The sequence below is a fragment of the Choloepus didactylus genome, chromosome 3 (assembly GCF_015220235.1).
Source record: "Choloepus didactylus isolate mChoDid1 chromosome 3, mChoDid1.pri, whole genome shotgun sequence".
Classification (NCBI taxonomy): Eukaryota; Metazoa; Chordata; class Mammalia; order Pilosa; family Megalonychidae; genus Choloepus; species Choloepus didactylus.
The window spans coordinates 112492225-112636403 of NC_051309.1; the positions used below are offsets into that span (position 1 = coordinate 112492225).

Here is a 144179-nt window from a genome sequence, read left to right on the forward strand (position 1 = left end):
TAGAGTATGGTCACAGAGAATAGGGATGGCGGGTGGATAACAGAAAAATGAAAATTTCTGTAGCTATTATAGCAAAAGAAAGATTAGGAATAAAAAGTTAAGAGGACATTGTCCCTGCTATCCTTTAACAATTTAAATCCAGAAAGTATGCCTATATTTTCAAAGCAAAATCCTGATAGTCAACAAGACGGGAGAAGAACTGAATATACCCTGACTGCCCCACTAGGAAACCATAAATATCACACAAAGTTATGATTTCAGAACTACTAAATACATATTTATTGAACACTTAAGGTACTAAAAAACAGCTTTTCATTTTGTTAAATGAGGTTTTATTAATTTATGTATTGTGCTTTGAAATTGTCTAAGTAATATGTGGTTAGCTTAACATTAATAAAAATGTATACATGAAATGGATACATGGCAAGACTGGAAATTTCCTTCAATAACTTTATTCTTTACATAATATATAAATAAATAAAACAATTGAATTCCTAAAATATTACTGAATTCAAGAAGAAAAGACTGCTACTGCCATTCTAAGTAACTGAAATGCATTATCAGTTTTCTGTGCCTTAATCTTCCAATTCTAGTTTAAAGTGAAAATTGAATGTGAAATTAAGTTGGACTGTGACATCATTGCCAGGGATAGACACATAAAGTGGCAAACACGGTGATGTTCAAATGAGGAAAAATGGCCCTCCAGAAAAGCAACAGAGGGAGTCTATTGAGTTTTGCACTCGGGCACATCTTTTCCTGAAGAGGCGTGCCAAGGAACAGGCTGAGAATCCACATTCTTGGCTCCTGCAGTTTGTTCCTCTGAGAAAGAAAAAAAAAATGATTCTATTAAAAAAAAATGCACAAAACCCAAGCACAACTGGAAACAGAAAGAATGTTAAGACGAGAGATATGGGAGGGATGAAAAATGGCAATGTGGTCATTAACATCATTGTTTTTGATAAATAAAAGTTTATTTCACTTTATCAGAGCTTATGACGTTTATCCCCATTCTTTCTTTAATGAACTATTTTTAGTTCATTAAATTAAATAGGTAATTAAAGAAAAAAAATCGTAAGTCAAATTTAATAAAGTGGTTGTCAGAATGAAAAACTGTTCGTGTCAGAAAAATCATAGTATACATAAAACCAAGAAGAAATAAAATTTTATTTGGAGTCATCAATTTGAGATTCAAAGTGAATCAAACATGGACCAATTTAGTATGATTTTCTTTTGCCCTACTTTAAGGGGAAATAAGTTAGATGCTAAACAAATTGTATATGGAATTCAGTCATCTTTGGAAAACTTTAGTTCTTTAAAAACATGTTCAGCAGCATCTACTTAACAGCATAACTGGTTTTGGTAATTATCTTCATTTGTTGGTTTTTACTTTTAATCATAAAAGGTAATCTAAATTATCTTTTATAATTAAAAGTAAAAATCAACATTAAATTTTTTTTAGATTAACATTCTTACTAATTCAAGCTGGGACTCGGTTCTTTAATTCTGAATTGGTCTTCCAACCAATCTTTTTATTTATTTCACCTAAAAATAGCACCAATTCACCAACTGTGTGTGTATATATGTGTATATGTGGGGGGGGGGGGGCAGAGGGGTTTGAGTATACAGCAAAAGTTCCATGTAAGTGTCAAGGCAATGGAAGGTACTTAAATGTTTGTTAAATACTATTCAATGAAAAGAATAGTTCAAACATTTTTTCTAAATGGTTTTATGCTTTATTATATCCCTAAAAGCACTTTAAGACTGCCAAGTTGGTCTAATTTTGATGTGTAGTCAATAAGACCAGATGGATTTCCTTTCAGTCACCAAGTAGAGCTCTCATAAACCCCAGAACCTTTGCTCAAGGCTTTAAATGATTTGAAGCTGCCTTTTGTAGTGTACAATTTCGTTGCTTTAGAGTTCTACAACTGCATAATGGGTATTTCTAATGGGTGGACTTACTGTCACAAAGGGATCTGGCTGAATAGTTTTATTTAAACAGTCCCGAGCATGGGATTATGCACACCTGGCACATAATAAATGCCACATGGTGAGAAAGACTACAAGAAATGTGATGTTAACAGGGTTTTTCCTGTACCTCTGTGGACAGCACCCCTGCAGAGAAGGGTGTGTGTGATCCTTGATACCTCCCTACTTCTTCCCACCACATCCAACCAGGCACCTAGCGCTGCAGATTTTACTCCCAATCTGTCCAATCTGTCCACTTCTCTCCATCTCTACTGCACCTACCTGAGTCCAAGCTACTATCATGCCTTACTTAGGCAAATGCAATAAACTCTTGCTCCTACTATTTATTTGTTGGTTACCTTATGGCTGAGTCAATGCTTTCAAAATTTAAAATTCATCAAGTTCCCCTGCCCACTGCTTAAAATCTTTCAAACGTTTCCTCTAGATACTCTCAGAATAAAGCAAAACTTCCTTTATACAATCTACAAAGTCTCACACATTGGGCTCTCATCTTCCTCTTTGGCCTCACTGACTTTGCCCACAAAAACCTGTGTTCACTGTACTCTGGCCATACCACATTTGTTTGCGCCTTCCTTCCTATTGCTGTATTTGCCTGGAAGGCTTTACCTTCCCCTCTTTGTTGAGCTAACTCTTATTTAACCTTTAGATCTCAGTTTACTTCCTCAAGGAAGATTTCCCCAATATTCCTAAAACAAATACCTATTCTGACTGGATAGACTTTTATGTCCACTTTTTTCTGGACAGCTTGACTAATGACTGTATCTCCCAGTGGACTTTAAGTTCTTTGAAGCCAGGGACCATGTCTGGTTTTGCTTATCAACGTACCATCAGTGTCTAATATATGACACATAGTAGGAGCTCAAAAATATTTGTTGACTGGATAAATTTGTAAGTAAATAATGCAAGTCTATGACGTGGCTTGTGGTAAAATGAAAAGAATGCCATTGGAAATGCTGACTCATTGAATTGATAAGTAAATTTTTCAGAAAAAACAGTTTTCTGAAAATTTTTCAAATTTTTCAGAAATTTTTCTGAAAAATTTTCAGAAAAACAAATTTCAGAAAAATTTTCAGAAAAACAAATTTTTCAGAAAAAACAGTTTTTGTTTATAACTGTTTTTGTTTTTGTTTATAACAGTTTTTGTTTATAACTGTTTTTGTTTATAACTGTTTTTGTATATAACTGTTTTTGTTTATAACTGTTTTTGTTTATAAGGTAGTGCCCTGAGAGAGTTGCTTGTCTATCTTAGGGGAGAGCTTAGGGTTTAAGTGACAGAATAAAGAATTCACTTGGGAAAAAGTGATTGCACTCCAGTGCTGTGCTTTGGTGAAAATAACCTTCTCACACAGAGAGCAAATGAAGCCTGGAACCACAGTTTGCTCAACTAAGTCTTCCCTTGTTTAAGCTTGCCCTTTGGGGCCACATGTTAAATTTTAACCCTTATTCCTCTATTTCTAAGGAACCAGTATGTTTACCTACCTGGGCAAAGGCCCAAGCCTGAGTTATCAAAATAGCGAACTGGATTAGCTACTGGCAAAGACTTTGAACGGCTATCAAAAAACCAGGATTTTGGTGATTCCTTTGGCACAGGATCTTGTAAATTCCATTCCTTGCACTGAGAAGGTGTCGTTTGTCTTTTTCTAGAAGCTGTTCCAGTCACTTTAGGAGACTTTGGAGAATTCTCACAAGTAACTTCTTTGTGAGCCTCTCTTTTAAGGGTTCTTTCCTTCCATGTTTTGACCTCTTTGGAAAGATGCTGATTGTTGCTTAGATGTAGAAGGGGAAAAAACAGTAAGACTGCTCAATTCTGAAATATATTCACATTTACATTTTAATTTCAACTTAATGCTTCCTGTTTGGACTATTTCCACAGTTCAGAAAATGAAACAGTTCTATAATAATTAAATAGCAGCAGTAAATCCCCATGACCATGGAGTCTTGAAAAGAAAGCTCAGAGAATAACAATAAGCGTTCAGATGAATCAATGATAGCATCATCCAGAGTGGTTTATCTATTGATAACTTTGCTGTGATAATTCCATAAATTAATCTTTTGGACAAATGAATCTTTGATGTACCTTTGTTATTTTTAAAGAAATATTATGCTGTGCTTTTCTAGATTAGATAGTTACTTACAGTCTTTCTTATAGGAAATGCCACCAACATTCATTCAGTTTCTCTAGAGAGAAACCTGGGAAGCAATGCTGGAGTCTTATCTCTCATTCACGAGTCAGCCAAGTCTGTTGACGTCACCTCATAACTATCTCTTAAACTCATCTCCTTATTCCCATAATCATCTTTTGCCTAGACTATCAAAAATAACTTTCCTAAATTGAGTTCCCCAATAACACTCTAGCAGTCAAAGATGACATCTGATCTCATTCGGTACCTTCTTAAAATCCTCTGGTGGCTTCGCATTATATTTAGGATACCATCCAGACTTCCTAATGATGGCCAAGAAGGCCCTGTGAAATCTGGATCCAGTTACCTCTGCACCTCATCTTGAACCAAACTCTGTCTCATTCTCTATGCTCTGACCACATGAATGTCTTTCAGTCTCAGCAGTCTCAGCAACTGGTTACCCTTCCTGACTCAAAGCTTTCACTTGTGCCCTTCCTTCAGACTGGAAGGTTTACCCCTCTCTCTTTTCATCTAGCCTCACTCCTACGCATTTTTCAGATCCACCCTTATATTAGTCTTTTGACAATTCCCTTCCCCCACAAACACCTAAATAATGTTAGATCCCTCTGTTATACCTCTCATGTCTATTTGCTTGTTTTTTTTTTAAATAGCTCTCACTGCAAATATCTATTTATTTAATGGTTTGTATAATGTGTTTAATGCCCATTTTTTCCTTTTGTTTTACATCAATAGAGTGCTTGGCACAATGACTGCAGTCTTCCATGGTGGTAGACACCAAATAATTAAATTTGTTTGAATTGTCTATTCAGTAAAAGTAAATAGGCTATGATAATGGATTTAAGAGATTCAAAGGATTTACTCTCCATATACCTGTGACTTGGGTATATGGACTGTGGTATATTTAAGCTGTCCCCTCAAAATACTTTACTTCCTGGTTCTTGGCTAAGTTAAAGATAAATCAATTACTGGATAGCAGACTCTGAACAGAGCTAACATATTCGTATTCCTTTTAAAAAAGACATTTATTACATGAAGAGCTCTAAAAATTACTTTTCCCATAATGAGTGAAAGGTTTTCAGCCACAAAAAAAATACGTATGCACATAAACCAACCCTCCACATATACAACCATAAGCATATCATCTGTATCACGTAAACAGATCTTACCTTAACAGTTCATTATGTTGCTTTATTAGCTGTTCATTTTTCTGCTTTAACTTAGAAATTTCCTTTTCTAGCCTTATATGTTCACTTTTCAAAATGAGAGCTTTTGTGCTTTGTACAATGCCACTGCCACCCCCACAGGTTAAGGGTTTATTTGAAGGCTGAGATTCATGGCATTCTGATACTACTGTGGGGAGGCAAATACACAAACAGGTGATAATTTTAATTGTTTCCAAAGTTCAAAATAAATCTATTTTTTTCCACCCTCAATTTGAGTACCACAATCCAGGTCACTGAATCTTTCACCATGACTGCAGCAATAGCAACCCTCCCAACAGGGCCGATCTTCATTGATCTCTCCTTTACATCAGAGGGATCACCTGGAGGGCTTGCTACACTACAATGTGTAGGGTCCACTCCAGTTATTCAGTGCATTACAAGTATTCAACACACACCTGTTAACTAAATAAACCTCAGAATAATAGTAAAGCATATATTAAGAAAGCATTCTTTACTGTGTGTGTAAAAGTAATATAAGGAACTGTATTCCATAAATTGTAGATAAAGTTGCATAAAAATGTGAGGTGCTTGTAACATGGAATAATCCACTAGGGCAAGAAAGAAGCTCCTGACAATCATGGAAGGGATGCGGTGGGAAAAGGGGATATTCAAGGTCCATTTTTAAAAATTTGTTTGAACTCTGGTATAATATGCACCTGGAAGTCAATAACAAATATAGAGTGACTATACTAACCCTTCTCTAATAATAAGAATCCTTATATTTTATCTCTTGACATTTTCCAGATAGGAGCTGCAAATATCTGTCACAGATACTAGGGATGTTCAAGCTAGAATAGGTACTAGATAGGTAACCATCTCTAATTGTTTTTTTTTTTTTTAAAGAAGCAGACAATAATACATGCAAGTATCTTACATTTGCTTGGCGTTTAGAATTTTTAATGTGCTTTCACATGCATCTTTTTGTTCGATTATTCAAAGCATGTAAGCTAGAAGGTCAGGTATTGTCACCTCAATTTTACATAGTTATTAGTGAGGGTAGTCAGTCTAGAGCCCAGGCCCCGACTGCTAGTCCAGTGCTTGTTACAATACACAAAACTGCTTCCTTGTATATTCAGCATTTTCTCTTTTCAAATGAAATGTTAGAGACAGAAACATGGACAAAAGGTACAGCATGAGCAATGCATTAGCAGAAATCTGAACATGTGACCTGAAAACTGCATCTAAGAATAATTTCAGAGTTTTACAAGCAAGCATCAATTTGATATCTTCAGTATCAAGAACAATTAAGATTTATAATTACTTATTTGTACTGTGAACTGATTATAATTTAGTAGTTACATACAGTTAAAATCTGTTAAGAAATGTGTTTCTATTTTAAGAGGGAAGGGTACTTCTACCTTGATACTTAAGTCATTCTTCTATAGGACTGAAGATATGTATCTTCACTAATAAGTACAGATCAGCTAATGAAAACATACAAATTCACATTTTTTTCAAGAATCTATACTGGATAAACAGTTGCTATTATAGTAAACCAACGAGATGTTACAGAATAAATATGATCCCAATGAATTCTTTTTAAAACTAGTTCTTTCCAAATTAATGGTTAACTAAAGTTTACTGTTGACTGTCATACAAATAATAGCAGTCTTCATAATGTGTAAATGTATTTAGAAGTAAAATGGAAAGAATCTGAAAATATTTGCATTTTCTACTCACTTGATGTATCTTGGGCCTGCTGATTTCTTCTAAGATTTTCTCTTAATAGTCTTATAACTTCTTTTTGATATTCCACGGTGGCTTTTATAGAAGTAATTCTAATAAGAACAATAATAAAAATATGTAAAAGGCAGTAACTAAGTTTTTAAAAAAGACTAAACAGAGCTGCTGTCAAGAATTTTTTAATAAGATACATCACAATGGCATAATATCAATAAGTAGCTACATGAGCCTGGTACAATAACATCCTCACATCAGAAGTATTCTGTTTGCTTTCAGGCAAACAGTTCATTTTTCTTATCATTAAGAAACTAGTTCTTTTTTTTTTATAAAATGTCTGGAGCTGTAATAGCTATTAATTAGGTATTGAACAAAATTATATTTGGAGGCACCATAAAAAAATTGGGCCATTACAATGAAGTCCTAGCAACATCTTTAAGGTACAATTACCAGTGCATGAAAGAGAAAAGTAGCCTCTGTTCTACATTGTCAGGGAAGTAAGCTCTGACTGCAACTCAAGTCTAAAGTGATACAGTCAAAGGTCAAATTCTGATCATTGCATTAGGCATTTATGAGCAATGATAACTTATAAGACTTTCTGCCTTTCTTTAGAGACTATGAAAATATCTGCTAACTCTATTCCATAAGTAAAATTGCTTTTTTATGATTAAGAACTTAATGGGCATAAATTTCTCTAAAACCAATACTGCTATCAATGGAAGGATGGTTAGACAGCATTAAGATTCAAAGTGCTACTTTATCTTTACTCCCAAGAGTATTAGCTAAAAGTTGGATTTCTAGCTGGAACATGTATTTGAAGATTTATTAAGGTAAATATGATAGAAATTTAGGAAGAATACAGAAGCCAAAAGAGGTTATAAGAAATCATGTAACACAAATCTCTCCTTTCATTGATTATGGATATGAGGACTAGAGAAATTACATATCTTGCTCAAGATGATGCATTGATAAATGGCAACATTATATTTCTAACTCAGTTTCTGACTCTCCATTTAATGTTATTTTTATTATGTCGTATCACAAAGAACTTTAGACATGTGCTATTATATTATAAACAAATCAATAAAAAAGAGCACGTGCTTTAGGGCCCTAGAAAGAAATATGATTTTCTATACAAAAACACAACAGGAAGAACAAATGAAATTAAGAGAACCAACCAATGCAAGTCTTAGTCAAGTGGCTAAAGACACACACACACATATAAGCACATATACGACTCAAAGATTCTTAATGTTCATGTTTCAGCATAAAAAGGTCATTTTAAAGCTATTTATGTATGACTGAGCAAGAATTATCCAAACACATAGTGTTATTAATTGATCAGAGTTGTGCTTATTTTAAAAACTTTGTATATGCAATAAGAATTTAATGAATTTAAAATCTGTAGAACTTGTATTTTTTTTTTTAAAGCAATAACAATATTTCCATAAGATATATTTTAAAAACTTAACTCTTGGTAAATGCACAACTCCTCTAATAAAAAAAAAATTAACTAATGGAAAGAAATTTGTAAAGTTCAGAGAGGAAATTTAAGCTACTAATGTAATATTCAATTTAAGTAAAACACATACTCCTTTTCAAACTCCTTGGCATTTTTAATCTTCTCTAGGTCTATTTTTACCAGTTTTGTTTTGAGATCTTCAATTTCTTCCTTGTAGGGCTCAGCTCCTAAAGCAACCTTGTCCTAATTTTTTTTGGAGAAAAGAAAAATAACAAAAATAACTATTAGTGCAGTTTCAATCCCAATGGATGGTGTATAATTGCCTTTGATCTGGTAGGACCATTTTAAAATATCAAACTCCAAATATATGAAAAGCAGAGAAGGTATCCATTTTAACCTTAAAATGAATAATAACCAGATATTTAATGTTAAATATATTTAAAACTAGTATATAATTAGAGAACATATGGATTTTATGTATTAAAACAAAATTCTTTTTCCATTAAAAAAGTGACAGATTTAAACAAAATGACAAAGAAAGGTTGAAAATAATGAAATGAGTGGGCAAAGATAAATCAGGAAAATTAAACAAAAAGATGCTGGAGCAGCAATATAAAATATAAAGCATTACATAGCATTATCAGGGATATTTTATATCAAAAGATGATTCACTCTTGTAATATAAATAATGCAGTCATTTCTTTAACCAGTATGTAATTTTAGTTGTATAAAACACCATTTAAAATTCCTGTGAGAGAAATCAAAATTGGAAATACCGATTTAGAAATGAATGATAACGAGAATTCTACATTTCAAACATATGGATGGCATGCGACCAAAGCTGTACTCACAGAATTAGTGATAGCTTTTAACATTTTATTAACAAATTACAGACTGCAAAATAAAGTTCTTATTTAATGCAAACTGTTTATACTTCCAGATGTATTTTAGATGGATTTAAGAAATTTCCATTGCTCCACAAGAAACGAAAGTTCTGTGGGAGTCTAATTTGAATAACAATAAATTTAGAAATTAATTTAGGAAAAACTGATGGTGGTACAGAATTAGGTTTCCCACCTAGGAAATGGCATGTCTCTTAAATTTAAATCCCATGTTCTCATATTATATATGTATGTATGTATGTGTGTGTGTGTGTATTTTTTTTAACAGTTTTGTTGTTCTATTCATATATGTGGACCTCAGTTTCCATTAGGGTTAGTCATTCGAGCATTTTACTTGGGATTTTGTTGCACCGTAAATGTTTTTTTTCTTTTATGATACAGGGCATCCGTAGAGTTCTAGTACAGTTTAAATGTTTAACAAATTCTCTGTTATTTGATATAATAAACAATTTATAAAGATACAACAGAGGAAATTTACTCAAGATTTAACCAAAAATTTTAATGATTCTTTTGTTCAAATTTCTTCTATTATATACAGCCAAAAGAAAGCAGGGGTAGCAATACTAATTTCAGATAAAATAGACTTGAAATCCAAGGATGTTATAAGAGACAAAGCAGGTCACTATATGCTAATAAAAGGGACAATTCACCAAGAAGAAGTAACAATCATAAATGTTTATGTACCCAATTAAGGCACTCCAAGGTATATGAGACAAATATTGGCAAAACTAAAGGAAGCAATAGATGTTTCCACAATAATTGTGGGAGACTTCAATATGACACTCTCTCCTATAGACAGGTCATCTAGACTGACGACCAATAAGTAAATTGAGAACTTAAATGATGAGATAAATTAATTAGACCTAGTGGAAAAATATAGAACATTACATTCCAAATTACAATATGCATTCTTCTCTTGTGCTCATGGAAATTTCTCCAGGACCGATCATATGCTGGGCATAAAATAAGCCTCAAAAAATTTAAAAAGATTAAAATTATTAAAACATATTCTCTGACCATAATGGAATACAACTAGAAGTTAATAACTATCAAAGAACCAGAACACTCACAAGTATCTGGAAGTTAAACAACACACTCCTAAACAATCAGTGGGTCAAAGAAGAAATTGCAAGAGAAATTGCTAAATATCTAGAGATGAATGAAAATGAGATCACAACATATCAAAATTTACAGATGCAGCAAAGGCAGTACTGAGAGGGAAATTTATAGCTCTAAGTGCATATACTAAAAAGGAAGAAAGAGCTAAAATCAAAGAACTAATGGAACAACTGAAGAAGCTAGAAAATGATCAGTAAACTAATCCTAAAGCAAGTAGAAGAAAAGAAATAACAAGGATTAAGAAAGAAAATAAATGATATGGAAAACAAAACAAAACAAAACAAAAATAGAGAATAAATAAAACCAAAAGCTGGTTCTTCGATAAGATCAACAAGATTGACAAACCCTTAGCTAGACTGACAAAGTCAGAAAGAGAGAAGACCCAAGTAAACAAAATAATAAATGAGAGAGGGGATATTACTACGGATCCTAAAGAAATAAAAAATATAAAAGGATACTATGAACAGCTCTATGCCAACAAACTAGGTAATTCAGAGGAAATGGATAATTTCCTGGTAACACACAAACGACCCAGACAGAATAAAGAAGAAACAGAATAACCCAACAGACCAGTCACAAGTAGAGATACAATTAGTTATCAAAAGCTTCCTACAAATATAACCCCAGGCCCAGATGGCTTCACAGGGGAATTCTACCAAACTTTCCAAAAAGAAATGACACAACTCCTACTCAAACTCTTTCAAAAAATTAAAGAAAATGGAACATTACCTAACTCATTTTATGAAGGGAACATCGCTCTAACACCAAAACCAGATAAAGATGCTACAGGAAAGGAAAACTACAGGCCAATTTCCCTAATGAATATAGATGCAAAAATTCTCAACAAAATACTTGCAAATTGAATTCAAAGACACAATAAAAATATTATACACCCTGACCAAGTGGGGTTCATTCCAGGCATGCAAGGATGGTTCAACCTAAGAAAATCAATCAACGTACTACAACAGATTAACAAATAAGAAGGGAAGAATCAAATGATCATCTCAATAGATGCTGAAAAAGCATTTGACAAAATCTAGCATCCTTTTATGATTAAAAACACTTCAAAAGTTAGGAATTGAAGGAAATTTCCTTAATATGATAAAGGGCATGTGTGAAAAACCCACAGCCAGTATAGTACTCAATGGTGAGAGAATGAAATCTTTCCTTCTAAGATCAGGAAACTAGACAAGGATGCCCATTGTCACCACTGTTATTCAACATTATGCTAGAAGTGCTAGCCAGAGCAATTCAGCAAGAAAAAGAAATAAATGGCATCCGAATTGGAAAGGAAGAAGCAAAACTCTCATTATTTGCAGATATGATTTTACACTTGGAAAACCCTGAGAAATCAATGACACACCTACTTGAGCTAAGAAACAAATTCAGCAACATGGTGGGATATAAGATTAATGCACATAAGTCAGCAATGTTTCTATACAGTAGGAATGACACTTAAGAAAAAAATTCCATTCTTAATAGCAACTAAAAAAAATTAAGTACCTAGGAATAAACTTAACCAAGGTTGTAAAAGACCTGCACATAGAAAATTACATAACTTTACTAAAAGAAATAGAAGGGGACCTAAACAGATGGAAAAATATTCCATGTTTATGGATAGGAAGGCTAAATATCATTAAGATATCAATTCTACCTAAACTCATCTACAGATTCAATGCAATTCCAATCAAAATTCCAACAACCTACTTTGCAGACTTGGAAAAGCTAGTCATCAAATTTATTTGGAAGGGAAAGATGGCTCAAATTGCTAAAAATATTCTAAAAACAAAAAACGAAGTGAGAGGACTTACACTGCCTTTGAAGCTTACTATAAAGCCACAGTAGTCAAAACAGCATAGTATTGACACAAAGATAGAAACATTGATCAATGGAATTGAACTGAGAATTCAGAAATAGACTCCCAGATCTATGGTTGGCCTATTTCTGATAAGTCCCCCAAATCCACTGAACTGGGACATAGCAGCCTTTTCAACAAATGGGGCTGGGAGAACTGGATATCTATATGTAAAAGAATGAAAGGGGACCCCTACCTCAAACATTATACAAAAATAATTCAGCATGGGTCAAAGTTCTCAATGTAAGATGGTACCATAAAACTCCTAGAAGATAATGTAGTGAAACACCTTCAAGACCTAGTATTAGGAGGTCGCTTCTTAGACCTTACACCTAAAGTACTAGCAATGAAAGAAAAAAAACAGATAAATGGGAACTCCTCAGAATAAAAAGATTCTGTACCTCAAAGGGATTTGTCAAAAAGGTAAAGAGGAGGCGGGGCAAGATGGCAGCATAGAGAGGAGTGGAAGCTAAGTAGTCCCCCTGGAACAACTACAAAAAACCAGAAACAACTAGTAAATAATCCAGAATAACTGTGGGGGGACAAACGAGACCATCCACTCATCATACACCAACCAGAATTGGGAGGAATGCCTGAGAACACAGCATAAAATCTGTTAAGTAAAACCTGCAGATCCAAGTCGTGAGACCCCCTCCCCCATAGCCTGAGCTGCAAAGCCTTGTGGTGCCAGAGAGAAGCTCTCTCCCAGCAAGCGGATATAGCTCAGCTGAGCTCCAACTGGGGTTTTAAGTAGTGAGTGTGAACTGCTCACTACAGGTACGCATCCCCAAAAAACAGACAGAGGCTTTGGGTGACGACTGACCTTGGAGAGCCAGAGGGTCACCTTGGACTGGGTCTGAAGGGGACTATCTGTTTCTTTTTCTGCTCAGTGCAGAAAGCCCCAGTCATATTCAGTTTCCAGGGCTGTGACTTGGGGAAGGGTGGAGACAGCACAAGCAGAGAGTGAGACCATTGAAATGCTAATGACCTCCACCTGGGGGCTCCGTCTTCTTTAGGAGGAAAGGGGTGGGGCCCTTTCCATTCAGAACCAGACCACAGAGCCTGGGGGAACATGGCCATACCTCCTCACACCAGTCAAGAATTATAGGCTAACAGGCATCACCTGCTGGGCAGAAAAGCACAGTGACCTGAGGCATCAAAGGGTGGAACAATTTTCTAAGACACACCCACAGGGAAACCAGATACTGACTATTTCTTCCCTCTGGGACCTGAGCCTGTTCTGGTCTGGGAAAACCTGATTTGGATAACCAAGGAAACCATGCCTAGACAACAGAAAATTACAACCTACACTAAGAAAAACAAAGTTATGGCCCAGTCAAAGGAACAAACGTACACTTCAACTGAGATACAGGAATTTAAACTAATGCTAAATCAAATCAAAAAGTTTAGAGAAAATATTGCAAAAGAGATAGAGGCTGTAAAGGGAACACTGGGCATATATACGGCAGAAATCAAAAGGTCAAAAAAACAACTAGTAGAATCTATGGAAACGAAAGGCACAACACAAGAGATGAAAGGCACAATGGAAACATACAACAGCAGATCTCAAGAGGCAGAAGAAAACACTCAGGAACTGGAGAACAAAACACCTGAAAGCCTACACGCAAAGGAGCAGATGGAGAAAAGAATGAAAAAATATGAGCAACGTCTCTGGGAACTCAAGAATGAAACAAAGTACAATAATGTACGTATCATTGGTGTCCCAGAAGGAGAAGAGAAGGGGAAGGGGGCAGAAGCAATAATAGAGGAAATAATTAATGAAAATTTCCCATCTCTTATGAAAGACATAAAATTACAGATCCAAGAAGCGCAGAGTACTCCAAACAGAAGAGATATGAATAGGCCTACGCCAAGACACTTAATAATCAGATTATCAAATGTCAAAGACAAAGAGAGAATCCTGAAAGCAGCAAGAGAAAAGCGATCCATTACATACAAAGGAAGCTTAATAAGACTATGTGCAGATCTCTCAGCAGAAACCATGGAGGCAAGAAGAAGTGGTGTGATATATTTAAGACACTGAAAGAGAAAAACCGCCAACCAAGAATCCTATATCCAGCAAAGCTGTCCTTCAAATATGAGGGAGAGCTCAAAATATTTTCTGACAAACAAACAATGAGAGACTTTGTGAACAAGACACCCGCCCTACAGGAAATACTAAAGGGAGCACTACAGGGTGATAGAAGACAGGAGTGCGTGGTTTGGAACACAGTTTTGGGAGATGGTAGCACAACAATGTAAGTACACTGAACAAAGATAACTATAAATATGGATGAGAGAGGAAGGTGGGGAGGATGTGAGACACCACAAGAAAGGAGGAAAGATAAAGACTGGGACTGTGTAACTTGGTGAAATCTAGAGTATTCAACAATTGTGATAAAATGTACAAATATGTTCTTTTACGAGGGAGAACAAGCAAATGTCAACCTTGCAAGGTATTAAAAATGGGGAGGCATTGGGGGAGGGATGCAATCAGCATAAACTAGAGACTGTAACTAATAGAATCATTGTATCATGCTTCCTTTAATGTAGCAAAGGTGATATACCAAGGTAAATGCAGATAAGAGTGGGGGATAGGGGAGGCATGTTAGACACTTGACATTGGTGGTATTGTCTGATTCTTTATTCTACTTTGATTTAAGGTTATTTTTCCTTTTGCTGCTTCCTAGCTGTCATTTTTTTTTTTCCTCTTTCTTTTGCCTCTCTACCTTCTTTGACTCTCCTTCCTGCCTTATGGAAGAAATGTAGATGCCCTTATATAGATAGTGGTGAAGGTGGTGAACACATAAATGTATGACCATGCAGAGAACCATCGATTATTTACTTTGGGATGGAATGTATGGTGAGTGAACAATACCATATTAAAAAAAAAATGGGTTGATGACAAAACCTCGAGGGCAATATACTGAGTGAAATAAGCCAGACACATAAAGACAGTTATGGCAGGGTCTCATGATAGGAATTAATTATCATATGTAAACTCATAGACATGAAATATAAGGTACCAAGATATAGGACGAGGTTTAAGAATGGGGAGTGGTTGCTTAGTATGAGCAGAATGTTCAACTAGGATGAACTTAAATGTTTGGAAATGAACAGGGGTGTTGGTAGCAAGATGTGAGAATAACTAACAGTGCTGAATGGTGTGCGAATGAGGTAGAAAGGGGAAGCTCAGAGTCATATATGTTACCAGAAGGAAAGTTGGAGGTCAAAAGATGGGAATGTATAAAATTGAATCCTGTGGTGGGCAATGTCCATGATCAACTGTACAAATACTAGAAATCGCTTCCATGAACCAGAACAAATGTATGACAATACAATTAGAAGTTAATAATAGAGGGGCATATAGGGAAGAACTATATACCTATTACAAACCATATACTACAGTTAGTAGTATTTCAACATTTTTTCATAAACAGTAACAAATGTACTATATCAATATTAGGAGTCAACAATTGAGGGGGGTTGGTTAGGGATAGGGGAAGATTAGAGCTTCCTTTTCTTTTTTTCTTTTTTCATCTTTCACTTTATTTCTTGTCTGGAGTAATTAAAAGTTTCTAAAAATTGAACAAAAATTAAGTGTGATGGATGCACAGCTGTATGAGGGTACCCAGGGGCAAGTGATTGTACACTTTGGATCTTTGGATAATTGTATGGTATCTGAGCAATCTCAATAAAAATGAAAAAAAAAAAAAGGTAAAGAGTCAGTGAACTCAATGGGAGAAAACATTTGGAAATCATCTATTTGGTAAGAGACTGATAACACTGTATATATTTAAAAAAAAAATCTTACAACTCAGTGAAATTAGTACAAATAGCCCAATTATAAAATGGGCAAAAGATAAGAAAAGACATTTCTCTGAAGAGGAAATACAAATGGCTAAAAAACACATGAAAAAATGTTCATCTTTGCTGATTATTAGGGAGATGCAAATCAAGACCACAATGAGATATCACCTCACAACAGTAAGAATGGCTGTCATCAAGCAAAAAGGAAACTACAAATGCTGGAGAGGATATGGAGAAATTGGAACTCTTATTCATTGCTGGTGGGACTGTATAATGGTTCAGCTGCTCTGGAAGACAGTTTGGTAGCTCCTCGAAAAACTAGGTATTGAGTTACCCTATGATCCAGCAATTTCACTTCCCAGAGAAACTGAAAGCAGTGACATGAAAAGATATTTGCACACCGATGTTCACAGCGACATTTTTCACAATGCCAAGAAATGAGAACAATCTAAATGTCCTTCATCACATGAGTGGATCAACAAAATGTGGTACATACATATGATGGAGTACTATGCAGCAGTGAGAAGGAATGAGGTCATGAAACATGACATGGATGAACCTTGAGGACATAATGCTGAGTGAAATAAGTCAGTTACAAAAGAAGAGATATTGCATGTTACCACTAATGTAAACTCTGAAAAATGTAGAACAAGTGTTTTATATTGTAGAATTTAGGGGACCTAGAGATAGCAGCTAGTGAAGGGGGAATGATAATCTAATATGAAAAGATAAGATATTGAGGGTAATCTTAATGATATGGGAATGCTCAGGTGTGACTATGGTTCATTAATTTTCTTGTGGTAAGGTAGGAGTATATTGGAAGCAATGAAGTTATTTTAGGATATTTTTCTTATTCTTTTGCTTTGTTTCGTTTGGAAAAAAATTTTTTTTTAATTCTTTGATAAATAAAGTTAATAAAAATTTTTTTCTTCTATTTTCAGTTAATAAACCATACAATATAGTGGGTAGTTAAATCCAGATGAATTCAAATGGTGGTAAACAGGGTGAAAATTAATATTCTTGAAATTAAATGTTAATCAAGTTAAATTGAGTTAAATTTACTTTTTTGCAATATATAGAAATAAAATTTTAAAAATTCAAACAGTATAAAAATTTTATGGATATCCTGTATTTTGCTTGCTTTCTCCCTGTGGGGCTATACAAAGCCATACCTCATTATTTCATTTGGATGTTTACCTCTGGCATGCAGGAAAGAAATTTCTCTTTGTATAGATACCTCTATCAGTCTATACAGGATGCTGAAGAAATGTGTTCCTTACTCCCTTTCCTGAACTAGTTTTTACACTTATGTTCTTTTAGATCTCCTATGAAAGAAGTGGCTGCTCCATATTGTACCTTTAGTTACTCCATACTCTTCCCTATTATGCTCATGACCCAGGTGACCTCATCCAGTCTTATGACCCTATATGCTCATGAGTCCCCAAATTTATAGCTTCAGTCTGGACCTTTCCTAGACTCATATAATCCAACGACCTAACTGATATCTCAATTTGGGGGTTCAATAGGCATCTCAAATCCAACGTGTCAAAACTGAAGTCTGATTTGTTCTGCCTCTTTCAAACCTGCTCTTCTGGCAGTCTTCCTCATCTCCATTAATGACAACTCTATCCTTCTAGTTGCTCAGGCCTAAAATCCTGGAATCATCTCTGATTCCTTGTTTTCTTTCATAAAATACATATAATCTGTTAGCAAATTCTTTGGCTAACCTTTTAAAATATATACAGCACTCAAAAACTTCTTACTCCTTCCACTGTTACCACTCAAGTACAAAGCCATTTCATCTCCCACGTGAATTATTATGATAGATTCCTAAATGTTTTTTCTGCTTTTGCCCTTGTCCTGTGAGGTAGAGTCAGCTTTCTGTTTACCCAAATTCCTTCTCCCCTTCATCCACAGCAATATTTATAACTAGACATTATTTCTTAGCTTCTTGCTGCTGGCAGCTAGGTATGGCTTTGAGACTAAGATCTCACCAAAAAATGTAGATGAAGACATGTGTACCACTTCTGGGCTAGAGCCTTAAGAGTAGAGATTTTAAGACTATTTTTAGCTTCTCCAGCCTGCTCCATGGGCATGGACAGTTCAAGACTTGACTTCAAGCATGCAGACGAAAATGTAATCAAGGGGATGGCAGAGAAACAAGATGGAAGAACTGTGGGCCTCTGAACGATCATGTGGAATAGAGCTACTCACCAACCTGGAATTCAGACTTTTATGTGAGACAGAGAAATAAATTCTAGCTAGCTCGAGCCACTGAATTTTTGGTCCTGTTTGTTACTGAACAGCCTTTAAAAATTAAGTTAACATATAGTAGGTGCTCAACAAATATTTATTGAATGAATAAAATGGGATCATTAAACTGCTTATAAAAGTAAAACAATTACTTTCAAAAATCTAAAGTTTTACAGTTGATTTTCTTGGTTTCTAACTACGCCAACAATGGTCTAAAAAGACAATGAACATTGTTTTCTGTTTGCCTTTCTGTTTCATTTAATTGACTGGAATTTTTAGAGGAATGTTAAATAATAAAAAGAAAAGGAATCCTTGACTGATTTCTTATTTTATGTGGAATAAAGAGACACTAAAGAGACACTAGAGTAACACTAGCAAACTTACATGCTTATTTGGGCTAGACTCAAGCAGCAGAAATGTGAGAAAAGAGGTTGAGGTTAAAACAAAAGGCATGGTGGGGATATGATGAATGAGGGTGTGACCTGACTGATGGCTTCAAATTCAAAATCATTCAAACTACTATTCTTTCCAAACAAAACAGGTCAGTTTCCACTCACTGGTTCTTAAGTGGGACTCAGTAACAGGGACATTAAGTATAAAAAGAATTTTAAAATGTACTTTTCTAATAAAGTGTGTTATATATTTAACACTAAGAAGCATATTTTTTTGAAAAGTGAAAAATATACATATTTCCAAGCTAAAGAGAATAAAATTTATATATACTTAATTGTTTTTTCAAGGGAGATAAAAATGGGCATTATTTCCTGGAATACAGGAGATCCCCTAGAGTGTCTCTTAGTACTACCAGGCCTTGTGATTAAAGTCAATGGAAAACTGCAACAACCCAATCCAGGCAGGACTATCAATGGCCAAGAAACTTCAGGAATGAAGGTTTGGGTCACCCCACCAGGCAAAGAACCACGGCCAGCTGAAGTGCTTGCTGAGGGTAAAGGGAACATGGAATGGGTAGTAGAAGAAGTTAGTGATAAATATGAACTATGACCAAGTGACCAGTAACAGAAATGTGGACTACGATGGCATGAATATTTCCTCCTTGTTTTGTTATGATTATGTTTGTATTTGTCTGTAAAGCAAATATCTTTGCTTTCTTCTCTGTCTTATCCCCTTATCATATGGCATAACCTGTACTGTTCATTTTGCTGTATTTAAGCTAAAGGAAATCAATTTTAAGAGCTAATGTCACCCAAGGACTTGCACCCTATTCTGGAGAGATTTAGTGCATTTCCAGTTGTATGCTGCACAGCGGAGTATTGTTAGGCAAAATATATGTCTGTTATTGTTATTATCTACTTAGAGATAAAGTATGGTTTTAGGTGATGTGTATAACTGTCAAGTTGACAAGGGGTGGACTGTGGTGGTTAGGTTCATGTGTCAACTTGGCCAGGTGATAGTACCCAGCTGTCTGGTCAAGCAAACACTGGCCTAACAATTGCTGTGAGGACATTTGTGGCTGGTTAATAAACCAATAGGCTGGTTTATTAAATCATCAGTCAATTGCCTGCAGCTATGACTAATGACTCACCAAAGGGCATGCCTTCCACAATGAGAGAATGCAATTGGCTGGATTTAATCCAATTAATCAGTTGAAGACTTATAAGCAAGACAGATAGAAGACCTTCACTTCTTCTTCCGCTGCCCAGCGAAGCATTTCCAGAGGAGTTTATCGAAGTTGCCGGTTCGTTTCCTGAGGAGTTCATCAGACATCTTCCTTGGAGATGACAGTTTGCTGACTGCTCTACAGAATTTGGACTCGTGCATACCCACAGTTGCGTTAGTCACTTCTATAAATTTTATAGTCATAGACACCTCTCATTGATTCTGTTTCTCTAGAGAACCCTAACTAATACAACTTGGTACCAGGAATTGTGCTTTATTTCTAAGGTAAGTCACTTGCTTTGTTTAAGCTTGTATGTTGGATTTCCAACAGACACAGACAATAGGAAATTGTGGGAAAAGGGAAGAAAAGAGTATCAAACTGTCTGCCAAACTCAACAATAAAATAAAAGGCAAAATAAATTTTAGTTTTATGAGTTTTTTGGGTTACCTGGAGTACTTGGATCATTTCTTTTGTTTTTTCAAGGCATTTATTTGATTCATTAACCTTTGCTTGAAGTTTTGCTATTATGTCATTAGTCATCTCAAGCTCTTTTTGCATCTTTATAATCTTTGCTTCCTTATGCTTAGCACTTTCTTTAGCTTTATGTAGTGAAATTTCCAGCTCCTGAATTTTCTATTAGAAAAAGTACACACATAAAAGTCTGGCATCAAGACAGACTCACAATATAATTATGTTTGAGACAGAGGTCATCATATTTAAGTATTAAGTTGTTAATATTGCATTAACAAAGGACAGAAAAGAGAAGTCAAAGGTAATCTACAGCATGTTATTTTTTTCAATTTAGAGTTGATGATTTCTGGATTAAAAACTGTTAGAATTTACATTATAAGGTTTGGTTGTTATTTACTGTTTAGCATAGTGCTAAGCACATTAAACAGGCACTCATTTTTAATTAACACTACTTAAAGAAAGTTTATTTGTTGATTGCTCTATCTTTATACTGATTTAACATATTTTTCCCTTTATTTTTATTTACTAGTTTTTTGATTGAAAAATACATGTGTGTGGAAAAACATTCAAAGGCATATAATAAAGAATAAGTTTCCATATCTCAGGTCCTCAGATGACCCTGAGGCAATGACTAAAACTCCTGAGTGTATCCTTCCAGAGATGTTCTGTGTGTCTAAGCATATGTGCATATACAGCTCGTAAAAAGAGTCAACCACACTCATACACAGAAGAACATACTAAATACACATTCCTGCTTTTTTTTTTTTTTTTAACTTTTGACAATATATTTTCCAGATGGGTCCATAACAATGTCTGTAGATCTCATGTTTTTGTTCTCATGGATACATAGCAGCCCGCATTATGGGATGTAAATGATATATTTAACCAGGTTCCTACTAATTAACATTTATGTTGTTTCCAGTTTTCTTGCAAGTACAAATTAACTTTAAATTAAGATAAATTTAAATGCCTGAATTTGCTCATATAAGATTATTCATACAGGCTTTTATTTTTTCCTGTGAAATGTCTGTTTCTTTTGGGCCCAACTGGAATTTATTTTTGTTTAATTAGTGAGTAAGAATCCAATTTTACTTGTTTTTCCAGATGGCTACATCCAGTTGTTATAAATCATGTATTGAATAAATCATCTTATTCACAATGAGTTGAATGTTACCATTATTACATATTAAATTATCACATTTATTTGGGTATACTTTTGAACTCCCTTTTCTGTTCTACTGCTCTACTTGTCTATTTTTGCATCAGTACACACAATTAATTACAGTAGCATACATTTTATTATCTGGTAGGGTATTTCCTGGGGTCACTAAAGACAGAATTTCCTTGTGTTTAGCTCACTGCTTTGGTAGCTGGGCTTCATCTTTCCCTCTCTTTTATTTCTACTAGCTGACAGAGGTCTATAATGATCCAGCAAATCAATAAAATGCCTACTAGTGATCTTCTATCTTCCACTAATTAATTATTAAGCTATTGTTGATGTGTTATTACAAGAATTTATTTTGGTAAAAATTATACATTATACTTATAATTTACTCTTGGTAAATGATTTTGGGTGCTAACAAAATAAAATAGCATGTCTGCTCATCTTTACAGACTCCCAAATAATGGTAGTTAATAAAATAATTGAATTATTCAATTAATGTACTGATTCTTAGTTGTGGTAACAGGTTAATCTGCATAAGAACCCTGTTATATTTTTAGCATCTTATATTTTTTAATGACTCTAATATAAACGAATGTCAAAGACATTGATAATTAGAGAAAAGCTAAATTGCGTTTTCTCTCCAAGCTAATATTTTTTCTGCATACAGATCCAAAGTATTGTTTAATAGAAGCTAGGAGTAACTTCTGTTTCATAATCCAAATGAAAGATCTTATATAATGTCTAGCTTTACAGTTGAGCAACAACTCCAGTATCATAATTTTGCAGGTTATATAAGACGCATCTTTAACTCCGCGATGAAGCTGTAAATTGAAGAGCTCTTACAAGAAATTACATACCTCTGTGGTTAGTTGTGTAGCTCTAGACGTAACATGAGGATTCTTATCATCTTGTGTAGTAGGATTAACAAGGGCACCACAAGGCTTCTTATCATCTTGTGTAGTAGGATTAACAAGAGCACCACCTCCCAGAGAAGCCTTCAAAGTTTGGTAGTTTTTAGACATTTGTTCGTTTTTCTCTTTCACTGATTTCAGGTCCTGTTCCCATTCTTTGGATATGGTAGCAATTCTTTCCTCAAACTCTATTGATTCATTCATTATGGCCTATAAAATATTAAAAACACTGCTTATAGGTCTAAAATGAATTTTATATATGTATATATATAAAACACTATGAATAATATTAGCATTCCAGGAGAAGGTACATGCTGAAATTCATTATTTAGAAAATTCTAGAATACTTAAAAAGAATGTAAACATTCTTTGTGGTTTCAATCAGTTCTTGAAATTTCAGAAGATATTGGATGTTGATGGGAAGAAGACTAAGAACTGGAGAGGATTCATATTGATCTGCAAGATGAAAATCTCACTTTATTCGATCAGCACTAACTTATCTTCAGAAGATAAAAACTGTGTAGGTTAAACCATTATATATACATAATGGCTGAAAATAAAAAATTATCTGACATCTAATAGCAAAGCATACCTAGCAAACTTAACAATGATCTATTTTCTTCTTTCAATCCAAACCAAAATGTTTGGGGCAAATAACTCATTGACTTTTTTGTAATTAATCTGAAAATCTTGTATTTCTGTGCAGGGAATAACAATCAATCTCTCTTTTTATCTGAAGGGTTACTCTAAAAGTACTCATATCATACTTTCACTTTCTAATTCTTATGGAAAGTACTTTTTGCTCTCATCATGAATGCCTTGTTGGGTCACATCTTTAACTTCTCTGTGGTGTTATGATCAACCCATCAAGCTTGGGTCTTGTTGACACCTTGGATTCTTCTTGGCTCTGGACTACTGACCACGCACCGTACTAAATTGTCAGTTCCTATTCTCAGGGTGCTAGGAGATCCATGTTGATCTACCTCAGGAAAAATCCCTATTTCCTAATCACAACTGGGCCCTCAATGTTATTAAAAAACATTAGATTACATAGAAATGATGTTATTCAAACACTGGCTTTTTGCCTATCTCTATTGATAGAGGACTTTTTTTTTTTTTTTAAGAAACAGTCCATTTAATTTTGTACTAGCTCTGTCTATTCAACAAAATGGGATTAACAATCCATGGGAGAACTTTTTTTTTTTTTTTTTTTAAGCATTATCCTATATTTCACTGTGATACTGTGATTTAAGTATAGTCCCAGATGAAATTAAAGTGTCAGGAAAGAGCTACTTTAAGCATGAAATATAAAATGAATTTTGGAAGTTACAATATTAACCTCTCCAATTTCATCTATTACAGGTAACCTTCTGATTGCTACATGTTTTAACAAGTATATGGGGAAGGGATTACTTTAGAAAGTGGAAATGAATATTCTGATGGCTGGAATGTAAAACAAGTTAACGCATGCTCTTAGGCAATGTTGGTTCTTAGGCAATGTTAGACTCAGTCCATTAGGGCCAGTTACTTTGGGAACAATGATAAAAAATCACGTTTCTGAACCTCAATGTTCAATGATAGTGATATAACCAAGGAGAAAAGCACATGAGGCCCTACTAAAGTAGATGGCCAGGCTGCTGGCTTTACCCCACAGTTGTTGCCTATAGCCACAAAATCAGCTCATGTCTCATGTTGTCTGAGGCTACTTCTTAACAGAAGCCTTGAAAAGGGGAAGAGGTAAAGGAGACTGGCAAGGAATTCGAGATTTCATAGATGGATACTGAGTATCACTGAGGTTTGGTTACTTTCTTTATAAATTGATATATATTTAAGTATCTTATTGAAGCATGATACCTTATAGGAGGAACATGTTTTACAAAGTTATTTTTTTTCATAAAGCATGTGAGAATGAATTAAAGAAAACATACTTAAATTTCAAGTTGCTCTCAGTCCTTTTAACAATAAGGTAGAAAAATTGAAGCAACAACAACAAAAAGAATGAGGTAGCACAATAAAATTACTACTTACAATTATTTTGTTATTATAGAAATTATTCACTTGACAAATTCTATCATTTTCTTCTTGGATGCTATTTTTAAGCTTTTCTATATCAAAATGAGTATTCAACCACTCTTCCAAAAACTGGGTCATTTCTTTCCTGTAACTTAGTACTTGTTGAAATTCAGTCCTTATGCTGAGGAGGTCACTTTCTGAAAAGTCTTTGAGAATTTCCTGTGTGAAAAGTAAGAATCGAATCACCTGAATGTCAGGAAAGTTTGTGTTTAATTATCATACATACATCATTAAAGAGGAAGATACCTTACTGAACACTTACTCCTTCTTAATATTTTGAAGTTCAGTAAGAAAAATAATTCTGATTTGAAACTTTATTGTTATTTACATAATAAAATTTTGGCAATATAGGCTATGTTATTGAGGCACTACTACAAAATTCTACCTCTTAAAATTAAAACCTGTCAAAATTATAACTCGGTGACTAATAACAATATTAGAAGTGCTTCTGTATGTAGTATTTCTGTACCCAAAGCAGGCCATAGATGTGGACTGCGAAATGGACATCAGCCTCACACTGCTGGGGAGAGCAAGACACTTCATGTAGATAGAGTTGTTGCAATAAAAGTTTCTGAGTCCTAATTACCAATGTAGGAAGTTTTAGAAAGCATTTGAAAATTACTCTGGGGTTCCATAAATTCCCATCTGCTAATGTTAAATCTGGTTTTCTGTATCTGTGGAGAGCTGAAAGGTCAGTCCATTACTTGGCACTCTTTACATCTGGCCAGCAGTCATCTGCAACCTATTTTTAATTTCTGATAAATGAAAATAGCTCTAAGCAACATGAAAAGGTATTTTCCTACTTGACAAAAAGGCTTAAAATATAATTAAATCCACTTTAAGTCATACCTCAATATGTAGATCCAAACTCTGGTTCAATTTCAGATCCCTTGATTCTTTGGATAGTACATCACAATTTTGTTGAAGGTGCTGTATTTGAATTAGCAGTTCATTTTGCTTTTCCACTTCATCAATAAAATCCATTTCAAATTTATTGATCGATTCATGATGTTCTTCCTTTATCTTTGTGATATGGCTTAAAACATACTTGAAGAAGAAATTTAAACAAGTTGGGAAAATTTGTCACATTTAGAGGAACTTTCAAACCCTTGGGATGTGAGGTGAGATGGCATCCTTGTGTATCTATATTCTCTGACAAGAGATGAAGAAGGAAGGTGCCTCTTTATCTCCAACTTTCTTCTTGGTATCTGGGGAGAATAATTTCCAGACCTCTACTTCCATATTTCTGACTTCCTACTGAATATACCTCCTGCATGTCCTACAAGTATCTTAAATCAAGTGTGTTTAAAATATAACATGATCCTTTCTCTATAACTCATCTTTTTCTACTGTCCCTTTTTTGGTTGATATGGCAAATCAACTAGGTTTCCAGTTAGACACACCAGAGATTCATTTTTGACATCCTCTCCTGCCCACCTTGATTTGGTTAACCAATATGATGGGTGTGACGTGTCAAGACTGACTTGTCAAGCATATTTAGATGTCTGGCTTCAAGATGACAATAATTGGAATGCTATATGTTCCATGGACTTCATGAATCAGTTCTGCATATCTGATTGCCAATATTTGTGAGAGGATTCAAGGGCTGAAGGGCAATTTACCTAGGTAGGGCAGATACCTTCTCCCTACTTTTTTCGACCTCCACATTTCTTATAATCTGCCTTTTCCCTCACTACTCAGCTAAAACTGTGCTGACAAAGGTCACCAATGAGCTCTATTATCACCAAATTGAGGTGATAGTTTCAGTACATATTCTGGCCCTCTGCAGCATTTGTCACTCTTGACCACTTCATCTTTGACATATTCTTCTCCCCTGACTTGATAATTCCACTTTTACTTCTCTCTTGTCTCTGATCTTTTTCACCCTTGAACCCATGTGCTGCCCTGCCCCCTTTTCTGCTATTGCCTCGTGAACATTTTTCTTTTCAGTGTTCTCTTCTTGTCCCAAAGCTCTTATTTGCTTTGTCCCAAAGCTCTTATTTGTTTTCTGGGTGTCCTTACTCAAACATGTTTTATTATCTACCATCTATGTGGTGATGAATCCCAAATCTTTATTTCTGCCCGTCCTCCCCTCAAACTTCAGATTCACAATTAAATACCTACTGAAATATATATTTTTTTAATGATCTACCATAGGTATTTCAATATCAAAACATCCCAAACTAAACAACAAATCTCTCCTCCTGCCCCACCCACCTTGCTTCTCTTCCTTTTTCTTTATCTCAGTAAATGGTACCACTATTCACAAACCTGGCTAAGCCCAAATCCAGGGACTCAACCTAAAGTTCTCACCCTTACCACCACTATCAATCACATGGACCTATCATTTTAAGCTGCTAAATGTTTCTTCACTCCATTTCTTCCTCTCTACCCCTACGACTGCTTCCTTAGTAGGCTAGTCACCCATGTCTCATTTGGACCACTGGAAGATTTTCTTATCTGTTCTGTCTGCCACTAGGCTTATCCGCAAACTCACTTCTTCCTCATGCTGTAGTGAAGTACCTAATAATCTGATCATGTTATTCCCACCACTTAAAACTGTCCAATGTCTCTTCATAATCTACAAAATGGACTCCAGGCTTTATGGCTTTTACTCTGGCTTTCAGTACAGTTTTATCTTTTGTAACATTTTTATCTGGTATTTCATACAATGTGTACACACTTCTATCACGGCATTTATTACCTGTGTTTATATGTGCCTCACCCACTAGACTATGAGATATTTGTTACTCTATCTGCTTCTTGAGCACCTTGGAAGAGTGTGTAGGCCCATGGGAAGAGTTCAGATTTTGCTGAATGAACAGGTACTAGGTGCACTGAGATTTTGGACATGCCATTCACAGACCCATGTTATCCATAACTTGGCAGTAAAAACACTAATAGCAAATATGTTAACTCCTAAAGCAGGTCAATTCCCCAAAACACTGAAATCCATAACTGAAATTTAGAAGCACATTTACAAGGATATTACTTAGGAATACCTTGAGTTTCTTTGTGACTCTATGGAATTCCATGGAACATCTTTGGTTTGCAGTGAGAAGTTTTTGAATCTGTTTGGTTTGTGGATATGAAAGTGAGAGGTTTGCTTTTACTCTATTTGAAAGCTCTTTTTGGGTTTCAATTTCCTTCTCCAAGTCAAAAGACAGTCTATTCAGGCACTCATAGTGATTATCCATCTCTGAGTATCTCTTTAGAAGCTCCTAAAGAAAATCAGAATTCATTCAATCTAATAATTCATTCTACCTATTTAATAAACAATCCCAGCCCAAAACTTATGCTTTAACAATTTCTGTAGCAGAGAAATACATTAAGACCTTTTTGCATTTAAAAACAAAACAAAATTGTTATTGTTGTTTTTGGATTATAGAAATAATACATAATTGTTGCATGAAGTTTTAAAAGTTAAAAGATAAAAACAAGTAAAACCAAAAACAACTATTATTATTGTTTTAATGCATTTTCTTTTAGTCGTTTTGCTTAGGCATGCAGACATATATACAAATATAATTGAGATCATAGTGGATATTATTTTATAAACAGTTTACAAGATGACTGATTACTTTTTATGATATTTAAGTGCTTGCAATTATATTTTGAATGGTTGCTTAATATTCTGTTATATGGATAGAGAAATACTTCAACCATTTTCTAGTTTTTTGATATAGAAGTCCAATTTTTTCTATTAAAAATAATACTACAGTGAGGATTTTTATTCATAAATCTTTGACTGCATTTCCAATTATATTTTTAAGGAAAGATTCCTCAAAATGGAATTACTGAGTCAAAGGATATGAACACTTTGAAAATCTTGATACTGACTACCCAATTCATTTCTAGAAAAGCTGGGCTACATAATCTGCCCACAAAGGACTATCCTGCCTTACCGCAATCTTGCAGAATGAAATGTGTTTTAAAAAAAAGAAAAATCAAACAATTCCATAAAATTTGACTTTGGATGAATAATTACCAACTTGTTATTTTAATTTGCATCCTTCTATTAACTCTTAGTACTTCACAGCCTCCTTTACCAAACTCTTTACTCCATGGTCTCCCACTTTATTATACTGCTCTCATTTAACTAGTACTTCTGAGGTTCTTCCTTCACAGGCTCCTGTTCCTTTCCTCTGAATCTACCCCTCAAGCTCCTGTTCTTCAGGCCCTATCCCAAGCCCACTATTATTCCCATTCTACATTTTCTTCCATTCTGAATCCAGCTACTTTTAAACTTTCAAACATTATCTTATTTCTATGCTGACAACGTCCAAATCTACTACTCTACAGAACCCTGTAAACAGCTCTAACATTACAATGACCACATTGTTTTAGAAATATCAGGTCTTGTGTTGGTTTCATCTCCTGAATACTGGGCAACATGGATTGCATCTTATTTATCTGCTTCCACAAAGCCCAGCCTGGTGCCTACTAGAATGACCTCAATAAATGCTGGTTGCATGAATGAGACTGCATTTTTTTTTTTAACTGTAATTAAACATTTTAGTTTCTCCTTGCATGAACATACATTTTATCCTTTCCTTATTTCTCTATTACTATCATCATAGAACTTTTCTTATTGATTTACTTGTGCTATTCATATGTTATGGATATTAGCTCATTGTAATATTTCTGGCATATATTTTTTCAAGTTTGTTTTCTTTTAAATTTGGTTGATGATGTTTGAAACGCACAAGTTTTAAATTTATATGTAGTTGAATCTATTGATAATTTCTTTTGTAATTTCTGATTTTTAGATAATACTTCTTCATCCAAAGATCAGGTAAATACCTACATTTCTCTTTTTTACTTCAGTTAAAAAGTTATTGATAAGTCCATTTTGGATATATTTTGGTGTATAGTGCTGTTCTGGCCTGATTTTCTTCTAAGAACTATTTTTCCCAACACTATTTACTGATTAATCTAATTCAGTCATTCCGGTAGGTATGTGATGCCTTCCTTCTTGTGTTCTGCTAATTTATACACACTGTAGTCAACTTATCTATTGGTTCAACTGATGTATAGTTTATTCTCTTATAAGTATCACACTATTTTAATTACTATACCATTTACAAAACTCTTTAATATCCAGTCAAGCAAGAACATCTATGATCTGAATGAGTATTGACAAAGTCTGAAGAGAAATTTGAGTGAATTCACCCAGTATGTATTGTGGCTCAAGGCTGAATGCTGACTTATATTTATAGTAGGCAGAGTAAGTTAGCAGATAAAACCAGTTATTAAGAATCAAACTGGCTGTTGTCCAGTTTGGTATAGCTTCTTCACATATTTCTATTATTTGCCTAGAATCTGAGTTTTCTAACCCTTTATTAGAGTTAGAGTTCAGGTTTGAGCTCAGCCACTTACTAACTGGGGCAGTCACTGAATTGTTTTCTCAACTACAAAATGAATACTAAGTTACCAGAAAGTTTTCTAGGAGAACAAGAATTTATATATATATACACATGTGTGTGCATATATATATACATATATATATATCTATGTATATGTATGTGTATATATATATATATTCTGTAAAGTATATACAAATATTTATTATTGCTTGAAGAAAATAAAATCATATTTGTAAAATATGTTTCTATACCCAAGTTTTAAAGGTAGTCAGGCTTCGGTCAAATCCTGATTTTATCAATTTATTAACCATGTGACCTTGGGAAAATGGTAAACTTCTCTGAGCCTCAGTTTCCTTGTATCTAAATGGAGCAATAAAATCTATCTCATGAGGTAAAGCACCCAGCACAGTGACTGGCATATAGTAGGCACTCAGTAAACCTGGCCCATAAGTTCAGAGGAATAGAGGCCAGGCAGGAAATTGCCCTGGTCAGGGCAGAGGTGGAACAACATGTTAAGTTCAAGTTGCTACTATGATGTAACAAGTAGCATGTTTAGTACAAAGTGCTAAATGATAGCATAAGAGGCTGCTGACAATAATGAGTTCTCTATTTTTAGAAAATTTAAGAAAAAGGTAGATGTTCATTAATCCAGGATTTTGGAAGAGGGGATTCCTGCCTTAGATCTTAGGACAAATCATATTACAGAATGAAGCAGCACAGCATAGTCATTCATATGCACTTTTAAACAAATACACATAGTGCTGATTTTTATCAGTAATGTGCTAAGTGATACAGCCACAAACAATATAAAACAGTCCTTCTCCTTAGGAATCTTGCACTCTTATAGGGTTGACAGCAAATCTTGTTGGCTCTACCCTCTACATAGATTCTTTTCACTATCTCCACTGCTACCACTCTGGGCCAAGCCACCACCATCTCTGCCTGGATTATTGTAATCAGACTTTCAGTCTTCCTGCTTCCACTCTGTCTATATTGAACCCAATAACCAGAGACATCCCTTATAATTATAAGTCAGAGCATGTCTGTCTTGTGGCTCAAATCCTCCAATAGATCTCCATCAGAGTAAAAGCCAAGGCACTAATAAGGCCCATCGCCTGCCTCCACTCTGTTAATTCTCTGACCTCAGTTCTGATTAGCTTTCCCTCTTCCTTGAACCCAACACACAGGCTCCTAGGCTCCTGCCTCAGAAGCTTTGTACTCGCTGTTCCCTCTGTCTGTAATGCTCTTCCTCCAGATACCTGTATGGCTTGGTCCTTCATCTCTTTCAGGTTATTTTCTCAAATATCACTTTTCAGTGAGGTCTTAAAATTTCAACACCTCACTGTTTCTGTGTGTGAATGTATGTACATATGCACACATATACATACCCATACAACATTATAATGTTTAGAAAAATATTAAGTACTGTCTATTCCTTCCATGAAGGTTCATTTGATTCCATTTTATACTTCAGAAAGCAATTGGGAATAGGAAAAATATTCATTTATAGTTTTAATATAGTTTTAGCAAGGGGCACTTACTTTGATCCTAAAGCACTTTTCTCTCAGACTTTCCATAAGGTGCTGCTTTCCATCATATAGTAATCTTTTTTCACATGTTAGTACCTCTTTGTGGTTCTGTTGGTCCTGCTTTGGTATAAGGAAATAAATAGGGCTTCAGCTATATCTACATTCACTTAAAATGTCTAATCATATACTTTTGTGATTATATTTTTGGACGTCAAGTTTCAATAATGGAGTTAAAATATTATACATGTAACTCTCAATGTTAAAAATGGTCAGAAAATGAATAATAGTACCACTAACTAAGTGACTTCAACAACACATGGAGAAAGTGGGAGAATCACATATTTTTTGGAGATACAATTGGCTTTTGTAAACTTTACAGTTGCAAATTTGGTTATAGAGTCATTGTGCTTTCCAGTCTTCTAAATTTCTGCATTAGAATTATTGCTGCTAGCTAAATATTATTAGCATTACCACCTGTACTATCTCTATGATGTTTAAAGACCTGTTCATATATTCTTCCAAGGCATAAAATTTCATTCTGTTTACATTTTGTATCTTTTAAAAAAGTACAGAAAAATTCTACTTTTTTATCTTGTTCATTGCAGTACATAGAAGAATGCCTAATTGTTCAATAAATATTTGAATGAATTAAATATCTTTGAAAGTTTAGTTAGAGCCAAAATACAGATGATTCCCAAGTGTCTATTTTGTTTTTTGAGTTTATAAATGATATTTACTTTATTCTTTCTTAATTACTGTAATATGGGAATGAAAAAGATTTTTATTGATTTAGTTCATACAACCTTTTATGTCTGAATTTTCTGTTGCCCTTTGAAGGATTCAATTAGGCTTTTAAAGATACATGAGTCTGAATATCTGTAAATAGTGTTATTAGAAGAACTTCCTTTTTAATATTCTTCTTGCCTTTTTCTTTCTAACTTCACTAATGAAAGTCACATATGTAGGACTCTATAGTGTGGAGGTCAAAAAAGGGGTCTATTTAAGTTCAATCCTTGGTATAAAAAAACTTCTAAGGAAAATAAAATAGTCTGTTTTATTTGTAAATCTTTTCTTAAAAATAAAGAATTAAAATAGTATTTTCAGAAAAAAATTTTTGTCTTCTTTTAGAAGTGTATTCCCTTGTGTGAGAAATTACAATAATAATTTCCCCCCTCTATCCTTTACAGTCTATAGAAATTTCTAGAAAAAAAAATAAAAGACCCTTTACTGAAAAGCTTAATCTTATAATAAATAGTTACTAGATAAGGGAAAACTCTGAACTCACTCTAACTATAATTTCTCTCAAGGTTTCTCTGAACTGGCCTCTCTCCAGTTTGACAGAGTCTTTTATTCTCCTTAGCTCATCTCTTTCCTTAGCTACTATTCTTATTTCTTCAAGGCTTTCATGAAGTTTCTTAGTCAAGTACAAGTTTTCCATTTCCATACTTTGCATAGATAAATTTTGGGCCTCAAATTGCTTCTTCAATTGTTCCATTTCATTCTTTTTTTCCTGAATTCTATTGATATCTTCTTCCATTTTAAGAAGTTGAAGCTCTTTTTCCTGAAATTCTTGGATCTTGAGATAATCATAAAACAAGTTAGAATGCAAACAGAATTTCAAGGAAGGAAAACAGTGTTTTTAATATATGTATATGTATATCTATGTATCTAATCTATATGTATATCCTTTCTCATTCTACAAATAATTTTGGACACAGTTACTCCAATAAGAAAAACAAAACAAACAATAAAAACCACACATACCCTTTTCTGTAATTCTTCTTTTGATTTATCTAAATCCTTCTGAATATTTGAAATTTGAGTTGTCTTTTCTGAAACTTTCTCTCTGAATTTATCAATAGTTTCTTGGTGTTCTTTCAAGTACTTGCGAGCAATTTTTAGTTCCTGCTGCATTTCCAGATCCTTTAGTAGAAGAAATTGAGAAATATGATGATATAAGGGCACATTACCTTTTCTTAACAATTAGCCAGCATAAATAAAAATTTGAAAACAACACATACTCATAGTTAAAAACAATCACCACACCACCCCCAAGAATCAGAACAGTACAGAAGGATATAAAGTAAAGGTTCCTGTCCTGAGCTTTGCTGCTCTCTCCCATCCCACTTTGCCCTAGGTTTTGGTCCCCACGATTCTTGCTTTTTTCCCTTCATATTGCCTGGACTTGCTTCTAAATCAATATCACATAAAGAGTACCCCCATTCTTATACTCAGAATTCAATTATATAAACCCCACTTATCCATGCCTTTTTGGTGGACACTTGAATTGCTTCTAGATTTTGGTCACCACAAACAATGCTGCATGAACACTGTTACATTTTTCTCCAAATGTATAAACATAGTGGTAGGATAAACTTCTAGAAGGGGAATTGTTTGTAGCAAACATATATACTGATACATTTTAAAAAAGACATTGTCAAACTGTCTTTCTAAAATGTTACAACATGTTACATTCTCACCAACAGTATCATCTATGTTCATAGAAGGGAGCAAACTTGTATTAAAAACATCCTATGTATGCTTACTGCACAGGAAGAAAGAGCAAAACTTACTCTAGCTACGGCTTCTTGTAGTTCTTCCTTGAGTTGGTTTCTTTCTAGTTTGAGTGTCTCTTCCACTTTCCTTAGATTATCTCTTTCTTCCATTACAGATTTCATTTCTTCAAGGTTTTCATGAAGTTTGTGAGCCAAATTTAAGTTCTCTATTTCTGTTTTATCCAGAGTTAAACTTTGGGCCTTGAACTGCTTCTTCAGTTTCTCTATTTCAAACATTTTTTTCTGTGCCTCACTTACGTCTTCTTTTAACATAAAAATCTGATGTTCATTTGCCTTAAGTTCTTGGATCTTAAGATAATCATAAAATAACATGTTAAAATACAGACTTCTGTTTTTAGAGAAGGATAAAGAATAGTATCTAAACTGATTAAGACAAATCTTCCCATGTCACTCATTAATATCCTGCATATTCTATAAAATATTTATTTTGAGGTGTCATACATATGAAGTGCACTAATCTTAATTGTATAGTTTAATTATCCTGGCATGTGTACTTCTATGTGACTATAACACAGATGAAGATATAGAACATTCCAGCACCCAAGAAGTTCCCTGTGCGCCCCCTTCCTCATCTAACCCCCTGCCAACAGGTAAATGCTATTCTGACATTTAACCACTTAGATCTGTTTTGCCTGCTTTTGAACTTTATATAGATGGAATCCTATAGTATGTACTCTCATGCCTGGCTTTTCACCCATGTTGTTGTGTATACCAGTAAGTTGTTCTTTATTATTATTATTATCATTTTTATTATTCTGTACTATTAGATTGTAGTATATATTTATCCCTTCTCCTTCTGATGGGAATTTTTGCTGTTTTCAGTTTTTTTTTTTTGCTATTATGAATAAAGTTGCTATGAATTTTTTGTACATGTCATTTGTAGAAGGATATACTCTTTTTTTCTTAGGTGCATACCTGAGGAATGGAATTGCTTGACGATAAGGATGGCATATGTTTAGCTTTAGTGAAAACCATCAAGTTGTTTTCCAATGTGGCTAGAACCATTTTAGGCACAAATAAAACAGATATCCATTTGAATAAGCATGTTCTCCCACCCTGAACATACCTTTTCGTGTAGTTTAGCATTTGAATTTTCTAAATCCATTTGCATATTTGCTATTTCTTCTGCCTTCTCAGAAACAAGACTTCCGAGTTTATTAATACTTTCCTGGTGTTCTTTTAGATACACGTGCACAATTTTTAGTTCCTCTTGTTTTTTCATATCCTTTATTATTAGAGACATACATACAACATTTTAATCCCCTCTTTTTAATCTTAATGTTAACTAATACCTTTTTAATGAAAGTGATTTTTTTTAATATAAGTAATAAAAATTTTACTTCTTACTTTACATCTTTTTCATTTTTAGAAAGTTATAGGGTTTCCCTTTCTCTGTCCTCACCTCCCCACACCCTAATCCTACTTTCAAAGGTAAACACATTCTATACATACTATTCTACAGCTTGCTTTTCCCCTATGAGTTCCAAATTAGGACATTCAAATCTATTTCTATTTTTAAAATATTGCATAGTATTGAGATATTGCACATAATTATCCAGTCTCCTTCTGATGAGTATTTAGGTAGTTTCCCACTTTTTATTATAAACTGCTACAATGAACAACCTTGTGATGTACAAATATGCATATGTGTTTTATTCTTCTATATCTTAACTACTAAGTCAGTATATGTGTAGGCTGATAAAGTCTATAAGGAAATGTTGGACACAGAATTTAAAATTTTCAAGAATAATACCAAATTATCCCCCTAAAAGGTAATATCAGTTCATATCATACTAAGAGTACCACTCATTTTCACAGAAAATTCTTGTAAGAAAAACAACTCATTTAGTAGCTAGGAAGAGGAATAAGCATAACTTACTTTAGCTTCTGTTTCTCTAAGACTTTCCCTGAGCTGGTCTCGCTCCATTCTGAGGGCTTCCTCTACTCTTCTTAGGTTCTCGCTTTCCTTAGTAACACATTTCATTTCTTCTAGGTTTTCATGAAGTTTCTCAGTCAATTTTAACTTCTCTGTTACTATACTATCCCGAATGGAATTCTGGACCTCTAACTGCTTCTTCAATTGCTCTATTTGATATGTATTTTCCCTGAGATCATTTTTTACTTCAAGAAGTTGATGCTCTTTTTCCTGAAGTTCTTGGATCTTGAGATAACCATAAAACATGTCAGGATACATTCAGATATAGATAAAATCATAAATCATATTTTCTAAATTGAGTAGGCAAATTTTAATTTGTCTTAATTTTAGGCTAATTCATATCTTGTTTCATTATATAAAAGATTTGATTCAAACTCTAAGTTACTCAGATAACTTAAAAAAAAAAATTACCTGTGCTTTTAAGGCAGCATTTGAATTTTCTAAATCCATCTGCATATTTGATATTTCATCTGATTTCTCTGAAATAACTCCCCTGAGTTTATCAATGGTTTCTTGCTGCTCTTTCAGATGCATATGAGCAATGTTTAGTTCCTCTTGTTTTTTCAGGTCCTTATTAAAGAAATTTTAAGAAAATTGATAAATCATAGACCTATTATCCATATTCTTTAATATCTTAATGTAAAAATCATTAATAATACATTCAGAGTAATAAAATTTAAATAGTATAGAAAGGTAGGCAGTAAGAAGCAAAACTGCCCTCCATTCTTAGTCCTCCCACTCCTTGCCTTATCCTCTTTTAGAAGTAGACATATTCTAGAATTGTCTTTTTTCCTTAACAGGACCTTCAAATCAGCACTGTAGGGCTACCTAATTTTTCATTGGTGGTATTAGTATTTCATGGTCTGAATGTGTTGCACTTTTTAACCACTCCCCTACTAATGGACAGCTAGAATTTTCCTATTTTTTTGTTTGTTTTATTTTGCTATTGAACTTGCTGCAATAAATATCCTTCTACAATTATCCTTGCACATATATGCAAATATGTGCAAGATAAATAACTATAACTGAACTTTTCTGGCCAATGAATAAAGTTATTGAAAGATTTGGAAGATATCATCAAATATTCTCCCTCCAATCTCCCCCAATGTTGTACCAATTTACAATCTCATGAATCCTTTTACCCACTTTCAGAAGGTGTCTGTTCTTTTAGGACACATCATATTTACTAGATGAGCAAAAAACGGCAACTCACTTTAACAGTGATTTCTCTTAGGTTTTCCTTGAGCTGGTCTCTCTCTACTTTGAGAGTTTCCTCTACATTCCTAAGGTCATCTCTTTCTTTCGTTATAGATTTCATTTCTTCAAGGTTTTCATGGAGTCTCTGAGTCAACCTTATATTCTCCATTTCCGTATTTTCCAGAGTTGACGTTTGGTCCTCAAATTGCTTCTTCAAATGTTCCATTTCACACATTTTTTCCTGAGTTTCACTGATATCTCTCATCTTAAAAAGTTGATGGATCTAAGATAATCATAAAATAAGTTAGGATATAGGCAGTTAATAAGGAAAAGGAAGAATTCTTTAAATGAAGGTAATCATCTTTACATTTTAGTCTAATGTGAATATTATTTTCTTTCAGAAGAGGTATGAGGAACACAATAATCAGTTGCTATTTTCCACTTAGCCTACCTCTTCCTTTAATTCAGTATCTGAATTTTCTAAATCTCTCTGATTATTTGCAGCTTGTTCTGTACCCTCTGAAATCTTCTTTGTTGGTGTACTAATAGTATCCTGGTGCGCATTCAGATGAAGATAAGCAGTTTTTAGTTTCTCTTTTGTTTCAAGTCCCTTTATAATTAGAGGAAAATTAGTAAAACTTAATAGTGAACTTCATCATTATCATCTCAATGCTATTTTTGTTTGTTCAAAAAACATTAGAAGAGGGAAACTTACTTCAGCTACAATTTCTTTAATGTTTTCTTTGAGTTGATCTCTCTCCGTTTGAAGGGCCTTCTGCACTCTTTTCAATTCGTCCCTTTCCTTAATTATAATTTTTATTTCTTCTTGACTTTCCTGAAGTCTCTCAGTCAACTTGAGCTTCTCACTTTCTACACTTTGTAGGGTTGAGTCTTTGGCTTTGAGATGTTCCTTGAATTGCTCTAGTTCACTCAAGCTTTCCTGAGTCTCACTGATTTCTTTTATATTAAGAAGTTGTTCCCGTTGCTCATGAAGTTCTTGGATCTTAAAATAATGATAAAATAACAAGTTAACACCAAAAATTGTTTTTATTTTTTCTTTAGGGAAAAAGGCCTAGAACAATTTCTAAAACAATAATATGTAAATAGTGGTCATTATAATGGAGTTAATAACCTCCCCTAGGTTTCCTCCCACTGTTTTTCGCCCCCAATTTACCTTTTTTTGTAACTCATCATTGGTTGTTTCTAATTCTTTTTGAATACTTGATATTTCAGTTTCTCTCTGTGAAACATTCACTCTCAGCTTATTAATAGTTCCCTCCTGTTCCTTCAGGTGAAATTGAGCAAGTTTAAGTTTCTCTTTGGTTTCCAGGTGCTTTATTATTAGAGAAAACAGCAAGACATTTACATAAATTATATTAACATATATAATTTTTATATATAAACACAATTTTTATATTTATAAATTATATAAATTTATATAAACATTATAACCATTGCACCATAACTCCTTTTTTCCAGAGGCTTAGTTCTTACAAAAATATTTGTTTACAAAATATTTTTTAAAAATACATAAATGAGAAGGATCAAACCCACCCTAGCTACAATTTCTCCTAACTCTTCTCTGAGTTGGTCACTTTCAGACTGAAGACCTTCTTGAAGCCTCTTTAGGTCATCTCTCTCCCTGGTTATGGAGTTCATTTCATCATGACTTTCTTGAAGTCTCTCACACAACTTGAGATTTTCCTTTTCTATCCTTAATAGTGCTGAATCTTTGGCTTTGAACTGCTCCTTCAAGTCTTTGATCTCATTCATCATTTTCTTTATCTCATCGTCTTTTTCTTTCACATTGAAGGATTGTTCTTGTTTGTCTTGAGCTTCTTGGATCTTAACAGAATCAAAAAGCAGTACAGTTGATATCCAGAGATATTTTTATTTTACTTTAGTGGAAAAGAAATCAGGATGCTTTCTAAAATAATTAAGGCAGAATTTACACAGAGATCTTTCTACCTTCCCACTTTTCTGTTATTCAGGCATTTAACAATTATTTATTGAAGGCTTATTGTGTTTTCAGCATCATATTAGAGGTTGGAGAAAAATGGCAAATGAGACTTAAATGATCTTTGCCTTTTTGAGACTTACATTTTAGGGGAAAGACAGATTTGATGCCAAATCTTATCAAACTGAGGTTCCAGGATCTCCCAGCACATTAGTGATAAACCTAAGCTATTGTGAGAGGTTAGGCAGGGCTTTCTGGGGGATAGAAAGCTTCAGTTGAGATCTGAAGGATGAGTGAGCACTGGTTAGGCAAAGGGGTACGGAAGAACTCAGGTAGGGAGATCAGAATATCCGAAAGTCATGGGAAATAGAAAAGCAAAGACTAGTGTCAGAGCACAGTGAGCAGGTAGAATAAGCTGAAATAAGGTTAGTGACCAGAGCAAGGGCCAAATGATCCAGGGTTTCATAGGCCTGTGAAGGATTCTGGTCTTTATTAAAAAAAAAAAAAAAACAAAAACAAAAACATTATTAACGGGTTTTAAAGAAGGACACTGACATAATTGAATTTGTGTTATGATAAGATCACTCTGGCTCAGAATGGGGAGTACATTAATGAAGTATGAGAATGAATGCAGAGACCTGTCAGGAGGCTACACAGAAACCCAGGGAAAGAAATGATAGCAGTCTGGATTAGGGTGGCAGCAATGTGGAGAATAAGTAGGAAGATTTGCAATATGTATATACAGATGTACACATAAATGTACACATTAAAATCAACAAGGTTTGGTAACTAGATAATGGAGTGGACAGGGAAGAAGGGATACAGGTAAGGATGATTCCCAGACTTCTGGCTGAAGCAAAGAGGAAGACAGTAGTGCCTTATGGGATACTAGAGGTACAGTTTAAAATGGAAAAAAATAGTGAGTTCATTTTTGGCTTTACCGTTTCCTATAATTCAGCATTTTTTTTCTAAGTTATTTTGAATATTTGAACAAACAGCTGTCTTCTGTGAAACATTTTCTCTTAGTTTCGATAGTTTCTTAGTATTTGTGCCATTGAATATGAGGATTTTTTAGTTTTTCTGTTCCGAATCACTTCATGATTAAGAGATATTTTAAAGAAAATTGGTAGTAACATTATAACCACACCATAAATGCCCCCTTTTTCAAAGACTTAATTCTTAATAAAACATTTACTAAACGAGGGAAAAGGATGAAACTTACTGTAGCCAAAGTTTCTCTAACGTCCTCTTTCTGCTGGTCATGTTCAACTTGAAGTGCTTCTTTTGTTGTTTTAAGGGCATCTGTCTCCTTAGTTAGAGACTTTATTTCTTCCTGATTTTCTTGAAGTTTCTCAGTCAGTCTGAGCCTTTCCATTTCTATGCTTCCTGTTGTTGAATCCTTAGCTTTGGAGTGCCCTTTCAATAGCTCCAGTTCATCCATTGTTTCCTGAGTCTCACTGACTTCTTTCATATTAGCAAGTAGTTCCTGGTCCTCATAAAGTGCTGGGATCTTGTAACAATTATATAATACCAAGGTTAGTATCTGGAGATTATTTTAATTTTTTTTAAAGAGAAAAGATCAGGATACTTTCCAGAGAAACAGAAATGATCTTGAACTCTCAGGGCCCATCTTGGATCAAACTCCTATTTAGTCATTTTCCTGGATTCCCACTGAAGCTTTTCATGACTTTTCTGCCAGTCATATTCTGTCATTACTTTCTTTCTTTCCAGCTTATACCCAAAAGTGAGCCATTCTCTAACCAGCATCTCAAATCCACTAGTCCTAATACTTTACCAATAAACTGTTAAGTCAATCAGGAGTATGCGTCTTCATTTCTACACTAGTTCCTGAATGCTATAAGAGAAGAATCATAATAAGGCAGATTTTATCCCAATAAATTTATGGTTCCTATTCTCAGGTGGATACCAATACTGCTTCTCAAATTTTCTATGTGTGCAGCCTGATTCACTTTTCCCATGATCATTAGTGGTACCACTTAACTTTGCAAATGATACATGATATTTCTACATTTATCAAACTGGAATTTAAGGAGTTTTTTTTTACATGCTTCTACTGGGAGGAAAGGACAATGTCTTACATTTCCATAGTCAATATCTGGAACACAATAGACTTTTAATATAGGCTGGTCCATTTATAACAATTTTTCCTTTTCATCACAGCATTGAACACTATCTGAAGTATCTTGTTCATTCATTTGCTTAATTGTTAGCTACCTCCTTCCATCACAAAGTAAGCCCTATAGGCACAGGGACTTTGTCCGTCTTCTACCCTCTGTATTTGCATAATCTAGGACTGTTACTGGCACATTAGCGTACATCAAATACTCCTTCAGTTAATGAATGAACTATAACTTAGCCACTATTTACAGCTTGTCTTTCCTCCAAAAGAGAAACAAAGGAGGGAAGGAAGAAAAAACAATAAACTTTTTCTTGTAATTCAGCATTGGATTTTTCTTAATATTCATAATTTATATATCTATAAATATCTATAATTTATATTTATAATATGTATACATTAAGCCATCTTCTCTGAAATGTTTATTCTTAGTTCATCAGTATTTCTTGGTATTCATATACATGAGAGCAAATTTTAGTTCTTGTTTCTAGACCTTCTTAGCAAGTGAAATTTAAAGAACACTTACAACATCATCCTACACTGCTGCTCCTTTTCCAACTGGCTCAGTTAAAAAAACAAAAAACAACAACAAAAAATATGTAACAGATAAAGGAAAAATGTATAACTTACTCTAGCTTTAGTTTCACTTATGTATCTTTTAAGTTGGTCTCTCTCTATTTCAATTGACTCCTGTAGCTTCTTTAGATCATTTCTTTCTTTGGTTATGGATTTCATTTCCTCCTGATTTTCATGAAGTTTCTGAGCCAACTCAAGCCTCTCCATTTCTACGTGTTCCAATATTATTTCTTTGTCCTTTAGTTCGTTCTTTAAATTTTCCATTTCATTCATATTTTTCTGCATCTCACTCAATTCTTCTCTTACACTAAGAAGTTGCTGCTGGTTTTCTTGAAGCTGCTGGCTCTTAAGATAGATGCAGTTTTTATAATTACCATTTTGCTAGTATTCTCTCAAAAGTCTTATGTAAAATGTACTTTTCCAAACTAAAACAATCATGATCACAACCCTGCCTACTCACCCAATGTAAAGACAAGTAGCATTAAAAGTAAACTAACATTCCAAGCACAGTGTCAGTCAGTATGAAATAGGTGATCAAGGAAGTAAACTGAAAATGAGTAAAAATAAGAGAGAAGAGAGACTAATATGCAAATACAGTTGCCAAATAACTTTATTCCTCATCGTCTTAAAAACTTCTTGGATAATTTACTTTCACTTTCAACAAATTCTTTTAGGGGTATTCCAAACAAACACTGAGGCATTCAAAACCTGTTTCTTTAACTTCTTTAGACAACTGAGTTTTAGTAAATTCAATTAAGTGATTGTGAAATGGATAAGAATTAAAAGAAAATAAATATTAGGAAAAAATACCCCATGGAAGAATAACAATAAAAACTATAATATATTACCTCTAATGCACGTGATATTGCCATTAGATTATATAGAAAGATCTCACGGGTACATTTTAGGATTCTTGGGCAGTAAAATTCTTACAAGTCTTAGCTCTTATGCAAATATTATCATAGAGCTTTACTTCCATGAAATAAAAGATTTTAGGAAACTGCAAACATCTAAGAGATGGAAGGAACCTTGAAATTTAAGAAAAAGGCCTAGGTTGTGAATAGCTGTCACACAAACTGAACACTTAACTTCAAAGACAGGGAAAGTTACTCATACTTCTTTAACCTATTTGTACAATAAGGCAGTAAAATAAAAGATTAACACACTATTGGTGGGATAACAGGGGACATACTTCAAGAATCCTAGTGTACTTTATATGTAGTAATGCAGGATGAGAATAGATACCCATATTGATGACCTTTAATCATCAAGAAAAGGTTCCTTACTTACACTATGCCCTAATAAAGCATGTAAAGATATATGTTAGAAACATTTCTATCAAAAATAGTTAAAATAAGAAAGTTTATTTTCTTCAAAGCCATCAATTATTAATGGAACCTAATTACCTGATAATACTAGGTGAAACATTATTATATAAAACAGTCTCAAGCCAATAGTTTATTCCAAATATTTTAATTCATCAAATAAAAATGAAACATTAGTGATAGATTTTCTATTTTAGAGAATGACTAATACATCTCCACAAGGACAGGATCTTTGTTTTGTTGACTAATGTTATCTCAAGTGTAGATCTGTGACTGGCTTGTGGCAGTGCTCAATAAATATTTGACAAATGAATATATCATATGACTAAAGATGGGGATTAGTTGAGAAGATACAAAGCCCTCTCTCACCCGAAGACTCTAGAATAATGTAATTCTCACAAGGGATGTAAATCAAGATCTCATTAGGAGTTGAAACTGTCCAAAATATTAGCATTAAGATCTGTTCATTTGAGAGGTACAGGCTGTTTTTGGGATTCAGGTCTATGGGGGATCAAAATTTATTAAAAAAAATTAAATCAGGAAATAACAAAATAGGAAGATAACTTTAACAATTCACCTTTTCTTTCAGCTTTTCTTCAATTTCTGCCAGTCTCTCACAGGTCTTTAAAAGCTCTTCTTCTTTCTCTGTGGTATGGTTCTTTTCTTGTGCAATTATTTCTTGTTGTTTTTTAAGTTTATCTCCAAGAATTCTTAATTCTTCCTGATTTTCAATCGTCTAGAATAAAAAAGAAGCTGAGATTAAAATATATAATACTAGCTTATATTTAAGAAATCAGATAAAAAAAAAAAAAAATCAGCATTTACCTCAGCCTGTAAATGAAGAAATCAAGAGCAAACTATTTGAGGAAGACCCATTTAAAGAGTCCTTAATTTAATCATTAGATGCCAAAATCTACTTTTTATTCTCTGTTTATTCCTCAACTTACATACTGGACTTAGCATTCTATCCTGAAAGATCAGATTATTTGTGCCCATAAACCAAAGAAGACTTTTCTTAAGCTTTCATTGACTGATGGGCTTTTCAGAAGGGTATAGCTTTGGTTTTTACACAATGATCACCAGCAAACACAAAATGGCAGCCCACTCTTTAGTAGTATGACTTGGGCTAATAGCAATTATGTAGCTTACACAGTGACATTTTCAAGTACCAAGACCACAAAAATATAAGAAGGCAGGTATTAAGAAGACAGTATGACTTTTGTTTGTATGTTTATTTACATACAGTTGTTTGGAACAAACAGACGATTCCAAGGAACATATAAAATTAAAACATAACACAAAAGGTCAGGTTCTATTGTGGTCCACAGTGAATGAATCCAAATAGTAATTTCAGTCTATACACATTATATTTGTACCTAACCATAGAACCCAAACTAAAGCAGGTCTGAAAACTTTGGCAAACATCAACAGCAAACTTAAAAAAGAAGTTAAAAACAAACAAACAACAACAAAAAAAAAAACAAAAAAAAACAAAACCAACAGCATAAAAGAAGAAATCAAAATATCTGTAAAACCTGTATGCTATAATCTATAACACATCACTGAAAAAAAGATAATTTATATAAGATATATAATAGCCAATAAACACATGAAAAAAAATGCTCTTCATTAATCATCAGGAAAAGGCAAATTAAAATGAGATAAATACCCACCAGAATGGCTAAAATTCAAAACAATGATAATACCAAGTATTGGTGAGGATGTGGGGGCTACCAAAATTCTCTTAATTTGAGGGTGGGAATGGTACAATGTGCGAATCAGTCTAGCAAATTTCTCATCAAGTTAAACATATACCTCTCTATGACACAGCTACTCTGTTCAGGCATTTATAAAAGACATGCAGCACAAAAAGATCTGTACAGGAATGTTTACAGCAGCTTTATTCAAAATAGCCAAATACTGAAATAACCCACATTTCCATCAACAGAACAAGGAATAAACAAGTTGTGGTATATCCAAGGAAGGTAGAAAGAAGTCAGACATGAAAAAGTACACACTAAATGATTCTATTTATCTGATGTTCTAGAAGAGTCAAAGTCATCTAAAGTGAAAAAACATCAGGACAGTGATTGCTTGGGGCAGAGATTGAGATGGGAATTGACAGGGAAGGAACATGAGGAAAACTTGGGGGTGAGGGAAATGTTCTCTAGCTTGACTGGGTGGAGTGTACACAAGTAGAGATACCTGTCATCAAATTGTACACTTATATCTGACACATTTAATTTATCGCATGCAAATTATACCTAAATAAAGTTGATAAAAAATGGTAAAACATAGACAAAAATATACTGTCAAGTATTTTGTGCTAAAACCTACCATTTCAATATTTTCCTTTAGGTCAGTCTTCAATTGTTCTTTTTCTTCTGTCATAGTATCTAATTTTTGTTGGAGGTCATTTTTTTCCTGTATTAAAGAAAATATCTTCCTCTGTTGCTCAATTAGCTCATTATCCCCAACATCAGTCATCATTTTTTGGGTGTTTTTCATTTCCAAATCTTGTTTTTTATCTATGCTGAGCATCTAGAATATATATACACATTAAAGAAATCTTCAATAATTAATAACAATAATGATAATTTTCAGTAATGTTTATTTTTAGCAGGTACTATTTTTATAGACAAATACATTTGATCTTCACTATAACCTTACGAAGTAGGAGCTGTTATTAAGATACTCATAGTATCTCCGTTTGACAGATGAAGAAACAGAACTTCAGCCTAGTAAGGTTAAGTGACTTGCCCAAGGTCACTCAGAGAGAGAGGGGGACACCCAGGTTTTGAACCCAAGTGGTCTGGCTCCAGAGTGTGTGCTCTTGTATCTATTCACTGATAAGAAGTACTTGGACAACTATAGATAAACGCTACCATTCTATTTCTGTCCACCCCACTGTTATACCTTGCAAATCTTTATTTTCAGAGGCAGTCCTACTTATAAAAGGTAAGAGTTTTATTTTACCTAGAGGACAAAATAATTTTGATAGAACTACATCTCATAATATCAATTCACCTTTTCTTAATATTCACTTTTCACATACTGCTTAAAAGCATATTAGTAAATGTTTGTTTATACATATCTAAGTCTTATTCAATGGTAATCAAATATATGGACTCATTGGCAGAGAAAGTCAAAAAGTGATATTACAGTTGTTGGTATGAAATAAGGGTATCACCATATAATCTTATACCAGCCCAGTGAACATATTCAACTCCATATTGGACACACATGCTTTAAAAAGTTTTCATAATAATCTTTGATGCATTATGAAAAAATCTGGAAAATAAAGGGGAAAAATCATACAAGGTCACCAACTTCATCAGCCACTATTAGAATTCTGGCATATTTCCTGTCAGAGTTTTTCCCATTAATTTTCTTTTTTAAATGCAGCTATTACAATTAATTTACATATATAGGAATTTATTTTTAGCTTGTCTTTTCTTCTTAGATCATATGTGTTTTCCCTGGCTGTTAGGTAATCTTCAAATCGTAATTTTTAACAGCTGTCCAATTCTCTAAGGTGGATATGGATAAACAAAACTTTATTAATTTCCCTTATTGTTGGCAATATGCATGAATTTCTGACAATGGTAAACACAGATCTAAGTATATCAGAAATTAAGGTGGGAACAGAAGTCTTTTGGAAACAGTCTTTCAGATATTACAATTCAGAATCTCTCATTTTTACTCCAAAAAACAGTTGTTATATGCAAAGACAAAGTAGACTGAGACAATATCCTCTGTAATGATATCCAAGGTACAATTTCAAATCTGAACTAAGCTTAGAAAATATTTTAGCTACCATGATTATGAGTAAAAACTAATGTATCTAACAATAAAATTTTTACAAAATTTGTCCTTTATGTGAGGATAGGCTTACAAATAACAAAGTTCTAACATTTTGGAGAGAGCTCAGAGAACCTAAGCTATGTAATCCAGAGTATGCCCCCCCTGGAGAAGCAAGCAAGGACCCACAGAGCTGAGACAGAAGCCCAGTGACATTTTGGAGAAAGCCACTGAAACCAGAAGCTAAAACCTGGGAGAGAAAGTTCAGCAGAGCCAGCCATGTGCCTTCCCATGTGACAGAGGAGCCCCTGATACCATCAACCTTTTTTGAAAGAAGGTATCATCCTGTTGATGCCTTAATTGAGACATTTTCATGGCCTTATAACTGTAAATTTGTGAACTAATAAACCCCCATTTTAAAAGCCAATCCATTTCTGATTATTGCATTTCAGCAGCTTTAGCAAACCAGAATACCAGTTCAGCAACTATTATAAAGTCCCAGGACAAAAGGAACAATACTACCTAGAATGAGTTATTAAAGAGAGGTTTCATTATTTAATAGTAAAATTATGATCTGAGCCCTAAAAATAGACATAGATATAATATACTCATTGATTTTATAGTGAATCCAAAACAAGTTCACCATACAAAATCTGGCATAAAACAAATATTTTAGCTATAATTAAGAATAAACACTCAATCTTACCTTTGTAGAATTAAAAGGGACTTTCAAAGATTTTCAAATATATCAGGCCTCAGAAAATATCAGCTCTTCAAAGTTTTAACTAGTGTTTTTTTGCCCTTTCCTTTTAAAACTGATTACAAGCAGATATATTCAAAGTTATTTAAAAAACATTAGAGTCAAGCTTGTAAAATTACTGTGAGTAATATACTCTCACAAATATTGTGGACTACCAATTTAGTAGACAGAGTCCTCAATCTTGGGGCTTGCCCTTATGAAACTTGTTACTGAAAAGGAGAGGCTAAGCCTACTTACACTTGTGCCTAAGAGTCACCCCCAGAAAACCTCTTTCATTGCTCAGATGTGGCCTCTCTCTCTAAGCCAACTTGGCAGGTGGACTCACTGCCCTCCCCCCACGTGCGACATGACTCCCAGGGATGAGTCTGGACATGGCATTGTGGGACTGAGAAAGTCTTCTTGACCAAAAGGGGGAGGAAAATTGAAACAAAGTAAAATTTCAGAGGCTGAGAGATTTCAAATGGAATCAAGAGGTCATTCTGGAGGTTATTCTTATGCATTATAGATATCCCTTTTTAGTTTTTACTATATTAGAACAGCTAGAAGGGACCTGCCGATTAGTTAGAGAAAGTGTACTCCACGAAGCTGCAGAACTGACAAATTAGAGATAAGAGTTTGAATCAGTCTACATATCCTAAAAGAACCCTATCAAGTTAAGCAAATGCCAAGAGGCCAAAAATGGCAGAAAATTTTAAAGCATATGAAAAAACCAGACAATATGGATAACCCAAGCCCAAACACCCAAATCAAAAGATCAGAGGAGACACAGTACTTGAAGCAATTAATCAAAGAACTAAAGACAAACAACGAGAGCATGGCACAGGATATAAAGGACATGAAGAAGACCCAAGAAGAGCATAAAGAGGAAATTGCAAGAGTAAATAAAAAAACAGATGATCTTATGGAAATAAAAGAAACTCTTGACCAAATTAAAAAGATTCTGTATACTCATAGTTCAAGACTAGGAAGCTGAACAGCGAATTAGTGACCTAGAGGACGACAGAATGGAAAAATGAAAGAACAAAAGAAAGAATGGGGAAAAAAATTGAAAAAATTGAAATGGACCTCAGGGAAATGATGCATAATATAAAATGTCCAAATATAAGACTCATTGGTGTCCCAGAAGGGGAAGAGAAGCATAAAGGTCTAGAAAGAGTATTCAAAGAAATTGTTGGGGAAAACATCCCAAATCTTCTAAACACCATAAATACACAAATCATAAATGCCCAGCGAACTCCAAAATAAAATAAATCCAAATAAACCCACTCCAAGACGTATTCTGATCAGACTGTCAAATACTGAAGAGAAGGAGCAAGTTCTGAAAGCAGCAAGAGAAAAGCAATTCACCACATACAAAGGAGACAGCATACAACTAAGTAGCCACCATGGAGGCGAGATGGCAATGGCATGACATATTTAAAATTCTGAGAGAGAAAAATTTCCATCCAAGAATTCTTTATCGAGCAAAGCTCTCCTTCAAATTTGAGGGATAGCTTAAATTTTTCACAGACTAACAAATGCTGAGAGAATTTGCTAACAAGAGGCCTGCCCTACTTGAGATACTAAAAGGAGCCCTACTAACAGAGAAACAAAGAAAGGAGAGAGAGATGGAGAAAGGTTCAGTACTAAAGAGATTCAGTATGGGTACATTAAAGGACACTAAGAGAGAGAGGGAAAAAATATATCTGACAAACATAAGTTAAAGGATAAGATAGCTGATTCAAGAAATGCCTTCACAGTAATAACATTGAAGGTAAATGGATTAAACTTCCCAGTCAAAAGATATAGATTGGCAGAATGGATCAAAAAAAATGAAACATCAATATGTTGCATACAAGGGACTCATCTAAGACACAGGGACACGAAGAAATTGAAAGTGAAAGGATGGAAAAATATTTTTTCATGCAAGCTACAGCCAAAAGAAAGCAGGAGTAACAATATTCATCTCAGATAAAACAGACTTTAAATGTAAGGATGTTATGAGAGACAAAGAAGGCCACTACATACTAATAAAAGGGGCAATTCAATAGGAAGAAATAACAATCATAAATGTTTATGCACCCAATCAAGGTGCCACAAAATGCATGAGAGAAACACTGGCAAAACTAAAGGAAGCAATTGATGTTTCCACAATAATTGTGGGACATTTCAACACATCACTCTCTCCTATAGATAGATCAACCAGACAGAAGACCAATAAGGAAATTGAAAACCTAAATAATCTTATAAATGAATTGGATTTAACAGACATGTATAGAATATTACATCCCATATCACCAGGATACACATTCTTCTCTAGTCCTCACGGAACTTTCTCCAGAGTAGATCATATGCTGGGACATAAAACAAGCCTCAATAAATTTAAAAAAGTTGAAATTATTCAAAGCATATTCTCTGACCACAGTGGAATACAATTAGAAGTCAATAACCATCAGAGACTTAGAAAATTCACAAATACCTGGAGGTTAAACAACACACTCTTAAGCAATCAGTGGGTTAAAGAAGAAATAGCAAGAGAAATTGCTAAATATATAGAGACGAACGAAAATGAGAACACAACATACCAAAACCTATCGGATGCAGCAAAAGTGGTACTGAGGGGAAATTTACAGCACTAAATGCATACATTAAAAAGGAAGAAAGAGCTAAAATCAAAGAACTAATGGATCAACTGAAGAAGCTAGAAAATGAACAGCAAACCAATCCTAAATCAAGTACAAGAAAAGAAATAACAAGGATTAAAGCAGAAATAAATGACATAGAGAACAAAAAAACAATAGAGAGGATAAACAACACCAAATGTTGGTTCTTTGAGATTAACAAGATTGACAAGCCCCTAGCTAGACTGACAAAATCAAAAAGAGAGAAGACCCATATAAACAAAATAACGAATGAGAAAGGTGACATTACTGCCAATACTGAAGAAATTAAAAAAACTTATAAAAGGATACTATGAACAACTGTATGCCAACAAACTGGATAATGCAGAGGAAATGGACAATTTCCTGGAAACATATGAACAACCTAGACTGACCACAGAAGAAACAGAAGACCTCAACCAACCAATCATAAGCAAAGAGACCCACTCAGTCATCAAAATGCTTCCCACAAATAAATGCCCAGGGCCAGATGGCTTCACAGGGGAATTCTACCAAACTTTCCAGAAAGAACTGACACCAATCTTACTTAAACTCTTTCAAAACCTCGAAGAAAATGGAATACTACCTAACGCTTTTTATGACGCTAACATCAATCTAATACCAAAACCAGGCAAAGATTCTACAAAAAAGGAAAACTACAGGCCTAGCTCCCTAATGAATATAGATGCAAGAATTTTCTCAACAAAATACTTGCAAATCAAATCCAAAGACACATTAAAAAAATCATACACCATGACCAAGTGGGGTTCATTCCAGGCATGCAAGGATGGTTCAACATAAGAAAATCAATGTATTACAACACGTTAACAAATCAAAAGAGAAAAATCAAATGATCATCTCAATAGATGCTGAAAAAGCATTTGACAAAATCCAACATCCCTTTTTGATAAAAACACCTCAAAAGCTAGGAATTGAAGGAAACTTCCTCAGTATGATAAAGAGCATATATGAAAAACCCAAAGCCAGCATAGTACTCAATGGTGAGAGACTGAAAACCTTCCCTTTAAAATCAGGAACAAGAAAAGGATGCCCGCTGTCACCACTGTTATTCAACATTGTGCTGGAAGTGTTAGCCAGGGCAATCCGGCAAGACAAAGTAATAAAAGGCATCCAAATTGGAAAGAAAGAAGTAAAACTGTCATTGTTTGCAGATGATATGATCTTATATCTGGAAAACCCTGAGAAATTGATGATACAGCTACTAGAGCTAATAAACAAATTTAGCAAAGTAGCGGGATACAAGATTAATGTACATAAGTCAGTAATGTTTCTATATGCTAGAAATGAACAAACTGAAGAGACACTCAAGAAAAAGACACCATTTTCAACAGCAACTAAAAAAATCAAGTACCTAGGAATAAACTCAACCAAAGATGTAAAAGACCTATACAAAGAAAACTACATAACTCTACTAAAAGAAATAGAAGGGAACTTAAAAGATGGAAAATATTCCATGTTCATGGATAGGAAGGCTAAATGTCATTAAGATGTCAATTCTACCCAAACTCATCTACAGATTCAATGCAATCCCAATCAAAATTCCAGCAACCTACTTTGCAGACTTGGAAAAGCTAGTTATCAAATTTATTTGGAAAGGGAAGATGCCTCGAATTGCTAAAAACATTCTAAAAAAGAAAAATGAAGAGGGAGGACTTACACTCCCTGACTTTGAAGCTTATTATAAAGCCACAGTTGTCAAAACAGCATGATACTGGCACAAAGATAGACGTATTGATCAATGGAATTGAATTGAGAATTTGGAGACAGTCCCCTAGATCTACGGCCAACTGATCTTTGATAAGGCCCCCAAAGCCACTGAACTGGGACATAACAGTCTTTTCAACAAATGGGGCTGGGAGAGTTGGATATCCATATCCAAAAGAATGAAAGACGACACCTACCTTACACCCTACACAAAAATTAACTCAAAGTAGATCAAAGATTTCAATATAAAAGACAGTACCATAAAACTCCTAGAAGATAATGTAGGGAAACATCTACAAGACCTTGTATTAGGTGGCCACTCCCTAGACTTCACACCCAAAGCACAAGCAACAAAGGAAAAAATAGATAAATGGGAACTCCTCAAGCTTAGAAGTTTCTGTACCTCAAAGGAATTTGTCAAAAACATGAAGAGGCAGCCAACTCAATGGGAAAAAATTTTTGGAAATCATGTATCTGACAAAAGACTGATATCTTGCATATGTAAAGAAATCCTACAACTCAAGGCCGATAGTTCAGACAGCCCAATTATAAAATGGGCAAAAGATATGAAAAGCCAGTTCTCTGAAGAGGAAATACAAATGGCCAAGAAACACATGAAAAAATGTTCAGCTTCACTAGCTATTATAGAGATGCAAATTAAGACCACAATGAGATAGCATCTCACGCCGATTAGAATGGCTGCCATTAAACAAACAGGAAACTACAAATGCTGGAGGGGATGTGGAGAAATTGGAACTCTTATTCATTGTTGGTGGGACTGTATAATGGTTCAGCCACTCTGGAAGTCAGTCTGGCAGTTCCTTAGAAAACTAGATATAGAGTTACCATTCGACCCAGTGATTGCACTTCTCGGTATATACCCGGAAGATCGGAAAGCAGTGACAGGAACAGATATCTGCATGCCAATGTTCATAGCAACATTATCCACAGTTGCCAAGAGATGGAAACAACCCATATGTCCTTCAACAGATGAGTTGATAAATAAAATGTGGTATATACACATGATGGAATACTACACGGCAGTAAGAAGGAACGATCTCGTGAAACATGTGACAACATGGATGAACCTTGAAGACATAATGCTGAGCGAAATAAGCCAGGCACAAAAAGAGAAATACTATATGCTGCCACTAATGTGAACTTTGAAAAATGTAAAATAAATGGTTTATAATGTAGAATGTAGGGGAACTAGCAATAGAGAGCAACTAAGGAAGGGGGAACAATAATCCAAGAATAACAGATAAGCTATCATGGGTAAACTTAATGTTCTGGGAATGCCCAGGAATGACTATGGTCTGTTAATTTCTGATGGGTATAGTAGGACCAAGTTCACAGAAATGTTGCTACATTAGGTTACTTTCTTGGGGTAGAGTAAGAAAACGTTGGAAGTAAAGTAGTTATCTTAGGTTAGTTGTCTTTTTCTAACTCCCTTGTTATGGTGTCTTTGTAATGTTCTTTTATTTTATGTTTTATTTTTTATTTTTAATTTTTTAAAATTTTTTTTTATTTTTCATACAGTTGATTTAGGAAAAAAAAAAAGTTTAAAAAAAAAAAAAACAAGGAAAAAAATATGCAGAGCCCCCTTGAGGAGCTGGTGGAGAATGCAGGGGTATTGGCCTGCCCTACCTTGATGGTTGCTAACATGCCCACAGACCTAGGGGATTGGTGGTTTGATGGGTTGAGCCCTCTACCACAGAATTTGCCCTTGGGAAGACTATTGCTGCAAAGGAGAGGCTAGGCCTCCCTATAATTGTGCCTAAGAGCCTCCTCCCGAATGCCTCTTTGTTGCTCAGATGTGGCCCTCTCTCTCTAGCTAAGCCAACTTGAAAGGTGAAATCACTGCCCTCTCCCCTACGTGGGATCAGACACCCAGGGGAGTGAATCTCCCTGGCAACGTGGAATATGACTCCTGGGGAGGAATGCAGACCCAGCATCGTGGGATGGAGAACATCTTCTTGACCAAAAGGGGGGATGTGAAAGGAAATGAAATAAGCTTCAGTGGCAGAGAGATTCCAAATGGAGCTGAGAGGTCACTCTGGTGGGCACTCTTACGCACAATATAGACAACCCTTTTTAGGTTCTAATGAATTGGGGTAGCTGGTGGTGGATACTTGAAACTACCAAACTACAACCCAGAAGCCATGAATCTTGAAGATGATTGTATAAAAATGTAGCTTATGAAGGGTGACAATGTGAATCGGAAAGCCATATGGACCACACTCTCCTTTGTCTAGTTTACGGATGGATGAGTAGAAAAATGGGGGAAGGGAAAAAAAAGAAAAGGTACCCAGTGTTCTTTTTTACTTTAAATGTTCTTTTTCACTTTAATTTTTATTCTTATTATTTTTGTGTGTGTGGTAATGAAAACATCAAGAATTAATTTTGGTGATGAATGCACAACTATATAATGGTACTGTAAACAACTGAATGTACGCTTTGTTTTGTATGATTGCATGGTATGTGAATATATCTCAATAAAAGTGAAGTAAAAAAAAAAACAGCTAGAAGGAAATATCTGAAACTGTTGAACTGTAACCCAGTGGCCTTGATTCTTAAAGATGAGTATATAACTATATAGCTTATATGGTGTGACCGTGTGACTGTAGAAAACCTTGTGGTTCATACTCCATTCATCCAGTGTATGGACAGATAAGCAGAAAAATGGGGATGAAAAAGTAAATGAATAGTGGGGTGTGATGGGTTGTTTTGAGTGTTCTTTTTAACTTCTGCTTTTATTCTTATTTTTATTATTATTATTATTTTTAGAGTAATGAAAATGTTCAAAAATTGTGGTGATGAATGCATAACTATATGAAGATACTGTGAACAACTGATTGTACACTTTGGATGATTGTATGGTATGTGACTATATCTCAGTAAAATTGCAAGGAAAAATAAATTACTGTTATTATTACTGTCATGAATAAGAAATAAGAGGTGACCACTTAAATGTCTGAGGTTAGAAAAAGGAGAATGCTTACATACAAGTATATGAAAACTTCAAAACAAAAAGAAATAACCTTTACCTCATCTTGAAATTCATTTGTAGTTTCTCCTGTATTTTCCTCTATATGCAAATTCCTGGAAGTTCCCTCAGAAATTTTCATTTTTTGTGCGTTATTTGTTTCTTGGTGTCGTTTCAAAGACTCCAGAGCATTTCGTAATTGTTCCTGGGTGTCTATGTTCTTTTTCAGAAGGATATAAAAAAATTTCCATTAGAATAATGTGCAAGAAGTCAGATAATTTTATAGTTGCTGTTTGATCATAAATAATGATGGCTCCTGTAACTTTTTAAAGGGGACCCCAAGTTTTCAAAGTTTAGCCACTTAAAATCTTCTTACCATGTTGACAGTTTCCTGAATATCGCTTTTAAGTTGGTCCCTCTCAATTTGCAGGCTCTCTTGGAGTTGTTTTAGGTTCTCCTTTTCTTGGGTTATGGTTCTTAATTCTTCTAAGGTTTGCTGAAGTTTCTCATTAATCAATGTTTTCTCCTTTTCTATAGCTTGCAGTCTAGAATTCCTATTTTCTAATTCTTCTTTCAGCTGTTCCATTTCACTTAACCTTTCTTCCCCCTCAGCTGTTTTCTGTTGAAGTTCTTGGGTTTTGTGAGAAAGCTTTAAAATAAAAAAAAGTAAATGTGATATGGTAAAAGCAGAGCATTCTAAGGTACACATATGGAAGCTAAATCCTAGCAAACTAAAGATCATTTCCCTACAAAGAATCTTGGACCAAACTCTATCTTCAAATCATTCAAACTTAAACCAAGTTTTTGAGCTTCTTTAGAGAGAGTTCCTATTTCCTAGTTCATTCTCACATTCTCTTCAAGGACCATCTTATACTTTTGCTCAAATTCCATATGATGAAATTTAAAATCTTGCAATTCTTGATCAGTACTTTTATTATTCAGCTGGGTAGCTGCTAGGTCATCTTTAGTTTCTACTATTTTTTCAATCAACCCTTGAATTCTACTATCATTAAGAACTATTTCAGAAAAAAAAATTGTCTTTTTCTGATGTTAGACAGTGCTCTTCAGATTTATCATGTATCTATCAAAAAGAAGTAAGATTTAGGAATGTTAGCAATGCGTGTTCCATAAAGCAGTTTTCTGGAAAAACAAGTTTTATCTCAAAAAAAAAAAAAAAAAACATTGAAACTAAGCAAAGATTTGAATGAGCAAAGGCAATATCCTTGTCACATTTTTATAACTTAATATATTACTCTGTTTATTTTCAAAGTTCAGTTTTCTAATCTCTGTGAGTTCTAGTAAGGATTACATAGAGGATACCCAGTAGAAACACCTAATCAGGATGTGTCTATTTCCTTATCTATGTTTAACTTTACGGTGTGGCAAGGCATTTTATGGTTTTTCACAGAACTGGATTTATATTTATGTATTTTTTCTAAAGGCTTTGATTGCAGCACAGATTTAAAAAAAAAACATTATGCACAAACAACTTAAGTGATCCATATCCATCTCATAAACAGTTTAATCACTGTAGAAGGGTAGAAGGAGATGGGAAAAAGAGGAGAGATAAAGGAGATACAAAAGGAAAGAAGGGCTATACAGCATAGTTGCTACAAGCATGGGCTTAGGAGGAAGATCCTTTCTGGAACACTTATCAGTTCAATAACTATTTTTGGGGGCTAAACCTCAGCACCTACTTTAAAGGGGTGATAGGATGAGATGATTAAATAAAATAATGTTCCTAAAAGTTTTTTAGCCTAAGGTCTGCCATATAATGAAGTACTCAAATCCTTGCCATTTTAATTTCTTTTAGCAAGGTAGAGAGAAAGGAAAGGCTGATAGGCCATAGGTTTACAGAATTGTGTAGGAGTCTGCAAGATTTACACTGGCCTCTAAAACTTTATCAATATTATCCTCTTACCTCATTACTCTTTTTAATTCAACATAGTGATATGATGGGTACAAAAAATGAAAAAAAAAAGGCAAAGACTTAAAGAGTGGGCCACAGATTTCTGTTTAAATGCAACATTTGAGGACTATAGAAATGGCTGCTATATGGATTACATTATGTTACTAAATACACTGTTAAATATACTTGGAAACTATATTTTTTCATCCAGTAGCAGCAGAAGAAATAAGAAGGTGAACTATATTCATTTCTATGTTAAACTCAATGTCAAGACTTGATTAATGTTAAGCACTAATGTTTATAGTGCTACTTGCCTGCTACTTTAAATAAATCATGTTAAAATATTTAAGGCACTATTGCAAAGGTAATTATATCGAAAGAAGGGTTAATTGTTTAAAAATGTATTTACCTCTTTCTTTAGCATTTCTACGTCAGGGGATAAAGACTTCAATTCTGAGAGTAAATTAACTTCTTTATGCAAAGCTGTGTTTTCTTCAATTTTCTTGTTTAGTTCTTTCTGGAGTTCAGTAATCCTTCTTTCCAATTCCAAATTACACAGCAAGTCTAGAAAGTTTTTGGTAAATTAAATAAAACTGCTTATAGTTATTGGGATAACCTTAAGTTAGACAGACACAAAGTTAGATTATTTAAATCATATTATATCAGATTTATTAAAGAAAGAGTCAAGACTGGCAAACAGGTAATGAATTTTTTAATAGTTCTTGAATCACCTTTTCCTAGATCAGGTCCAGTTTATTGAAAAATAATTTTTAAAATCTTATGATTTGAAGCTCATGGAAATCTTTGTAAAAACCAATACCAAGTGATACTGAAACATAACATAAACTATTTTAAAAAATCAGAGCATAATAGATTTTTAATTATTGATATATAGTTGCCACCTTTAGGTACAATTCTAGAACAAGTCAGATTTGCACAAACATAAGCCTGAAATTATAAAATACCTTTTGAAACTTTGCCATCCACAAGGGAGGTGAGTTTTGTTATTTCACTAAAAGCAAATTGTAACTCTTTTTCTAGATCAATTTGCATTTTCTTTTTTGCCTCCAGTTGGCTTTGAAATAACTGAATATCATTTTCCATTATCTTGTATGTACTTGAAAGTTCTTTCTATTGAGAGAAACACAGAAAATTCACAAAAATATACTGGTAGTTATAAGTGTTTTATATATATCACAAAAATTGTTTACCATTTTTTCTTTCAATTCCAGATTTTCACTTCTAAGAAAGGCTGATTCTCTCTTGGCATCACGGGCTACAATTTCGGCATCAAACAGAGTCTGTTTCATTTGTTTTAGGTCTTCAGTGCTTTCCTGGAGAAGAAAGGATAACATACCCATGACAAAAGGGATTTGGTGAAATCTTGTTTTCTTCTAATTGGAAAAGACTTAAGAGAATAAGATATGTAATTTCACATTATTAAAAAGGGTGAAATATGCTAATCACCAAATACATTTTTAGCATAAATGAAATGATACTTTCTATAATAAAAATATTAACAGAATTTTCCCCCCAATTTTCAAAGCAATGTATGGACAACTATAAATTAAGAACTCGGTTATTATTTAATAAAGGGTAATACAATTGTTGTTCAACTAGACTTTTCAAATTCCCTATGTGTTTTTGAGTTACTCTCTCCAGATTATGACAGGCAAGTAGTTTATAATTAATATTAAGGATATTAAATCACAAATTGAAAAGAAAAGGGGAAATAATCCATTAGGAAAATAGAGAAAAGATGAAAGGCAACTCACAAAGAGAAAATGCAAATGCCAGATAAATACATGGAAAGAGCCATACTTCATTTTTAGAGAGAGGTACATTAACTCAGCCATATATCCTTGGCAAAAATTAGTATGTGAATAAATGAATGATTATATTAAGAAGAAGGAAATAAACAACAATTTTAAAAAGTAGACAATTCTGCTTGCCATTCCATTAATGAGCATGCCAGGAATGTATGAAAGTATTTCCTTCCCAACCTCAGAACTGTGTGATGTGAAAGAGTGTGACTCCTTTTGGAATAGTATCATTTGTCATAAATAAAAGGTAGTGACAACTACTCTGAAAAACTTAAATGGAAAGAAAAGAAGATAGAAACTAATATGCCAAGATCTATTTTACAGCAACTAAAGTTACCTAGAGTTAAAAGTTTCTGAAAGAATAGTCACCAAAATGTTAAAATAGCTATATTATGAAAATGCAATATATCATTTGTTTAGAACTGAACAGAAACCCAAAATTTAAAAATTAGTCATTATTTTATCTTCTGTAAAATGGCAATGATACAATAGTCCCTCTTTTATAGCATTATTGATAGGACTGAAAGAAATATTATACTGTAATAAGTGACTATAAGAGTGCCTGGCACATGATAGGCCCAATATAAGCTATTGGCTATGATAATGAAGATGATATACTGTAAATGTAAATGTTAACATGACTACAAAACAAAATACACCTGATTTTTACCATTGAGTATGACAAGTCCATTTTAATATTTTCTGACTTCTGAGACTCTATGAATTCCTGTAGCTTCTTAATCTGGTCTTCTTTTTGTCTAAGTAGCTGTACTTGGGAATTTAGCTCATTCTAAAAGATTCAAAAGAGACATAATTTAGGCCTCTGGTTTGAGTTCTAAGGGATCAAAAAAAAAAAAAAACTTACACAAAGAGCTTAAATTGGTAGACAGCAAAATTTAAAAAGTTGTTGACATTTAAAACACACAATTTCTTCTGTTTTCTGAAATCATGCTTAATTACAATTGATGTTTTATAATTCTAGTTATTGATCAACAGGAATACTAACACAAGTGCTCACCTCAAGATCTTGATTATACACTTCTGCATGCTTAACTAAATTCTTTAAGTTGGAAATTTCATGAATTAGTTGCATCTGTAGGAGCATGTGAACAGGCAATAGAGCAAACCAACAGTTAATAAAGCAAAAGAAAAACAGCATTCATTCACTGCTTGAGAATCACCCAATACAGTTAAGTGAGCAGAGATCAACTGTTCAAGCTACTGCCAATGAGCCTTTCATTATTTAAAAACATAAAATTAAAAAATCAAACAAATCAGAATAAACCTCAGCACGGCCCCAGTAACAATTATGCCATCTGTTAATAAAGCTGCAAAAAATGTCAATAGCAAATTAGTATACACCACTTAGAGGGGATAAGAAAAGGGTAATCACACTTAAAAAAAAACCACATCCTTTTATTAGATTGTTGTTTTAGGCTAAGTGTTGAAATGAATTTACCCTGTAAGATCCAGGTGGTTCTACACTGTCATACTTTTTAATGGGTTGTGATTTGGAATTTAGTTTGGTTTAGGGTAGTTTCATGTAGTGCTTTTCCTGTTTTATTACTATGTCACCAAAGCTAAAGAAGTATAGGATGATCAATTATTACCTAGTTGGTTTATTCTATAGGAAATATTAGAAAGATGATGTTATTGTTTATATTGTTCAACTGTCTAAATGTAAGGAATTCTTAAAGATAACAAAAGTTTCCTTTCTGTCCAAGTATCTGTAGCAATAAATGAGTACCAGAACCTTTGTGTTCAAAACAAGTAAAACACAATTTACTAAAGATAATATATTTTCCCTTAAAATTACTTAATCTTCACAATCAGATGAGAATGTAAACAGCAAAAGCAATTTCTAATAGAATGTAAGGGTCTTAGGAAAATAGTATCTTGTTTAAATAATATTTTCTGGATTCTTAGTTCAGTCCTGACTAGTTTTAGATTTCAGACAAGTGCTGTACCTTCCAATTTTAGGGCAGTTTTGTCCAATAGAAATATGAGACATATATGTAATTTAAAGTTTCCTAGTAGATACATTAAAAAAAGTAAAAAGAAACAGGTGAAATTAATATTAATAATAACTTTATTTAATCTAATATATCTAAATTATCATTTCCCCATATAATCATTATAAAAAAATTTAATGAGATATTTTACATTCTTTTCTGTATTACATCAATTCATATTAGTTACATTTCAAGTGCTCAATTGCCACACATGGCTATTGACTATCCTATCATACAGCATGATTTTAGACATTTCTATTGGTTATAATTTAAATTGGCTTCATCTTTTACTTTTTCTTCCTTGACTATTTCTAATTTTTGTGGAAGAAAATCACATTTACCAAACATGAAGAACCAAATAATCAATCAATTTTTGAAAACATTTTTAGAAAATAAACTTCTAGAAAGAGGGAAAATTTTCCTACTTCTCATTTGAATAGTATTTTATCTTAAGTATTGATTCTCGTAAACAGAAAAGGAGGTTAAGTAAATTTTGTAAAGATTGGAGTATAATGACAATAACATATTGTTTAAGATGCAAAAGTAATTAGCATAAAGAGAAAGTGCACTAGTACCAAAAAGGATTTAAAAATACTATCTGAGCAACAGTTAATCCATTGCTAGATAAGAAAATATTGCAGATTTCAACTGTAATTTTTGGCAAGTGAAGTGACACATTTAACATCATAGACAAAAATCTCTAAGTTGTAGAAATCATAAAATTAAATAAATCAAATTAAAATAGGAGTTGGATGAGATTTCTCTTGCTTGCTGAGTATGGTGGTACATGTCCTTTTTTATTCCTCCCTCTAAAATTACAGTTTAAGCATCATATATTTCTATTTTGCCACTTGAAAATTATCCCCAGCTTTGGTAATTTTTGATAAAACCCTTAGGCTACCAGGGCAACGACCACATGTCCTAATGTCATAATTTGACTTTTTTCCCTTTTGGTTAAACCTTTCCCTAAAATCTAAGTTTTGGAATATATTTTACTCCATATAGACCGACTTAACATTTTTAGTTTACAATGGAATGGATATAACAAAACTGTCTTTAAATAGGGTAAGTTTTTACTACATAATTCATTAGGTTCCCTTAAAGAACCCAAAATCTCAATTTGTGCCCAATTAACAATGAAGGTAATAGAATTATTTTCCCCCTCAACTGTTGGCTGAAAAAGAAATGTGAGATGTGAGATACAAGTCATTCATTCTGTGGTATTTTATAATCTTTCTACACACTGATTCAACTCATTCAGTGAGCTTCAATTTTTGCTAATAATGTAATATATTAATGATGTAAGGAAAAATGAGAGAAATTATTGCCACACTTGAAATCAATTTTATGTCATATTGTTATATATAATAAGGAACATACAAAAAATAAGATAAAACTTTGGAGTTAGATGGGATGATGGCAAGCGCTTTGCCTAACCTCAGGAGTGGAGAAATGCAGAAAGCAAGTTCTGAGAGGTTCAAGGCCTTGCTCGTAATTCATGACAGTTTCTCTGATCAGAGACAGATTCACAGACAGCTAGTAAGTGGCAAAACTGGGATTTAAATCCAGGCAGTTTTGCCCCAGATAATGCTTTTATCCAGGAAGCTAGACTGCCCCTCCCAACAAAATCCAGTTTTATTCATGACATTTTGCATTTTATTAATATGCAAATTTTAAAACAAGTGAAACGATATCCTATTGAGAACTTAGGGACTTTTTTCTTTCTAGATGGAAAACCTAGGAAATGTAGGATTAACTTTAATTATAGGTAAAATGGAAATAAAAGCTTTGGCACAGAATCCTTTTTTTTTTCTTTTTAAAAAGTAAAGGGGGAAAACTAACTGATACTGAGAAAAAGGATCACGTCCTTTGGGCTATTCATACAGAAATATGAAAAGCAGCTGCAAATTAACTTATATTTTAACTATGCCAAAATACTGGCTCTTATTTTGGGGAGAGGAGAGGGGTTGGAGGGAGGTTCATGGATCACTTTGCATTTCTGATAACAGCCTTGGATTCTTGTTCCAGAAAAATGAATATGCATTAAAAAATTCTGCAAAATAATTTCATCCTGTCTGAGGACTCTAGGTTAAGGACCTGGTCCTCGTACTAAGAAAACACTTAAGTCTTTCTGACAATTAGAGTTCCCAAAGTTTGATGATTTTTTTGGATTAGGTTTTGGATTGCTGTCTAATATGATATGGCTTAAAAAATTCAAGTAATCAGTTGCATTTAAAAAAATTCCATTAAAATTATTTAGCATTGGTTTTAGTTTTCACAACTCAATACGGAGAAAGAAAAACAAAATGTGCAAAATCAGCGTCTCCGCCTATTCTAATAAAGTTCTACCAATTAAGGAATATACTTTCTAAAAAAAACTCCACATTAATATGTAGTATCTATGCATAAAACATTCAGCTAGATATTAAAATTCATAGTGGTCGCAATAGGAAATGGCTATGCTCCTGACAGCATTTCTGCAACACTCAATAAATTAAAAATCGATAACATACAAATTATAAAGAAAGCACTTCCTCAAGACAAATCCATTAATAGGCAGATCCACTAAACCATTCAAAAGGAGTTTTTAATTCCTTCTTTTCCTGCATAAGCACATGTGAAACATATGATTTAACTATTTTAAAAAAATTTTTTTAATGAGTTAAATATTTCCTAAGTTTTCCAAATTTTGTATACATATGAAAAATAGTTGCATCCTCAATATCACAATCGTATATTGATATATTTATAAGAATATTTTCTTTGTAAAGTATGGTTTTATTTAGTTTCAAATTTCCATATCTCTTACCTCTTGATCTTTTTCAGCTTTTCTTTCTAGAGCTTCAAATTCATCCAAATCATTCTTTTCTTTTAATTTCAATTCCATTTCTTCTTTTTCTCTTCTTAGTTGTTCATAGTCTAATACCAGACTATCATAGTTAGCACGAAGCGAGGCCAATTCACTTTCTAAATTTTCCTGTCATAAACAAAACCAGATTTTCAGGTCGGAAGGAATTCAAATTATGTATTCTTTGTTTCCTTAACTAAAAATTGAATTAGTTAAACCACCTTGAATCATTTGGTCACTTAGGACCTCTGTTCTTCAATATCTTTGTAATGGTCTAGCTTGATCCAGAGTATAAAAAAAGGCCTACATTTTGGTAAACTAGCTAACCTTAGAATAGAAGACTATTTTGAAAGGGATTGAAACATGTTCTGCTTGTGCCTGACTGGGAAAGATCAGCTGGGGTTGGGATGGGGGTGGAGGGTGTGTGCTGGGAAGCCCATTTGGTCACAAATCCAAGCTCCCTTCTCTAGGTCAGTTCTGATCCGTAATAAGGCTGATAATTTAATTCTCTACCTGTCTGACTCCTGTTATGTTTCTCAGATGGCTCTGAATTCAGGAAGGTAAACAGAGGTGTTATTTATTGACCTCTAAAACTCTAGTGACTGCTATGTTTTCCCATACTCAAAAGAGACTTATTTCTATTTTCTATACTATTATGATAAAGAGATAAACTATGTGTTAAAAAAAAGGCTAATAACAGGGATTTAAAAACGACAACAATAAACTTCTAGAGTATGTCTTTGGGATGTAAGCACTTCACCTGCAATACTATAGGGATTAACTTAATGTCAATAATAATTACCAAGAAGCAATCTTTGAACATTAATAGCCTACACAGTAAACATGGAATCTAACTTACTTAAGTATTTATTAGAGTATTCTTAAACAATTTGGATAAGACCATTTATCTTTATTTTTCAGTGTTATTTACCAATATCACCCATCCCTAATATAGTATTCTTCTCCTCTCTGCCTGAGAATTTTGACACTTTAAAAATCAGCCCTTTCATACTTATGGGATTGCCCAAGTCAAAACAAACTTGAAAAATATTGTAGATATTGGGTTCTGGTAAAAAACTTAGAAGCAAAACCTTTTAACTGTTAACATACACCTGCCTCATGAAATTTTTAGCCTCCCTCTGGATGCCATATAGTTATCATCCAGGTGTGCAAAGAGTAGCAGATGTCTTAACTAGAACCAAAACTGTTACTAAAATTAAGTCAGGGCTAATAATGTGCTGCAGTAGTAGTAAACTCCAATAGCAAATGAATTTTAACGAGTAAAGGATAATGGTCTGTAAAATACATTGTTACCTGACTTAGTAGCTTTGTTGCTGGATTCCATTCTATCTCAGATAATGTATCAAGGGTGTTACTGAAAACATCATACTCTGAGCAGACAGCTATAATTAGAGGAAAAAGAAATCCATCCATAAACACGTTTATAAAGTTTTCTAAAAGTCAAACTAAAGATTAATAAACAATACTCTGATCATAAGTAATAATAAGCTCAAATTAGCTAATAAGTGCTCCTCAGAATATGAATGCCAAGAAGACATTAAAAACAGATGTGGTCACTTATATTATTGTGTGAATTAAGATAACTGGTTGCAATTAGTGATAAGATATAGATCCTTAATACAATATTGGTAAAATGGTCAAATTATGAATTTGATTTGATCACTGTAAATAGATTTTAAAATGCCCCTAGAAAACAGATTATAATGTTGGAGACATAATTTTAAAACAGGTTCCTTTGTTAATGCCACAATTTCAAGATTAGGAAAGTTTAAAAAAGATGTTATATGGATATTAACTTAATTGAATAATTGGTAGAACAAAAATAAACACTAAAAATTTCCATCTTGTCTGTGTTTCAACTATTGCATATTATTCTAAAGAGATTCGGAAGTAATAGGCAACTTTCTGAATAGTTACTTTCTTAAAATTACATATTTTTTATCATACTCTTCACTGTAATCATTTCTAAAGTGTACACGTTTTATTTAAATACTTTCATCACACTGAGTTATAAAGTCTCTCTTTAAAGGGATCCTTTTATAATTAAAAGTAGTTCCAACTGAAAAAGTACCCACACTCATCAATTTCTCCTAAAGTTACAGCACCCTTGTGTGTTTTTGTTGTTATATATGCTGTCATATTAAATTCATTAACATAGTTTGAGTCCTTCACTTTGTTACTTTTGCCAGGGCACCAAGTAACTCTTCGTTTTCTTTTAGCCTAAAGAGAAAGAAATAAAAATGATCTCATATAGATAGAAATACTAATTCTATTTTCTATGTACCAATTTAAGCTGTTATCTTTTAAATTTTACCTTTAATTCCTGTTGTGATGTGAGGGAAGAAGAGGTCACCAACATTCGTGTTAAGTTTTCAATTTTTTCAATCTGTACCTTTTGAAGCAAATCTTTTTCTTCCAATAGTTGAGCTAATTGGTCTTTTTCCATAGCTTGGGCCCGAGTCTCTAAAGAAACCTATAAATTGTAGTTTTGGTTTATGTTAATAAGAAGCCTAGCTAGATTCTAAAACCTTCAAAATTAGAATATTAAATTTGTATGTGAATTACAAATTTATATTCTATCGAAATAAAATATACCCTACCTCCAGAACACCAATATTGTAGTTAACATGATCCATAGTTTCTCAAATTTGTAATAAAGTAAAATATATATTTCTTCTCATATCACTATTTTACATGCCATGCATTAGAGTATAACAATGCTGTTAAACAACCTCTATTAATTGCCTAAAAATATATGGAAAACTAGCAGTGAAGCCATAAAAGCAGAGATTTAAATACCTACAACAAAGGTAGAGATGTCATCTTCTAATGGTACCATTTGATATTTTAGCTCATTTAAAAAAAAAATCATAAAAAATGTAAAATTTCTGCAAATATGAGCCACAATGGTTAAAACAGTCAAACAAACTAGAATGACAGATGATTATGCCATATTATTAGATTACTATCTTATGGTTAGAAGAGGAATTCAAGGTAGGGTAAAAACACATAAGATAGCTTTAAGTAACTATACATGGTGTCTAGTCTTAATCGAATTCCATAGGTACTTGTGATTATAAGACTTTTAAAAGTATCTGTATTTGGCTTATTTGAAAATCTCAAAATTTTCCAATGGACATGAAGAACAAAACTTGAAATAATTTCAAGAAAGTAAATCTAGTAAACTAAACTAAAATTTTTTATCAATTGATTTCTTTTAAACTTACAGTAGCAATTGAGATATTCGTGAATTAAGAGTCTTTGGGCATTTGGGCAGATCTCAGTTCTAAATCTGCCCTTATTCTGTACTGAAATACATGTTTCACACATACCTCCTCTAATTGTTTCTTAAGATCCATGATTTCTTTTCTATATCGTTTCAGCAAAGCTTCATCATTTGATACCTCGTTAACATAAGGAGTATTTTTCATATATTTAGCAGTGCTGGCAAACTGGGAAAAAACATGAGAGCATTGAGTTTTCAAAACTAAAAAATCTGAATGCAATTAATAATATTTAGGTTGCTTGAAATTAAGTTTCTTAAAAAAAACAATGCTATACTTGGCCCAGTTAGCTTAATACTTTTGAACACATTCTATGTCCCCAGAGCAATGCTTTGTAATTTATCCCGGCTGCTACTATTCAGGAAAGTCAAAGAAATATTTTGAAGACAGATGACAACAGAGAGCAATGGGACTGGCTTTTGGAATCCCATCTATCCCTCAAAGTCTGGTACAAATGTTTCCTCCACTCTGAAGATTTGTTTCCAGCCAAAAGCATTCTCTTCTTCCTTTGAACTCTATCCTACCTCTTAACAACATAAATATCAATCCAAGGCAACAATGTTGGAAGACAAAACTTATCTTCCCTATAAATTCTGTGAAGCCAGGGACTCTTATTTTCTATTTTTGTATCCCTGCCAGTACCTTGATCAAGTGCTCAACAGCTATTTAAAGCAACGTTTCTCAAAGTATAAATATCAGAAGTGACTTAAGTGAGTACATGCAGCTGGCCATTAAACAACATTAAGTCTTTGGTTGTTGCTATTCTATTGATGTCTCAATTATCCTTTTTTAAAATAAACAAACAAACAAACAAAAAAACCCCAGAAAATGCACGTTTTAGGCTTAGAACCTTTGGCAGGCCAACAGTTAACTAGCACAAATAGAAAAAAAATTATTTTGGTATGCACACATACTTTTTTGGTTACCTTTTATTTGTGACAAGTGATACTAGTTTTTCATTTATAATAGTGATATAGTTTCCTTTTAACATAAATTAAGTTAAAAAAAGACCATTATTTAGAGAAGAATATCAAGTAAATTTCAGTAAAATAGTACTTGGATGTGGTCAAAATTGTGAAGATGGGATATAAATTATTGAAGTATGAGAAAATTAAATTAAGGAATACTATTACACACAACACAGCAATTTTATTATTACAGGTATGTCAATTAAAACAAAACTATGTCTAATTTTAGAAGGTACTTTTTCTTTTTAAGGTTGATCTTCTCTCATTATAAGTTGAGATGAAAATCAAACTCACCTGGAGAGTAGAGAGTGTTTCATCAAAAGATACTGGAGTAACTGTGCAGATAATACGTGTTTTTGCATTTCCTCCCAAGGAATTTTGAAGAATTCGTGTTAATTTGCTGTCTCGATAATTTATGAAACCACTTAGTGAGATATAAGTTTCGGGAAAAAAAATATATTAGGGATTTTTACATAATATTAGGTGATTAATTTATTTTTAATGCAGACCATTTAAGTTAGCCATGTTTTAATAATTAGTTCTTAACAGGTTATATGAGGCAGAGTATAAAATTATTTAGAAAGTAAATTCAATAGGTCAGTCATATGTACTAGAAACTACACATTCACAGAATCACAAAAGCTCTTGAATATATGAAAGAAATCAGTATAGTGTCACTGAAATATTACGATTTTCAGTGAAACAGAAAACTTAAGGTAAGTGTACAATGGGATAAACTCACCCAACCTGTCCATCACTAAGTTTCTTGATCACTTGCCCCAGAATAAATAAGCTCCGATTTATATTACAGCCTTCCTTTAGCCGCATACCTGAATTTGTTAAAAAAACAAACAAACATTAAAATTAAAATCATTTTAAGTGTGTCTTGAAAAAGTAATCTAGTATATGGGCAAACTAGGCCCATGGGCCAAATCTAGCCAACAGCCCTCAGGCTAAGAAAATATTTTACATTTTAAAAAGGTTATTAAAAACAAAACAAAAACAAAAACAAAAACCAAAGAAGAGTATGTGAAAAAGACCATATGTGACCCACAAATCCTAAAATATTTACTACCTGGTCCATGATAACAAAAAGGTGCTGACCCATGTACTAGGATGAACTTATTTATTGGTAAGTAATGACAAAAATTAGAAATTAAAGGGTCAGAGGCTAAAGTCTGTGCTGTGGATTGGACCTGAGCCCACATTTAACATCACAGGTAGAAGGAGTTCTCTCCCTATTCCTCCCACCTATTAAGTGAATCTTTTCTGAAAGAAAAGGTAAATGGGAGGGAAAAAAAAAAAAAAAAAAAAACCCACACAAAAAAGCACAACTGCATAAAGAATGATAAGAGGAAAAAACCTGTTCCCTCAAAGAGGACCCCTCAATTCAAAACTATTTTTTTTTTTCAGGTCTCCCAGATACAGGAACCTTAGATTTACCTAAGGTTCTTATTTTTTAATTGTTAATCTGATCACATGGCTCAAACATCAAAAAGTTAAAAAAAAGTACACTCTGAAAATGTTCCATCCCTTTAATTCCCTGTTTAATCAGTCCCATCTGTACACCAGAAAAACACTGTTAATAGTTTACTCTTCCATAGATTTTTTTTTTTTAATCATCATTTTATTGAGATATATTCACATACCACGCAGTCATACAAAACAAACTGTACTTTCGATTGTTTACAGTACCATTACATAGTTGTACATTCATCACCTAAATCAATCCCTGACACCTTCATTAGCACACACACAAAAATAACAAGAATAATAATTAGAGTGAAAAAGAGCAATTGAAGTAAAAAAGAACACTGGGTACCTTTGTCTGTTTGTTTGCTTCCCCTACTTTTCTACACATCCATCCATAAACTAGACAAAGTGGAGTTTGGTCCTTATGGCATTCCCAATCCCACTGTCACCCCTCATAAGCTACATTTTTATACAACTGTCTTCGAGATTCATGGGTTCTGGGTTGTAGTTTGATAGTTTCAGGTATCCACCACCAGCTACCCCAATTCTTTAGAACCTAAAAAAGGTTGTCTAAAGTGTGCGTAAGAGTGCCCACCAGAGTGATCTCTCGGCTCGTTTTGGAATCTCTCTGCCACTGAAGCTTATTTCATTTCCTTTCACATCCCCCTTTTGGTCAAGAAGATGTTCTCCATCCCACGATGCTGGGTCTACATTCCTCCCCGGGAGTCATATTCCACGTTGCCAGGGAGATTCACTTCCCTGGGTGTCTGATCCCACGTAGGGGGGAGGGCAGTGATTTCACCTTTCAAGTTGGCTTAGCCAGAGAGAGAGGGCCACATCTGAGCAACAAAGAGGCATTCAGGAGGAGACTCTTAGGCACAAATACAGGGAGGCCTAGCCTCTCCTTTTCAGCAACCGTCTTCCCAAGGGTAAAACTTATGGTAGAGGGCTCAACCCATCAAACCACCAGTCCCCTATGTCTGTGGTCATGTTAGCAACCATGGAGGTGGGGTAGGCGAATACCCCTGCATTCTCCACAGGCTCCTCAAGGGGGCACTACATCTTTTTTTTTTTTTTCCTTGTTTGTCTTTTTTCTTTTTTTTTAACTTTCCCTTCTTTTTTAAATCAACTGTATGAAAAAAAAAGTTAAAAAGAAAACAAACATACAATAAAAGAACATTTCAAAGAGACCATAACAAGGGAGTAAGAAAAAGACAACTAACCTAAGATAACTGCTTAACTTCCAACATGTTCCTACTTTACCCCAAGAAAGTTACATAATATAGCAACATTTCAGTGAACTTGTTCCTACTACATCCATCAGAAATTAACAGACCATAGTCATTTCTGGGCATCCCCAGAACGTTAAATAGCTTATCTGTTCTTCTTGGATTATTGTTCCCCCTTCCTTAATTGCTCTCTACTGCTAGTTCCCCTACATTCTACATTATAAACCATTTGTTTTACATTTTTCAAAGTTCACATTAGTGGTAGCATATAATATTTCTCTTTTTGTGCCTGGCTTATTTCGCTCAGCATTATGTCTTCAAGGTTCATCCATGTTGTCATATGTTTCACCAGATCGTTCCTTCTTACTGCCGCGTAGTATTCCATCGTGTGTATATACCACATTTTATTTATCCACTCATCTGTTGAAGGACATTTGGGTTGTTTCCATCTCTTGGCAATTGTGAATAATGCTGCTATGAACATTGGCGTGCAGATATCTGTTCGTGTCACTGCTTTCCGATCTTCCGGGTATATACCGAGAAGTGCAATCGCTGGATCGAATGGTAGCTCTATATCTAGTTTTCTAAGGAACTGCCAGACTGACTTCCAGAGTGGCTGAACCATTATACAGTCCCACCAACAATGAATAAGAGTTCCAATTTCTCCACATCCCCTCCAGCATTTGTAGTTTCCTGTTCATAGATTTTTAAAGTACAAGTCCATATATATTCATTTCCCTGCTTCTTGCTTTATACAAATAAAAGCATACTATACACACTATTCTTCACTTTGCTTTTGTTCATGTGGCAACAATACCTTAGAGAAATTTCCAAATTAGTAAATATGGGCCTTCTTCATTCTTTTTTTTTATAGCATAGAATTCCACTGTATGGATGTATCAGAATTTGTTTAACCAGCCTCCCATTAATGGACATGTAGGTTTTCAATCTATGACTTTTACAAAAAATATTTCAATAGATAATTTTGAACAGATGTTATTTCACAGGAGCAACAGGCAGCTACTGCTGTAGTATTGCTCCTTAACAAACCAGCTTAAAATAAGCATTTATTTCTTGTTTACAAGAATAAGGATGGACTGGTTTGGTGGATACAGGCCTGGCTCAGCTGAGTAGCTCTACTTCAGGCTGCAGGATGAATTCTGGTTTGCTTCACAGATCTCTCACCCTTCTTGGATCAGCAGTTCTTCTCATGGCACAGGACACCTTCTCATGGCACAGTTCAGCACTATGAACTATTCATTCATACCCTTTGCCCAGTTTTCTATTGGTTATTGGTATTTTTCTTACTAACTTTAGGAATCCACTGCCTATCATGGAGATTAGCCCCTAACTGAAATACAAGCTGCATATTTTCCCAGTTTGTCATTTGCCTTTCTGACTTTGCTTATGGTGATCATTGCCACGTAGAAATTTTCATTTTAATGTAGTCAAATGTATCAAGTCTTTCTTTTATGGCTTCTGGACTTTGTTTCATAGTTAAAAAGGTCTTGCCCACTGTTGTCTTCCAACAAGTTTTATGGTTCTTTTTTACTTTTAAATCTTTGAGCCATGTATAATGGATGATGTACAAATCCAACATAATTTTTTTCCAAGTGGCTACCAATTCATTGAATAATCTATCTTTACCTCACAAATCTGAAGGGCCATCTTTATCGTACTCTAAATTCTGTACATATCTGGGACTCTTTCAAGATTTTCTTTACTGTTCTACTGGGCTGGCTAGTCATGCATCAGAATCACACTATTTTAATTATATGACATTATAATATGTTTTTCAACCTTGTATGATTAAATTTGCACTCTGTTGTTTTCCAGAATTTTCATGACTAGTCTTTTTGTTTTTATTTTTCCATATAAATTATTTAAAATCTACATTTTAGATATAAACTTTAAAATCACCTAATTTAAACAACACAAAAAAGTACTCTTGATATTTTTATCAGGACTGTATTAACTATAGAAATTAATATAGAGAGGATTGGCAAATATGATTTTGAATCTTCCTATTTAAGACTTTTGTATGCTTTTCCATTTATTCAAGTATTTGTTTGTGTCCTTCAGGTCTGTTTTGAAGTTTTCTTTATATAGGTCTTGTACCATTTTTGTTAAATTTCTACCAGATACTTTATATTTTAAGTAATTATTATAAATGGCATCTTTTTGTCCATTGTTGTTGTTTATATTACGGGAGCTTTTAATGCCTATATATTAATTTTGTACCCCACTACCTTCCTGAATTTCCTTACTGATTATGAAAGTAAGATAGTTTTCATGGTACTCTCATGGGTTTTCCAGCTATACAATCATATTAATTGCACAGTTCCAATTTTTTAAATGCTGCTATAGTTGATCAAGGTAAATAATTATCCAAGTATAGAATCTGATTTTTATGTTAAAGACTTACCAGAAAATAATAGTATTAGTAATAATAATAAATTGTTTTATCAGTTTCTAAAATTATTGGTCACCTTTTTTATCCTGTAAAAGAACAGGAAGACATTAAGATCAACACAACTTCAACAGTTTTCATTACCTTCAGCTCCTGTTTGAGCAGCTCTTTCACTGCCTGCAAGATCAACCAAATTCTGTAAGATAAAGTAAGATAAATCTTTAAAAGGGGAACTTGAAATATAAAATCTGAACTCTGGAAAGAACATTTATAATACATGGTATAGCTGAATACCCCATCTGTATCCTTGTGCTCCATTCCACTCTTTAGGCCCTCCCCCTTCTCTTGGACTCTTCTTTATGATATAGCCTACATAATGCTTTCAGAGTAGGCTCTCTATTTTCTACATAAAGTCTGAAACCTTACAATGGTGAATAGGATTCTTCACAATTTGGCACCTGTCTTGTTCTAGTCTTGTATCCATTACTTAATCTCACTAGCCCCCAAACACCCCATGTACCTCTATACTTCCAAGCTGTAGTTTTTGCTGTTCCTTTTGTTTAGGTAGTTTTGAAGTTCTAGTCTTCCTACTCTTCAAGGCCCAGGGCTAATGTTACCTTCTTGAGGTAGCTTTGACTCTATCCTTTCTCTCCAACACCTCCAATGAATTGCTCTTTCAACTGTGTGTTAGAGCTCCTTATACATATGACTACTATAGCACTTATTCTGTTGGGCTAGTCATTTGTGTTCCTAACTGGACTGCATAGCTCCTTTAAGGGCATGGAACTTGCTTTCATTTCAAAAAATAATGCTGAAAAAAAGGGACTATCTATAAGGCACCAGGGCATTGTGCTAGATGCTAGAGATGTAACAGTGAGCTAGACATGCGATCTCTGCTCTTTTGGAGAGTACATTCTACGTTGATGGTGGTCAGAGAGCAGGAGGTTGGCGAGAAGAGAGAAAAAGACCAACAAGAACTATATTGTAACAAGTATAATACAAATAATTTAAATAGAGTGCTAGAAGAGGGAAGAGAGAGGGACAGGGTGGTTTATTTGGATTGGGTGGCAGAGGAAGGCCTCTCATTAAGCTAAGATCTGGATGACAAAGAAGGAGCCAGCCATGCAAACATTAAGAGAAAATGTATTCCAGATAGACTAGTCAGCATAGCCGGTCACAGAGCAAAAGTGACTTGATGTATTTAAAAAAAAAAAAAAGAAAGAAAGAAAGGGCAGTGGGGCAGAGTAAGTGAAGTAGACAGTGGGATAAGATGACAAGACAAGGTAAGAGAAGTAGGTAGGGCCTGGATTATGCAGGGTTTTGTAAGTAAGGGTAAGAAACTGAATTTTCTAAATGCAATGGGAAGCTATTAGAGGGCTTTAAAAGCAAGGGAATGACATAACCTGATTTAAATTTCTAAAAGATCAACTGTAGTCCCTGGTTGGAAAATGGATCAGAGAGGTGCATGAATGGCAGCAATAAGCCAAGTTAGGAGGCTGGTACAGGAATCTAGGTGAGAGATGATGGTGGCTTGGGCTGAGTGGAGAAAGTAAATATTGAAGAAGTGATTTCTTTATTTTTTTAATCTCAGAGCCCAGCACTGTGCTGAGAACATGATAAAGTCTCAGTAAATATTCTGAACGCATTAAGATAAAGTCAGAACTTTAACTTACTTCTTTCCATGGAGACTTTCAGAGATGGACAGGTACTTAGGTAATCTATCTTTTGGTGCTATCTCAGTTACTTGATTTCTCTAAAGCACTAAAATAGTACCAGTTTTTTTTTTTTTTTTTTTTTTGGTAATATCTATGACAGATGACACAGATACAAAATAAAGCTGGAAAGTGGTGAGAAAGGCCTCATGCCTCAAAGCATAAAGACGGGAACATCTTAGTATTCAAAGACACTAAGAGGCCCAATCTATAAGAGGAGCCCATGTGGAGCAGTAGGAAGTAAAATTAGATTGGTAAGGAGTGGCCAAATCTTTCCCAGGGAAGTGACAATGACAGCAGCGCTTGGATAATATTAGCAATCTTCATGATGGACTGAAGAAGACCAGAGTCACAGCAGCCAGGTTTTAGGAGATTGATGTAGTAATTCAAGAAATGAGAACCTAAATGAGCATGACATCTGTGGGAATATTCTAAGGTGTAATTAATAAGAAATGGTGAATTACTGGACAAAGGGGAAAACAGAAAAGGATGAGTTAAAATGGACTTAGGTTTCCAGCTGAGGTGACAAGGTGCTGGTATTATTGGAAAAAAGAAAAATTCACTCTGGCAGGGAGCAATTAATTTGGTTCTAGATACCCTGGAATTTGCGATAATAGTGGAACACACAATTTTATCAATCTTTAGGCAGAAAGATATTAGAACTCAGAGAATCTACATAAAATAAATACTTGGCAGTCATCAATATGTAAATGACGGCAGAATGCCAGAGGGCAAGAACTTAAAGTAGGAAAGGCAGCAGACACTCTCATGTTTTTGTTAGAAGGTTAGGAGAAAAGAAGCCATAGAAAGGAACACAGAAGAAGAGCTCTGAGAACCTGGATATTATCATCCCACAAAGGCAATGGGAACAGATATTCGGAAAAGGGCCATATCTAAATATTCAGAAGATGATTCTTCTGGGAAGACTTCTGAGAAGATTCTTACTGTAATTGGGAAGGCTGATGGGTTGGACAGGTGATATTTAAGGTTCATATATGATAAAGCATCAAGGACTATGAGAAAAATCACCAAATGGATCACTGACTATGCAGAGAATATTAAAGGCAAATTAAGAAAGAAGTTAAAATTGTAGTGGAATATAGCAGGCCAGGGTTGCAAAACAAAAAAGACATTAGGCTATTTTTTGTTGTTGAATTAAAATAAGACTAAAGACTAAAGTTTACTGAAATAAATTTTAGACTTTTACAGCAAATAACTGAGGTAAAGCTAGGATTGGATATTAAATAATTAAGAATCTGATTTTACAAAACTTGAAAATGAATTAAATATGTCACAGATTTATTACTGCTTTTTCCCTGACGTTTTCAAATCAAATCATGGAATCTTAAATCATACACCACATCAAAAATTTAGGCCCTGAAGATGGTGAATAAAGCAATAATGGTAAGAGTAGGGAGTACAGAGAAAAAGAAAGCAATGATACAGTGTAGCACGAATGAAATGGGGGAAGGTTTACGTACATGCAAAAAAGCAATGTTTGCATAATTCTTATAGTCACTTTTTTCACAAACAGTTATTGACCACCAACTACATATAATGTTTAATCTGAATTATTTTTTAACCATTCAATCTAAGTTTTTGTTGGTCCCGTGAGTCTAAACTCTAATGGCTGAAATTTAAAAATAAATAAATAAATAAATAAATAAATATTCCCCAATTCCAAGATTACTTTAACTCTTAAATGTGTTTAGAAAAACAAATCCTTTTTCATTACTGCTTAGGAAAAGCCTCAACTGCTACAGTCCCTACATCTAAATTTTAGCCTTAACATTATAGAGAGAAAGAGCCTCTGAATTCTTCCTAAAACATTTCAGTGATTTATCTGATGCTACGGACAAGACTGGTTAAGCTACCAATTTACAGATTTTTTTTTTCTTCTATTTAGTTCAGTTAACAGGTCTTATTAAACCAAACACCCAGGGCTGAATTAAATTTTAATTTGGTTTATATAGTATATTATCGTGGTTCATCAATACTCACCAAATGGGATACCTTGACAGCTCCTTCACAATTAGAAGGTTCACCCTTCTCTCTACTTTCTAAAATCTAGACAGAAAAGGCAATTTGTAGGAAAATGAGTGCACTCTTAATTGTAAAGACAAAATAAAAATGAAGAGATAAACACCTACCATCCTAAAAATGGTATGAGAACGACTGCTTCTTTGATTCATTTTTGTTATTCCATAGTGTCTGTTCTCTGCAAAAATGAGTCATATTTCAGCTGCATATATTAAAATCCAAAGAAAAACTTTCATTTTAGCTTAAAAGTAAAAGTGTGATTTAAGACCTAAACACACTTGGTTGAAAAGTTAATTTTTCAGAGAGTTTTAAAGCAATACAGCCTGAAGTCTTACTTTCTCCCTTTGTGATCCACTTCAAAGCCATTTCTGATGTATAAACCACTTCTTCTGTGAGATCAGACACATATACATTCCTCTGAAACAAGTTTAATTGTGGGAATATTAGAGAAATAAAATCCGTCAAAAGTTTGCATCTCAAAAAGAAGGTGTACATTATTACAGAATTCATTTATGGATGTTAGAAGTGAAAAATGAGAACTGATCTATGTGTAGAAAAATAACAAGCCAAGCTATGAATACTCACAATGTATATCCTAGGCCAAAGCACAAAAATTCTAACCTCATACTTCCATTCTGCTACTTTTAGACACTTAAACAAATATATTACAGCTGTCAGCTTTTTAAAACCATATATATTGCTTAAATGATGGCTCTCTATAAATGCTTCAAAAAAGAAAACCATAGAAAAGGAGACATTTAAAAAATATAGAAATTAAAATTACATGTCAAAGAACAATAACCCCAATACCTAACTCTAATTCAGAGTTGCCTTAACTCTTACTCACATTATAGTCTTCACGAATTATTAAAGGTTTCATTTTTCGAGTATCACAGAGTAAATCTGTAATGGTTTCATTGTAGATTTCCATGTAAGATACACGTAAGAGAAATTCCCTCTCAGGAAACTGGAAGAAAATAAAATATGTAAGAATACCAGAGTGCATACAACCATGAAAACTTAATACTAAATCCTCATGCATTAATAGTAAAGAGATAAAGAAATTGCCTTTGTAAGACAAAAAAATAAAACAAAAAGTCCTATGGTTCTGTGTTGATAATAATAAACCACAGCAGTTACAGTAAGCTAAATAATTTACCTCCTTAATTTTTTGGAAAATGTCATGAATTGCCCTGGGTATTACTCCCAAATAATCTTCTGAGCCCATCATAGTGTATGTTTTTCCTGAAGCAGTCTGCCCATAGGCAAATATAGTACCTGCAAAGACAATACACACACACACACACACACACACACACACACACACACAGATTACAAAAGAATATACAGTGTGTAAAACTTATCAATATTTGTTGAGCAAACACATGAGACTAAAATGTTTTGCAGCACGCAGTGAATACAAACCATTGTAGCCTTGTATGGCAGAATCTATGATTGGTACTGCTATTTCTTCATACACATTTTTAGTAGTTTCATTACTATGAAAGACACGATCTAAAAAAAAAATACAGACGTTAAACCAGACAATGCTGAAACCAACAGTTTTTTCATTCTGAATCAGTAGTTACCCAAAGAAATAAAATTGTCACGTTATGGGTATGATAAAATATTTAAGACATTATTTTCTTCAACTTAATGTTGAAAATACACTTCTCTGTTAGGTAAAATGTGTTGGTCTGCACACAAAAGAGACACACAAGTCAACTATCCCATGTGCTCTTAATAGACAATGGATGGCGGGGCAAGATGGCAGACTGGTGAGCTGTATGTTTTAGTTACTCCTCCAGGAAAGTAGGTAGAAAGCCAGGAACTGCGTGGACTGGACACCACAGAGCAATCTGACTTTGGGCATACTTCATACAACACTCATGAAAACGTGGAACAGCTGAGATCAGCGAAATCTGTAAGTTTTTGTGGCCAGGGGACCCGCACCCCTCCCTGCCAGGCTCAATCCCATGGGAAGAGGGGCTGTCAGCTCCGGGAAGGAGAAGGGAGAACTGCAGTGGCAGCCCTTATTGGAAACCCATTCTACTTATCCAAACTCCAACCATAGATAGACTGAGACCAGACACCAGAGAATCTGAGAGCAGCCAGCCCAGCAGAGAGGAGACAGGCATAGAAAAAAACAGCACGAAAAACTCCAAAATAAAAGCCGAGGATTTTTGGAGTTCTGGTCAACATAGAAAGGGGAAGGGCAGAGCTCAGGCCCTGAGGCTCATATGCAAATCCTGAAGAAAAGCTGATCTCTCTGCCCTGTGGACCTTTCCTTAATGGCCCTAATTGCTTTGTCTCTTAGCATTTCAATAACCCATTAGATCTCTGAAGAGGGCCCCCCCTTTTTTTTTTCTTTTTTTAATCCTTTTTTCTTTTTCTAAAACAATTACACTAAGAAGCCCAATACAGAAAGCTTCAAAGACTTGCAATTTGGGCAGGTCAAGACAAGAGCAGAACTAAGAGAGCCCTGAGACAAAAGGCAATAATCCAGTGGCTGAGAAAATTCACTAAACACCACAACTTCCCAAGAAAAGGGGGGAGTCTGCTCACAGCCATCATCCTGGTGGACAGGAAACACTCCTGCCCATCGCCAGCCCCATAGCCCAGAGCTGCCCCAGACAACCCAGTGTGAAGGAAGTGCTTCAAATAACAGGCACACACCACAAAACTGGGTGTGGACATTAGCCTTCCCTGCAACCTCAGCTGATTGTCCCAGAGTTGGGAAGGTGGAGCAGTGTGAATTAACAAAGCCCCAGTCAGCCAACATTTCAGCAGACTGGGAGCCTCCCTACACAGCCCAGCATCCCAGAACCGCCCTGTGACATAGCACAGTCATCCCTCAACAGAGGACCAGGGGGTGCATGGCCTGGAAGAGGGACCCACTCGCAAGTCTCAGGAGCCGTACGCCAATACCACGGACTTGTGGGTCAGTGGCAGAGACAAACTGTGGCAGGACTGAACTGAAGGATTAGACTATTGCAGCAGCTTTAAAACTCCAGGATCACCAGGGAGATTTGATTATTAGAGCCACCCCCCCTCCCTGACTGCCCAGAAACGCCCCATATACAGGGCAGGCAACACCAACTACACACGCAACCTTGGTACACCAATTAGATCCCACAAGACTCACTCCCCCACTCACCAGAAAGGCTAAGCAAGGGATAACTGGCTTGTGGAGAACAGGTGGCTCGTGGATGCCACCTGCTGGTTAGTTAGAGAAAGTGTACTCCACGAAGCTGTAGATCTGATAAACTAGAGATAAGGACTTCAATTGGTCTGCAAATCCTAAAAGAACCCTATCAAGTTCAGCAAATGCCAAGAGGCCAAAAACAACAGAAAATTATAAAGCATATGAAAAAACCAGACGATATGGATAACCCAAGCCCAAGCACCCAAATCAAAAGATCAGAAGAGACACAGCACCTAGAGCAGCTACTCAAAGAACTAAAGATGAACAATGAGACCATAGTACGGGATACAAAGGATATCAAGAAGACCCTAGAAGAGCATAAAGAAGATATTGCAAGACTAAATAAAAAAATAGATGACCTTATGGAAATTAAAGAAACTGTTGACCAAATTAAAAAGATTCTGGACACTCATAGTACAAGACTAGAGGAAGTTGAACAACGAATCAGTGACCTGGAAGATGACAGAATGGAAAATGAAAGCATAAAAGAAAGAATGGGGAAAAAAATTGAAAAAATCGAAACGGACCTCAGGGATATGATAGATAATATAAAACGTCCGAATATAAGACTCATTGGTGTTCCAGAAGGGGAAGAAAAGGGTAAAGGTCTAGGAAGAGTATTCAAAGAAATTGTTGGGGAAAACTTCCCAAATCTTCTAAACACCATAAATACACAAATCATAAATGCTCAGCGAACTCCAAATAGAATAAATCCAAATCAACCCACTCCGAGACATATTCTGATCACACTGTCAAACACGGAAGAGAAGGAGCAAGTTCTGAAAGCAGCAAGAGAAAATCAATTCACCACATACAAAGGAAACAGCATAAGACTGAGTAGTGACTACTCAGCAGCCACCATGGAGGTGAGAAGGCAGTGGCACGATATATTTAAAATTCTGAGTGAGAAAAATTTCCAGCCAAGAATACTTTATCCAGCAAAGCTCTCCTTCAAATTTGAGGGAGAGCTTAAATTTTTCACAGGCAAACAAATGCTGAGAGAATTTGCTAACAAGAGACCTGCCCTACTGGAGATACTAAAGAGAGCCCTACAGACAGAGAAACAAAGAAAGGACAGAGAGACTTAGAGAAAGGTTCAGTACTAAAGAGATTCGGTATGGGTACAATAAAGGATATTAATAGAGAGAGGGGGAAAATATGACAAACATAAACCAAAGGATAAGATGGCTGATTCAAGAAATGCCTTCACGGTTATAACGTTGAATGTAAATGGATTAAACTCCCCAATTAAAAGATACAGATTCGCAGAATGGATCAAAAAAAATGAACCATCAATATGTTGCATACAAGAGACTCATCTTAGACACAGGGACACAAAGAAACTGAAAGTGAAAGGATGGAAAAAAATATTTCATGCAAGCTACAGCCAAAAGAAAGCAGGTGTAGCAATATTAATCTCAGATAAAATAGACTTCAAATGCAGGGATGTTTTGAGAGACAAAGAAGGCCACTACATACTAATAAAAGGGGCAATTCAGCAAGAAGAAATAACAATCATAAATGTCTATGCACCCAATCAAGGTGCCACAAAATACATGAGAGAAACACTGGCAAAACTAAAGGAAGCAATTGATGTTCCCACAATAATTGTGGGAGACTTCAACACATCACTCTCTCCTATAGATAGATCAACCAGACAGAAGACCAATAAGGAAATTGAAAACCTAAACAATCTGATAAATGAATTAGATTTAACAGACATATACAGGACATTACATCCCAAATCACCAGGATACACATACTTTTCTAGTGCTCATGGAACTTTCTCCAGAATAGATCATATGCTGGGACATAAAACAAGCCTCAATAAATTTAAAAAGATTGAAATTATTCAAAGCACATTCTCTGACCACAATGGAATACAATTAGAAGTCAATAACCATCAGAGACTTAGAAAATTCACAAATACCTGGAGGTTAAACAACACACTCCTAAACAATCACTGGGTTAAAAAAGAAATAGCAAGAGAAATTGTTAAATATATAGAGACGAATGAGAATGAGAACACAACATACCAAAACCTATGGGATGCAGCAAAAGCAGTGCTAAGGGGGAAATTTATAGCACTGAACGCATATATTAAAAAGGAAGAAAGAGCCAAAATCAAAGAACTAATGGATCAACTGAAGAAGCTAGAAAATGAACAGCAAACCAGTCCTAAACGAAGCAGAAGAAAAGAAATAACAAGGATTAAAGTAGAAATAAATGACATAGAGAACAAAAAAACAATAGAGAGGATAAATATCACCAAAAGTTGGTTCTTTGAGAAGATCAACAAGATTGACAAGCCCCTAGCTAGACTGACAAAATCAAAAAGAGAGAAGACCCATATAAACAAAATAATGAATGAAAAAGGTGACATAACTGCAGATCCTGAAGAAATTAAAAAAAGTATAAGAGGATACTATGAACAACTGTATGGCAACAAACTGGATAATGTAGAGGAAATTGGCAATTTCCTGGAAACATATGAACAACCTAGACTGACCAGAGAAGAAATAGAAGACCTCAACCAACCCATCACAAGCAAAGAGATCCAATCAGTCATCAAAAATCTCCCCACAAATAAATGCCCAGGGCCAGATGGCTTCACAGGGGAATTCTACCAAACTTTCCAGAAAGAACTGATACCAATCTTACTCAAACTCTTTCAAAACATTGAAGAAAATGGAACACTACCTAACTCATTTTATGAAGCTAACATCAATCTAATACCAAAACCAGGCAAAGATGCTACAAAAAAGGAAAACTACCGGCCAATCTCCCTAATGAATATAGATGCAAAAATCCTCAACAAAATACTTGCAAATCGAATCCAAAGACACATTAAAAAAATCATACACCATGACCAAGTGGGGTTCATTCCAGGCATGCAAGGATGGTTCAACATAAGAAAATCAATCAATGTATTACAACACATTAAAAATTCAAAAGGGAAAAATCAAATGATCATCTCAATAGATGCTGAAAAAGCATTTGACAAAATCCAACATCCGTTTTTGATAAAAACACTTCAAAAGGTAGGAATTGAAGGAAACTTCCTCAATATGATAAAGGGCATATATGAAAAACCCACAGCCAGCATAGTACGCAATGGTGAGAGACTCAAAGCCTTCCCTCTAAGATCAGGAACAAGACAAGGATGCCCGCTGTCACCACTGTTATTCAACATTGTGCTGGAAGTGCTAGCCAGGGCAATCTGGCAAGACAAAGAAATAAAAGGCATCCAAATTGGAAAAGAAGAAGTAAAACTGTCATTGTTTGCAGATGATATGATCTTATATCTAGAAAACTCTGAGAAATCGACGATACAGCTACTAGAGCTAATAAACAAATTTAGCAAAGTAGCGGGATACAAGATTAATGCACATAAGTCAGTAATGTTTCTATATGCTAGACATGAACAAACTGAAGAGACACTCAAGAAAAAGATACCATTTTCAATAGCAACTAAAAAAATCAAGTACCTAGGAATAAACTTAACCAAAGATGTAAAAGACCTATACAAAGAAAACTACATAACTCTACTAAAAGAAATAGAAGGGGACCTTAAAAGATGGAAAAATATTCCATGTTCATGGATAGGAAGGCTAAATGTCATTAAGATGTCAATTCTACCCAAACTCATCTACAGATTCAATGCAATCCCAATCAAAATTCCAACAACCTACTTTGCAGACTTGGAAAAGCTAGTTATCAAATTTATTTGGAAAGGGAAGATGCCTCGAATTGCTAAAGACACTCTAAAAAAGAAAAACGAAGTGGGAGGACTTACACTCCCTGACTTTGAAGCTTATTATAAAGCCACAGTTGCCAAAACAGCATGGTACTGGCACAAAGATAGACATATAGATCAATGGAATCGAATTGAGAATTCAGAGATAGACCCTCAGATCTATGGCCGACTGATCTTTGATAAGGCCCCCAAAGTCACCGAACTGAGCCATAATGGTCTTTTCAACAAATGGGGCTGGGAGAGTTGGATATCCATATCCAAAAGAATGAAAGAGGACCCCTACCTCACCCCCTACACAAAAATTAACTCAAAATGGACCAAAGATCTCAATATAAAAGAAAGTACCATAAAACTCCTAGAAGATAATGTAGGAAAACATCTTCAAGACCTTGTATTAGGAGGCCACTTCCTAGACTTTACACCCAAAGCACAAGCAACAAAAGAGAAAATAGATAAATGGGAACTCCTCAAGCTTAGAAGTTTCTGCACCTCAAAGGAATTTCTCAAAAAGGTAAAGAGGCAGCCAACTCAATGGGAAAAAATTTTTGGAAACCATGTATCTGACAAAAGACTGATATCTTGCATATACAAAGAAATCCTACAACTCAATGACAAAGGTACAGACAGCCCAATTATAAAATGGGCAAAAGATATGAAAAGACAGTTCTCTGAAGAGGAAATACAAATGGCCAAGAAACACATGAAAAAATGTTCAGCTTCACTAGCTATTAGAGAGATGCAAATTAAGACCACAATGAGATACCATCTAACACCTATTAGAATGGCTGCCATTAAACAAACAGGAAACTACAAATGCGGGAGGGGATGTGGAGAAATTGGAACTCTTATTCATTGTTGGTGGGACTGTATAATGGTTCAGCCACTCTGGAAGTCAGTCTGGCGGTTCCTTAGAAAACTAGATATAGAGCTACCATTCGATCCAGCGATTGCACTTCTCGGTATATACCCGGAAGATCGGAAAGCAGTGACACGAACAGATATCTGCACGCCAATGTTCATAGCAGCATTATTCACAATTGCCAAGAGATGGAAACAACCCAAATGTCCTTCAACAGATGAGTGGATAAATAAAATGTGGTATATACACACGATGGAATACTACGCGGCAGTAAGAAGGAACGATCTGGTGAAACATATGACAACATGGATGAACCTTGAAGACATAATGCTGAGCGAAATAAGCCAGACACAAAAAGAGAAATATTATATGCTACCACTAATGTGAACTTTGAAAAATGTAAAACAAATGGTTTATAATGTAGAATGTAGGGGAACTAGCAGTAGAGAGCAATTAAGGAAGGGGGAACAATAATCCAAGAAGAACAGATAAGCTATTTAACGTTCTGGGGATGCCCAGAAATGACTATGGTCTGTTAATTTCTGATGGATGTAGTAGGAACAAGTTCACTGAAATGTTGCTATATTATGTAACTTTCTTGGGGTAAAGTAGGAACATGTTGGAAGTTAAGCAGTTATCTTAGGTTAGTTGTCTTTTTCTTACTCCCTTGTTATGGTCTCTTTGAAATGTTCTTTTATTGTATGTTTGTTTTCTTTTTAACTTTTTTTTTCATACAGTTGATTTAAAAAAGAAGGGAAAGTTAAAAAAAAAAAAAAAGAAAGAAAAACAAGAAAAAAAAAAAAGATGTAGTGCCCCCTTGAGGAGCCTGTGGAGAATGCAGGGGTATTGGGCTACCCCACCTCCATGGTTGCTAACATCACCACAGACATAGGGGACTGGTGTTTTGATGGGTTGAGCCCTCTACCATAAGTTTTACCCTTGGGAAGATGGTTGCTGCAAAGGAGAGGCTAGGCCTCCCTATATTTGTGCCTAAGAGTCTCCTCCTGAATGCCTCTTTGTTGCTCAGATGTGGCCCTCTCTCTCTGGCTAAGCCAACTTGAAAGGTGAAATCACTGCCTTCCCCCCTACGTGGGATCAGACACCCAGGGGAGTGAATCTCCCAGGCAACGTGGAATATGACTCCCGGGGAGGAATGTAGACCCGGCATCGTGGGACGGAGAACATCTTCTTGACCAAAAGGGGGATGTGAAAGGAAATGAAATAAGCTTCAGTGGCAGAGAGATTCCAAAACGAGCCGAGAGATCACTCTGGTGGGCACTCTTACGCACACTTTAGACAACCCTTTTTAGGTTCTAAAGAATTGGGGTAGCTGGTGGTGGATACCTGGAACTATCAAACTACAACCCAGAACCCATGAATCTCGAAGACAGTTGTATAAAAATGTAGCTTATGAGGGGTGACAATGGGATTGGGAAAGCCATAAGGACCAAACTCCACTTTGTCTAGTTTATGGATTGATGTGTAGAAAAGTAGGGGAAGGAAACAAACAGACAAAGGTACCCAGTGTTCTTTTTTACTTCAATTGCTCTTTTTCACTCTAATTATTATTCTTGTTATTTTTGTGTGTGTGCTAATGAAGGTATCAGGGATTGATTTAGGTGATGAATGTACAACTATGTAATGGTACTGTAAACAATCGAAAGTACGATTTGTTTTGTATGTCTGCGTGGTATGTGAATATATCTCAATAAAATGATGATTAAAAAAAAAAGAATATTGTAAGCATATAGTTAGTGAAGAAATGAGAAATATTACTATTCTTTGAGAAGTTTTAGTGCTTATACATAAATAGCTAGAAGGCCTAGTTCAAACTGAACCAAGGACTATAGATACTTGAAAGAAAAGCACTGAGCAAACGTGAATTATAGGGAACGACCAGTGGCTGACTCCCTGATTGCCAAAGGCTTGGTTTAGGGTAGTATTTGCACTGATGAATTTACTGGTCTAGGATTTGGTTCTCTGCATGCTGAGAATGGACAACTTGTTCAGTGTTGGCTTCATATTAAAATCTCACAAAAAATGTAAATGAATTGATTCGCAATGAGAATTCAGTGATCACAAAATGGAATGCTTGCATCATGGCTAGTTTGGCTGACTCTAAGGGAAATCAAATTGCTATCTGAAGGCAACTCAGAGGTCATGATTTCAAGCCAGGGGAGTTGGCTGAATGACTGAAATCTTTAATGCCATCAACCTTAGATAGGTAGATGAATCAAAATCCTTTACAGGGGTGTATGTGGCCATCAAGAACCTGTAGGACTTGATTCTTAACATTTGATAAGCATCCCCTTATTCTTGGTTATCTATTTTCCATAATTCCTGGCATATATATTTTACTTGAAAAAAAAAAAAAAAAAAAAGATTGATACCATCTGTTCTAATTTCCTGGCTGTTAAAACATACTATACTATGGGTTGGCTGAACAACAGGAATTTATTGTCTCATGGTTTCAGAGGCTAGGTTTGTTTCCTCCTGGGTTGGTACCCTCTGGTTGGCTTTCTGTCTCATGGCAATGCACATGGTGGTAACTTTTTTCTCTTCTGAGTTCTGTTGACTTCCACCTTCTGGCTGTTCTCCTTGACTTCTCTCTCTGTTTGACTTTCACATTCTTTACAAAGGACTACAGTAATTAGGACTAAAGTCTAACCTGATTCAGTTGGACCATACCTTAACTGCAGTAACATCTTGAAGAGATCATATTTACAATGGATCCACACTTACCAAAATGTGGACCAAGACCAAGAACATGTCCAAACTGAGGTACCCAATTCAATCCATCACACCATCAAACAATCCTTTACCAGGAATAATTTTATGTCCTGTACCTCTTTGCTCCAAAACTTCATATGTTGTCTGTCTAGTTTAACACTAAAATGACAACCTCCTAATTTTTTTTCCTAAGACTGTTGAGAGAACTCACTGTTCAGTGCTCCCTAAGTGGCAGCACAGTGCTAAAACATACATCTGGGGTCTGACTCTTCCATTTGCTGGCTATTGATCTCTGTTTCAGTTTCTCAAAAGAATATGGAAGGTGATAGTACCTACTGCATAGTCTTGTTAGAAAGATTATATGAATTAATACCATGAAGTGCTTAGAACATTGCCTGGCACATGGTCAGGACCATATAAGTGTTAAATAAAGAAATCAGTCAGCTTATTTAAGTTTTAAAGCCTCCAAGTCCTTTTGGCCTTTAGCTCTCACTCATCCTTCAGGTCTCAGCATTAAGTGGTACCTTTCCTGACATCTAGACCTACTTAAGTCAGATCCCCTGTTATAAACTCCCACAAAGCTTATCTCATCACAGTATAATTACTTGTTTAATGGCTTTCTTCCCATCATACTGTTAAGCTCCACAAAAACAGGGGTGGGTGCCTGCTGTATTCCAGCTGACAAAAAATATTTGGTGCTATATATTTAGTAAATGGATGAATGAATGAAAATTATGCAAGTATGAATGGTATGACTTTTTCAGGAGTAATCCATAAATAGAAGGACTGTCTTCACCATTTATTCTTTAAAGAGTTTTACTGAAAATAGTTGCAGAAAGAATATACTAAACTGAAAGATCTTAAAGATGACTTGACATTAAGCAGTACTTTCTGAGCTATTGGAGTTTCAGGTCACAAATACGCTACTGAAGAAGAGGAAAAAATGGTAGTTTCAACTTAGTAAGACTATAACTGTGTTTTAAACATAAATCTATTAACCTACCTATCATATATGACAGATGAACATTTTCTTAAGTTTCCAATGAAGCAGTTTATAGAAGGCTTAGTGTGACCTTTAATGATTATTCCAGTATTATTGGTAAGCTTTTTGTGCTCTTAATAGGAAAAGGATAGAAAAGGATAACAAGCTAATCTTTTTGTTGCTAGTAAAGCTTACCAAAATTGAAGGATTTACTCCCATCAACTTGATAAATAGCATTATTGTCAGTTTTCCAGTAAACTTGGGTATCTTCTCCAAGAGCTTCTTCTCTACAAGATAAAAGCACTGCATTTTAGTATAATTGATCACAGAAATCATGTTGTTATGAAAGATAATTAGAGATTTGATCTTCTGAAGAGTCTGTTAAAGAATGGTGATGAATACCACATATATCCAACTAACTTAAATGGAGCCTCAGAAACTTCCTGCCCTCTCATGGTTTCCTTGTGAAACCCTTCACTCCAGCTCCCCCCTTTCCCTACCACTGGTAGATGAAAGGAAAGATTCAAAATGTAACTTTTATTATGTCCTTTCTGCTTAAAACCTTTAAAAACCTTTTGGAAACTTGTGAAATCCTTAGCATGGCACACAAGACCTGTTTCGTGTCCATTTCTCTTTCAGTCTCATCTTCCTCTAAATTCTCATATACATCCTACACTCTATACACATATCAGCATACCTGAATGTCTTCCCAAAATGACAGATTCAACACCCCTTGCCTTTCCTTTCCATTACGCTACATATTCTCTAATTCAGTGAGAACTTTCCTGACCCCATTTCCCTCACCCCAAACTGTTAGCTCCCTGATGGCCTAATGACTCCACTAGTGAAAGCTCCCCATCTGACTATTCTAACACTGGTCACAATATAGAGTAATGATTTCTTTATGTATCTGTCTTCTGTATTAGATAATGAGCTCTTAAAAGCAGGAAATTCTTCATTTTGAAACTTTCATTTATTAACCATGCACCCCCTCCAGTAGTGCTTAATATGGATTTGTGAAAAACTCTGAGTTGGCATTCTGGGATGCGAGCCACAAACTAGAGCAACAAACGGAATTCATTTATTTCCTTTGCCTTCTTTATTTTATTTTTCTCTATATCGTTTATTACTCACACCATCTAACATTCTATATTTTTTACTTTATTTTCTGTTTTCCCTCACTAGAACGCAAGCTCCACAGGGCAATGATGGTAAAGCCTGTTTAGTACAGTACACTGTACTAAAAAAACTAGTATGGATAAATATTTGTTAAACTAATGAAATGAATTAATGCATATTGACTATAACACGACAAGAGAAGACTAGTCTTTGTCCTCAGAGAGTTTACAGTAAGGATGGAGAGGGGAGACACAGGTAGGTGTAAAATTATTGTGATAAATGCCAAGATGGATCTTGCTGATATGACATCCCAAGGGATTTGAGTGTTGAGGGGAGGCGCAGATGCGAGTAAGGCAGTGCAAAAGGAGGGGTTAGGGTCTTTAACATCAGACACCCTGAATTAGAAGATTGAAGAAAATCCTCTAGATCCTCTGATCCTTCCCGGTCACTTTACAGATGAGAAAACCGAAGCACAAAACAGGTACGTGGCCGAATTACCAAGCAGTGGAGCCGGGAAGGAGCAGCTGTGGGAAACGCCAGGGGACTCAACCCTCCGGCCCCGGCGGGTGCGGAGGGCCGCAGTCGGAACCAGCCACCGTGTAGAGCACCTACCTGGTGTTTAGCGGCCGGACCCGCACGCACACAGCGACCGCCCCTTCCTCCGCCATCCTGCTTAAGGTCTCAGGGAACTGACAAAGATCCTCCACCGCCAGCGCTTCCTGGCCCACGGACAGCCCCGCCTTTAAGTTTAAAATTTCCCAGACGCCGTGTCTGATTGAGCCCCGGCGTCCTGACGTCACGGGCCGTTCCACCGGCGTCTGCGAGGCGGGGGCGCGAGAGAAGCGGCAGGTCTACAACTAACGGAGGGAGTAGATTTAAAAGGTCTGGAGGAGGGCGAGTTCGGGGGGCATCAGAAAGGGGGTTCTGGGAGGTGAAGAGCAGCTATTCTAAGTAGCTATTCTCTGTTAAAAACAAAAAATATCGAAGTGCTGGCGGCATATACAAAAGTCGTCCTCCACCCTACCCTTAAAGACCTTGCAGTCGATCTCTAGAAGAAAAGAGGCAGAGAAATAATTACTTTAATTAACAAAAGACAGTTAGGACCTTTTAAAAAAAACCACAGTAACAGTTTTTAAAAACTCAAACGACGTGAGTAAAACTCTCACTACCCAGCCCAAAACCATAAGAAGCCTGTTGTGTCCTTTGGAAGGAATGTATTTGGAATTTTTTTTTAAAAAATTCCTGTTTCCATTTGATAGCTGGACAAGTAGAAAATATTCAGTACAATTCTTCAGCTGGAAAATGCTTAGTATAGTCTTCAATAGCCAATAGAAAAAAAAAAAAACTTTATTAAGAGCACTTCACACAAGCAGCCTTGCGTTATTCTAAGCATAAAAAGCGCTTGTTAAAATAACTTCTTGTTGCTATAATAGCAACAACAAAAAACTTACTCTTTGTTCCCAGGAATTTTCCCAGTATTGCCTGCAGGAAAATGCAAGGGATATCACCAGATAGTCTGAAGGTTGTGCCTTTTTCTTGAAAAACAAGCCTCAATGAGGGGAGGACTTCAAGATAACAGGAGAACCGGAGCAAAAGCTTTCTCCAATTTTTTTTTTTTTTCTCCCTTCTGCTTTCTTCTGGATTCTGGCTGTTTCTTTGGCTGTTTGGGGTTACAAAAGCCCAAACAACTCTTCTCACTCTGAACTGGTCTTGGAAAGCTCTTTCTTCTCCAGTTCCTTGTTGATGCATCTTCAATAAACTCACCTTCTCACCGAAGCAGAGACTTGTTTCTCTGTTTGATGCAGGATCAGGTGAGCCTGACTATTTAGAACTGTATTTCCTGACTTTATCGCATTCACTGTGAGTTCCTAAGAGGCTGACTTGGAGACAAAAATTACCGATGACTGGAAAAGTTAATTTGCTAAGGTGGTGAAACTTTCTTTAGTGGTAAAGGAAATGTAATCCCATATAATTCTTTGCCAGGAATAGTCCTTAGTTTTCCATTGTATATGTATCATAGAAGAGTACTAACATTTTCTTTAGGAGTGGGTTCAGTCTTTATTTGTTTTAAAGAGATCAAAAAGTATTCCCTTTCCCTCACCAAAGCTATGAATTGGCTTACAGTTAGTAATAATTGTTCACTAGTTAAGGGAGTTGAAAACCCTACTGATTTGATAAAACCATTTTGGAAGGTAATTTGGCAATATCAGTCAAAACTGAAGACGCACGTACCTTTTATCCCAGCAATTCCTCTTAGAATTTAGTTACAGATGTAGTTGAAAGAGTGTGCAAGGAGTCTTGCAAACAAGGCCATTAGTTGCAGCATCATTTACAATAGTAAACAACTGGAAACACACTAAATGTCCATAAATATGGGATTAGTTAAATGGATGACATATTCTTACAATGGAATACTATGTTAGCCCCTAAAAAAGAATAATGCTCTTCATGTGTACTTTAGAAAGCTGCCTAAGAAGTTTTGATAACTGAAAGAAACCCAAGTTGTGGAGTTGTGTGTACAGTATGTTCCTGTTTGATATTTTAAAAGGATATTTATATGCCTGGACATGCATCCTTAGTTTTTAAAAAAGACACAGAATACACCTAGTTTTCTTTGGAGAGGGAGGACTGAGTCAGAAAATAGTTCTACCATCCTTTGTATGCTATTTCATAATTGTTATTTCAACCATGTGATTATTAAGTAGTTTATGTCAACTTTAGTCAATTGATAGAAACAGTAAGTAAAAATAAGTACTTTCTTTTTTTTTGGTTAACAGCCTTGGTAACTTTTGTAGCTAATCTTGGCTGTATATAATGATATAGTACAGAGTTAAGGAAGGAATATTTGAACTGTTTCTTAAGTTTTTTTTATGGTGGGCAAATATTGCACATATTCAGCTGAAAGGAAGGTGGCTTTGAGAAGGAAGAGGGGACATAAATTAAAGAAAGAAGGTGTCTCAGTTGACAAAATTCCAGAGCACAGAGGAGGACTTGGGTTTTCACAGTGGTCATAATTGTTGTCTGGTTGTCTTTGTTGTAATCATGATAGAACTAATAATTATCAAGGTTTACTATGTGCCAGGTGCTCTGGTGTATGCTCTACATGTACTATTTCATTTAATTTTCCAAATTTGTACATCAAGAAATACTTATTGAGCACCTACAATGTTTCAGATATCGTTCTAGGCTTGGGAAGCACAACAGTATACAGAACAAAGTACCTGCTCTCACAGAGCTATTATCCTATAGCAGGAGATGGATAATGCACAAATAATATGTATCAGGTAGCGATGAATATGAAGTACTGATGAGTACTAAGAAAAAAAATAAAGCTGAATCAGGAGAGAGAGTGAGTAATAAGGGGGATAAGGGTGCTATTTTCTTATGAAAAACATTCTTGTGGGAGGAAGCAGACAACAGAGTAAACATGTAAGTAAAATAACTTAAGATGGGAGGAAGGACTATTTTAGATGGGATATTCAGGGAAGGCCTAGGAGGTTACCTTTGAAATGAGATCTATGTGATAAGAAGTAGCCAGACTTGGGAGGATAGGAGAGAGAGCTTAGCAAACAGAAGGACAAGTAACCCTGAGGCTTGTATGAGTTTGTCTGGTTTCTGAGGCACAGAAGAAAGGCCTCTGTGGCTGGAGAATTTTGAGCAATGGACGGAGTTAAGTGGATATCAGGTTTTGTGGGCTGTGATAAGATGTTTGGATTTTGGTCTGAAGGTGACAGGAAGACTATGGAGAGCTTTACACAAGAAAAGGGATTCATTAATTCCTTCAAACAAGATTTTCTTCACTATTTCACTATGAAAATGGTAGCAGCCAGAAGAGATTTTGTAGCAGCTCCTGCCGACCTGTCTACCCACCCACTTGTGTTTGTATGTATCCTGTCTTCCAGGTTGTTAACTAGAGGAATAACTGTGCACTCTGGAAACCAATCACTCCATGTGTGCACTAGGTACTGTCCCTCCTGCTTACTCAGTGTCCGGCATCATCATTTCCCTTGGCTCTAACAAATCGTTCTCATCTTCAATCTTATGCTTTAAGTTTCTCACATCTTGGATATGAAATAGATATCTCAAACTTAAAATGTCTAATACTAAATTTGTTATCTTTCCCTCAGAACCTGCTCAGACAGCAGTTTTCCCCATCTGCCTTGATGGCAAGTTCACCCTTCCAGTTATGCTGGCCACAAACTTTGGAGTCATATTTCACTTTTCCTTTTCTCTCAAACTCTACTCAATTTGCCTGAAGATTCTGTTGGGGCCACCTTCAGAATATTCCAGAATCTGACCACTTATCACAATGTCTGCTATCTTCCTGGTCCCAAATACTGCCATCTCTAATTTATTTCTATATTTCCAGCCTTGTCCACCCCCACCTCCAGTCCAAGTTGCCCTCCATGCAGCTACTTAAGTGACCTTTCTTTTTTTCTGTCTCTATATATTTATTTATATTTTATATAAATGGAATCATAAAATACATAGCACTTTGTATCTAGTTTCTTTCACTTAGCATAATGTTTTTTAAAAATTGTTTTTTTTTCTAATTAGAGAAGTTGTAAGTTTACAGATAAGTCATCTAAAAATACAATGTTTCCATATACCCCTCTATTATTGACACTTTGCAATAGTGTGGTTCCTTTATTACAATATATGAAATAATATTCAAATATTACTGTTACCTATAGTCCATAGTTTACATTAGTTATGTTTTTCACAATTGTTCTAGTTTGCCAATACTGCCAAATGCAAAACACCAGAGATGGATTGGCTTTTATAAAAGGGGGCTTATTTGGTTACACAGTTACAGTCTTAAGGCCATAAAGTGTCCAAGGTAAATATCAGCAATTGGGTACCTTCACTGGAGGATGGCCAATGGTGTCCAGAAAACCTCTGTTAGCTGGCAAGGCATGTGGCTGGCGTCTGCTCCAAAGTTCTGGTTTCAAAATGGCTTTCTCCAAGGACATTCCTCTCTAGGCTGCAGTTCCTCAAAAATGTCACTCTTAGTTGCTCTTGGGGTGTTTGTTCTCTCTTAGCTTCTCTGGAGCAAGAGTCTGCTTTCAATGGCCATCTTCAAACTCTCTCATCTGCAGCTACTCTCTCAGCTTCTGTGCATTCTTCAAAGTGTCCCTCTTGGCTGTAGCAAGCTTGCTCCTGTCTGAGCTTATATAGTGCCCCAGTAAACTAATCAAGGCCCATGCTGAATGGGCAGGGCCACACCTCCATGGAAATTATCCAATGAAAGATCTCACCCTAATTTGAGTGATCACATCTCCATGGAAACATCCAATCAAAAGTCTGCAACCCAATCAACACCAATATGTTTTCTGCCCACACAAGACTGCATCAAAGATAATGGCATTTTGGGGGACATAATACATCCAAACCAGCACACCCATATACCAGCCTATTATTAACACCTTGTAATAGTGTTGTACATTTGTTATACTTCTTTAAAGAGTATTATTTTATTTGTGCTGTTAACCACAGTCCATCATCTACAACAGGGTTCTTTGTGTTATACAGCCCCATGTTTTATCTTCTAAGTTTCCTTCTAGTAACATACATGACCCAAAACTTTCTCTTTCAACCACATTTACAAACATAATTCAATGCTGTTAATTACACTGACAATAATGTGCCGCCATCACCACTCTTCATTTCCAGACGTTTACTGTCAACTGAAATTGAAATTCTGTACAAATTAATCATCAGATACCCATTCTCTACCACCAGCCTATACCCTGGTAATCGACATTCTAGATTCTGACTCTATGAATTGGCTTTTTATAATTAGTTTCATATCAGTGAAGATATGTTTTTTTCTAATTAGAGAAGTTGTAAGTTTACAGATAAGTCATCTAAAAATACAATGTTTCCATATACCCCTCTATTGTTGACACTTTACAATAGTGTGGTTCCTTTGTTACAATATATGAAATAATATTCAAATATTACTGTTACCTATAGTCCATAGTTTACATTAGGTATGTTTTTTACAATTGTTCTAGTTTGCTAATGCTGCCAAATGCAAAACACCAGAGATGGATTGGCTTTTATAAAAGGGGGCTTATTTGGTTACACAGTTACAGTCTTAAGGCCATAAAGTGTCCAAGGTAAATATTGGCAATTGGGTACCTTCACTGGAGGATGGCCAATGGTGTCCAGAAAACCTCTGTTAGCTGGCAAGGCATGTGGCTGGCGTCTGCTCCAAAGTTCTGGTTTCAAAATGGCTTTCTCCAAGGACATTCCTCTCTAGGCTGCAGTTCCTCAAAAATGTAACTCTAGTTGCTCTTGTGAATAATGCCATTATGAACATTGGTCTGCGTAGATCTGCTTAAGACCCTGCTTTCAGTTCTTCTGGATATATACCTAGTAGTGGATTTCTGGGTCATATGGCAGTTCTATATATAACTTCCTGAGGAACCGCCAAATTATCTTTCAAAGTGGCTGTACCATTTAACATTCTTACCAGCAGTGAATGAGTGTTCCTATTTCTCCACATCTTCTCCAACACTTGTAATTTTCTGTTCTTCTTCTTCTTTTTTTTAATAGTGGTCATTCTAGCACCTGTGAAATGATATCTCATTTTGGTTTTGATTTGTATTTCCCTAATACTGAGGGATGTTGAACATCTTTTCATGTGCTTTTTTAGCCATTTGTATATCTTCTTTGGATAAATGTCTATTCAAGTCTTTGGACTTTTTTTAAATTGTGTTGTTTGTCTTTATATTGTTGAGTTGTAGGATTTCTTTATATATTCTGGATATTAAACCCTTATCAGATATGTGTTTTTCAAATATATTCTTTCATTGAGTGGGTTGTCATTGCACTTTCTTGACAAAGTCCTTTGAAGTGCAAAAGTTTGTGTTGCTTGTGCTTTGGGTGTAAAGTTTAAGAAAACATTGCCTACAAAAAGACCTTGAAGATGCTTCCCCACATTTTCTTCCAGGAGCTTTATGGTCCTGCTTTTTACATGTAGGTCTTTGGTCCATTTTTTTTTAAAACTTCATTTAAAAAATAAAGTTTTAAACTTCATTTTAAAAGTAAAGTTTTAAACTTTATTGAGATATATTCACATACCATACAGTCATCTGTGGTATACAATCAACTGTTCACAGTACCATCATATGGTTGTGCCTTCATCACCCCAATCCATTTTTGAACATTTTCTTTACACCATAAAGAATAAAAATAAGAATAAAAAACAAAAGTAAAAAAGAACACCCAAATAATTCCCTCCCCCATCCCACCCTAATCTTCATTTACTCCCTGTCCCCATTTTTCTACTCACCTATCCATATACTGGGTAAAGGGAGTTTGATCCAAAAGGTTTTCACCATCACACTGTCACTCCTTGTAAGCTACATAGTTATACAATCATCTTCAAGAGGCAAGGCCACTGGGTTGGAGTTTGATAGTTTCAGTTATTTACTTCTAGCTATTCCAATTCACTAAAACCTAGAAAAGGATATATATATAGTGCATAAGAATGCCGCCAGAGTGACCTCTTGATTCCATTTGAAATCTCTTGGCCATTGAAACTTTATTTTGTTTCATTCCACTTCCCCTTTTGGTCAAGAAGATGTTCTCAATCCAATGATGCCAGGTCCAAGTTCATCCCCAGGAGTCTTATCCTGTGTTGCCAGGGAGATTTACACCCCTGGGAACCAGGTCCCATGTAGGGGGGAGGACAATGGGTTCACCTGCTGAGCTGGCTTAGCTAGAGAGAGAGGGCCACATCTGAGCAACAAAGAGACACTCAAGGGGAGACTTTTAGGCACAGCTATAAGCAAGTTTAGCCTCTCCTTTGCAGCAACAAGCCTCACAAGGGCTAGACCCAAGATAGAGGGCTTGACATACCAAACTCTCAGTCCTCAATATTTATGAGAACATCAGCAACAACCCAAGTGAGGAAGTCCAACATTTCCACATTTTCCCCCAACTCCTCAGGGGGGCTGCATATATATTTTTATTCTCTGCCTGTATTTCTCTGGGATATGTCACTATTTCACACTAACCTGTGCAAACCTACCAGCTCTCACTTCCTGTTCAAGTTTCCATGTAATCTTGGTGTTTGAACAAGCTGACTGTACAAGTTAAATTGTTTAGTGTACTACAGAAAATATAGATCCTGCTCCAGATAACCATCTCTTCCCTTGGTCTCATGTGGAAGTTGAAGTTTTAAAACACAGTCATATGTTCCTTTACTCTTTGGCTTGATTTGCGCTCATCCTAACCAGATTTGCTTCATTCATATCTCTAATTGAAGTCTGGACTGTTTCAGCTTTTTATGCAGTTGCTGTATGCATGAATACTGATGTTCATGTCTGTTGAGCTCTAGCTCTGAGCCTCAGGTGTCATACAGATACCCAAAGATCCAGAAACCAATCAGGTCATACACAAATGGATCAGCATCTCAGAATTTGGAGATAGCCATTACAATTCAGGAATAGATGTGACTGTTGTCAGAGCTTACAGTCTAGGGACCATTACAGTGAGCATTCCCCTGATAAGCTGAGCTCCAAGATTCAATTCTGAGTTTACACATTGTAGTTAGTCCATATTGGTAAGGTATTACAGTGTCTGCCTTTGTTTCTGGTGTACTTCACTTAAAATGCTGACTACAGGATCCATTCACCTTGTTGTGTGTCTCACAGCTTTACTCCTTTTCACAGTTGCTCAATATTCCATTGTATGCATACTCCATAGTTTACCATTCTGCTCCTCAGCCGATGTACCTGTAGGCCACCTCCACCCATTGCACATCTTGAATACTGCCTTCATTGGACCAGTGTGCAAATGTCCACCCATGTCCCTGCTCTCAGATCTTCCAAGCATATACCCCATAATGAGGTTGCAGGACCCTATGGTACCCACATACTTAGCTTCTTGTGGAACCATCACACTGTCCTCCAGAAAAGCTACAACAGTAAATAGGTACATCCTTCTCTCCATGTTTTCTACAGCATTTTATCCCTATTTATATTTTTTCCTATAATTTCATAGAAATATATTCACATACTGTACAATTATCCACAGTGTACAATCAGTCGTTCATGTTATCATCATATAGTTGTGAATTTATCACCACAGTCAGCACTTGAGCATATTGATTACTACAAAATAAGTGTTTTTTTAAAAACAAATAAAAAAAGGCAATAAAAGGAAAAATAAAATATCATACTATACAATAATAGTAAGGTCAGACAACACCACTACCAAGAATCCCATCCCTCCCTCCTTATATCCCCCTCTCATGCACATATAGTTTTGGTATATTGCCTTTGCTACATTTAATGGAAGCATATTACAATGTTATTGTTGATCACAGACTCCAGTTTGCTTTGATTTTATTTTTTCCCCAATACCATCCCTTTTTCAACACTATGCATGGTTGACCTTCATTTGTTCTTCCACATGTGAAAACATTCTCACATTTGTACATTCAATCACAGTCATCGACCACTCCAGCTTTTGCCAAGTCATACAGTCCCAGTCCCTATCATCTATCTTTACATCGTGTCATACATGCCCCTAGCCCACCCCTCTAAGGTTCACTCACAGACATCTTTGTTCAGTGTACTTACAACATTGTGCTACCATCATGCTGCTATTGTGGGGTGTAGTGTTCTATAGATGTCTGCCAAGTCTAGTTCATTTATCATACCATTCAACATCTCCATTCCCTTATTGATCCTCTGTTTAGATGTTCTATCCATTGACAAGAATGGTGTATTGAAGTCTTCAACTATTATTGTAGAGGTATCTACTTCTTCTTTCAGTTTGCCTCATGAATTTTGGGGCACTCTGGCTTGATGCATAAATATTTATGATTGTTGTTTTCTTGATGAATTGACCCTTTTATTAACATACAGTTTCCTTCTTTGTCTCTTTTAATTTTATTTTTGACATCTAAATTGTCTGATATTAATATAGCTACTCCTGCTTTTTCTCTTGTTGTTTGTGTGAAATATCTTTTTCCATCCTTTCACTTTCAGCCTATGTTTGTCTTTGTCTCTAAAGTGAGTTTCTTGTAGACAACATATAGATGGATTCTGTTTTTTAATCCATTCTGCTGGTCTGTGTCTTTTTATTGGGGAGTTTAATCCATTAACATTTAGTGTTATTACTGTAAAGGCAGTACTTTCTTCTACCATTTTGTCTTTTGGGTTTTATATATCATGTCTCATTTTTTCTCTCTCTCTCCTTTTACCCTTCCTGATAACCTTCATTTCTATACTATTCTCCAAACCTCTCTCTCCTGTCTTTTCCTATCAGCCTGTAGCACTCCCTTTAGTATTTCTTGTAGCACTGGTCCCTTATTCACAAATTCTCTCAGTGTCTGTTTATCTGAAAGTATTTTAATCTCTCCCTCATTTTTGAAGGACATTTTTGCTGGATATAGAATTCTTGGTTGAAAGTTTTTCTCTTTCATTATCTTAAATGCATCATACCACTGTCTTCTCACCCTATGGTTTCTGTGGATAAATCTGTACATAGTCTTATCGAACTTCCCTTGTATGTGATGGATTGCTTTTTTCTTGCTGCTTTCAGAATTCTCTCTTTGTCTTTGATATTGGACTATCTGATCAGTAAGTGTCTTAGAGTGGGTCTATTGGGATCTATTCTGTTTGGGGTACACTGTACTTCCTGAATCTTAATTTTCTGTCTTTCAAAAGAGTTGGGAAATTTTCAGTGAATATTTCTTCTATTATTCTTTCTGCCCCTTTTCCCTTCTCTTCTCCTTCTGGGACACCCATAACATGTATATTTGTGTGCTACATGGTGTTATTCAGTTGCCTAAGACCCTGCTCATATTTTTCCATTCTTTTTACTATCTGTTCTTTTGTGTTTATGAATTCAAATGTCTTGTCTTCCAGTTTGCTGATCCTTTCTTCTGCCTGTTCAAATCTACTGTTGTATCCCTCTCTTGTATTTTTCATCTCTTCTATTGTGCTTTTCATTCCCATAAATTCTGCCATTTGTTTTTTCAAGCTTACGACTTCTTCTTTATGATCATCCAGTCTCTTCTTTATATCCTTCATCTCTTTTGCCACATCTTCCCTCCCTTAATTGGATTGATTTTTGAATTTATTTAGGAGATTTGTTTGAACATCTTTAATTAGTTCATCCCTCAGTTCCTTGAATTGATTTAGGATTAGTTGTCTCAACTTCTGTGTCTCAGTTGAACTATTAATTTTTTCCTTTGTTCAGTAAATATTTTCATGTTTCCTAGTATGCCTTGTTATCTTAAGCTGTCTAGGCATCTGATTTTCTTGATTAGTTTATTCTGGAGCTCATGTTTACTCTTTTACTTAGGGTTTTCTTTTTGGTTGGCTTTGTTCTCTATCCTTTGGTGTTCAGTTCAACTTATTCTATATCTCTAACTTAGGTTCTGTTTAGCTGGTCAGATTTTTTTACCTCTAGTTTTTCTGTTTCTTGCCCTGCCTCTATGTAACCTTTTTGTGAAAGGGTCTCCTCAGATATGGTCAACCCCAGTTGGGTTTTCCCAGTCCAGAAAGGCCCAGGTCTCGAGAGGAGAATATGGAGTTTCTCTGAGAATGAGACCCTTTAGACTCTGTGCTTTTCCTATTCTGTTCAGAAGGTGGCACTTGATAGCCCACAGCTCCACCACCAGTGTAAAGAGATGCAGTACCTTTAATTTTCTGGCTGACTCTGTCCCTTCTGGGGGTGTGGCTGACTGAAGCTGGTTACTGACTTCCAGCCCCTGGGGTCTAAGTTCTTTGAAGGAGAGTTGCCAATTGAGCTGGACCATGCTTTCTGTAAAGAGCTATTTAGAATAATTATTTAAAAAAAAGAAAGAAAAAGAAAAAAAAGGAAATCCCTTTTTAAGGCCCTTCCACAGCCCTCAAGTCTTGCCTCGGGCTTTAGGCTATTGTTGGATAGTTATTCTCCAACAACTTTAATTCCGCCCTTGATAGGGGCTATTGAAATGTAAAAATATAAGGAGTCAGAGAGGGAAAATAGGAAAGGGACAAAATGTAGGAAAAAAATCAAGCCTTTTTGGAGCCAAGGAATGGGAGCCTGCTTCTATGTGAGCCTTCTTCCTGGAGCCCAGCTTTCTGTAAAGAGCTGTTTGGAATAGTTGTTGAGAAAAAAGAGAAAGAAAAAGGAAAAGAAGAAAAAGAAATCCATTTTTAAGGTCCTTCCCCAGCTCCCAAGCCTTGCCTACTGCTTTAAGCTATTGTCTGGATAGTTACTCTCCAACAGTTTTAATTCTGCCCTTGCCAGGGGGCTATTGAAGTGTAAAAAGATAAGTAGTCAGAGAGAGAAAAAAAACAAAAACAAAAACAAGCCTTTTCCCACCTCTTAGGGAAGATACACTCCCTAGGATTTATCTTCTGCACTTTAATTATTCCTTTGTCTCTGACTCAACTCCACCCCTGCCTGGGTCAGAGTGCTGAGAGCTGAAAATGCCTGAGGCTTTCTCCATTGAGCCACTCAGATTGAGAGAGGCAAAAAAGGGGAAAGAAAACCTCTTTTCAATGCCAGTCTCCAGCCCCCCAGTTTTGCCTGTTGGCCAGATAGTGTCTGGTCTTTTGTGTTCCTTTTCTTGGGCCACAGGCTTTTCCAAATATTCTAAGCACAATCATCTCCAAAAGCCTCTGTATTTTTTCCCCATTGGCCCCACCTTCTCTCCACTGGGAGCAACCTTGGGGAGTTTTGCTGCTTGTTAGGGGTTTGTCTGTGTTTGTAGCTCATATTGAGCAGTCCACATTTGTTAGTTAAAACCCCAGCTGGAGCTAGGTTGAGCTATATTCACTTGCTCCCAACAGGAACTGTTGCTTTCTCCCAAAGTGAGGTTTTGCAGCTCAGCCTGCCATGAGAGGAGGGGGCTCCTAGCACAGTTCCACAGTTTTTACTTACAACTTTTATGCTGCAATCTCAGCCATTCCACCCATTCCAGGCTAGTGTTCAATGTGTGGACAGTCATGGTTGTCCCCTAGCAGTTGTTTCAGACTATTTACTAATTGTTCCTGGCTATTTACTAGTTGATCTAGAGGACTAACTAAATTCCACTCTTCTCTATGTCACCATCTTCAAAAATATCGCTTTGATCCACTTTGAGTCAATTTTTATATAAATTATGAGATAGGGGTCTTCTTTCATTCTTTCTGATGGATATCCAGTTCTCCCAGCACTGTTTGACTATTCTGTCTTAGTTGAGTGGACTTGGAAGCCTTGTCAAATATCAATTGACCATAGGTGTGAGGGTCTGTTCCTGAACTCTCAATTTGATTCCATTGGTCAATATACCTATCATTATGTCCATACCATACTATTTTTACCAAGGTAGCTTTGCAATACGCTTTAAGTCAGGAAGTGTGAATACTCCAACTTTGTTTTTCTTCATCAAGATGCTTTTGGCTATTTGGGCTCTTTGTCCCTCCAAATAAATTTGATAATTTGCTTTTCCATTTCTTCACAGTAGGCATTGAATCTGTAAATCAATTTGGGCAGAATTGACATCTTAAGATGTTTAGTCGTTTGATCCATGAACATGGAATGTCCTTTCATTTGTTTAGGTCTTCTTTGCTTTCTTTTAGTAATGTTTTGTAGTTTTCTATGTATAAGTCCTTTATATCCTTGGTTAAATTTATTTCTAGATATTTGATTCTTTTAGTTACTATTGTAAATGAATTTTTTTTCATGATTTTCCTCTTCAGATGGCTCATTGCTACTGTATAGAAACACTACTCATTTTTGCATGTTGATCTTATATCCTACCACCTTGTTTATTACCTCTAGTAGCTTTGTGGTAGATTTTTCTGGACTTTCTCTATATAAGATCATGCCATCTGCAAATAGTGAAAACTTTACCTCTTTCTTCTCAATTTAGATGCATTTTATTTCTTTTTTCTTGCCTAACTGCTCTAACTTGAACATCTAGCACAATGTTAAACAACAGTGGTAACCCTGGGCATCCTTATCTTGTTCCAGATCTTAGAGGGAAAGCTTTCAGTTGTTCACCATTGAGTATGATGTTAGCTGTGGGTTTTTTATATATCCCTTTTATCTTGTTGGGTAAGTTTCCTTCTTATTCTATCATCAAGAAAGATGCTGGGCTTTGTCAAATGCCTTTTGTGTGTCACTCAAGATGATCATGTGGTTTTTCCCCTCTGATTTGTTAATGTGGTGTATTACATTAATTGATTTTCTTGGGTTGTATACCTGGGATAAAACCTACTTGATCATGGTGTATAATTTTTTTTAATGTGCTGTTGGATTTGATTTGCTAGTATTTTGTTGAGGATTTTTGCATCTATATTCATTAGATAAAATGGTGTGTAAATGACCTTTCTTGTAGTATCTTTATCTGGCTTTGGGATTAGGGTGATTTTGGCTTCATAGAATGAGTTAGGCAGTGTTCCCTCCTCTTCAATTTTTTGGAAGAGTTTGAGCAGGATTAGTATTAATTCTTGGAATGATTGGTAGAATCCACTGTGCAGTAATCAGGTCCTGCACTTTCTGTGTTGGGAGGTTATTGATGACTGATTCAATGTCTTTACTTGTAGTTGGTTTATTGAGGGCTTCTGTTTCTCCTAAAGTCAGTATAGGTTTTTCACATTTCTGGGAATTTGCCCATTTTACCGAGGTTGTCTAATTTGTTGGTATACGGTTGTTCATGGTATCCTCTTATAATCCTTTTTATTTCTGTCAGTCAGTCATAATTTCCCCCTCTCTTTTCTGATTTTATTTATTTGCATCTTTTCTTTTTTTCTCTTTGTCAGTCTAGCTAAGGGTTTCGCAATTTCATTCGTCTTCTAAAGAACCAACTTTTGGTTTTTCTAATTCTCTCTATTATTTTTTATTGTCAATTTCGTTTTATTTTCCTACTCTAATCTTTGTTATTTCTTTCTTTCTGCTTGGTTTGGGATTAGTTTGCAGTTATTTTTCTGATTTCTTCAGGCATGCATTTAGGTCTTTAAGCTCTTTCTTCCTTTTTAATGTAGGCATCTAGGGTCATAATTTCCCTCTCAGCACTGCCTTCACTGTGTTTTGTAAGTTTTGGTATGTTGTGATCTCATTTTCATTTGTCTCAAGATATTCACTGATTTCTCTTGCAATTTCCTCTTTGACCCACTGATTGTTGTTTAACCTCCATATATTTATGAGTTTTCCAGTTCTCCACCTGCTATTGATTTCCATCTTCATTCCATTGTGGTCAGAGAAAGTGCTTTGCATAATTTCAGTCTTTTGAAATTTATTGAGACTTGTTTTGTGACCCAACTTAGGGTCTTTCCTGGAGAATCATCCATGAGCTCTTGAGAAAAATGTATATCTTGTCCTTTCAGGAAGCAATGTTCTGTATATTTCTGTTAGGTCAGTTCATTTAACATATTATTCAAGTTCTCTGTTTCATTATTGATCCTCTGTTTAGATGTTCTGTCTATTGATGAGAGTGGTATATTGATATCTCCAACTATTATGTTAAAGATGTCTATTTTTCCCTTCAGTCTTGCCAGTGTTTGCATCATGTATTTTGGGGCACGCTGGTTAGGTGCATAAATATTTATGATTGTTATTTCTTCTTGGTGGATTGACCCTTTTATTAATATATGGTGTCCTTCTTTGGCTCTTTTAACAGTTTTGCATTTAAAGTCTATTTTGTCCAATATGAATACAGCTACTTTAGCTCTTTTTTGGTTACTGTTTGCATGGAATATCTTTTTCTAACCTTTCACTTTCAACCTATTTGTATCTCTGTACCTCATAGTTAGATAATACTTTATCCATTCTGCCAACCTGTCTTTTGATTAGAAAGTTTAACCATTTGAACAATGTTAATGTAAAGGCAATACTTACTTCAATGATTTTATCCTTTGTTTTTCTATGTCGTATCTTATTTTTGACTCTTTTACCCTTTTATTTACCCTTACTGACAATCTTCATTTCTACACTCTCCTCCAAGCCTCTCTCTCCTGTCTTGTCCTTTCAGTCTGTAGAACTCCCTTTAGTATTTCTTGTTGGGCAGGTCTCTTGTTGATGAACTCTCAGTTTCTGTTGTGTCTCTGTGTGTGTGTGAATATGTTACATTCTCCCTCATTTTTGAAGGACAGTTTTGCTGGATAAATAATTATTGACTGACAGATTTTCTCTTTCACAACCTTAAGTATATCATACCACTGCTTCTTGTCTCATGGCATTTGATATTTTGATTAGTATGTGTCTTGGAGTAGATCTGTTAGGACTTTTCTGTTTGGAATACATTGCACTTCTTGGCCATGTACATTTATGTCTTTTGTAAGGGTTGTGAAATTTCTGCCATTATTTCTTCAAATATTCTTTCTGCCTCTTTTTATTTCTCTTGTCCTTCTGGGACACCCATGACACATATGTTTGCATGCTTTGTGGTATTGTTATAATCCCTGACACCCTGCTCAATATTTTCCATTCTTTCATCTATCTGTTCTTCCGTCTGTAAGATTTAGATTATTCTGTCTTCTAGTTCACTGATTCTTTCTTCTCCTGTTCAAATCTGCTTATATGCTTCTAGTGTATTGTCAATCTATTCTGTTGTGTCTTTCATACCCATAAATTCTTTCGTGTTTTTAAATACTTTCAAATTCTTTATGCTTATCCAGTGTTTTCTTAATATCTTTTTATCTCTTTAGCCATGTTTACTTTTATCTCCTTGAATTGATTTAGATTTGTTTCAGCATCTTTGACTAGTTTTTCCAAATTCTATATTTCCTCAGAAGTTTTAATTTGTTCCTTGACTGGGCCAATCTTCTTGTTTCTTAGTATGGCTTGTAATTTTTTGCTGCTGTCTAGGCATCTGATTATCTTAATGAGTTAACTCTGAATATCCATTTCTTCCTCTTGCCTGTGGTTTTATTGTTGATTGGCTTTGAGTTAAGGCTCTTCTTTGATACTTGGTTCAATGTGTTCTATACCTTTAGAATTGCCTTGTGTAATTAATCAGATTCTTTCAGCTCTTTCTCATCTGGTTCTTGGTTTGGATATGTGGTACAATTTTTAACATTCTACTATTTATGCAATTGTCTCACTCCCAGGAGAAAGCTTACTTTCCTCTGTTCATTCTCTGGGAATCTGTTCTGTTTCTTTTTCTTTTTCCACTATAGTTTTTTTAATAGTCTTTTTGTTGCTTCTAGATGCTTTTCCTGGATGGCATATTCTGGGAAGACTGTTGTACCAGAGAGGACTTTCCCAAGTCAGTATTTCCTAGCCAATTCAGAGCCAGGGACCCCAGAGCCCTGGAGAAAGAATCAGGAAAGATGCCAAAAAACCTTTTTGATGACTTCCTAAAGGTGTGCATTCCTGGCCTGTCCAGCAGAAGGCGCCTTCAGCAAACTATTCCCTGTAGCCCTAAGTAGGCCCTGAGTTTTTAAACTTCCACCACCTCTGCTCCTAAAGGAGGTGGGATTTAAACAATGACAATTGGTGTAATGGTCTGGGGTGGACTAAATAGCAGCTCAGAGCCAGGACTTGGTGATCTAAATTCACTGATCAAAATCTGTGATCAGTGCTTCACCATGGCCCACTCTGTTCTTGGGGAAGAAGACTTCCACATACTTTTCAGTCTGCAGGCCACATGGTAACTTGCCTCGAGAGTAGCAGGTGGGCACTTGCAGATGCTGCACCGCAAGCTACTTACCGTTCATTACTGCAGCTTCTCAGCTCCTTCCTCCCTCCCTTCCCTTGGCTTCTGGAACCCCAGAACAGTTGTTTCAGATAGTTCCTGCCTTACCACTAGCTGTTTTCGGGGAGGGGTGAGTCCTGGAGCTCCCTACTCACTTGAGTGATCCTTTTAAATTGTATATTAAATCATGCTGCTTGTCCCTCAAAACCCCTGACACTTGCCATTTCTCTCAGAATAAAGTCCAAAGTTTTTCACTTGTCACTTAAGCCTTACCTGATCTTGCTCCTGTTTTCCCTCTGGGCTCATCAACTATGACTCTCCCCTGTGCTCTTTCCACTCCAGCCACATTGCCTGTTGGTAGTTTTTTGAATGCCAGTCTCTCAAGGCCTAAGCACTAGCTATTCTTTCTGATGTGTAGACTCTTAATGCAGATATCCTTATGTTTCCCTCCAATTTAATTTGAGTAGTTGCTCAAATACCATCTTCTCAGGGCTGGCTCTTTATAAAATAGTGCTTCTAGGCCTGTCACTTCTACTTCTTTGTTCTGTCCCCCCCCATATTATTTATAAATTCCAGGCATATTATGTTTGTATTAATTTATGTACAGATACATTAGCCTTCTCTTCCCACTAGAATGTTAGCTCTAATAGGTCAGTTTTTGTTCACTACTTCCCCTTGCACCTAGAAAGATGCTTGATATATAGTAAGTCCTCATAAAATTACTTGTTCATTTATTCATTTATTCAATAAATTCTCATTGCCGTAATTCCTGCAAAGATAAACAGAATATATGTAGTTTCCTTTAGAGAAGAAGGACTGAGAAGAGCTGCCTTTCATTGCATACTATTTTATATTTATTAATATTTTAACCATGTGAATATTAACCAGTTTCTTTCAATTTAAAGGATTTAGTTAATAGATGAAAACAGTAAATAAAAAAGAGTCTACTAATTCAAGATATGCTTTGGTTAAGCAGTGGTGAGCTAGTATAGATTTCTCTCTCTTTTTTTGCAGCTAAACTGTGAAGATACAGGGCTCTACTTAATAAAGTAATAAAAAGTTAAGGAGTGTGTATTTTAGTTTAAATTGAGTGGCCAGGAAAAGCACAGAGATTAAATGACATGTCTGAAGTTATAGGGCTTCTGGAAAGAGAGGCTTAACATTTTGTGTGCATATCATTTCTCTAAAAGGTAATTAAATTTTAATTAACTTTCTCTTTCCTGAAAAATTAATACACAAAATGATAAAAAATTCAAATAGTATCAGAAGTTTTACAGTGAGAAATAAATCTTCCCATAATTGACCCCCAGAGCTCCAGTTTGCCCTCCTCCATGGGCAAGTTCATGTGCCATTTCAAAATAATCTATATTGTATGTATGTATCTTTATCTATAGTGCATATCTTTTTATATAAAGACACCAGCTATAATGGTGTAGTACAGTTTGTTTAAAATGTGGCCTTAATGTAAATATTTTCAATCACTTCAAGAAGGTAAAATGACTTTCTGAGGCATATTGATTGCACACGTTTTGATGTTGATGTTTAAATTATCATTTTTTCCCCAAATTTGCATTATTTCTGCTGAAGCTGCAGAGGGCACTGCAATCCTTTTTTCTTTTAAATTCAAAAGCATAGCCTAGCTGAGAAGAGAGAAGCTTTGGATACTGTTTTCTAGATCTTGAATCTGGTGCAAAATTTAGAAGTCAGAGGAACTCCTGAAATTAGAAATACACATCAATTCAAATTACTCACCTTTCCTGTCTTATTTTATTCATTTCATATAAAATTAATTGCAACATATGTTTATATTACGCCATCACCTTCAACAGGAATCATTTTTGTCTGAGAGATATAATGCTCAATTTCCAAAGCATAATTCTTTTTTTTTATTGCTGCACCTATGTTTATTTGTGCATTTCTTCTTTTTTTTTAAATTCATTTTTATTGAGATATATTCACATATCATGCAGTCACACAAAACAAAGCATACATTCAACTGTTTATGGTACCATTATATAGTTGTGCATTCATCACCTAAATTAATTTTTGTTATTTTCCTTACCACACACACAAAAACAATAAGAATAAAAACCAAAGTAAAAAAGAACAACCAAAGTAAAAGAGAATACTGTGTGCCTTCCTTTTTTTTCTCTCTCCCCCTCATTTTTCTACTCATCCATCCATAAACTGGGCAAAGGGGAGTGTGGTCAATATGGCTTTCCCAATCACATTGTCACCCCTCATATACTACATTTTTATACAATCACCTACAAGATTCATAGGTTCTGGGTTGTAGTTTGATAGTTTCAGGTATTTACTGCCAAGGTATTTACTATTCCAATTCATTAGAGCCTAAAAAGGGTTAACTATATTGTACATGAGTGCCCACCAGAGTGACCTCTCAGCTCCTTTTGGAATCTCTCTGCCACTGAAGCTTATCTCATTTCCTTTCACATCCACCTTTTGGTCAAGAAGATGTTCTCTATCCCACAATGCTGGGTCTAGATTCCTCCCTGGGAGTCATATTCCATGTTGCCAGGGTGATTGACTCCCTTGGGTGTCAGATCCCACATAGGGGGGAGAGCAGTGATTTCACCTGCCGAGTTGGCTTAGCTAGGGAGAGAGGGCCATATCTGAGCAACAAAGAGGCATTCAGGAGGAGGCCCTTAGACAAAATTATAGGCAGGCCTAGCTTCTCCTTTGCAGCAACAGTCTTCCCAAGAGCAAGTCCCATGGTAGAGGGCTCAGCCCATCAAACCACCAGTCCCCTATGGCCGTGAGCACTTCAGCAACCATTAAGGTAGGGAGGCCCAACACCCCTGCATTCTCCACCAGCTCCTCAAGGGGGCTCTGCATATTTTTTTTCATTTTTTTTTAATTAACTCCTTTTTTTAAATTAACTATGTCAAAATTTTTTTTTTTAAAAAGATACACAATAAAAAGCATTTCAAACAAACCATAACAAGGGAGTAAGAAAAAGACAACTAATCTAAAATAATTACTTTACTTCCATCATGTTCCTACTCTACTCCAAGAAAATAACCTAATACAGCAACATTTCTGTGAACTTGTTCCTACCATACCCATCAGAAATTAACAAACCATAGTCATTTCTGAGCATTCCCAGAATGTTAAATTTACCCATGATAACTTATCTGTTCTTGTTGGGTTATCTTTCCCTCTTCATTAGTTGCTCTCTGTTGCTAGTTCCCCTGCATTCTACATTATAAACCATTTATTTTAGGAGTGTGTTGTTTAATCTCCAGGTGTTTGTGAATTTTCTAAGTCTCTGATGGTTATTGACTTCTAATTATATTTCATTGTGGTCAGAGAATGTGCTTTGAATAATTTCAATTTTTTTTTTTTAATTTATTGAGGCTTGTTTTATGTCCCAGCATATGGTCTACTCTGGAGAAAGTTCCATGATCACTAGAGAACAATGTGTATCCTGGTGATTTGGGATGTAATGTTCTATATATGTCTGTTAAATCCAATTCATTTATCAGATTGTTTAGGTTTTCAGTTTCCCTGTTGGTCTTCTGTCTGGTTGATCTATCTATAGGAGAGAGTGATGAGTTGAAGTCTCCCACAGTTATTGTGGAACCATCCATTGCTTCCTTTAGTTTTGCCAGTGTTTCTCTCATGTATTTTGTGGCACCATGATTGAGTGCATAAACATTTATGATTGTTATTTCTCCTTGTTGAATTGTCCCTTTTATTAGTATGTAGTGGCCTTCTTTGTCTCTCATAACATCCTTGCATTTAAAGTCTATTTTATCTGATATTAATATTGCTAATCCTGCTTTCTTTTGACTGTAGCTTGCATGAAATATTTTTTCCATCTTTTCACTTTCAATTTCTTTGTGTCCCTGTGTCTAAGATGAGTCTTTTGAATGCAGCATATTGATGGTTCATATTTTTTGACTCATTCTGCCAATCTATATCTTTTAATTGGGGAGTTTAATCCATTTACATTCACATTATTTCTGTGAAGGTATTTCTTGAATCAGCCATCCTATCCTTTGGTTTATGTTTGTCAGATATATTTTTTCCCTCTCTTATTGTCCTTTAATGAACCAATATTGAATCTCTTTAGTACTGAACCTTTCTCTCTCTCTCTTCTTTCTTTGTTTCTCTGTCATAGGGCTCCCTTTAGTATTTCAAGTAGGGCAGGTCTTTTATTAGCAAAATCTCTCAGTATTTGTTTATCTGTGAAAAATTTAAGCTCTCCCTCAAATTTGAAGGAGAGTTTTGCTGGATAAAGTATTCTTGGTTGGAAATTTTTCTCTCTCAGAATTTTAAAAATGTCATACCACTGCCTTCTTGCCTCCATGGTGGCTATTGAATAGTCACTACTTAGTCTTATATTGTTTCCTTTGTATGTAGTGAATTACTTTTCTCCTGCTGCTTTCAGAACTTGCTCCTTGTCTTCAGTATTTGACAGTCTGATAAGAATACATCTTGGAGTATGTTTATTTGGATTTATTCTACTTGGAGTTCACTGGGCATTTATGCTTTGTGTATTTATGTTGTGTAGAAGGTTTGGGAAGTTTTGCCTGACAATTTCTTTGAATACTCTTTCTAGACCTTTACCTTTCTCTTCCCCTTCTGGGACACCAATGAGTCTTATATTTGGATGTTTTATTTTATCTATCATATCCCTAGATCTGTTTTGATTTTTGTTTCAGTTTGTTTATTCATGGATCAGTTGATGGGCATTTGGATTTTCAGTTTTAGCAATTTTGAATAAAACACCTACAAATTACATACAGGATTTTTTGTGAATATTTGTTTTTATTTTCTTGGGTGGAATACCTAAGAGTAGGATTACTGGGTCATATGGAAAAGCATGTTTAATTTTATAAGAAAATGCCAAACTGTTTTTCTGAAGTGACTGTGACATTTTGCATCCAAACCAGTAATGACTGAGAGTTCCAATTGCCCCTCATCCTCACAAGCACTAGGCATTATCAGGATTTTTAAAAATAATTAGCCATCCTTATAGGTGTGTAGTGGTATTTCCTTAATAATGAATGATGGTCAACATATTTTCATGTGCTTATTTGCCAGTCATATCTCTTGTTAGTAAACATCTGCTCAAATCTTGTGCTCACTTTTTTTTATTTGGTTTGTTGTTTTCTTATTGTTGAGTTTTAAGAATTCTGTATATATTGTAGATAAACTTCCTTTATCAGATCTGTGATTTGCATATATATTTTGCATGTTTAAAGTTTGTATTTTCATTCTCTTAACAGTGTCTCTCACACAACAAATGATTGTAATTTATATGAAACTCAATGTATCAATATTTTCTTTGGTGTCATATCAAGGAATTCTTGCCCTAACACAACATCACAAATATTTTCTCCTATATTTAAAATTAAATTAAAAAATTTAGTTACACAGATGCATTAGACACATTTTAAATCCTTAATAGCCATATGTGACTAGTGGCTACTGGATTGGACAGTGCAGCTCTGCTTCCTTAGATTTTAGCATCCATCCCTCTGCTGGCTCCCTTCTTTCAGGCTACCTCTCTTTGGTATCCTTGGAAAGCTTCTCTTTCTTTGCTTAAATCTTAGACACTGTGATTCCTCATGGCTTAATTTAAAGTCTTCTGATTTTTAAAAAAAATTATTATCTGTCCACTCTCATTGTTTTAGCTACTACTTGTTGGCTGATGACTCCCAAATCTATATCTCTAATCTGAAACCTTACCTAAGCTTTAGACTTGCATGTCTTTTTACTGGGCATCAGTTGCATGCATATGCCATAGATCTCTCAAACTTTCTAAAGCTAGACTCCTATTTTTCATTATTTTTTTATATTTTCATTTCTTTCTCTTATTTTGTAATTTTTAATAGATTCATCAACAACCCAGTCACCTAAGAGAGATAATTGGAAATTACTTTTTTTTTTGATTTTTTTTATTTTGAAATAAATTCAAAGTTATAGGAACAGTTGCAAAAACAATACTAACCCCATACAAAGAATTCCATCATACCCTGACCCCCCTCCCCCGATAGCTCAATCCACCAACTTTAACATGCTGTCACATCGCTATTTCTTTCCCTCCCTCCCTATCATCCATCATCTATTGCTCTGTCTTCTGAACATATGAGAGCCAGCTGCACACATCCTTGAACATACACTATAATTCACGTATACACTTCCCATGAACAAGAACATTCCTTTATGCAATCCCATTAAGCGCAGCTAAGAAGTACAACAGGTTCAACAATGATACAAAGCTTACATTCTATATTTCCTTTACCTTGTGTCTCAACTGTGTCCCTTTGAGCCACCTGTCCTCTATCCTCTAATTCCATCCAAGTTCATCCTTGGCATTCAATCATCTATTTAGACTGTCTTTTTTTTTTTTTTTTTTTTTAGTTGTGGGAACATATATACAGCCTAAATCTTCCCATTCCACCCCTTCCCTAGCCTTCCATTAGTGGGATTAATCACCTTTAGAATGTTGTAATGCTCTTTCCCACCATCCATTACTAGAAATTTCCCTTCACTTCAAACAGCAACTCCACCTTCATTTCTTAACTCCGCATTGCACCGTCCCCCATTTCTCTTAACCTGAGCTCTACAATTCATCTCTATGGTTACATTCTCTGATAGTTTCTTTGTGTTTGCTGTGGGGGTTAAAATTAACCTCTTATATCCATAACAATCTTGTTTTTCTTTGATACCACCTCCACTTCAATAGGACACATAAACTATGTTCCTATACTCCTCCGTTCCCCTACCTTTATATAGTTGTATAAAATTACGTATTTTACATTGAGTTCAAAACCACTGATTTATCATTAGGGTTTGTGTAATTTATATCATGTAGGAAGTAAATAGTGGAGTTACAGTTCAAAAATTATTGACTTCTATTTGTATTCCATTGTGGTTGGAGAATGTGCTTTGAGTACATTCAAATTTTTTTTTTTTTTTAATTTCTTGAGGCTTGTTTTATGTCCCAGCTTATGGTCCCTTCTGGAGAAAGATCTGTGATCACTAGAGAAAAATGAGTGTCCTGGTACTTTGGGATGTAAGGTACTATATATTTCTGTTAAAATTCTCTATATCTCTTTCTTCTTTCTGTTGTTTCTCTGTTGGTAGGGTTCCCTTTAGAATCTGAAGTAGGGCAGGTCTTTTATTGGCAAAGTCTCTCAGCATTTGTTTGTCTGTGAAAAATTTAAGCTCTCCCTCGAATTTGAAGGAGAGTTTTGCTGGATAAAGAATTCTTGGTTAGAAATTTTTCTCTCTCAGTATTTTAAATATGTCATGCCACTGCCTCCTCGCCTCCATAGTGGCCACTGAGTAGTCACAACTTAGTCTTATGTTGTTTATGTGGTGAATTGCTTTTCTCTTGCTGTTTTCAGAACTTGCACCTTCTCTTCAGTATTTGAGAGTCTGATCAGAATATATCTTGGAGTGGGTTTATTTGGATTTATTCTATTTGGAGTTCACTGGGCATTTATGCTTTGTGTATTTATATTGTGTAGAAGGTTTGGGAAGTTTTCCCCAACAATTTCTTTGAATACTCTTTCTAGACCTTTACCCTTCTCTTCCCCTTCTGGGACACCAGTGAGTCTTAAGTTTGGACGTTTTATTTTATCTATCATTTCCCTGAGATCTGTTTTTATTTTTTTTTATTTTTTTCTCCATTCTTTCTTTTGTTCTTTCATTTTCTGTTCTGTGGACTTCTAGGACACTGAGATGTTGTTCAGCTTCCTCTAGTCTTGTATTGTGAATATCCAGAGTCTTTTTAATTTTGCCAACAGTTTCTTTTATTTCCATAACATCTTCTATTTTTTTATTTAGCCTTGCAATGTCTTCTTTATGCTCTTCTAGGGTCTTCTTTATGTCACTTATATCCTGGGCCATGGTCTTCTTGATGTCCTTTAAATCCTTTGCCCTGCTTTCGTTCCTCGATTGTGTTTCTTTGATTAATTCTGTGAGGAATTTCGTTTCTTCTGATGACTTGATTTGTGTGTTTGGAGTTGGATTCTCCATATCGTCTGGTTTTATCATATGCATTGAGATTTTCTGTTGTTTTTGGCCTCTTGGCATTTGCTCTGCTCAACAGGGTTCTTTTAATTTGTAAAAAAAGAAAAAAAAACTATCTAATTTTTCAGAAACACTGTTTGGTGACATACACTTTCTCTAACCAGCAGATGGAGTCTGTGAGTCACCTATACCTCTCAAGTCAGTTCTCCACCTTGTCCCTGCGTTATATGGGGAAACGATTCTTGTGGGGTCAGCCAGAGAACTCAGCCTGGGTGTGTTGCTGGAGCTGTCTGCCCTGAATGCGGGGCACTTGTACGCATGGTCAGGGAGGAGGGACAGCTTCAATATTCAAATCCTCCCAGTTCCCAGAGATTCAAGGCCGCCACAAGAGTCCAAGCCTTCATTTCATTTCAGCCCCAGCCGCTCTCTCTCGATGACCCACAAACCAGTGGACTTGGCATAGTGTCTCTGAGATCTCCGAGCAGGTCCCCCCACCCAGCTGTGATCCTCCAGGACCTCTGGTGGGGTAATGCTGTGCTACGTCATCAGCATGCGCCGTCCCTCAAGGGAAGCCCTGGGCCACCGGGCCGAGCCGGCTCACTTTCAGCCTTATGCAAAAATGGACGAATGGGGCGTCTCTACACCCCCCTCCTTGCACAGTTCCTCCTTCCCAGCTCTGAGACAACTGGCGGAGTTTATCCCGCCCTCCCGGGAGCGAGCTGCTAGCCGCGGGGATTCTTTCAGCTTCTGGCTCTCTGCTCCGTTCCCCCAGCCCCAGGGATACCTGAAGCGGGCTATCTTCCAGGCCAGACAGCAAGAGGCCAGCCCAGCCCCCTCTTGCTGTGTTTTACTGTGTGTTTCCCACGATCGCACCTGCAGCCGCTCCTGGCTTTTCCCCTTTTTTCTTTTTCTTTTTTTTTTTTTTATTAAAAGAGCCCGTTGATCTCCAGATGCCAAACCCTGGTTTCCCCGGATCGCCACGTGGCTGCGGGACTTTCAGCCAGCTTACTCACTCGTTTCAGAATGCAGACTCTCAGTTTCACCAAGTATACAGCCCCTGGGAACTAGCAGATCTCATCCAGCTGGCACGTCGCTGCAACCGGTATTCTGGGTCACTCTCTGGTCCTTATCTAGTGTTTTCCATGGAGGTGTTCCTTAGCCCTGTCTCATCTAGCCACCATCTTCTAGGTTCTCTCGGAAATTACTTTTAACTCAGAGTTGCTCAGAGGCAAAACCAATCAATCAACAAATTCTCTGGGGTTTTTCTCCTAAGTATTTTTTAACCCTTTCCTTCTTGTGCTAATACCACTGATATATTTGATTCCTCCTTTTTCCATGACTAATTCCTAAATTTTCTTCCAGAATTAGATGAAACATCTTTTTCCAAGAAGACTGGTTCTTCTGTGCTCTGTGTCTTTGAAGCACCATAAGTAGTGCTAATGACTGAGCTTTGTGTATGTCTCCTACTGGACAGTACACTCTTTGAGGGTAGTGCTCTGGCTCATTTTCCTTATATCCTAATTTGTTAAATTATTGAAATGTTTGATGTATATCCTTTTTAAGTATAAGTTGATTACAGTTATCAGGCCTCCAACCTCTTTTCATAATATTATAAAAAATGAAATACAGATACTTTAATACTTGTAAAATGTATGTTGATTGTTCCACAAAGAAATTATTCCTGTACTGAGAGAAGTAGCTGAAAATAACCATGAAGTAACTGCCTTCCTGTGCTGGTTTGGATGTATTATGCCCCCAAAATGCCATGTTCTTCAATGCCATTTTTGGGGAAAGATGTATTAGTGCTGAATATGTTGGAATCTTTGGATTAGGTTATTTCCATGGAGATGTGATCCACCCAACTGTGGGTAATACCTTTGATTAGATCATTTCCATGGAGGTGTGGTCCCACCCATGTGTCTTGATTAGTTTACCAGAGCCTTATGAAAGCTCAGATAGAAGAAGCTCAGCGCTGTTGCAGCTAAGAGAGACATTTTGAAGATGGCTGTTGAAAGCTGATGCTGATATTTTGGAGCATGCTATTTTGAAATGCAACCTGGGAGCAAGCAGATGCCAGCCATGTGCCTTCCCAGCTAACAGAGGTTTTCTGGATGCCAATGGTCTTTTTCCAGTGAAGATACCCTATTGTTGATGCCTTACCTTGGACACTTTATGGCCTTAAGACTGTAACTGTGTAACCAATAAACTCCCTTTATAAAAGTCAATCTATTTCTGCTGTTCTGCAAAACGGCATCATTAGCAAACCAGAACACTTCTTGAAAATGTTAATTTTTGTACTACGACTAGACTAGGCATTGATACATAATTTTTTTAAGTTCAATTTTATTGACATTATTCACATACCATACAATCATCCAAAGTGTACAATCAATTGTTCGTAGTACCATTACATAGTTGTGCATTCATCACCACAATTATTTTTCAATTTTAGAACATTTTAATTACTCCAGAAAAGAAATAAAAAGAAAAAAGAAAACTAAAATCCTCCCATATCACTAAACCCCCTGCATTATTGACTCATAGTATTGTTATAGTACATTTGTTGTTGATGAAAGAATATTAAAATATTACTAACTGTAGTACGTAGTTTGCAATAGGTACCTTTCCCCCTATATGTCCCTCTATTGTTTACTTTTATTAATAGTGTTATACATTTGTTCTGGTTCATGAAAGAAATTTCTAATATTTGTACAGTTAATCATGGACATTGTCCACCACAAGATTCACTGTTTTTTACATTCCCATCTTTTAACCTCCAACTTTCCTTCTGGTGACATATGTGACTCTAAGCTTCCCCTTTCCACCACCTTCACACATCATTCAGCACTGTTAGTTATTCTAACAATAACATGCTACCATCACCTCTGCCCATTTCCAAATGCTTAAGTTCAACCTAGTTAAACAGTCAGCACATACTAAGCAATCACTCCCCATTCTTTAGCCTTTTTTTATATCCTGGTAACCTATTTCATATCTATGAATTTACATATTATAATTAGTTCATATCAGTGAGGTCATACAATATTTGTCCTTTTGTGTCTGACTTATTTCACTCAACCAATGTCTTCAAGGTTCATCCATCAACCTGTTTTTTTTAAGATGGTTTTATTCACACACCATACATTCCATCCTAAGTAAACAATCAATGGTTCCCTGTATAATCATGTATTTATGCATCCACCACCCTCACCACTGTCTATATAAAGACATTTCCATTTCTTCCACAAAGAAAGAGGAAGAGTCAAAAAAGTAGAAAGCTAAAAGAAAAGGAAAAAGAAAAAAATGATAGCAAAAAAGCAACAAAAAAAGATAAAATTAAAATAAAGTACAATTGAAAAGTCAGACAACATCACCAATGCCAAGAATCCCATACCTCTCCCTTATATCCCCCTCTTATGGGCATTTAGCTTTGGTATATTGTCTTTGTTACATTAAAGGAAGTATAATACAATGTTTCTGTTAACTGAAGACTCTAGTTTGCATTGATTGTGTTTTTTCCCCAATATGACCCCATTTTTAACACCTTGCAAGGCTGACATTCATTTGTTCTCCCTCATGTAAAAATGTATTTGTACACCTTATCACAATCATTGACTGCTCTAGGTTTCACTAAGTTATACAGTCCCAGTCTTTATCTTCCCTCTTTCCTTCTGGTGTCCCACTGCCCCTAACCTTCCTTTTTCAACCATACTCACAGTCATCTTTGTTCAGTGTACTTACATTATTGTGCTACCATCACCCAATATTGTGCTCTAAACTTCTCACTTCTGTCTTTTCCTATCTGTCTATAGTGCTCCCTTTAGTATTTCCTGTAGAGCAGGTAGGTATCTTGTTCACAAACTCTCTCATTGTCTGTTTGTCAGAGAATATTTTAAACTCTCCCTCATATTTGGAGGACTGTTGTGCCAGATATAAAATTCCTGGCTGGCAGTTTTTCTCTTTCAGTAATTAAACATATTACACCACTTCCTTCTTGCCTCCATGGTTTCTACTGAGAAATCCACATATAGTCTTATCAGGCTTCCTTTGTTTGTGATGGATCACTTTTCTCTTGCTGCTTTCAGGATTCTGCCTTTGTCTTTGATGTTTGGTAATCTGATTATTAAATGTCTTGGCATAGGTCTATTCGGATCTGTTTGGGGTATGCTGAGCTTCTTGGATCTGTAATTTTATGTCTTTCATAAAAGATGGGAAATTTTCAGTGACTATTTCCTCTATTATTGCTTCTTCCCCCTTTACCTTCTTTTCTTCTTCTTGGACACCCATGACACTTACATTCTGTGCTTCATGTTGTCATTCAATTCCCTGAGATGTTGCTTATCTTTTTCCATTTTTTTTCCTGTTTGTCCTTTTATGGGTAGGATTTCAGGTGTCCTGTTCTCCAGTTCATGAATGTTTTCTTCTGCCTCTTAAAATCTTCTGTTGTATGTCTCTACTGTGTTTTTCATCTCTTGTTTTGTGCCTTTCATTTCCAGAGGTTCTGTCAACTGATTTTTCAAACTTTTGAGTTATTTCTTATTTTCACCTAATGTTTTCTTTATATCCTTCATCTCTTTTGCCATATCTTCCCTCAATTCATTGAATTGGTTTTTGAATTGATTTAACTTATTTGAAGATCTTTAATTAGTTGTTTCAATTCCTGTATCTCAGTGGTAGTATAAGTTTGTTCCTTTGACTAGGCCATATTTTTTTTTCCTAGTGTGATTTGTAGTTTTCTGTTGTCTAGGCATATGGTTTCCTTGATTACCCCAATCAGATTTTCCCAGACCAGATTGGGCTCAGCAGTCCACAGCTATTAATTAAAACTTCAGTTGGAGCTTGGCCAAGCTACACTCCCTCACTCCTGGCAGGAACTGCTTCTTTCTCCCACAATGAAGTTTTGCCACTCCACTTGCTGTGCCTGTGGGAAAGGGGTGCTGGTTCCACAGTTTTTACTTATACATTTTATGCTGTGATCTCAGCCATTCCTTCCATTCCAGGTGGGTGTATAATGTGTGAGCAGTCACAGTTGTCCCCCAACAGCTGTTCCAGAATATTTACTAGTAGTTCCTGGCTATTTACTAGTTGCTCTAGAGGGCTAACTAAATTCCACACCTCTCTATGCCACCATCTTTTCCCACTGTCATAAATAATTTTTGGAGGCCTATGACTGTGCGTTATGTGCAGTCTCTGAAATGTGTGTATGCCAGTAGTACTGAGAAACTCATTATTTTTTGCAGGGTCCAGGAAGAGAATTGCACATCTAATTAGCAGAACAAATTGACAAGCAGAACATGTACCTTGCATTTTCCAGTGGGTAAGAATGATAGTTTTGATTATGATTTCTGTGTATTTTGTTCTTTTGCCTATACAGCCTGTGATGACTATGATAGGATACACTGAATTTTGTGATAAGCCATTTCTTAGATTTGTTGAAGTGTAAGAAAGATCTGAAAAATGACCTGGTTGAACTTCATTGCTACTTAGGGTTCTCTATTTTAAGCACAGATTTATAAGAACTACTTTGTTTTGTCTTTGAAAGTTATTTTCTGAATATTTTGGCAAGTATATTTGTGAGAACAGCAGGAGTTTTCTTGGTATGCAGAATAATAATGCCATAGGCTTGCTTGAGAATCTAACATAGTGTTTGTGGCAACAAAACATTGAGCTCTCTGTGGGATTATACTGTTGATTGTTTAATTTTGCACTTTTAAACAGGCTCATAATTTGATTTTCCTGTTCCTGAAATAATCTATCATCTTGTGAGAAATTCCTGGAGAGTTAACTGAAAGCAGAAGCAGATCCCAAGGAACCCTTAAAAATTACTAATCCCTTTAGCTTTACTGCTAACATTTGCTTCAGCAGGCTGAAAAAACAAAAAATCTAAACCCAGTGATAACTCTGTGAGCCTGACTAACATCAGTACAATACTGTCAGTAAATCAGCATTTCAAGGCATTGAAGAATAACTCAGTCTTGTAGGAATGTATGGATCTATTATTTAGAAACATGGAATTAAATGCCCACAATACCTAATTAAGAGATTTGAATGCAGCTGCCTCCGAGGAGTGGGACTAGGTAGATAAGGATTAGGGAGGGTAAGGTAGGGACTGCTGTTTTTGTTTTAAGCTTTTTAGCATTATTTGATTTGTAAATTATGTGCAGAAAGTATTTTAATAAAAATAAAACTTAACTTTCAAAAAGAAAAAAATTATAAGATTATCAAGCCAGAACCTGGACACTGATTCTTGTGGTACTTTTTAAAGGCTAGATGTAGATCCACTGGAAGGGAGCTGGATTGGTCCTACATGAGAGAGTCTTCCCCCAAAAAACCTCCTGGAGTGAGAGGACCAGAAAAGAGTGAGAGTCAGTCATGAACAAACATCAGGATATTAACTTGCATCAAGGGAACTTCAGGTGAAAGATGTCTAAAACAGGGCCAAAAATAAAAAGTAAATACTTTTTGTAAATCAGTTCTCTCCATTATGCTTCCAAAAGCCAATGTGGTGGGCTAATATTCCCTGACAACAAAGTGATAAACCAAAATTCAAGTGGGTGTGGGATCCCATGACATGTGGATGTTTCGCTGAACCCTGTCTCTTTGCTGTGAGAAACATGGCAACAGTATCCACTTGCACAGTCAAATGCCTTGATATCATTTGTACTGTTTGGTAACAGAAGCAATAGCAAAATAAAATGAAAATATCTTTAGCTGGGAAAGATGGGGACAGGATAATGACACATTTTTAATTTTATGTCTCTGAGCACAGTGTTCTTGTTTTTGAAGTGTTACATTCTATTTTATTTCTGTATGTAGCAATTAATAAAGTTAGATTTTGTCTTATATAGTAGTGAAGAGATTTTCTTAATTCTATAGGACTATAATTTAATAAATATAAAGTGGAAGGAGTAGTGGGATTATAAATTACTGCTTTTGGGCATTTCCTTACTCTCCCCACTCAAGTCCAAAAACATATCAATGATAGATAAAATATAAGAGAATAAAATTAAAAATAAAGTAAGAATTTCCTGAACCAGAGAATTTCCATATAAAATGGTGAAAAGTCTAAAGCCATGAATCTGTTGCGAGTTCATCTCCTGTGAGGTAAGGGAGCAAAAAATGAGCTCCCTGCAAGTTGAGAATAAGAGCCAGGCTTAGTTTTGAGTCCAGGGACTGCAATAGGACTTTGCTATGTATCAGAGGAGACTGATAAAGTTTATTGCTGCCTGGGACTATGGCTTACATTCCACTTGAGGCTATAGTGGTTCCTGGACAGTGTTTTGACCAGGTCTTAACCAAAGATTCCTCTGGAGCATAACCTTGATTTACAATATTCTCATTATTATTGGGGGGCAGGAGCTTTGAACAACCAATATAAGATATGTTTCTGGACTGCCAAACAACTGGGAAAAAGAGAGGTGAGCAGAGAAAAGAGATAGCCAACAGGAACCCCCAACCAGAGAAACAAAACACAAAATTTCAAATTCCAAAGGTCTTATATAAACAAGGAAGTTTACTGCAATAGTGTTTACAGTGTCCTGAAACTAAAAATAATGCAACAAGTTCCCATGAATAGGGAGCTGGCTCAGTAAATTTTGATATATCTAGTCCAGGAAATATTAAAATATAATTTGAAAAAATGAATCAGCATTATAACAGATAATTAGAGGCATTTCTGTGAAGTCTTGCTAAGTAAGAAATGTAAGATACAGGAAAGTAAATATAATGTGATCCCATCAATGTCAAACAATGAAAATGTGCCACCTTCCTTATATGTACATATTTATATCAATCCATATGGAATTATACAAATATAAAGAAGATGGGAAAAGGACACATGACATGGTGTAAATGTGACTTACATGGTGGAAGTGTAGTGAAAATGGGTATAGGCTGGTGAAAAATCAAAAAGAAAGGAAAACAAGTTATTGACACCTAGAAAAAACTCCAGGCAGCTCAAAATAAAAAGGGAATTTGTGGATTGAAAGATAATACTAACTAATTTGCTCAGAATGATAAAAAATGAAGAATTAATTAAAAGAAATGGAGGATAGAGAGGCTCCAATATAAATACGTGTATGTAATATTAGTTCCAGAAGAAATGAATAGAGGATATAAAGAACCAGTATTCCAAGTGATAATGACTGAGTTTTCAAAATTTGAGAAAGATGTTTTTTGTTTGCTAAAGCTGTGGGAATGCAAAATACCAGAAATGGATTGGCTTTTACAGTGGGGTTTATTAGGTTACAAGTTTGCATTTCTAAGGCTATAAAAGTGTCCAAACTAACACATCAACAAGAGGATACATTCACTGAAGAAAGGCCAGTGGCATCTGGAATACCTCTGTCTGCTGGGAAGGCATGTGGCTGGTGTCTGCTGGTCCTTCACTCCCAGGTTGGATTGCTTTCTCCAAAATGTCTCTGGGCTTCTGTCTTAGCTTTCCTCTCTCACCTGTGCACCCTTGCTTTTTTCTCCCAGGTTGTTTCTCTTTAAGAATCTGGGGGGGCCTCTCTTAGTTTCTCAAGGACAAACTCTGGGCTTCATTTTCAAGTATCTGGGTCTGTGTCAGCTCTGAGCTCTCCTCAAAATGTCTCTGCCCTTTATCCTCTCACAGAGGATGCCAGTAAACTAATTAAGACCCATCTTGAATGGGTGGGGTCACATCTCCATGGAAATAATGTAATCAAAAGGTCCCACCCACAATTGGGTGGGTCACATCTCCTTGGATACAACCTAATCAAAAAACCCACCCACAATAGGTCTGCCCCCACAAAAGCGGGTTAAAAGAACATAGTCTTTTTATCAGGTACATTACAGATTCAAACTAGCACAGACGTGATTCCTCAGATTGAAAGCGTACTCTAAAGAGCAAAGAGGGTAATTAAAAGTGACACCACATTCAGTCACAAATTTGTGAAATTGAAAAACATCAATAATAGAGAGAAATCCTAAAATCTTCCAGAAAAGAAAGAGAAATTATCTCAGAAAGTTAACAATTAAATTGACATCTGATCAATAATAGTGTGTGTATTAGTTAGGGTTCTCTAGGGAAACAGAATCAATGAGAGGTGTTTTGCATTCCACAGCATTAGCAAACTAGAACAGTGTGTGACAATACATAACAGTATATGACAGAGAAGATATGACAGAAGATAATATAGTAATTATTATCCCAAAGTGCTGGGATAAAATAGCTGTAATCTAGAATTTTATGTCTAGTTAACCTATACGAGAATAAGGGTGAAATTATGGACATCGACAGAAATACAAGTAATAAGAGAATTTAACACCCACAGATGTTTATTGAGAAAACTACCAAAGCATGTATTTGAGAGGGAAGAAGTGAAATGGAAGAAATAATGGATAAATGCAGGAAGTGACAAAATATATTGATAAATTGACTACTGATTGTAAAACTAACTTGTATGTAAAAGGAACGTGTGTGTGTGTTTTAAAAGATAATATAACTAGCAAATACCACTAAGGAATAAGGGAGAGGAGTGTATTCAAAGAGTACTTAAAGCATGTTAAGGTTTTTGTTTGATTTAGAAGGAGACTAAAGATACTCAATAACTATAGGTTTAGTTGCAAAAATTTAAAGTTAAGTATGTGTAGGTTAGGTCCACAGATGGGCTAAGGAATTCTTTTACAATGACTTCTAAAGATCCTTATTTTAATTACACATCTTGAATTCAGAAATATTTTTGCACCAGGTTTTCTTTGTGGAGGTAGAGTGTGATAAATGAGGGCTGTGTTCATGTCTGAGGGCTCTGTGCTGTTCTATAATGGTACGTATCGTATATTTTGTAATTCTAAGTTAGTTAGTGTACCCAGTCCAGGTGAAGTAGTCTTTAGCACACTCCCTGCCAGCCAAACATGAGTCTGAGTCTGCTGGGGGATGTTTATGCTAACTGAATTTCTGATGTTTCTCTCAGTTACTCAGATATTATTATCCACAAAAATGTGCTTACAGGTGAAGATTTTGGGGTCTCAAATTTTGAGGTTCTTTCTGTTATAGAGAATATAATTGGTTTTTGTTTCATGACTGCTGTTTTTGCTGATTTTCTTTCTATATCCTTTCAATTAAACTCTGTTTGTTACCCAAGTGGTGTCTGTGGTCTGGTATGTCTGACAATCTGAACTAATAACTTTGGCTTCCAACCAGGAAATCTATAAATTGTAAACCAAGAGGAATAAAGTGTGTGTGTGTGTATGTGTGTGTGTATGTGTGTAGGGGATGTGGTGGTGGGGAGTTCTGAAAATGTTATCAATCCAACAGAAATCAGGAATGAGGAGGAAAAAAGAATGAAAGAGACAGAAAATACCAAATAAATCCTAATAGATACAAAATATCACTGTAAATGTAAATAGGTAAAATACACTCATTAAAATAGATTATCACTTTGGATACAAAGAAAAACCAGATAAATGCTTTTTATAAAAGATGAGTTCAAAACAAAATGACACAGGAAGATTAATAGCAAAGAGATGGAAAAGATATACCAGACTAATGATGGCCAAAAAAAAAAAAAGCAGAACATCAGCATAATAGAATTTAAGGCAAAAGTATTAGGGATAAAAAGGGCACCCTATGATAATAAAAGAAACAGTAGTAAAATGATATAACAATCATGAATTTGTATGTTCTGACAATATAGCCTTGAAAGATAGAAAGTAAACACTGATAGAATTTTAAGGAAAAACTGACAAAGTCACAGTCAAATAAAAAAATTAGTAGGGCTACAGAAGAGTTAAACAACAATATTAACAAGTTTGCTTTGCTATATACCTTTGCCCCCTGAAATACAGAATGTGTATGTTTTTTCAGGAATACATAGAACCTTTACAAAAATTACTTACTTATTCTTACCCTGCAGAACCACTGTTATCATGGAATACACTTTTAGCACTCTTGTACTTCTGCATCTACTCTTTCTACTAAGATTACTGTAATTACTAATTGTTAACTGAATTCAGCACTTATTAAATGTAAAGCATGTTTGTATGTAAATGTATGTAAAGCATACATTTTCTTTTGAAAAATAGATCAATATTCTGTATGCATATGCTTTCTAATTTGAAGGACAAACAAAATAAATACTAACAAAATATTTTCTGTTATTCAAGTTAAAGAGTATTATATCATTGTTAATGTTTTAGTTATCAGAGATTATGAATAATATATTTTAAGAAATTATCTGCCACAACGTGATATCACCACACACCTATTTTAATGACTAAAATAAAATAGTGATATCAGTAAATGCTGTTGAGGATGGGGAGAAGCTGGATCACTCATACACTGCTGGTGGGAATGTAAAATGGGGTAGCCTCTCTGGAAAATAGATTGGCAGTTTCTTAAAAAAATAAATATGCACTTACCATGTGACTCAGCAATTGCACTCTTGGGCATTCATCATAAAGAAATGAAAGCTGATGTTCACACATGGTCCTGTACATGAATGTTTCTAGCAGCTTTATTAAAATGAGCCCTGTCCTAGTTTGCTAATGCTGCCAGAATACAAAATACCAGAAATGGATTGGCTTTTATAAAAAGGGGTGTATTTGGTTACACAGTTACAGTCTTAAGGCCATAAAGTGTCCAAGGTAATGCATCAACAATCGGGTACCTTCACTGGAGGATGGCTGATGGCATCTGAAAATCCTGTTAGCTGGGAAGGCACGTGGCCAGCATCTGCTCCAAGTTCTTATTTCAAAATGGCTTTCTCCCAGGATGTTCCTCTATAGGCTACAGCTCCTCAAAAATGTCACTCTTGGTTGCTTTTCAGTCATTTGTCCTCTCTTATCATCTCCAGAGCAAAAGTCTGCTTTCAAAGGCTGTCTCCAAAATGCCTCTGTAAGCTGAAGCTCTTCTTCAGAATATCTGTCTCAGCTCCAGCTAGCTATGAGCCCTTTCTGTCTGAGCTTTTATAGAACTCCAGTAAACTAAACAAGGCCTATGCTGAATGGGTGGGGTCACACCTCCATGGAAATTATCCAATCAGAGTTATCACTTATAGTTGGGTGGGTCACATCTCCATGGACACTAAACCAATAGGTTCTAACCCAATCCACACTAATATGTCTGCCCCCACAAGAATGCATTAAAGAATATGACTTTTTCTGGGGGACAGAAATATACATACTGGCACAAGCCCCAAACTAGAAACAACCCAAAGGTCCTTCAGTAGGTGAACAGTTAAACAAACTGTGGTACATCCATAGAAAGGAATGCTAGTCAGCAATAGTAATTTTTTTCTATTTTTTAAATTGTGAACTTTAACATAAATACATAACAGTAATAACTTTCAGTGTATGATTTCACAAGTAGTTAGACAGCAAATCTCAAAGAATGTCATGGGTCACAGTTCCACAACTTCAGCCATTTCTACTATTGTTAAATATAGCATGCATACAGAAAGGTGTCATCTTTCAATGTACAGCTCAACAAGCAGTCATATAAGTAATTTCAAAAATTGTTATGGGTTACAGTTCCACAATTTCAGTTCTTTCCTTATTATGCAATACATAGTATATTCAGAAAGGTAAAGACATTCAAAGCACAATTCAATGAGCAGCTGTAGAGCAAATCCCAAGGGATGATATAGGCTACGGTTCCACCACGTCATTTCTCTCCTTCCAGCCATTCCAATATCCCAGCTTCCAAGTATATTTATATTTATATTTATATTTATGTTTATGTTTATGTTTATGTTTGTGTTTATGTTTATATAAAGTTTCAGTATTCATAGACCTTTGTTCAATCTTATCTTGTTTGTTGCTACTCCTTTCTCTCACTTAATCTCTTTCTCTATCTTCAGGGGGTGCTTAGGCAATGAGCACCCTAACTTGTTCATATTAAAAGGGGGTTGCATCTGATAGTTTATCTTATAGTGGCTGTTGTCTCTGGGTTTTAGGACTTGTCTGGTATAGGAACACTCTAATAGATTTAAGTTTCTGAAATATAAAACTTAGTGAGTGCATCTTTTATAGAATATCAAGTAGGGACCTAGGTATTTGGGGACTTCTGTTGGTAAGGGCATGGCATGCTGTGGCCAATTGGGATGTCTAGCTGGAGCTTGCCTTAAGTGAAACCTCCAGCCTCAGCCACTGTGACCTTAGCTTTTTACCTTTCTTTTTTCCTCCTTTTGGTCAAGTAGGCATTTTCAGTCGCTCACTGCCAGGGCCAGGCTCATTCCTGTGAATCATGTCCCGTATCTCCAGGGAGATTCATTCCCCCAGGAGTCATGGCCCTCATTGTGGGGGAGGTTAATGAATTTATTTGCTGAGTTGGGCTTAGAGAAAGAGAGGCCACATCTGAGCAACAAAGAGGTTGCCTGGAGATGCCTCTTAAGCATAATTATAGGAGGGCTCAGCCTCCTATTTACAGCCCTAAATTTCATGAGAGCAAGTCTCAAGTCAAGGGCTTGATTTATTAAGTAGTGGGTTCCTAACTTGACTTAACACATATTCTATCCCAAGATAAATGGTCAGTTTCTTACATCATCTTTAGAGTTGTACAATCATCATCACTCTCAACTTTAAACAATTATATGATAATACACCCCAGAGCTCTTATCAGCTGCTAGTTATTCATCCCTAGCATTAGTGTAGAGTTGGTAAGATGTTCTATTAAATATAGTCATTAATATGTAATGGGTAGTTTTTCCATACAACTCTGATGTTAACCCTCTGCAGCAGTGTCATACCTTATAAGTGTATCATGCTAACACTTATTTAGGTTTGTGGTGATACTCTGTGGTTACATGCCTTTAAACAACCATTTACAAACATGTTCACCTTCAATTCAGCAGTAGTATTAAATGAACTATTGATACATACAACATCTTCAATGGATCTCAGGGTATTTATGCTGAGTGAAAAAGGCCAATCACAAAAGTTTACATATTGTATGAATCCATTTATATAGAATTCTTGAAATAACAAAGTTATAGAGCTGGAAAACAGAGTAATGGTTGCCAGGTGTTAGGGATGGGTGTGGGGTGTAGAGCAGGAGTGGCTATAAGAGGGTAGAACCAGGGGGCCTTGCCATGATGGAACAGTTCTCTTTCTTGATGGTGGTGGTGGTCACATAGCAGTATTTGCAACATTCAAAAACATGAAAATAATCAAATGCTTATCAACAGTAGAATGGATAAATCATGGCATTTTCATACAATGAAGTCCTATACAGCAATGAAAATGAATTACTGATACAGGCAGTGACATGGATAAAGCTCCCCAATACAGTGCTGAGCAGAAGTCAGACACAAAAGCATACATATTGTTTGATTAAATAATGTTTAGAAGTAGGCAAAACAAATTGATGATGTTAGAAGTCAGGTTGGTGGTTTCTTTTAGGGAGGATAGGTATGGTAATTGGAAGGGAGCCTGAGGGGGTCTTCCAGAGTGCTGGTAATACTCTATTTCTTGATATTACTGGAGGTTGCAAAAGTATATTCACTTTGTGACCCTTCATTGAGCTGGACACGTGTAGTTTGTACATTATACATGTTATACCTCTACTACATAGTTTATTTTTTAAAAGGTGAGTTAAGTATTCTTATTCCTATTTTACAGTTGAGGAAAACAAACTTAGAAAATTGTTATTTGTCATGAGTCAGAAATGGAATCTGGGTCCAGGGCTTCTGCACCACTGCTAATGCTTTCAAAAATGTTTTGCATCCATTTGTGTGATTACACTGCTTCTGATACTCTTCAGATGGATCCTTCCTTTAAGGACAAAGGTTGGCAAAGTTTTCTGTAAAGGTTCACATAGTATATATTTTAGGCTTTGCAGACCTTATGGTCTCTGTTGCAAATATTCAACTCTGCTGTGCCATTTGAATGTATTATGTCCCCCCAAAGCCATTATCTTTGATACAATCTTGTGTGGGCAGATGTATTAGTATTGATTAGATTGTAATTCTTTGATTGTTTCCGTGGAGATGTGACCCACACAACTGTAGGTGATCACTCTGATGGTATGGTTTCCATGGAGGTGTGGCCCCACCCATTCAGCATGGGCCTTGATTAATTCACTGGGGCCCTATATAAGCTCAGACAGGAGTGAGCTTGCTACAGCCAAGAGGGATACTTTGAAGAATGCACAGGAGCTGAGAGAGGAGCTGCAGTTTACAGAGCAACATTTTGGAGATGGCCTTGAAAGCAGACTTTTTGCTCTGGAGAAGCTAAGAGAGGGCAAATGCCTCAAGAGCAACTAAGAGTGACATTTTTGAGGAACTGCAGCCTAGAAAGGAACTTCCTTGGAGAAAGCCATTTTGAAACCAGAACTCTGGAGCAGTTGCCAGCCATGTGACTTTCCAGCTGATAGAGATTTTCCGGACACCACTGGCCATCCTAAAGTGAAGGTAACCAATTGTTGATGCATTACCTTGGACACTTTATGGCCTTAAGACTGTAACTTTGTAACCAAATAAACCCCCTTTATAAAAGCTGATCCATTTCTGGTGTTTCATGAAAAGGCAGCATTAGCAAGCCGGAACATCTGCCATTGGAGTGTGAAAGCAGCCAGTGACAATATGTGGATGAATGGGTGTGGTGGCATTTCAATAGAACTATTTATAGACAGTGAGCCTTGAATTTCATATAAGTTTTACATGTCATGAAATATTCTTTTGATTTCTTTTCAACCACTCAAAAGTGTAAAAACCATTCTTAGTTTGTGGGCCATATGAAAATGGGTGGCAGGATGGATTTGGTCCATCAGCTGTAGTTTGCTGTCCCTTGTTTTAGGAGGTCCATTCTCAGTGTTGGCAGAAACTACAATTTATATCAACAATTTATATATTTTCTTATACCCCTGGGTAAAGGAGCAGCCCAACTTGAAATTGTAAATTTCCAGTTTATTTAGCACATCACTAATTTTGTGGTTCATAGATTAAGCTAGGAAGTTCCCTGAAGAACAGTTTTGCCCACAGTGTCTTTCCCTTGTTTCTCCTTCATTTTTCCCCCCTTTTTCACTTAATGAGAATAAACAAAATGTTCTGAGTTAAGAACAAAAGGATTTATCAACTGTCAACAGCTGTTAAACCATCTGTTATTGAAGAATTTTGATTAGAACCCTAGGGTGAGACATTGTAGCTGTGGCTGTGCTAAGTGAAAGAGGAAATAGAAGATATAGCTAACCAATGATAGGTATCACTATTGGTAAGAGAGCACACCTCATTGGGAGATGGATGCAGACAAACACAAAAAGTCATAGTTTAAAATACTTGCCTGATAAATTATCATTCTTATGAACTTTTATATTCATTTTGGTAACAATATTAAATGAAGGTATGAAATGGTAAAAAGAAAGAGATGGCAAAGTTCTTTGTGAGTTTGTAAAAAAAAGTGATGGTCTGTATCTGTATATCATTGATACTCTGTTGGTTTTCTGGGGCATGCATGCTATAAATACCCCACAAATGTGGTGCCAGGTTTTGTTCATTGAGTTTTAGCTACAACAGAGAACAGAAATTATTTTAGCAATGTCTGGAAAACTGAACCCTCAGCCTTGAGTGCTGTGAGGAGTGGAGCAAAACTTGCTGCAAGGAACCTGTGAGACGTGGTATCTATCACCAGGTTGGCACCAAGGAAGGTCTCACATTGACTGGAATAAGTGAGAATTTGGCTGGGTGAAGTCAAGACAACAAACACTTCTACTCAAACAACAATACAGTGTTGAAGGTCATCCAAGGAAATATTGTAGTAACATGGGGTACAATTGCATTCCTTTGAGTGTGTAGCCAGAATTCTAGTATTCAAAGTGCACCACAAACATAATTATTGGTATAAATCAGTGTTTCTTAACATGGCCACTCTTGGAATTTAGGGGTAGCAAATTTTTTTTCTGTAAGGTAAGGATAGCCTCACATGCTTTGCAGGATGTGATCATCTCTGGTCCATACCCATTAAAATGCCAACAGTGTCCCCCAGTTATGTGACACTAAGTATCTTCACACTTTCTCAAAGAGGTATGGTACAAAGATTTCTGATCCAGAATCACTGATTTAAATGCTACAATTCATCTGTATCACCATCTAACCAAAATACTCACAATGGACATTTGCTAGGCTATTTGTTGGGGTGGATGGTGTATATGCAACCAGAGTTTATAATAATAGACATTGCTAATGCTGCTGTTATGCATAATACCAGAAATGGATTGACTTTTATAAAGGGGATTTATTAGGTTACAAATTACAGTTCTGTCTCCATATAGTGTCCAAACAAAGGCATCAAGAAGGGGATACCTTCAACTGAAGAAAGGCCAATGGCATCCAGAACACCTCTGTTAGCTGGGAAGGCACATGGTTGGCATCTGCTAATCCCTTGCTCCTGGGTTCTGGTTTCAGAATCGTTGCTCCCAGGACACTTCTTTCAAGTGTCTGGGTGGATATCTTAGTTTCTCCAGGAAACTCTGGGCTAGCGATCTCCCAAATGTCTCCAAACGTATGCTTTCAACGCCATCTCCAAATGTCTCTCTCAGCTTCTCTTGGAGGCATTTTTCCCCTTTCTGCTCTCTGTGAGAGCTCTCTTTAAAGGAATCCGTGATCTAATTAGACCCACCAATGGACAGGGCCCACATCAAACATTTGCAAACCTGTGCCAGTTTGGATGTATTATGTCCCCCAAATGCAATGTTCTTTCATGGCAACCTTGTGGGGGCATATGTGTTAGTGTTGATTAGATTGGAATTCTTTGATTGAGTGTTTTCATGGAGTTGTGACTCAACCAACTGTGAGTGAAATGTTTAATTGGATAATTTCCATGGAGGTGTTACTCCACCCATTCAGGGTAGTTGTTTAATTGGATCACGGAGTCATATAAAGGAGTTCATGGACTGAAGGAACTTGGAGCAGCTGTTTTGAAGAGTTTCTGTAACTAACAGAGGACAAAACACCCCAAGAGCAATGTTTTGGAGAATGCCATTTTGAAACACAACCTGGGAGCAAGTGGATGCCATCCACGTGCCTTCCCAGCTAACAGAGGTTTTCTGGATGCCAATGGCCATCATTCAGTGAAGGTACCTGATTGCTGATTCCTTACCTTGGACGCTTTATGACCTTTAGACTGTAACTTTGTAACCAAATAAACCCACTTTGTAAAAGCCAATCCATTTCTGGTGTTTTGCAAAATGGCAGCATTAGCAAACCAGAACACCACTCTAATCAACAGACTAATTGGTCTGCCCCCACAAGATTGCATTAAATGATGTGGCTTTTTAAGGGGGCATAATCTATCCAATCTGGCACAGAGAGCTTGGCAATAACACAAAAATAATGAAATGTTTCTTTATCTCTTAATATGAACAAGGCAAAAAAGACACAAAGCAAAAAAAGACATGTTAATAAAAGGTATATTATCCCTAAAACTAAAGTGCATTGCTATTTATTGCCTTTTTCATTCCCAAGGGGGGAAGTTTGTACACAGGGAGAACAGTAGCATGTTGTGTATAACTATTTCTAATAAACACAGCTTTTCTCTTCCTTCGGTGCATTGATCCTTGCTCTTCCCTTTTGAATGATACATATCTTTCACATGTCAGTCCTTCAGATATTTTATTATGGCTTCTACAGTTATACCATTTAGTTATCTAGTTCACATGAACTAATACCTCATGTAAATTAGTCTCCATATGTCACATTGTCCTTGTTCTCTTCCCAACACACTGTTCTTTGTCAAAATACCTCTTAAGGTGCAGTGACCAGAACTAAACTAATGAATATGGGTAGTCTTTTTGAGGTTACAGTGAGTGTTGAGTACTATGAGTTCCTTTGATCTGGATGTTAATTTTCTGTTAATGCAAATGAAGAAACATATTAGCTATTTTAGATATCCTGAGATACCACTTGATGTTGTACTTTTGGTCACATAAAATGTCTTTCATTGTTTTCATTGGAATTGCTGTTAATCCCTGTCTCCTTCATTTTCTGCTTTCTTTTGAGTTTTGGCTCCTATGCTTCAACTTTATATTACTTTAACATTTTATCTTGTTGAGTTTTAGGTGGCTGTTTTAACTCATGAAGAATAATTTGAATTCTGATTATGTTATCCATTACATTAGCAATTTCTCCCACCCTTGTGTCAAACAGTATTTTTGGAAGCATGATTCTTTTATGTCTTTATATAAATTATTGATAAAAATTTTGAACAGAGCAGAGACAAGGATAGAGTTCTGTAGCAAATCACTAGAGAATACTCTCTATAGGTTAATACTTACTTATCAACAATCAAGTTATTATTTTCAATAAGCTGTAACACTACCTAGCTATTATTCAGCTCATGTTTCTGAATCTTAACATATGAACAACAAAAAATATTCCAAATTCCTTGTTAAAATTAATATATACTTTCACTCTCCTGATTAAGTAGTCCAGTAAGTATTTGATATGAATTATGTTTATTTAACTTTAGCTATTGGTATCTTCGTTTCTAAATGATAAAAATTATGTTTACAAATATTTCCCAAAAACTTACCATTTGTATGCATTGTACTCTGTTAGTAATGTTTAGAATGCCGATATTTGGATATTTGCCTATCTCCTACTCCTAGCATCAACAGTGGTTCCATGATTATATCTGACCTTGTAATTTAGAATTTTGACATATCTAGTGAATTGAAATCATTTAAAGTAGCTATCTGTCCAAAGTACAGTTAGGTAAATTGGAAATCATATTGCAGGATATTTGTGTCTTATTATAATTTACATATTTATATAATAAAATTGTATATATATGACAAATATTATTCTTAGCTTCCCTCTACTCCTTGGTAGATTCTGCTTTACTCATAGGTTTTTCTCCTCCTTAATATATCAGCAGGGGTCTAAGCTGATATGCACTTCTTGTGTCAATGATGTAGAAGTGGGAGAAGGATTGAGATAAAAGAGAAAGAAACAGAAAAAGAAAAGAAATGGAATGAAGTAAAATCCTAGAAATGAATTTAACAAGAAATGTTCAAAACTTATATGAAGAAAACTATGAGACACTTCTGAAATTGGACATTATTAGACTTGAACAAATGGAAAGACACACCATATTCTCAGCTAGAAAGGCAAATTATCATAAAGGTGCCAATTTTCCTTAAGTTGATTTATACATTTAATGTTATCTAAATAAAAACTCCATCACATATTTTTTCTGCAGCTATATCAGTTAATTAAAACTTTTATTTGGAAGAACACCAAGCAAGAATAGCCAGGAAAACCCTGAAAAAGAAGGGAAATGGTTGAGATGCTAGTTCTATCGGGTATTATTGGTATATTAATTAGACTAATGTAATAGACAGATTAATTTAATGTGTTTAGGCAGACTAATGTAATAGAATAAAGCCATAAATAGACCCAAAATATATATACAAATTGGCATAGGATAAAGGTGCATATGAAAGCAATGCTGAAAAGATAGATATTCTAATAAGTGATATTGAGATAATGGAATAGCTACATGGAAAATGATAAAATTTTTTCCTACCTCAAACTATATACCAGGATAAATTCCAAATGGATAAGAGATTTACAGGTTAAAAATGAAATCCTACAACACTAGAAGAAAATATGGGTGAATTCCTTTATAATTTGAGAATGGAAATAATTTTCCTGATAAAGATTCAAAAATCTAGAGGCAAAAGTGAAATGATAGATAATTTTGACTGAACTAAAATACAAAAGAAATTTTGAATGGTAAAAAAACTATAAGCAAAGTAAAATAAAAATATGTAAACTGGGAAAAGTATTTACAAATTATATCACAAACAATATGTATAAAAGGAACTTCTAAAAATATAGTAGAAGGTAATAATGAGATGCTACTGGTCCTTAATAAAATGAAAATATGTTCAGCTTTACTTAGAAAAAGAGAAATGCAAATTAAAATTACCCTGACATTTAATTTCTTAACCACCAGAATAGCAAGAATCCAAGAATTTGCCAGTATACCATTGGCTGGTGAGAATGAAAAAAAAAATACAACCCCTATAGAGGGGAATTGGCAATATCTAGTGAGTTTACTTTTGTATTTTCCATTTGTCACAGCAGCCCCACTTCTAGGAATTCCTCTCAAATATATATACATGGAGAAAATACAAAAGGATGTATACACAACTATTTATTGCAGAAATATTTGCAGTAGAAAAAGACTTAAACAAGCCAAATATCCATGAATAAGAAATAGTTGAATAAACTATGATACTATTTGTGTGATTGTTTCACCGCTTGAAGAAAGTTTCCTTTCCTCTTCCTCTTCTGGGAATCTTGATCTGTTCTGTTTCATTTTTTTAAAATTCATTTTTATTGACATATATTCATATACCATGCAGTCATACAAAGCATACATTCAATTGTTCACAGCACCACGATATAGTTGTGTGTTAATCACCAAAATTAATTCTTGAACATCTTCATTACTACACACACAAAAATAATAAGAATAAAAAAGTGAAAAAGAACAATTAAAGTAAAAAAGAACACTGGTTGCTCTTTGTTTTTTTTGCCCCCATTTTTCTACTCATCCATTCATACATTGGACAATGGGGAGTGTAGTCCATATGGCTTTCCCAATCACATTGTCACCTCTCATAAGCTACATTTTTATACAATTGTCTTCAAGATTCATGGGTTCTGGGTTGTAGTTTGATAGTTTCTGGTATTTACTGCTAGCTATTCCAATTCATTAGCACCTAAAAAGGGATGTCTATATTGTGCATAAGAGTGCCCACCAGAGTGACCTCTCAGCTCCTTTTGTAGTCTCTCTGCCACTGATGCTTATTTAATTTCTTTTCACATCCCTCTTTTGATCAAGAAGATGTTCTCCATCCCATGATGCTGGGTCTAGATTCCTCCCTGGGAGTCATATTCCATGTTGTCAGGGAGATTTAATCCCCAGGGTGTCAGTTCCCACATAGGGGCAAGGGCAGTGATCTCAGCTGCCAAGTTGGCTTAGCTAGAGAGAGAGGGCCACATCTGAGCAACAAAGAGGCATTCGGGAGGAGGCTCTTAGGCACAATTACAGGCAGGCCTAGCCTCTCCTTTGCAGCCACAGTCTTGCCAAGGGCAAATCCCATGATAGAGGGCTCAGCCCATCAAACCACAAGTCCCCTATGTCTGTGAGCACATCAACAACCATTGAGGTGGGGAAGCCCAACACCCTGCATTCTCCACCAGCTCCTCAAGTGGGCACTGCATATTTTTTTCATTGTTTTTCTTTTTTTTTGATTAACTTTTTTCTTTCAAATCAACTATATAAAAAATTTTTTTAAAAACATACAATAAAAAACATTTCAAACAAACTGTAACAAGGGAGTAAGAAAAAGGCAACTAACTTAAATTATTACTTTACTTCCAACATGTTCCTACTCTACCCCATGTTCTGTCTGATTTTGTTTGCCTCTGTAGTTGTTTTTATACTCTTTTCATTGTCCCTAGCAGCTTTTACCTATAGAACAAATTCTGGGAGGAAGGTCACCCCAGAGAGGACTTTCCCTAGTCAGTATCTCCCAGCCAAAACAAAGCCTGGGACCATGAAGGGGGTGCAGAGCAGTTCCAAAGTGCCCAGGGTAGAGGGTCAGGAAAAATGTCAGAAAGCGTTTTTGATGGCTCCCTGAAGCTGCGCTTTCCTGGCCTGCCCAGCAGATGGCACCCTTCAGCAAACTGTTCCTTGCAGCCATAAGGAGGTGCTTTGTCTGTAAACCTCCACCACCTCTACCCCTGTCAGAGGTGGGGTTGAAACAGTGGTTGCCACTGTTTTTGTCTGGGGTGGGTTGAAACATTGGCTCAGAGCTGGGTCCCAGTGATCCAAATTCACTAATCAAAAGCTGTAATCAGTGCTTGGTTGTGCCCCACCCCCATTCTTGGGGAAGAGGATTTTTATGTCCCTTTCTGATAGCAACACTAGCCAGGGACTTGATCTTGTGGCCAGCAGCCACTGCGCATAGGGAGATACTCAGTTCTTTACCCCAGTTTATCTGCCTCTTCCTTCCACTCTTCCCTGAGTGTACAGTGTTCTTCTGGCCCCCAGAGCTCCAGAACAGTTGTTTCAGCTGGTTTCTGCTTGTTTACTAACAGTTTTGGAGAAAGGAATGAGTCCTGAAGCTCCCTACTCCACCAACTTCCTCGGAAGTTCTCCTCTAATAGATTTTTAGTGGGTTCCTTAGGATTTTATATATACAATATCATGGCATCTATGAATAGCCAGGGGAGTTAGGGATGAAAAAGAAATAAAAAGCATCCAGACTGATGTATGTTGCTAGATGCAGCAGAACCTTCCAGCATCTAAGTGGCAGAAAAACTTGCTGGAAAGCCTGGGACACAGCTAAACTGTGAGGGCTGCTGCTGTGATGGCAGAGAAATTTGCCAAATGATGTGAGTAAAGGCCAAAATGGGAATACTACATGGTCTCTGCATGTTGATACTGTATCTGAAACATGGAAAAAAACACACCAGATAAAGCCTGCTCTAGCCTTGTGGTCTGACTGCATATACCTCCCTCAAATCCTAACCTCACATTAGTTGTCAAAGGAGAAATTTCTACAGGGAACAGGTTCAGCAATACAAAGCAGGGCCATGAAGGGTAGATTTGGAACTTAGATGTAATCAATTAATAATGGGCACAGTAATCTTATTCCCCTCTGCCTGCAATAGGATTAGTGGTAAACTCATGATCTAGATATAGTTAAGAAAACATGAGTAAAATTGATAGCAGTCTTAAAAGGAAGGAAATTCCTCCTTGGTAAAAAGAGAGAGCTCTATGAGCAAAAAAATCTTTGCCCTGTGGCACTGATTTGGATGTTGCTGTGTGAAGACATGAAATTTGAAGTTTTCTCCTGCCATTTTCAATATGAGAGGAAGGCAGAGAGATTTTCCCAGAAGCTTACCTATAGTCCTGGCATTGCTGAACTGCAGAACCAACTTTGGATACACCTGAGCTAAGATGTCTTAGGCAAGATAATTAAAGTTTTTAGGTTTAATATTATTTGATCTGGGTATTGTGTGGCTTGTGGTATCATGACTGACATAGAAATTCCAAAAACAAATTATCAGTTGAGAATTGAAAAATGAGTAGCAGTTGTCTGGCAAAGAAAGTTGGATACTTTTTTGCATGTGCTGAACATACATGTTAGGGAATACCAAGCTATGTATGACAAGGTTCTTGTCCTCAAGGAACTTACTTAGAACTCTATGGCTTACAAGAGAAAGAAAACTGACTTAACTAGCTTAATTTAATAGGAAAATTTAAAGGTACACAGTGACGACCCATGGAACTCAAGGGCAGGAATGCAGCCAGCCTTGGAACAACTAGAACCAGAAACTTGAATGCTGTCAAGACTTTCTGTCACTTGTTTCTGTTCCTCTCTCTTCATTCTCTCTTTTTCCAAAATCTGGAAAAGAGTAGTATTTCTGTTGTTTACTGTGGCAGATTGAATCTCCCTAAAAGACATGTTCAATCCTAGCCCCTGTCCTGTGGGTGTGAATTCATTTGTAAATAGGACCTTAGAAGATCCTATTTGGATGAAGCCAAATTGAATGATGGTGGTCCTTAATGTAATGTGGAGGAAGTCCTTATAGGCAGAGGAAATTTGGATGCAGTCAGTTAGGAGCCACCATCCAAATGCTATAGAATCTGTGAGTAAACATGGCCCTACCTTGATGTTAGAATTTTAAGCTCCAAACTGTGATCTAATTAATTCCCTTTTTTTTTTTCTTTTTTTTTTTTCAGCCAACCAATGTAGTATTTGTCATAGCAGCCCTGGAAAACTAAGATACTTAGCTTTGCATTCTTAAGCTTCAGCTGCTGAAATGTGATTAATTCAGTATCAAGTTCAAAAACTGTAGGGAAAAGACTCATTAAAAACTTCTGAGGAAGATGCTCACCTCTGGACCAACCACTTGTGGCTTGTCTGACTGAATGCGGTCCCCACAGCTAAATCAATTACCTATGGGTAGGGGTGTGGTTGCATAGTATGTACATAATGGCTCCAAAGGTGTCCATGTGAATATGGATAGAGGAGGTTCTTAGGAATGAGATGCTTGGCAGATAATCCCAGATATTTACTTCAGGGGAAGTACATTAATACGGGAGGGATGGATTGCTTTCCTTTAGGTGATGATAGCAGCAACTTTATTAAGAGAGCCTTGGGCAAAAAGGATTGGATTGGGTGCATGTCTTCTGTGGTTACCAAAGTAGGATTCAAACTTTGATTTCCAACTTACCATTTTTACTTCATCTCAGTCATCTGAGTGCTATAGTTTGTGTGATGCTTAAGTGAATTTAATCTAATAGTAATAATAATACATCCATTATACTGGAGTAATGCAATGTCAGTATAATACTATGTAAAGGCTGACTTGATTTTTTTATAGATCAATACTATGTGTAGAATGACTTGCTTTGCCTATGGATTTAGCTTCTTATCATTATAAATAATAATAGAGTAAAATAAAATACATAGGTAATTTTGCTTCTTTGAAAATAAGAAATAATATTACAGCAAAAAAGAGGAGTTTTTTAAATGGTGAGGAAAAAATTGCTGCTGTTCAAGGAAATATATGGATTTCCCCCAGTGATGGAAAAGTAAAGAATAGAGTGGATAGAATCTTTTTATATATATTTACTTTTCCTTACAGAGTCACCTTTACTGAACTCAAAAGAAATACAACTATCTTCAATTAAAGAATGGGGTATGTCCTTCCAAAATGAAAAACTACAAGTTTGCTTTTATGGAGGATGAGAAATGTTTTACTTTCAGACTGAAATTTGAATACCCCAATAGGTTATGTATAAAATGGTATTTTTTACAGGAGAATAAGAGCAAATTGTTTCACTAAGAGATTAAGGATTTTCTGGAATTCACACAGCACTTTGAAATGGGAGACAAATGAAACAAAGTTCACCAATCTTATTTATTTATTTTTTTGTCTTCTTTTTAAAATGTTATTTTGAAATAAATTCATACTTACAGGAATAATTGCAAAAACAATAGAAAACCCATACACAGAACTCCAGCATACCCCGACCCCCCTCCCCCAATACCCCGATCCACCAACTTTAACATCCTGTCACACCACCATTTCTTTCTTTCCCTCCCTCCCTCCTTCCCTCCCTCTCTATCATCCATCATCTATTTCTCTGTCTTCTGAACATATGAGAGCAAGCTGCACACATCCTTGAACAAACAATATAATTCACATATACAATTTCCATGAACAAGAACATTCTTTTATACAATCCAATTAAGCACAGCTAAGAAGTTCAAGAAATTCAACATTGATACAAAGCTTACATTCTATATTCCCCTTTTTTTCCCCTTATGTCCCAACTATGTCCATTTAAGCCTCCTCTCCTCTCTCCTCAGATCCCATCCAGGATCATCCTTGTAATTTAATTGTCATTGCCTATTTAGACTGTCTTTTTCTTTCTTTTTTTTTTTCAGTTGTGGAAACATATATACAGCCTAAATCTTCCCATTCCAAACCCTCCCTAGCATTCCATTAGTGGGATTAATCACATTTAGAATGTTGCAATGCCATCACCTTCCCACCATCCATTACTAGAAATTTCCCTGCACCCCAAACAGAAATCCTACACTCATTTCTTAACTCCCCATTGCCCCTTCCCCCACTTCTCTTAACCCATACTCTACTTTTCATCTCTATGGTCGTATTCTCTGATACTTTCTTTGTGTTTACCATGGGGCTTAAATTTAATCTCTTAAAGCTATAACAATCTTGTTTTTCTTTGATACCAAATTAACTTCAATAGGACACATAAACTATGTTCCTGTACTGTGCCAGTCTGAATGTATTGTGTCCCCCAAATGCCATTATCTTTGATGTAGTCTTGTGGGGCAGATGTTTTGGTGCTGATTAGATTTGCTTGGAATGTGCCCCACCCAGCTGTGGGTGATGACTCTGATGAGATATTCCCATGGAGGCATAGCCCCACCCATTCAGGGTGGACCTTGATCAGTGGAGCCATATAAATGAGCTGCCTCAAAGAGAAGGAACTCAGTGCAGCTGTGAGTGACGTTTTGAAGAGGAGCAAGCTTGCTAGAGAGGAACGTCCTGGGAGAAAGCCATTTTGAAACCAGTACTTTGGAGCAGACGCCAGCCACGTGCCTTCCCAGCTAACAGAAGTTTTCCGGACGCCATTGGCCATTCTCCAGTGAAGGTACCTGATTACTGATGTGTTACCTTGGACACTTTATGGCCTTAAGACTGTAACTGTGTAGCCAAATAAACCCCCTTTTTATAAAAGCCAATCCATCTCTGGTGTTTTGCATTCAGCAGCATTAGCAAACTAAAACATATACTCCTCTATTCCCCCACCTTTATGCAGTTCTTGTAAAAAATTACATATTTTACATTGAGTCCAAAACCACTGATTTGTCATTAGAGTTTATGTATTTTAGATCCTTTAGAAAGTAAATAGTGGAGTTACAAATCAAAAATTATTGACTTTTACTTGTATTCCATTGTGGTCAGAGAATGTCCTTTGAATATATTCAATTGTTTTCTTTTTTTTTTTTTAATTTATTGAGGCTTGTTTTATGTCCCAGCATATGGTCTATTCTGGAGAAAGATCTGTGATCACTAGAGAACAATGTGTGTCCTGGTGATTTGGGATGTAATGTTCTATATATGTCTGTTAAATTTTTCTATATCTCTGTCTCCTTTCTTTGTTTCTCTGTCAGTAGGGCCCCCTTAAGTATCTGAAGTAGGGCAGATCCTTTATTAGCAAACTCTCTCAGCATTTGTTTGTCTGTGAGAAATTTAAGCTCTCCCTCAAATTGAAGGAGAGTTTTGCTGGATAAAGTATTCTTGGTTGGAAATTTTTCTCTCTCAGAATTTTAAATATGTCATGCCACTGCCTCCCCGCCTCCATGGTGGCCACTGAGTAGTCCCTACTTAGTCTTATGTTGTTTCCTTTGTATGTGGTGAATTGCTTTTCTCTTGCTGCTTTCAGAACTTGCTCCTTCTCTTCAGTATTTGACAGTCTGATCAGAATATGTCTTGGAGTGGGTTTATTTGGATTTATTCTATTTGGAGTTTGCTGGGCATTTATGCTTTGTTTATTTATATTGTGTAGAAGATTTGGGAAGTTTTCCCCAACAATTTATTTGAATACTCTTTCTAGACCTTTACCCTTCTCTTCCCCTTCTGGGACACCAATGAGTCTTAAATTTAGATGTTTTATTATATCTATCATATCCCTGAGATCCATTTAGGTTTTTTTTATTTTTTTATCCATTCTTTCTTTTGTTCTTTCATTTTCCATTCTGTGGTCATCAAGAATGCTGAGTCATTGTTCAACTTCCTCTAATTTTGTATTATGAGTATCCAGAGTCTTTTTAATTTGGCCAACAGTTTCTTTTATTTCCATAAAATCTTCTATTTTTTAAATTTACTCTTGCAGTTACTTCCTTTGGCTCTTCTAGGGTCTTCTTTATGTCCTTTATATCCTGTGCCATGCTCTTCTTCATGTCCTTTACGTCCTGTGCCATGCTCTCTTTGTTTAATTTAGGTCTTTGATTAATTGCACCAAGTACTGTGTCTCCTCTGATCTTTTGATTTGGGTGTTTGGGTTTGGGTTCTCCATATCATCTGGTTTTATCATATGCTTTAAGATTTTCTGTTGTTTTTGGCCTCTTGGCATTTGCTTTACTTGATAGGGTTCTTGCTGGATATAAAAAATACCAGTCTCTAATTTGTCAGTTCTACAGCTTAGAGGCAAATACTTTCTCTAATTAGCCAGCAGATGGTGTCTGTGAGTCACCTATTCCCCTCAAGTCAGTTCTCCGCAACTTTTTCTTTGTGGTGTGTGGGGAAATGATTCTTGTGGGGTTCAATTGGTGCACTATGTTTGGGTGTGTTGTTGGTGCTGTCCGCCCAGAATGTGGGGCCTGTGTCTGGGTGGTTAGGGAGGCAGGGCAGCTTTCATAATCAAACCTCCCAGGTGCTCCCAGAGATTTAA

The 144179-nt window shown here is 35.5% G+C and overlaps 1 protein-coding gene across 4 annotated transcripts; it reads right to left on the reverse strand.

The window, feature by feature from the left end:
* Positions 1-381: 381 nt before the first annotated feature.
* CENPE (centromere protein E) lies at positions 382-90329 on the reverse strand. 4 transcript variants are annotated; one of them, XM_037830370.1, is made up of 49 exons: positions 90173-90329; positions 88637-88728; positions 78334-78423; positions 78068-78186; positions 77756-77875; positions 77244-77325; positions 77019-77086; positions 76870-76935; positions 73301-73352; positions 68787-68874; positions 68339-68468; positions 67125-67244; positions 66107-66265; positions 65868-66012; positions 65086-65174; positions 63733-63900; positions 59930-60004; positions 59582-59701; positions 58300-58422; positions 58054-58219; positions 57498-57652; positions 55556-55828; positions 55241-55399; positions 45606-45809; positions 43846-44004; positions 41998-42288; positions 40453-40740; positions 38828-39118; positions 38448-38606; positions 37989-38276; positions 37725-37883; positions 37290-37556; positions 36488-36646; positions 36020-36301; positions 35207-35365; positions 34138-34428; positions 33329-33487; positions 32850-33140; positions 31577-31681; positions 27672-27890; positions 25519-25716; positions 24625-24828; positions 22543-22806; positions 20497-20682; positions 8623-8735; positions 7031-7128; positions 5294-5477; positions 3466-3752; positions 382-819 (listed from the first exon to the last, which is right to left on the reverse strand). In XM_037830370.1, exons 1-49 carry the CDS (start codon positions 90226-90228, stop codon positions 725-727), a joined length of 8115 nt encoding a protein of 2704 aa, XP_037686298.1. In that variant the 5' UTR covers positions 90229-90329; the 3' UTR covers positions 382-724. The 4 variants fall into 4 exon arrangements, with proteins under 4 accessions (XP_037686298.1, XP_037686301.1, XP_037686300.1 ...); XM_037830373.1 differs by lacking the exon at positions 32850-33140; XM_037830372.1 differs by lacking the exon at positions 32850-33140 and having other exon boundaries at positions 31577-31684.
* Positions 90330-144179: the final 53850 nt, after the last annotated feature.

What these genes read in the sequence shown, in the direction of transcription:
- CENPE (XM_037830370.1), bottom strand. Translation starts at nt 90,228, where the DNA reads ATGGCGGAGGAAGGGGCGGTCGCTGTGTGCGTGCGGGTCCGGCCGCTA. An exon ending in TTAGAGAAACTTTGGCTACA is followed by an intron (nt 39,119 to 40,452) that starts GTAAGTTTCATC and finishes GATTCTGTTAAG; the next exon opens with ATCCAAGAAGCTCAAGACAA. An exon ending in TAAGAGAAATCACTGTTAAA is followed by an intron (nt 36,647 to 37,289) that starts GTGAGTTGCCGT and finishes TTCTTTAATAAG; the next exon opens with GACCTGAAAAAACAAGAGGA.